The sequence below is a fragment of the Salminus brasiliensis genome, chromosome 22 (genome assembly GCF_030463535.1).
Source record: "Salminus brasiliensis chromosome 22, fSalBra1.hap2, whole genome shotgun sequence".
NCBI classification, from domain to species: domain Eukaryota; kingdom Metazoa; phylum Chordata; class Actinopteri; order Characiformes; family Bryconidae; genus Salminus; species Salminus brasiliensis.
In genome coordinates, this window is record NC_132899.1 from 17615468 (window position 1) to 17748638 (window position 133171).

The 133171-nt window shown below is 40.3% G+C and overlaps 5 protein-coding genes across 9 annotated transcripts; 3 read left to right on the forward strand and 2 right to left on the reverse strand.

Annotated features, from left to right (window-relative positions):
* Positions 1 to 266: 266 nt before the first annotated feature.
* On the forward strand, positions 267 to 12651 carry trim8b (tripartite motif containing 8b). Its single transcript, XM_072667569.1, has 6 exons — positions 267 to 2617; positions 8364 to 8459; positions 8633 to 8866; positions 10188 to 10219; positions 10301 to 10416; positions 10533 to 12651. Exons 1-6 carry the CDS (start codon positions 2045 to 2047, stop codon positions 11174 to 11176), a joined length of 1695 nt encoding a protein of 564 aa, XP_072523670.1. The 5' UTR covers positions 267 to 2044; the 3' UTR covers positions 11177 to 12651.
* A 12431-nt stretch (positions 12652 to 25082) lies between these two features.
* arl3b (ADP ribosylation factor like GTPase 3b) lies at positions 25083 to 28280 on the reverse strand. The gene is made up of 6 exons (XM_072666974.1): positions 28214 to 28280; positions 27058 to 27201; positions 26764 to 26880; positions 26608 to 26658; positions 26326 to 26511; positions 25083 to 26089 (listed from the first exon to the last, which is right to left on the reverse strand). The coding sequence occupies exons 1-6, from the start codon at positions 28214 to 28216 to the stop codon at positions 26042 to 26044; spliced, it is 549 nt and encodes a 182-aa protein (XP_072523075.1). The 5' UTR covers positions 28217 to 28280; the 3' UTR covers positions 25083 to 26041.
* An 890-nt stretch (positions 28281 to 29170) lies between these two features.
* sfxn2 (sideroflexin 2) lies at positions 29171 to 37617 on the forward strand. The gene is made up of 12 exons (XM_072666994.1): positions 29171 to 29253; positions 32092 to 32273; positions 32547 to 32717; positions 32911 to 33009; positions 33190 to 33265; positions 33454 to 33539; positions 33628 to 33688; positions 34542 to 34608; positions 36103 to 36152; positions 36299 to 36348; positions 36503 to 36550; positions 36714 to 37617. Exons 2-12 carry the CDS (start codon positions 32116 to 32118, stop codon positions 36811 to 36813), a joined length of 966 nt encoding a protein of 321 aa, XP_072523095.1. The 5' UTR covers positions 29171 to 29253; positions 32092 to 32115; the 3' UTR covers positions 36814 to 37617.
* Positions 37618 to 38213: 596 nt separating this feature from the next.
* Positions 38214 to 57286, reverse strand: timp2a (TIMP metallopeptidase inhibitor 2a). Its single transcript, XM_072666688.1, has 5 exons — positions 56757 to 57286; positions 43489 to 43589; positions 43265 to 43373; positions 42302 to 42426; positions 38214 to 40986 (listed from the first exon to the last, which is right to left on the reverse strand). The coding sequence occupies exons 1-5, from the start codon at positions 56881 to 56883 to the stop codon at positions 40789 to 40791; spliced, it is 660 nt and encodes a 219-aa protein (XP_072522789.1). The 5' UTR covers positions 56884 to 57286; the 3' UTR covers positions 38214 to 40788.
* A 7260-nt stretch (positions 57287 to 64546) lies between these two features.
* On the forward strand, positions 64547 to 132315 carry cyth1b (cytohesin 1b). Of its 5 annotated transcripts, none has more exons than XM_072667040.1 (13): positions 64547 to 64601; positions 114680 to 114762; positions 121323 to 121387; positions 122939 to 123005; positions 123474 to 123592; positions 125023 to 125103; positions 125858 to 125970; positions 126351 to 126499; positions 126792 to 126904; positions 129153 to 129231; positions 129324 to 129395; positions 129486 to 129640; positions 130882 to 132315. In XM_072667040.1, the coding sequence occupies exons 1-13, from the start codon at positions 64583 to 64585 to the stop codon at positions 130958 to 130960; spliced, it is 1194 nt and encodes a 397-aa protein (XP_072523141.1). In that variant the 5' UTR covers positions 64547 to 64582; the 3' UTR covers positions 130961 to 132315. The 5 variants fall into 5 exon arrangements, with proteins under 5 accessions (XP_072523141.1, XP_072523139.1, XP_072523140.1 ...); XM_072667038.1 differs by lacking the exon at positions 64547 to 64601 and adding an exon at positions 76854 to 77467; XM_072667039.1 differs by lacking the exon at positions 64547 to 64601 and adding an exon at positions 103693 to 103923.
* The last annotated feature ends 856 nt before the right edge of the window (positions 132316 to 133171 follow it).

The window sequence follows — 133171 nt, forward strand, 5'->3', positions numbered from 1 at the left end:
TCTGTACAGGTTATATAAACCGTTTTTAGCAATGGCTGCACCTTAGTAGATTTCGGGTGTAAATTTATTTCGATATACAGCGAATCTCTTACTTTGCTGCGTCTGTGATTGAATTAAAACGCCAGTCGAGAGGTTTTCACGTTTGAAGCCTCTCCATGCTCGCCCGTGTGGTTGCCCTTTTAAATGTAACTCCTCCCCTTCCTCTGTAAGCTCCTCCTCTTTGTGTGTCGACGCTGCGAGCAGTCACGTGACTGGCGGAGTGCTTATTGTAGGGAGGAGGGAGCGAGAGCGAGCTCGGTGTGTTCAAACTCAGTCCTGTGTCTGCATTCCTCCTCTCATCAAAGCCTGCCTGAAAAAAGAGAAGGAGGGAGTCATAAATTATAACATGGTCAGATAGGAGCGGTGTCGAAGAGCGATCCGCGGACGGACGGACGGACGGACGGACGGTCGGTCGGTCGGTCTCGGGAGTTCGGCTCGGCGGCTCGGCGGATCGGAGGAGAGGAGGAAAGCGCTCTGTGTTACAACCCCCATTTAATGGACTGTGGCAGAAAAACGCGAAACGCTTCGTTTGGCCACGGACGTTTTCTTTTTTCTCTTTTAAAGAGGAACGCAAGATGGCAGATGACAGGAGCGAGTAACAAGGACAGGACGGCGCCGTTCCCTTTAAAACGTGAAGGCTTGCCAGATATTCTGGATGCGTTTCGGAACCGGACACATTGCGATGCAGTTAGTTGTGCCCTGACTTCACATTTGTGGGGGGTTTGTGGCTTGTTACAAATTAAAGGACGTGCGGGGTTGTCTCCTCGCTGTAGGGGTATGATATCAAAGTGGGTTATAGCTTTTGAGACCACCAGCTAGCTAGACAAGGTCTACCTGATCCGCTCACCCAGTTTGGTGTAGATAACGTTAGCTGTAGCTTACAGGCGCCAGATTGACTTGGTTTGAGAAGCTTGTTTGTGGGCCGATTGATTTAAAAGGAAAAGTCAGATTTAGTTCGTTTGAGTGCTTATTGTTGTTTGTTTGTTTTTATCCTAATTCAGATGTTTGTAGCTAACGATCAACTCAGTGTGTGGCTTTAATGTCTTTGTTGTAATGATGGTTAGCTGAATAGTACGTTAGCACTAGCATCCTCCGTGTTATCTCTGATCAGCGAGCTACTTACGATTTTAGCAGGAGCTAGCAGACTGATCGGCGAGGTTTTTCAGTAAAATGAAAGTAAACCAAGCCACAGATTTTACTGGTAACAACGACACTGCCTTCATCGTCTCTGGTGTCAACGATAAAGGGCAGCACGGTCTGATATTAGTGTGCGTTAGACTGTGTTGTTGTGGATTAGCCCCCTGTTTGTGAACGAAGCGCTGGGGAAACGCTCCTTTTCTAATGCTAATGAGGTTCGAGTAAAGACGGAGAGATCGCACTATTAACATTACACTCACTCTACTTTAAAAAAAAAAACAACAAAAAAAAAAAAAGGGCCCATCGCCGTGCCTTCGCCTCCCGAGAGAGGAGCTGACAGATTGGGCACATCTTTCAGATTCAGATGGTCCGCAGATTAGTCCGCTTGTTAGCCATCGAGCACAACTTTAGTAGCTAGGAGCCAAACAGATGCCTGGATCGCCCGGAAAGAACAAGTCCGTCGTGTAACGTTTGGGCGTTTAAAGGTGCACTGATCGGTAATAAGGGACCCTTCTGACGGCTCTGGCACACAGGGATGGTCTAAAGTAGTGTGTGATTAAAATGTGGAGTCGAGTCTGCTGCATAGTCGCTAGCCGTGCTGCAGCCTCCAGCCTAGCAAACTTTACTGCGTGTGAGAGAGAGGCTGTGAAACAGCAGGCCCTGTGACTTCCCGTTGTACTTTTCATTCAGCAGCCCAGGAGGAACAGGATCTGACTGCATGGGGGTTTAGAGGAATCGTGGATTCTCGTTTGTGCGCTTTAAAATAAAAAAAAAAGAGGGAGAGGAAAGTTTCTGGTCTTTTGGTCTCACATGAGCCCTTGAATGAAGCTTTAGAGGTGAGGGGCGAAGAAACTCAGAAAAGGCCGAAATGGCAGACAACTGGAAGAACTGTCTGGAGGAGGAGCTCATATGTCCCATTTGTTTGCATGTGTTCTCCGAGCCGGTTCAGCTCCCGTGCAAGCACAACTTCTGCCGCGTGTGTATCAACGAGGCCTGGGCTAAAGAGGCGGGGATGGTCCGCTGCCCAGAGTGCAACCACGGATACAACCAGAAGCCCAGCCTGGAGAAGAACCACAAGCTGTCCAACATCGTGGAGAAGTTCAACGCGCTGAACGTGGAGAAGGCTCCGGCGGTGCTGCAGTGCGTGCTGTGCCGCCGAGGTCCTGCCCTGCCCGCCCAGAAGGTGTGCCTCAGGTGCAAGGCACCGTGCTGCCAGTCTCACGTCCAAACGCACCTCCAGCAGCCCTCTTCCAACGGAGGCCACCTGCTAGTGGACGCAGGGGACGTGCGGGCCTGGAGCTGCCCGCAGCACGACGACTACAGGCTGTACCACTGCGACACCGAGCAGGTGGCCGTGTGCCAGTACTGCTGCTTCTCCAGGTGCGCGGCCAGCCACGGCCATGCAGTCTGCGATGTGGAGGTCAGGCGTAATGACATCAGGGTAGGAGAACACACTGGCATTCATCATGATTTCTGATGTTGTTTTGCTCAGTATGGTGAAGGAGTGCATTTAATATTTAGTTTATATATATATATATATATATATAGTTCAAATTCTTTAAAGGGCTATTATTATTATTATTATTATTTAATAATAAAAAAAAAACAATAATTATAGTAAACAGAGTTTACCATTCCTTCACAACCTGCTGACTGGACGTTTGAGGGTTTTACTATTTTATACTATATATCTACTGTGCTATTTTGTTCATACTTAGAATTCAGATTTTAAAGGGCTATTATAATAATAATAATTATTATTAATATTATTTGTTGTTCATTTAAAACCCACCACCTCCTGACTTTAATGCCCTCTGTTGGGCCTCAACCAAAAAAGCAGCCTTGACTGAAACACTCCTTATAACTTTAGTGTTAATGTGCGGGGCCAAATTACTGAATGGACAGATAAATGCAAATATTAATTTAGCTTAATTATGTTAATTATGCTTTCTTTATTTAGTTAATTATGTTTTCTTATAAGTTGGTTTATATTTCATACGGGGAACAAATAATAATCTGTGTGTATGTGTGTATGTATATATATATATATATATGTGTGTGTGTGTGTATGTATGTGTGTGTGTGTATATATATATATATATATATATATATATATATATATATATATATATATATATATATATATATATATATAATTTTAGAAAAAATTGTTTACGTGATACAGACCCTTTTGGATCATCTTTCAGATATGGACTATGTTTACGCTTTCACTGTAAGGTGGATCCACAGGGCGCTGTGTCTGATTGTTAACGTGTGCTACTTGCACTATGTTGTGGTAATACAGGACATAACCGTTAAGCCCAGAGTGATGAAGCCGGTCTGAGCCAGTTAAGTTGAACACTAAAATGACCCTGTACTCCATTGGCTTCTTTGCAGTGTTTCCTTTCCCCCCATTTAGAGAAGAACAAGCTAGTAAGAATTGAAATGAAATTGGAATAAGAGTTCACTACTGCCTGAATTCACACGAGACTGAATCCACTTAGTGCTTTCATATTAAATGTATGAGATTTATTTGTGTGTGAATGTCTTTATCTTTCATGTACTTCCACCAAATTGCATTGGGCCATTTTAGAGCTTCACTTCCCAGCTCATCTGTCTGGAGAAAGAGTTTTATGAATGTTCCCAACTCTCCCTTCCCTTTACTTCCATCCGAGTGGTAAACAATTGGGTAGAGCTGTGAACAATACAGAAGCTCTCCTCTGAGCTTATCTCTCCAGCACAGGTGCATCCTTGCGTGGCATTTAGGGGAGGGCGTGGGGGCTGTGACTGAAGATTTAAATGAGGAGCCTTATTTTCTGTGGCACAGATGAAGGGAAAGGCCTGATTTGGATTTCAGTTGCTTTTAACAATCCCTGCATTTCTTTAGGCCTCGTTGCTATATAATGACCAGAGTTTTAATGTTTTGCTATACTCAGCTACAGCTTAAAATTTCCATATTTGGTGTCCATGCACATCAAAGGATTGGACAGCGAACAAACAGACCCATGTGAATAAGGATAATGTAAATGTATCTGTGTATTAAAAAAAATCCTGTTTTCTGGGCCTTTGGGGGAATACCAAAAATACTGTCTGGCAACTCCTAAATGTACTTGATTGGTTTCAGTTTTAGATGTTGACACTTCCCAGGTACTTCCTTGTATAATCTGCTGCTCAGCTATTTTTAGTCACTCAATCTATTAAGATGCTCTCATGGAAGTATCTTAACGTTTAAGGTTTTTTTCAACTGGTAATTTGCTTCAGTGGACGATACAGAGCTCAGTAAGTGTACTTGGAAATAAGGCTGAGGTCAGCAGATGTACCTGAAGGTGTGGGTCAAACCGCTGTGTTCACCCTGACCTTGATGGGATGTTGCCCCCAAACAGCAGTGGTTGTGAGCACCCTGCCCCCACTCCCCCTGAGAGGGGAACATCCCCGGATGGCAATACCATCGCTGCCATGCGGTATTAGGTTCCGCCCTCTAGGCTTCTGCCAGCAGCTCAAGCTCATCAGTCACTACAATTAGGTCATAGACTTGGATCCTGGATCCAAAGACAGTCTGTGTCTTTCCTGTGCTCCTGGTTGATTGCTAGACTCTGAGCGATGTAATATGGACTGTAGATATTTATAGGACATTTTGCAAATCCAAACTAATAAAATGGTTATTTTGTGCAGTTAAGGCTTTGATCTGGTACTGAGATACAGTATACATGAATGTTTGGTTGTTATTGTATTTTATCATTTGGTTTAAATAGCATATGTTTTACTTTGTAATCATTTTTACTATTTGTTAATAATATGTATGAACATCTCATGCTATTATTCATAAGATGGCATAATATAAAAGATAAAAATTGTGTTGACACATAGTGGTGGACATTTGTTCAGTTTATAACATCGTTATGAAACATCATTCCCCATTATTTGTACATATAAGGCAGAGGCCTAGATAACATTTTTATGGGTTTAATGGATAATTTAATCCATCAATTTAAAGGCATCAGAGCTTTCTATAAAACTGATGTGTGTTAATAAGACAAGACTGCCATATTCACCATTGGACTTTGAGATGGAATTTGGCCTCCGCCTTTAACCCATCTGTACAGTGAACACACTCATGCGCACACTGGTGATCAAATAGGCACAGTGACAGTGAGCACACGTGCCTGGTGTAAGCACACGTGCCCGGTGTGGCAAGGTGGAGTAGGTCTAAAAAGTAGGTCTCCACCTAAAAAGCCCATTTCACACCAGACACAGCTCACGTGGCACGCCTGAACGCTTCTGAGAGGCAAGCAGTTTCTGTTTTTCTTGTGAAAAGTATACCAACCACCAGTTTGTGTATAGATTAAATAAACTTTATTTAAGCTGCTGTGATCAGTTGCCTTGTTTAGACCTACAGTTTTATACTTTATGTAAAGCTTTATTTTGTCAAAATAAAATAATTTGAGATGCTCAATTCAGCTTTTTGGAGGAAAATTAATTGTTGAACAAAATAATCGCTAGAGTAATCAATAGAAAAATAGTCATTGGTGGCAGCCATAAACTTTATGTAAACTACATTTAAGCATAGCTTAAAGCCTCATTGTTGCTAATGTTTTGATGTTGTGTACTAGCTGTTTTGTAAAAAAAATGTTAGGTGGCAAATTGCTTAATTGTGTGCAATTGAAATGAAAAACTTTCTTTTTTAAGCTAGGTGTATGTTGATGTTTATTAGCCTAGATTGTGCATTCATCAAGCATACATCATGTACAATACTGCAAATACTGCGTTGTGTACAGTTTTTATCTATTACCTGCTAGACTGCCACATAAGGCATGTGTCATAAATAGACCCAAAGCTAATTTTTGTGCAGTGTCAAAGGCTCCATTGGCTAATATTGGAGAGTATTGCTTGTGGTGTGCCAGATCTGGTGTTTATATGTTGCAGTATTTTGGGAAAATAACAATAACTTCAGCTTCCTTTTCTTCCTTTTCATTCCCCTGTATGTTTTGACATTCCTGTACAAAAAGTTTTACTTGAGTAAAAGTAGTTGTCCCCGACTTCTGCTTAAGTATAAGTTGTAGTAAAAATGACTTGCTTTTAAATATACCTAACTAAATACTTAATTATTAAAAGTAAGCCCGCTGTAAATTATTAGTGTTATGTTGTTATGGTGAGTGATTTATTTTTCTTTCTTTCCCTTTTGTACTTTCGTGAACACTCAACGAGAAATGTTTAGAACTGATATGTGATGTTTTTGACCTAATAGAAGCTACTTGGGAATGTTGCTTTATAACAGTTTTGTAAATTTACTTCAAGGTCTGCCATCATCACTTGTGTCTGTACAGTGGCATTTACTTTTTACGTTGGTCATCTTGCCATACTAATGACATAAATTGTTCATTAACACTCATGCATGCTTTATAATGGTGTTATGCAATGCTTATACATGTTATAATGTAAGTAGCCCTCAAAAAACTAAATATTTAAACTAATAATAAAATACTACTCACTTTAATATGGAACTTGATATTTAGAATAGGTTTTACCTATTCTAAAGTAAACATTTGATGTCTAGACATTATGTAATATTCTCTCTTACTAGTGTTACTTTTTCCATCGAGTTGAGGTTTAGTCTAATACTCAGTTGGCTGTTTATTCATTATGCCAAGTACACTGTCCTTGTGTACCTATTTGTTGTGTAAAAACAGTTTCTCAAAAAGAAGGCAAATCATTGTTGATGATTGATGTAGTTCATTTAGTGCTGAGGGCAGAGTCCTCCGTTATCAGTAGTGCTCACATTGCATGATTGAAAACCATCACTCCACAGCCCATCACTCTGTGCTGACAGTGTTTGCCCTGCGCTGGTAGTTGTGCTGTGTTCTGGTTCTCTGTTTTCTCAGATGTATAAAGCTGCATTTCAGTGCTCTTTCTGTGCAGGTGTGTGTAGAAAGCCTGCAGTGAGTATTATAATGATTGGAGCTGGTGAAACTCCACTGCAGCTCTTCTTTGTTCATGTTAAAAGGGATCCCAATGTGATTAATCTACGCAAAGGGAGCCATATGACATTGATGTTGAGCTTTCTAAAGACATTGGTTTTGTCCACTGTTTGTGTGTAATTCCAATATTCAAGCATAAAGATCATTAAAATTTGACCAGATTCAGAGGGCCAGGAAGTGCCACCCTGCTGGAACCCAAGATCCATGTCATTGGGTGGTCTGTGTGAATGCTATCTACTCGGTCATGTGGAACAGAGAAATGCGCGGTGTCGTCCAGATAGCTTGTGAAGACCTCACTTTGGGAGTTGGCTAAATTTGGTGAAGCCAAAATAAAATAAAAAAAAATCCCTGATTCATGTGATCATGTTAGTGACTTAGACCCTGACTTTGTCAAGAGCTTTAAAGCATCAGTTGTGGTGGAGGTTTGTACTGGAAGCATTTTTTATCTGCCAGCCAGCTTGCATTCATTACAGAGATTTGCTCCAGTATACACACTGTGAGGGTCACAGCGATTTGTCTCTCTGACACGGAGGCCGACAAAGACAAAATGGGGAGCGATAGTGTGAAATGAAAGTGTTTCTTTTCGTTCTTTCTGGTCCTCTTTCCCGCTTTCTATAGTTCCTTTTCTTCTTACCCTCGCCTCCCTGTTACTCTCCTCCTGAATACACAGAAATTAAAAAACAGCTTTGTTGCCATGACAGCCTTCTCCTTTGTGACTGCCTCTTGCATCAAGCATTCGGTTAATTAAAACTAATTTGTTTTTTTCCAGTTACCACTGAACTTCTGGCAAGCGGTGCAAGCCATTTGTTGATTGTGTTTCTCCTTTGTTTGGGACTGAATATGAACAGGAAAATAATTGAAATTCCTCTTCAGGCTGTCATGTCTTGGGTGGGTGGGTGGGGGGGTGTTGGGAAAACTGTATTCATTGAACAGAGTGGAGAGGATGTAAAATTAGTTCTGTTTCGTAAGAACAAACACATTTTCATAGCAGTTTCAATCCACACAATTGAATTAAATAGACTGGTACATTTTATATGTGTATGTATATATATATATATATATATATAGGCAATACCTAGAGACAGATGTTTGTCACATTGAGTCTGAGCTTAAAACACAAGATTGTCAGCGAATCTTTTCTTTGAGGGTCTCATAAAACGTGTTCTATTGCATGGCATGACCGTGTTGTTGCCTTTATTTCTGCTTCTTTAGCAAACGCTGATGAAGCAGCAGGACCGGATTGAGGACCGGGTTCAGGACATAGAGGAGCAGCTCTACAAGCTAGAGTCAGACAAGTGTCTCATAGAGGTATGCTTTGTATGTTCTGTTCAGATGCTTTCTTGATGTTCCTTTGGTTCATTGGTTTATGGTGGAAACTGGATTATCGGTTGAAAGAAACTAAGCATCACAGTCAATCGCAGATATATATATATTTTTGGCAACATAGAATATATTGCTACATTGCATCTTTGACTCTTCAGGACAAAGTGCAGCGTCTGAAGGAGGAAGTGCAGCTACAGTATCAGAAGATGCAGCAGCTCCTGGAGGAGGACCTGGGCAAGACCTTGGAGGTGCTTGACCAGGCCCACTCCAAATTCTGTCAAGAGAACTCCTCACAGGCTTTGCAGCTTAACCAGAAACGGCAGGAGGCCAAGAAACTACTCAGCTCCATACAGATGGTCTTCGATAAGGCAGAGGATATCAAATTCATGAGGGTGAGACAATTTGTTCTATTTTGAAAGTGTATTGATAATTATCTGATACAGTTAGTGATGTTATGAAGGGTTAAGTGTCTTATTTTAGTGTCAGATTCATATTAAAAAGTACACACTGTTTAATTAATGTATTTCATTATCTTGTCTGCAGTATGGGAGATCAGGACCCCAAGTAACACATGTTGTTAAACTGGTTTAAGTTGAACATGCTTTGGGCTTCTGTTTACATCCCCAAAGCAACAGCATTAGTGAATTTTGAAATCAGTTGTGCAGATATAAAAATGTTCTACTTTTAAATCTTTACAGATGAGTTGTGCGTGTGAGTCACAGAAATTCCCTCCTATATTATTGTACCCACCCTGTTGATGCTAGTAATATAGCACCACGTAGCAACATAGCTATGCCAGACTCAAGTCAGACAGCCTCCGCTCAGCAGGGTTGGTTGTAAATGCTGTGTTATAACTTTAGAGGCCATGAGCAGTTAATATACTGGAAATTTAAATGCACAGGTTTATCATCACATGCCATAATTCTTTTGTAAATATATATATATATATATATATATATATATATATATATATATATATATATATATATATATATATATATATATATATATATATTTTTTTTTTTTTTTTTTTTTTTTTTTTTTTTTTTTTTTTTTGCTCTGATATCAGTTCTCTTGCTGAAATACTTAAAGGATTATTTAACAACAAAAATGATCCTCCAGAATCTCTGTTTCACCAACTGTGTTACACATACAAGGAATTTTTCTTGGTGAGCACAAAACAGTTATTACATCTAACAAGCACACAGACAGTAAACAAGTATTATATTATAAGAGAAAAGTGCACTTAACAATAAATAGAATAAATCAAGTAAATAAATAAATTAAATACAAAAAAATTACTCCTGTAGTAGAAATGTTTCACTTGGACTGGGGGGGGGGGTATTCCATACAATGGGAAGTTGTTAAATAGCATTTCTGTGGTATGTCATTTGTATCCTGGCACACAACAGAAGCTATTGTACTTCTGCTAGGAAAAATGCTACCACTGCAAAAGGGAATAGTTTGGTTCTGCAGTGGCTTTAACAGAATCACCTGGGTATTCACATAGACATTTCTTTAGAAATTCCAGAGTTTTAGACCATCACAAATTAACTTTGGCACCATACCAACATTCTTTAATCATGCCAACTCCAACTATTCTTTTCAAATGCTCATGTTGTAACGTGAACAGGTTAAGCATTTCTGTTCCTGGAGGTTGTTGCAGTCTAAGCACTGGAACTCTAAATTCTGTTTTTTTTTATATTCTTTTAGAATACAAAATCTGTGAAGATATTAATGGACAGGTGAGTGTACAGTTCATTAAATACAATATTCCATTATGCTTAGAAGTCACCTAGTTTAACAGAGCGTTGTGTTTCTTACAGGTCTCAGTCTTGTGTTGGCAGTACCTTACAACCTTACAAAGTGGGCAGCCTCAATTCTAAGCTATTTCTCTCTGAAGTCTCAAAGAGAGAGAAAAACCTTTGCAAAATGCTTGAAGGTAGATATGAAATAATAAAACTCCCTGCATGTGTTTTATGTGTTAATTATTTAAAATCTGCTTGTTTCATGTTCTCCTCTAACACTCCTTTCTTCCTTCTACCTTTTTCATGTCAGCTCCTTTTAGTGCCCCTGCAAACTTTTTCCAGACTATTCCAGCATACCTGTGCGCGGAAAAGCGCAGGCACTCCATGGCTTTCCCTGATGGTGGAGGGAGCAGCAGGGCAGGCTCTAGCTTCATGGAGTCTTCCACCTCTTCAGCCCCTGCTGCTAAGCAACCATGCCTGGGTCTGGCTCCAGGCGCTGCCCCCGGCGAGGGTCAGTCCTCACAGCAGGCTCTGGGGGCTTGTGCATCGGCCCAGCATGTGGGAAGCAGCAGCGCTGCCACCGGATCTCAGTCCATCCACCATTCTGGGTCTGTGTTTCCTCACTCTCATTATCCCAACAGCAGCAGCTCTCAGCTGCCCCAGTACGGAGGACGGAAGATTCTAATGTGTACGGTAGATAACTGCTACTGCTCAGGGGTGCCTTCAGTGTCTAACCACAGGGGGCACCCACCCTACCCTCGATCGGGAACCTTCCCTTGGCCGGTAAGCTCTCAAGAGTACTCCCACCCACCTCTCTCCTCTGCTCCTGCCATGTCTCAGTCCCTCCAGAGCCTGTCCATGCGCGACTGGATCGACGCCTCACAATCGCACAGGCACCCTGACTTCTACGGCCTCTATGGGCAGTCTTCCACCAAACATTACGTCACCAGTTAACCCATGCTATAGTGACTGCTCTCAGTCACAAGACGGGCTGTGTGGTTGTTTTTCTTTCTGTCGGGGAATGTCTTGAACTGAGTGAGTGAGAAATTTTGTACATAAGTCGGGTCAATCATTTAACATTACTTAGGTATAAACAGTATAAATCTTAAAGCAGTGGAAGAGAAGTAAATGTTACAAACCGAAGCGTAACTTTGCACATTATCTAGGAGTTAATGATGTTCCATCAACTTCTACAACAGGAAAATGCTGAACATTTGCAGGACCGCCAGAGACAAAGAATGCTCTGGTCATTGGTTATCCTTCAGTGTCATTGCACTTTCTTTGCGAATTCCAGACCGTTTAAAATAACAAAAGGTAGTTCTACTGTATTCAAGTCAACAGTCGGCTCTTAATGACATATACTGTCAACAGAAATTCCATTCTTACTACTCGATTAAATATATCCTACTATATTTCGTTTGACTTACTTCACCTTTTATTTGCTAAGAGGATCCTTGTTAGAGCAACATATTTTTATGTTCGCTGGATATATTTGTGCTTTATTTAGGCAGAGGTTGGACTACCCTCTTTGTTTTCATTGTTTGTTTTTTTTTTCTTTTCTTTTCTTAAGAGAAACCTATATTATTTGCTATGGGGACAACAGGTTGGGTTCATTGTATTTGTAATAGGTAATTTTGTAGTTTTTAATGGACAAGAAAGGAAATTTTAATGATGCAATATTATTTTCATTACTGGCATTGTTCATTTGTGTGTACTTCCCTACTGAGAGTGGACTCTCCATGGAATACCCTACTTGGGGCAGCTGTAATTTCCAGGCCTTGACCAGCTGTCTCCAGCATGGTTCCACCCGAACAGCCCTGCCTCATTCCCTGCAAAATCCACACAAAGTGCTTCTATAACCTTCTATATAGTGAAACTTGGAATGTATTTGGTTTCACATTTTCTATAATTACGCACATCATTACTTGTTGTTTTAGACGAAATTGATGTTTTGAACATCTTTTGGGTTGCGGATGGAAATGCAGAATGCACTCTAAAGGTGGAAATCCTGTGTCCTGAATCCTGAGTCTTGTCAGCAGTTGCTTTTTCAGGTTCATGTTATTTTGGGCACCAAGCAAACAAGTATCTGGCTCCTTGTTTTTTTTTTTTTTTTGGTTGTTTTTTTTGTTTTTTTTTATGATTGCATGTGGGAACAAGTTTCTGAGCACTTGTAGTAAAATAATGAAACTGCAAGAAATGTTAAACAACTTACGAAACAGGGAATGATTTTTTTATTTATTTGAAATTAACATCTGCAGTAATGATGAGCACTGACCAAGGAGTTTCTAGAGGTGAAACCAAGAAACTGATTATAATCTGCTTTCCCCCCTTCCTCCTCTTTCTTTATGTTTTTGTAAATATTTTGTGAAACTAAAACAAGAGTTGTAATTTGGAAAGATCTTTGTTCCAAATAAATAATGATTTCAAACAACAAATGCTTAAAAATTTGCTTTATTTACTATTTTACCTCACTGGATTACACCAAAGATTGAGTAATTTCCACAACTTGTTCACTAAAGGAGTATGAAGTTTAATAGATCATTGAGATTCTGACTTGCGTTCAGTATGCAGATGTTGTGATGGGTATTTTTGAAAGCGGCATATGAATTTGAAAGTGACACCTATTTTCCACAAGTTAACCCAGTTCCCTGGGGTCATAATGTAATGACTGTGACATGTTTTGGTCAAAATACCATGATAATTTACCAACAGCACCCTTTTCCACTTGTCTTCCCCACACAAACTATTTTTAATAACATCTCTCCTAGGCTACAGGAATTCCTATGCTTTTAAGGTTATTCTCATTTGTCTAGCTGGTGTTTACTTCACCTTGAGTTCACTTCTTCTTTTTTCTTCTTCTTCTCAAGCTCCAGTGCCACATACACTCATACACTCGCTCTGTAGTCGACTGTAGCTGCCTATCCTTAGTTTTCCAGCATGATACAGTTCATGTTCATTTTCTGCTGTCTGCAGTCAAAGGTTTTTTTTGATGGCCAAGACGCATTTTCAAAGTAGTTTAAAAACATGTCAGATTTTGATTTTGGGCTTTTTTTTTTTAAAACTGTCCTCGCACTTCACATTTCCCCTTTAAAGGAACCCTGTGAGTCTATAAATAGTCCTCTACCACTACTTAAGTTTTAGTTTAGTTTTTAGTCTTCCTTTTCAGAAATGTGTCAAAGAACCACATTTAGTACTTTACACACTCTCTGTAGAGCATTACACTGAGTGAGTGAACAAGACCAACAAAGGAGTCATAAATTATTCTTCTGTATTTTTGTTTAATTGTTCATAAGTAGTGGCCTTTTATGTTGTCAGTAAACAATTTGAAAGTATGCTTTAAGTCATTGTTTTATGGATATGCTAGTGCTATATCAAGATTTCTTGATCATTTTACCTTGAGTATGATTAACGAACAATTGATGAATGTGTAGTCACTAAGACTGCTCAGCTCCATTTCACCTAACCTAAGATAAAAGTAGTGAAAACTATAAACTACTTTAAACTATTAAAATGACTTTTGTTAATGCATATTTTAATACACTTTTCTTTAACTTGTTATAATAATTAAATAAATCAGTACTTCGTAAACTCCCATTGGCAGATATTACCTTCTTTTATTTTTCTTTTCTTTTTTTTTTCGATTTTTTTCTCTTCCATTGGGAAATTTCACCCAGTCTTGGTTGCAAAACACTTCTACTTCTGTGATATTCTTGGACTCCCTGACTGCACAGCATGTTTATGGTCTGCCCACAAATTTCCAGTGTTCAAGTCGGGGGACTGTGAGGGTCATTCCAAAAGCTTCAGCTTGCATTTCTTAAAGAGGTTCATGGTGGATTTTGTGGTATGTTTTGGATCATTGTCCAGTTGTAGAAACCATACCCATTTCTGTTTCAGTTTCTTGACTGACAGTGTTCTTTCATCTACTCATCAATGTTTCCTGTGCCACTAGCAGCCACACAACCCCACAGGCAAGCAAAGCACCTAAATGTTCCTGCAGTTCCTTTGCTGTCATGTGGGGATGTGCTTTGCCATTCTGATCAACAGCATATGAGTGGAAGGTTTCCTCAAGATCTTGCCCTGATTTCCTCACTTCCCTGACATTACTTTATTACAATTTCGGATAGTGGAAACTGCAAGGCGGGAGTGCTGTATTATATTTTTATATAATTGATGTAGGCATCAATTAGCTGCATTAGCACAGCTAATTTGAAGTCAAAGAATTTATTACACTGTGGAACTGTCATCACCTCACAGGGGGAGCAAATCAGCCCCAGAGAATCACCAAGCCACCGCCAAGTTTCACTGTAGGCAGGATGTCCTTTTTAGAGTATGCTTCATGATCCAGACATACCACTGATCAATAGGCCTGAAAAGTTTTCTTTGCATTCTGTTCTGTGAAGCAGTGAAATAAAACAGGAACTTTTTTGGGTGTTTCTAGAGGAGAAGGAATGAAGCATACAGTGAAACATGGCGGTGGCTCTGTGGTGCTCTGGAGCTGCTTTGCTTCCTCTGGCACAGGAAACCTGCAGCGTGTGGAGGGCAAGAAGAATCCTATCAATATCAGGAAATCCTAGGAGAAAACATCATGCCTTCTGTGAGGAAGCTGAACCTTGGAAATCACTGGACTCTTGAGGTTCTTCTGAAACCAACATGGTTAACATGACAATGATCTCAAGCATACACCAAGGTTTAAGAAGCCTTAGAGTATTATTGAACTAGAGGCCACTGCCCATGAGGAAAGCACTAAGACACCTCAGGAACGCTGCCAGAAGCTGATGTCAGGCTTTGCATCATGTTTGCTGCATGTCGTAACAGGAAAAAGGGTGCCTTACTAAGCCCTAAAGATGCGTGTCAAGAAGGGGTTGAATAGTTCTGAGACTGCAGTGTCATTAAACGTGGTATTCTTTGTTGAATCTGGAGAAAGCACTTACTCTTGTTTGATTGGTTTATTGAAAAGAGTTAATAAATAATTGATAGTCCTTATATTGTTTTCAGTGGCAAGTCCTGAGCTGTAGATCAAAACAAAATTTGAGGTAAACCAAAGCTTCTAATCATTTCTGTATGTTGTAGACTTGTAATGTCTATTAGAAAATAGATAATCTCCTTTAAACCTGTTTCGATGGGCCGAAGTACTTCAGAGATCTGCCCCTTGCTTTAGTAATTTAGATTAGTATGTTTTCGGCAGTTCATATGCTTTTTTTACGCTATTCCGTACTGATTAGGAACAAGCAACCCATAGAGACTTTTAAAAATCCCCTTAATGGTCTGGAATGTCTCCCACATGGCTCACAATGTGTTTGCTCATTGATCTACTTTGACAGTACCCCAGCTCAGAATGTGTGCTCTTTTCAGTGTATGTGCCTGGGTTGTGTAGACGCTGGCCTCCACTGTGCTGCTGTTTGGTGAAGCTCCCCACAGCTCTGTCTCATTGTAGCCCTCTTCTAGTTCCTGAAAATGTGGGGGAGGGAGCCTCTGGTGTGTGTGCCTTTTTTTCAAATGGCTTTGGTCATGTTTCAGGAGATACTGTCTCTGCTGGCATTAAATTTATCTCCCCAGTTCTTGCTGTAGGCCCCTTAGTTTGTGTGCGTGTGTGTGTATGTGTGCTTGTATACCAGAGAAGAAGATTGTATGACCTCTGGGCATTTTTCCTTCATATGAATGAATGTGTGGATGTGTCAATAGGACAGTTTTCAGCTCCATGGGGGGAGAATCGTTAGAAAAAGGCCCTAGAAATAATCAAACCCGTCATGCTACAGCACCTACCCACATACGCCGGAATTTGTGTCGAATGGGGCCTGGAAGAATGGAGGGGGAGTCAGTGGTCACAGTGAGACAGGCTGAAAACAGTCGCTCTGATGTTTTACAGATGTGACAGTAGATCTGATGAAAGCAAATTTGCCAGACGTCATCTCTTCTGATGTTCCAGGACAGATGCCTAAGCAATTGAATCTAATTACTTAATGCATGATCTTACAGACGTAGAACAATTTTGCTTCATAAGAAATAAAGAATGTGCACTGATTCAGCTTACTTATATAGTTTTTTCTAAATGTCTGCATAATTAAATGACTGAGAGAAAACCTTATGAGTCAGATTTGTTCACAGTGGTGGTGACTAATGGGTTAGTGTTTAATAGAACACATGTTGGGTTAATCTGACCCAGCATAGTTATATGAGTATAGTTGGGACATTAGAGTTACCCTTATATATGGTTCCTTTCTCCCAGTTTTATTTCATTGTTTTTCATTTTTATTTTAATTTTAATTTATATTTTTTATTTTCTTACTAAAAAATTGACTTATTAGTCAAGATAATGCCTAATGAAAATATTACTCAGTAATGACACGCTGTTCATCCGTCCATCCATCTGCCCGTCTTCTTAACCGCCTCCTCCTGGTCAGGGTCACAATCAGTCCAGAGCCTACCTGGAATTAATGAGCGCCAGGCAAAACCACACTCTACACAGGGCACCAGTCGTAGCATACCACTCACACCAATTCACTCACACCTAATGGACAATTTAGCATAGCCAGTTTACCTACCATGTATGTTGTTGAAAGGTGAAAGGAAACTGTAGTACCCAAGGAAAACCAAGGCAAAGACACGACAATTCTCACAGACCGTGACCTGGAGCTACTGTGTCACCCACAAACTGTTCAGTTAAACTTTTGGAGTTTACCAGTTTGATAGTCCTTTACTGGCAAATCTAATCAATATCTAACCAAAATATGTCCCACTTTTCATGTCCCAGATTAGCACTGTTAGCAATACCAATTTCTAACAACACATTATACAGTATTTTGTGCATCTAAACACACAGAAAACATGTCCACTGATAAATGTTGGACAGCACTGTGCGCACGACTGATTTAATAAGACACAAATTGATAGTGCTAATAAACTGTTTAATACTACTGCTTTAACTACTGTGTGGATTTTAAACCCAGTGTTGGTGAGGCTCTCCCAACTGTCTGAGAAGGAGGTCCGTCTTGTGGGGGGCATTCCAGTTAAAATTTCTTTCTTGGAACTTAGAAATTCTGACATCCCGGTTCACATGGAATGCAGTGTAAATCTAATCTAGTTAAGTTTGTTTGGTTAAGTAGCTAGGTTTGGTAAGTGACATAGCTTTAGCCAACTGCAATAAATGTATTGCATCAGTAATCTACTTAGAAATTACCAAATGTTTATCCATAAATTGACAAATATCATAAAATTACCAGTGACCCTTTAATAAGACAATGAAAACAAATATGAGAACTTCATAAAATAATCAGATTAGATTAGATTTCTGCGAGTCTACTCATAGATATTCTGAAGCATGAGGCAATTTTGCACTAGTTGTAAGATATGCATTTTTAAACAATTTATTAAGGGTGGAGAGCTGCATATAAAAACTACTGATAAACAAATGACGTCACTATGCAAAGCATTTTTATCACTAAAATGCCATTTTTATTTTAGTGCTTGTGATTTGCTCCAAAAGTTGATGGAAACATAGCTAATGTGATAATTACTGGTTGGCTGAAAAGTGAGCAGTCGGATGGTGCTGATGATGATGAGCCTCTTCTTTCCCCCTGTGTGTGTCAGTGGAGATGCTGGGAACCCTGTGACCCAGATCATCCCTCCACAGCCGCTGCTGTAATTCAACACTGCACCCGCCCACCAGCCTCTGAGGGCCCACTGAGCTGTCACACACCAGCTCTGCCAACAGCTCTGGGTGTTGCCTCTGCTCTCTCTCTCTCTCTCTCTCTCTCTCTCTCTCTCTCTCTCTCTCTTTCATTTTGCAGTGCTGAGTAATCTCTCTCGCTCTTGCAGTTCTTTTTCTCTCACGTTAAAGTAACTCAAACCTGGATTGTTGTTTCTGGCCACATTCTGACCAAATGCTGCACTGAAACATGAAACTGGGACATAACAAATAAGAATACAGGAATTGTGTCTAAGAATGAGAAGTTACTCATTCACATTTGTGATGGCTATAATCAATCGAACTGACCTGAATACCTAAGTGTTTATCTGTGAGAGAGAGAATCTGGATTGGGATGCCTAGATCAAGAACACAGAGTGCTCACTAGGTAAATATGTCTGGCCTTCTCAAGTAAAACAATCAGGCTTTTCTCCATTTTGGAGACACAAGGTTTTGAATGTGACATCATCAACATACTACATGCGCCTATATAGTATATACATCTATATACTACATCCTTTCTTATGGTCTTGCTTTAAGGGATTTTCAAAATCTTGGTTTCACAAGAATGAAAGCAAAACTAGCTTCTCCTCACAAGTTTCTCCTCAATAACTGAAAGTCCTGCATTAAGAGGAAACAATGTTTCGTTAAAGCAATAAAGCCACAGCAAGCACAGCTATGTGGGGCCTGTACGGTTAGCCTTACTGGGAACAAGAAAGTTCTGATAGTGGGTTTCATGTTGGATACCCACTATGGTCAGTCATGGGACCAGTAGGGTTTAAAATATTGGCCCCATGTGGGATGTACACTGCATACAGGGCCTAGATGGGACCCATGAAAAATTAAGGTGGGCTGAAACGATAGGGCCACTTGGGAAGCCCAATTGGATCCCAGTAACAATGCTTGTACAAACCCACTCAGAGCTCATTCCCACCTGGAACCCACCTAGATTACATTTCACATGTGAGCCCAACATGAGCATGTTGGCTGAGAACTGTGTGTAACTGTGCTTACTGTGCAGTTAAAACATGTTGGTGCTTTTCCTTCTGATGTGTGTTTAGCTGGGTTCAGCTATTTGTTTTTGAGGGAGCGGAATTTGGAGAGAAGAGATTTGAAGAGATGCTACAAACTAGTAATCGGCTATCCTGTTTGCTCATACTCGTCACGTGCTAAGTTTGAACTCCCCATCTAAGGACACTGGCACACAAAAAGCCATGATCATGAGGTCTACCAGAGGTTACTGCTCTCTAGTATCAACAACACCAAATTCTCCAGAAGTCGCTGTCATGTTTTATTATTTCACCTGCTCTGATTGCAGCTTTCACTAGTGGGCTGGGTGTGTGTTAATTATGGGGGTAGTAAATTTAATGAGTCAAGTTTTGGAATTGATCTGGTTTCCAGAACCTGTTTTGGTAATGCCAGATTTTCTTTTGTAGGTTTGACATTCTAGGGTGCCTTCGAAATAGTTCCGTAGTATTTAATGCTTTTATTTATTAATATTTTGAATTGTGAATCACATATAAAAGTATTTATATTCGTGTTTGTGTGTGAATGTGTTTTTTCTTAGATGCCAAGTGTGTTAAGATGAAAAAGGTTTTATGTGTGTGTATGTTTGTCAGAGAGAAAGCCACAAAGCAGAGCATTAAAAACGTGACTCTCTACCTTTATCTAAATCACTTTTTAAGCACCTTACCTTGAGTGTGATGTAAGTGAGTGTGAACCCCACGGCTGTTACCCCCTTAGTTATGGAATCTTACTGCTCCAGTCATTTGTGCATCATTCCTACAGGAACTCTGATAGGTAGAGACGCATGGAATGTATGGTTTGGGTGAGCCAGAGCACTGCAAAACCTCAGGGTGGTTCTCCTAACACAGCAGCTGCAGAACAGCTGCCTTATTCCCAGCAGAGCAATACTGTAAATAAGAGAAAGAGTAAGGCTAGGCCTTCTGATAAGCATCTTGTCATGACACACTCATCCAGTAAACTGCCAGGGCACTTGGCACGTTCTGTTAGACTGCACCTTGCATTTAAAAGTATTTACTTACTAACAGATCCACAGCACATTATCTATAGCCTCTTCTCCTTTCCACACAATTTCCATGTTTGTTTCATTACAACAGCTTGTTCAGGTTGTCCTGATGGCTCCTCATGCCTGTGGGAGAGTTCACTGGCTGTGCGTTGCAGAAGGCAGCAGTCACAGCTTCGTGTGGGTGTTGGGCCTTTTGTGTCTGGCTGAGGTGCATAATTATGTCTCCTCCACTGCACCCCTCTGACAGCCAGCATCTTAATGGCACTCAATAACAGAGGTGTGAGGCCTAAACTGATGATTAAGCCAGGATTTATGTACATTAATGCCATGTGATTTGTCTTTGTCCTCGATTGCACACATAAGGAAAACCATTTTGACACAATCATTCAATAAATCAAAGATGCAAGCTAGTGATGTGAAGCCTGTATCATATGATGTACATATTGCATGCTACTGATAGCAAAGGATAAGGTCTGTCATTCATTCTTAAAGAAAATGTCACCAGATTCCTTCTTGCACATGTACAGCTTTTATATAATATAGACTTTCCATAATAAGAGTAATGAATGCAAATAAGGAGAAAGCAATTTCCACATAATTACAAAAATGATATTATTTGAGTGGCAATGAATGGGGTCCAGGCAGCTTCTGTAGGTAGTCCTCAATTTACTCTTAGAATCACCAGCTGCAATGAGACAAATTTAGAGGCATTGAGCCCAGAGCTAGAGTATAGGGCGCGGTACTATCACTACATGAAGTTCTATGCCATTCGTATGTTCTGTTAAGCATGTGTAAAGCCAGTTGAACTGAGAACTGTAACCCTCTAACAGCACACTGTTATGTGCTGTTGGAATTTCCCCACATTGATACTGATCTGCAGATGTGCAGAACTGTGCTTTAGTTTATATCATCTTTTAAAGCAGTTACAATAACTCTTAGTATATAGCCATGTTATACAGTGCAGGGCTGGGTTTCCTGAAAGCACAAAGATGATTCTCACATGACTCAGTGAGCATCACACTGAGCACTCTTTCTTTGCTCTTTTTTTGCTTATAAGAAAGCAAGATGTTTGGACATGATGCAGTGGACAGATTTATTAATAGTGAAAAAAACCCAAACACATTAATTATTAAATTTGATATTCCTAATAAGCTGTGTCTTCTGATTGCAGCACAACATTTCTCCATTAATAATAAAAATATGATTTTGTAAAGATACACAAGAGATTGTAAAGAATCTGTATTGTTGGCCTCCATATTTGTGGAGATATTGGCCAAATGTTTAACACGATATGTACTATAGCACCACCACCAGACATTTTTCTTGCATGGTGAGTGGAGACCAAAGCTGCGCAGCATCTGCTGCTTCCATGCTTTGCATTATAGATTTAGCCATATTTCACACTTTACAACAGAAAAGAAGGGAAAAAAACAGACAAATCCAGTGCTAAGTGCTTGGACCCCTAATGATGCCTTTTTATGCACTGTTAAAAGCATAATGAGGTACCGCTGAGTTTCCATGGTTACATAGTTCGAGGTGCTGCCCACAGAGATTGAACTAATAATTTAATATACATTCTATAATAATGTGTGAATAACAGTCTCATTTACTGTTTTAAAAAGTACAGCTCTTAACACACTTATATATAAGATGTATGTTTCAGATTCAAATCGTGTTGGATTATTACATGCAAATATAGGTTGCTGGAGGAGATCTCTGCATGGGGAAATAATCATAGAATTCTGCTGATGGTCAGTATGAAGTGATGTCTAAATGCATAACTACTTTCACTGAGCAGCCTCACAATATACTTCCTATGAATACTTTGTATTTATTCTATTGGTTAGGAGCCCAGATAGCAGAGAACGTTATTGGAACCTTTAGAAACATTCCTAAAAGATTCCAGGGAGGTTAGCCTGTAACGTTACAGATATAACGTTCTAGGAAACATTTTAAAACATGGGATGTAATACTGGGTTGCATCACAACGTTATTAGACTGTTTCTTACACATTCTTAATAACATTCTCAGAGGATTTCTCAAATATAATTATTTCAGAAACATCTCAAAATCTCAACATCCCAATACTAACAATACAATAAAATACAAAACAAAGAATTTTAACAATAAAAAACTGATATATAATCACATATTTAATGTTATTCCAAACTTAAGAATTGGACCATTTCTTTAAACATAGAATACATTTTTTTCTGAATTGCCTGAAAAGTCTGGATTCAATTGTGAAAATAAATGAATACACTTAAAAAAAATGTACGCGAACATCCAGAAAGACTTCAACATTCAGAACATTCACATAACGTTATAAAACATGTCAGGAATCTGGGTCAGCAAGTCAGAATAGTGAAGTTTGGTCTAAAGGAGCTACAGTACATAGAGACAGTTGGATATACTGTACACAAGTCTATGGTATGTATTAGTAACTGTTACCAGGCCTGATATAGAGGACCCATCATAATGAGAAAAGAAGCTTCAGTTCATCCATTATCCTCCAGAAATTACAGCACTAAGAGAATGGTCATTTGCAGATGTTTAATCGGCTTATGCTTCTGTTTATGCTTTTGTAGGTGTCATTTTTATGCAAGTTAAAGAGTGTTTTTTATTTAGTTCAATTATTGTTTTTTAGTCAATATATAAATAGAGGTATTGTATGTTGTAATTTAGTACATCTTATTAGTAAATCTACTGTATTTGTATTTATTATTTAAAACATGTTTTCAATGACCAGAATAAGCTATATATGATGTTTATACATTTCTGTTATGTCTTTCACATATTAATTTCTATTCACATATTATTCTCATTTAAATCAGTCTAATTTATATTTAAATAATGAGTCTAATTGGATTAAACATAAGCTGTGGAAAATGATTATTGTAAATATGATTTATAAATTGAGGTTAATAGATGATTAGTTGTATTAAATAACTTTTAGTCCATTTAAAAATGTCCAGAATTTGCATGCATGCAGAAAGCTATTGAACTTATAAATCGCTGAAATAGGACACACGTCCTTCGTAGGGCAAGCAATATTTCATTGTGTTTGAAAAAAATAGAATGGGTCTTTATTTCCCATCTACCTCCTTCTGATCCAGCAGATCCTGCATAATGCTTGTTATGCATCTCTTTCCCATAGTCCTTTGCTTTTTCACCCAGTGGTAATCCATCCACCCACAACTTTGATATACATCACAAAAATCTCAGGCTGTGTCCATCAAAAACTCCCTCGCTTCAAGATCAGCCATTTACATCACAGACAGAATTACAAAAGGGCCTTTTCTTCAATGAACAGAATTCAAAAAAGGGCAGTGCTCTATCGGGCTTTTCATTCTGCCTTGTCTGTGGGGCAGATGGAAGGAAAAGCCCGCAGATAAGAATGCTGGATGAGGGCTGGCTCACTGGCGAGGATGAGGAGAGATGTAGGGAGGCCAGTCTAATTGCCTGTCTCAGAGAGATGGATACTCAGAGGATTTATTCGGGCTTAATAAAGCCTGCATGTCTCACAGCAAGAGTGCATGTGTCAGCTTGGGAGTGTCACTCAAAAAAGCCAAGTGTGTGGAATCAGTGCAATTGGATGGCGGATGGGTGTGTTCACATTCAAGCATGCAGGCCATTAACTATTCAGCAAGTGCAGGCACAGTTCAAATACCTCTCAGGGCCCCATCAAAGTAACATATTCAAAATGATGAGGAAAGAGGGGGAGGATGACAGGACGGAACATTGGTATAAATACGTCTGTTTGTTATCATATCTTCCAGTTTAATAGCTGGAACTGAAATATGATTACGCTCTTAAAGAGACAGTCTGCACTGATGTCGGATGAATATACTGGATCTCAAACACTAGGTTAGCTTGTTCCAAAGGTTGGTGATGACCTTAGGCTCATGCACAGCTGCTCCAAAGCATCCCATTTTACTTGCAAGGCTTTTCTACAGAGATTGTACAATCCATGTCTGCGCAAAGGAACACCTGTATCAGCAGCAGGTGCACCATATAGTAGTTGCATTTCCTAATTTGGGTGTGTAAGGATGCTTTTGGGCATATGGACATACATAGACAAGCATTTGTAAGGAAAAGATGAAAAGAAGTGAACTCCTGCTGCACATTTACTTGCAAATGTCGATGCAGTTACTTTATACTATGTAAAAATAGCCTTAATGGACTCTTCATGCTGGGCAAGAATTGTCAACATATACATACACACACCCACACACCATAACCTGCCACGTACCACCTACCTAATATTAAGTAGGTGCCCCTTATGCCACCACAACAGATCTCTAGAGAATCAAGGCATAGACTCCACAAGACCTCTTGTGGAGTAGTTCCTGTCCTGTAACTCCTGGTAGTTGTGAGATGGGGGCTTCATGGATCACATTAATGAGCCCTGAAGCTGGTTTCCCCCATTTGTCATTTCTTTTGGTAGGTACTGACCACTGCACAATCAGAAACACCCCACAAGATCTGCCTGATGTTTTGGAGATGCTCTGACCCATGTCAAAGTGGCTCAGATTCTTCTGTTTGCCCATTTGTCCAGCTTTTAAAATATCAACACATTCAAGAACTGACTGACTTGCTCCCTTTAATATATCCCACCCCTTGTCAGATGCCACTACAGATGAAAATAATCAATGTTTTTTTTTTTCTCATCTGGTTCTAATGCTATGGCTGATCACTGTGTGTATATAAACATAACGGTCACCTCTTCTCATAAATGATGACGTATGCCATATATTTCCAAACGCACTTGCAGTTTGAAAAAAGAACAGTCTGTTGACGGTGGCGCCATCTGCAGTGACACTGCAATTATAAAAAAAAATCTGCAACCACCACGCATTTCATTTCCTAATCGAGAATAGATTAATCAATAGGCTTTAATATTTGCCAGACAATAACACGTAGGATATAGGTGAGGGGAGCTGCAGTGTATAGAAAACCACCTGAGTTCTGTCAACACCATCTGTTTCATTGCTTAATGGGGGATGGTAGCAGGGAGAGGCAAATATATGACTTCTGGCAGAACAATGGAAAATGAAGAGTAGCAGGACAAACACTGGGTAAATTCCAAGAGTAAGCTTCAAATGTAAAAAATAAATGAATATAAAAACAGCAGAATAGAACATCACTGTTGTTTTTCAATATTTACTGTGGTGTTTCAGTCAGTCATACAACAGAGATATGCTCAAATCAAACAGGAAACACAGGAAATGCTAAGATCTTATATCTATGTGTCTGTATACTTGAATTTGCAATACACATTCCAAAGTGTTTGCATATTGCCTACTTCCAAATGATTACAGCAAACTATGAAATGCATTTCCCATCCTAGCCTGTTGTTTACAGGTTCATTTTTATTCTGGATTTGGGCACGACAATCTTTTTTTTGCTATTCTATGAAACACAGAAAGCAATATTAAAGCATTCTACACTCTTAATAAATGTTACAAAAATATACTCAGAAAAAGAACAATATTGTGAAAAATATTACATTGAAAGATGGAGCAACATGAACTTCATGTCATCATAGACAGAAACATCAGTCACAAACGTAACCTACAACAAAGCAAGGCTTGTGGTTCGGTAAAAAGGAATGGAATATGTCGATTATCATTTTAAAACGTATAAATAGGTCACAGTATCAGATTCCATGTTTAATGTATTTGGACATTCAGTGCAAAACCTTGAATGACGTATCCTAGAATATGAAGGCAGAATCTGTTGCTTCAAAAAACCCCAAAACAAAACAAACCAAAAAAAAAAAGCCTAACCATTAGTCAATTTTTTTAATGGACACGCTGATAAATTTGTTGATCATAAAATGTTATATCATAATGGCAAGAATGTTTATTTAAGAACATTTCTGGGGGTTCGGAGTATAAAAATAGGCTTGAGGTCCTTGTGCAAATTTCCTTTGAGCACAGCAGGCCTCAAGGGAGAGGCAAATGTGAAACGCAAATTTTGTTTAAGTGAGGTGTCTTAATTTCCCAAAACTTTTACGTGTTTCAAAGCTGTATGGATGCATTGTTTGTACATTCAGAGGTACACACTGCCTTCCCTGGAGGGACTGCAGTGGGAATATGCAGCTCTACTTCCTCTTCGCATTCACGCTCTTACAGACCCAGTTCATGCCGTCCTGAAACACAAAAGAATCAGAGTTGTTTTTTTTATTCATACACAACAAAATATGAATACATTAAAGCCAACAGACTTTCAGTTTTGCTATAAGTGTACTGATAAAATCTATTTTACTCATGTAGAAAGAATGTATATGTAAATCAGAGCATGTCTTTCAAGGCTCTGACTACATGCTAGTGATTGTCTCATGTGTCAGAAAAACATGTTTCTGCACCAGACATGTGTCATATTAACCTGGACGCCCTCTCCAGTGAGTGCTGAACAAGACTGGATCTGCCACACTCTGTCCCGAATGGTGTGCAGGTTTAATCCCTCAGCAATTTCAGACGCAGGGGCTGCGGTAAGCAGGTCTTGTTTATTAGCAAAGATGAGAACTGGAACCCCGCTCAACTTTTCCTCATCTAATAACTCCGCCAACTCCTGAAAAAAATAACACCCAGCGCAAATGGTGTGAGAGGGTGAATTGGTAAGACTTAAATGTACAGTTAAAGGCTGTATCCATGCACACGCCATTACCTGTCCCGTTTCTTCAAACCTCTTGCGATCTGCACTATCGATGACATAAATCTGAAACAAGATTTTTCAGTCACTTGATTGGTTGTTATTTTAAAGACAAACAGCATTCACAAGTAACGGAATATGGTGTACGGTGCATCCTAGTGTAACACTCACTAGAAGATCAGTATTTTCAAAGTAGTTCCTCCAGTAGGGCCTGATCTTGCGCTGTCCTCCGATGTCCCACACATTCAGTTTGAAACCCTGAGACTGCACACTCTTGATGTTGAACCCCTTGGAGTCATAAAGCATGCACATATATAAGCATGTCCAACACCCTATATGGTAATAAACATTTAACTGTAAAATTATATATAATAATAATTATCACATCTGAAACAAAGTGCTGCTGGCTAAACAGATGACGATGAAAAGAGAGGTCAGGAGCCATATGAGCGGAGTGTGACTGACCTGCGTTGGGGTGATGTGACTGATATCTTCTGATGCCAGCTGTTTGAGTAAAGTGGTCTTACCACCGTTGTCCAAACCAAGAAGCAAAATACGAACCTCTTGGTCCGGGGTACTTTTCAGTTTTCGCAAAATCGACAGCAAACCCTGAAACGGTACAACAGGACTGAGGAGAAGGACGATACACGATATGGACAAAAGTATTGGGACACTTGCTCATTGACTATATCTTCTGAAATCAATGACACTGAAAAGAATTTTGAGCATCCTGCTTTTGTTGGACACTCTATAGTATCCAGGGAAGGGTTTCTACTAGAGTTTGGAGCATTGCTGTGAAGATTTGATTGCATTCAGCAACAAAAGTTAATCAAGAACTAGTGAGGTCAGGATGATCACTTCCCCACCTCATCCCCAACTCCTTCCAAAAGTATTGGATGGAGCTCCATCATTCCTAAAAACACAGTTCCACTGCTCCACAGCTCAATGCTGAGGACTTTATAGCCCTCTAACCCACACCAGGCATTAGGCATGGTGCCAGTAGGTTCATGTTTAACTGCACCAGAAAGTCCTATTGTCTCTACAGGCACTAGACAAGCCGTGTGTGCGTGTGTGTGTGTGTGTGTGTGGACTTACCAATCTGTTTTAGCAATGGGTGCAAATTAAACTAGCTGATTGCATTCATTAGAAGGGGTGTCCGCAAACATTTGGACATGCAGTGTATCTGGGATGCTACATGTTAGCCACATATTCAAGCTCGCCAAACGATAAATCCCTTCATTCCTTGTTTTTGTTAACTAGCTATAAAGAGAAATAAATGAGCACTTGGTTCTCTCACATTTTCGGGACTATGAAGCGCTTTGTACCGACACACATAACGATCAGCACCTCTAGCGGGCAACCCCACTGAGACTGACACTTACCTAACGTTAGCTCAGGGCTAGTCTGTGGTTAGCGCAGGCTAATCTCATCCGAGATTTACAACTGCTGCTGATGCTTCTTCATATCTGTGGAGATATTATCGCTCCAAAAGCGAGCACTTCTCTTCTAGCCCGTCTCATTAGGTTCAGCTATTACCGCGAAACGAGGACTGCTCGTCACTGCCCGTGCACAATGTTAATGTACAGAATGAAATAAGTGTTATTATAGAGATTTAACTCACCATCTTGCGCTTGTGTCTTCTCCAGGGTTTCTAAGGCGGGCCGATGACGTCGACACGGGAAGACGCGCGATTGCGTCACGTTAAACCGGGACTGTGTCTCAGTTAAAAAAAAAAAGAGCTAAATACAACGATATAGCTGACCAGAGCATTTAGTGTGAATGTAGTTATTATAAAAAAGATCTCTCTTTTCACAATTAAATATAAAAAATATTATATTAATTAAATTAGTCTCGTATTAATAACGTGCAGCATTTATTTTATCTCCCGACAAAAACACAACATTGTCACAACGTGGTCTACTTTCTAACAACGCTGTCAAAAAGTGCTCCTTTTTACGTTGCTGCAAATAAGTTGTCGCAACGTTGTCGCTGTCCAATGAAAACACGTATCTCCAACATGGTGACTTTACAGGACAAGGCAAAAATGCTCTTAATTTTGAATGGAAGTCCGAGTAAACTAAAAGTGTATTTTATTGGTCTGTCCATCCAGAATGATTTACACGGGGTACAGAGCAGCTGCAGGGTCCAAAAACCGACCAAATGGAGATACATGTGTTTCACAGGACTGCATCTTCCATGCACAACATGAATACATGTAGACATTAGATTACCTGCTGTCCTGGAGTAGTTCACTCTTTCACAACAGGTGCTTACTTTTTCACGTTGTCACAACCTGACCGTATTGAGTGGTGTATTTACTCAAACAGTAAATAAAAGCAATACACTATACGAACGATAATTATTATTATTATTATTATTATTATTATTATTATTATTTATACTACTACTACTACAAATAATAATAATAATAATAATAATAATAATAATAATAATAATAATAATGTAAATAACTGTCCATCATGTATTGTGTAGAGGCCGCCTAGTGGGAGGATCTGCCCCTGGCTGTGATTGGAGGACAGAATGCCACGTGGTCACCAACCACCTCAGCACATCATCATCGAGTGCCGCCAGGGAACACGTTTTGGTGCTACAGCCTCCAAACCACGGAACCTAAACTACTATAACGACTGGTGACTTACTGTAAGTGCTTTCCCTTTATTGCAGTCACCGGTTTTGTGATGATTATTGACTACATTTAATTCGTGCAGTACGTTTCCGGTGCTGGTGTGTGTGTGTCTGTGTAGTAGCGAGACAACTTGGAGTAAAAGCAGACAGACAGACAGACAGACAGACAGTCAGTCAATCAGTCAGTCTGCAGTACCTGTATAGATACAGACACAGGGTGTATGTAATGCAGCTGTAACCCCTCTATAGATACACAGTGGTGTGTTATTTCTGTTACTGCAATAAAGGCTGTGTCAGCCAGGATCAAAATCTAAATGTTTTTATTGTACATGTTATTCCCATGTATGTTCCTAAAGTTTTTAATCCTCCATATAAATGTATTTTACATTAAATGTAGCCACGTTTTCTTTAGACAGAACCTGTGTAAAAAAGCCATAGTTAAGATCCTTTACTTATAGGTCTAATTTTAAACAGACTCCCTGATCACTGAAGCTCATAACGTTAGACAGCATAGAAGCAGAGTGTTAATGATCAAGTGTCTAAACTGGCAGGAGAAACTCAGATGTTGACCAGTATGTTCATGTCTCTCTAGTATTAAGTGCATCATGCAGACAATGTACACATAATACACAGGCAGTATACAGTGATCACAGTATACAAGCAATAGGCTGGATGTATGTTATGCTAGGTGTATTTTGCTGCTGTCCAATAAAAAACATGTATCTTCATCTTTACATGTGGCTGCTCTGCACACTGTGTGAACAATTCTGCATGAATAGACCATTAGAAAAATGCTCCAAATCACATTAATTAAACTCTTAGTTTACATTTACTTGCATTCAAAGTTAAAAGCATGTTTCCCTTTTTCTGTAAAGTCACCCTTTTGGAGATACGTGTTTATAATTGGGAAGTGATGATCTGCTATATGTTGAAGTCTAGCTATGTTAGTAATGTGATTTGGGGCAGAAAGAATGTTGTCTCTCTATATGGTCAGCATTTTAAAAATTGTGTTGAGTAATACGTGTTTACAACAAAACAAAATATAGTGGAACATAACAATGCTGTCACACAAAAACCTTGTATCTCCGAAATCCTAACGTAACATTTTTGATGGAAGTCATTTTGGACCATTTCTATTGACACAATGTAAAACACAGCTAACAGTTATGCTATATCAAAATATGTACAAAAACAAAAAATGGCAAAAATGCAGACGTAAGACGTTTTTGTGTAACAGTGAGGATAAGTACACTGTTTTGCTACAGGTTTAAGTATAACCCAAGTAATTAATCATAGAAAGTTAATTTTTTCCCCAAAGAACCATTTAGCTAGTGCTGCACTTTTGCTGCAGAACACTGGTAAGGCCACAGTGGCTGAAAAGAAATAATCAGTGTGGAGTAGTTAGCTAAGCCATAGGGAGTAGTTAGTTAGTTAGTTGCCTACTGCTCATGCTCAGAACTTTACTCAAATGCAGCCCTTGTTACTGACCTCTTAATGACGCCTTGACATGACTCAGTTGGCCCCATTAGATTCCTAAACATGATTGGTGGAACACTTTGTAGGATCTTTCTGTAGGGCTTTCAGTCAATTAACTGTTTGTGCCTTAGATGACTTCACAAGTAAATAAAGCTTTCGCTGGTTCAGTGAAGTTGCAGTAACACAGTGACCTAGTTCTGCTCTTTGCTCTCCATTCTGTCTTTCCAGCATATTAGCTGCCTTCTCTGTTGAATAGTGCGAATAAGATCTGCATCTCAGTGTTGATCTTATAGCCACACACTCTGTTTAACCGGCAAATGCCCAAAATTAAAGTTTGTGGGTTTTTATTTATTTATTTTTTTATTTTTTTGGTAATATTTCAATAGTATTCATAAAGTGTTTCAAAGTATCAGATTCCCGTCTTATTTAGGCAATTTCATTTATAGGAACTTCAATCCAGTATAGTTTGTCAGTAGCATAGTAGCATAGCAGACTGTGATTATCATTCATATTTGTGAGGCTGAAATAGTGCTTACTTGATACTTTGTGGTTATTATTACCTGATCTGTTCCAAAACTTCAGAATACCAATTTCCTTTTGTCAGCAATTCTGGTGCAGTGTAGACCACTGTCAAGTCTTGTGGAAAGCTGAGAGTCAAGGTTCAAAGGGAATGCAATGTATAAACTGAAAAGGTTAAACAAACCTAACTGTTTGTGACCAGGGCAAACTCTATCAGCGGGTCAGCATTCTCTCTGTGCACTCGGTGACATGGAGCAGAATGTAGCTCCAGTCTACCTCGATCTTTACCTTGTTTATGTTTGTTTGTCTGGCCTTTGCCCTATAGTGGTTTTTTGTTTTTTTTCTTTTAGCATTGGCTCATGGTCGCTCAGCAGTATTAGGTTGTAACCTAAGACAGCAGATAATCTTTGGACTTCTAGTAGGCCATTATAAAGATTCTGTAGACAGGGCAACTAATGTACAACATGGTCTACTATTTTAAAGATAATTCACCTGACTGTCTGCCCTTTATTGTTAATGACTGTTGCCAGTGGGATTTTTTTTCAGCTGCATTTATACAGTAGGGTTGATTACCATGGATAATAATTTACCTGTACTTTAGTAAAGGAATACACAAATCACCTGGTCAGAATTGTTGTCTATGGTAAACCACAATGTGAGACAGATGTAGCAGTTGGGGGATAGGAGCTGAGAAGTGGTGGATGTTATACGCTAGCTAATAAAGGTACAAAACTGGAAGATTCATCCATTAACTGGAATTTTCACACATTTGTAGCCAAGAATAAACATTAGTAGATCTCTCAAATGTAGAGATGCATTGGGTTCTGTATCATCTCTTGCTCTGCCGTGTTGACGTAGTGCTGTGGGACTGGAGAGTGCATCATGGTGGCTGTGACTGGCTTTAATATTGATGCCCCACGATGGGATCAGTCCACGTTTATGGGACGTCTCAAACATTTCTTCAACATTACGGACTGCCGCACCGCCCTCCTGTCTGACTCCAAACTGGATGAAGCTAAAGCCTTAGTAGAGAGCTGCAGGTAAACCCAATCTCACCAAAATTAACCTAGAAAATGAGTAATCTGATAATCAGATTCTCCCTGATCATCTTTCAAGTTGTTTATATTTACTCTACTCGCAGCTTAACTGCGTGAATCATGAACAGTTCAACAAGATTTCAGATTTACTTGAATTGATGATCAAATTATGAATTAGGCTTGTGCAGATCAGCTAAGTGGCGCTCTCTTTCGTTCTCCTGAATGCTCTGTTTTTCTGGTTTCCCCTCCCCTGCTTCTGTCTTTGCGTCTCTCCAGAGCAGGGTCTACCCCTCCTGGTACCACTGTGGAACAGCTGCATTATGCCAAGAAGCTCTATGACTCAGCATTTCACCCTGACACTGGCGACAGGATGAACCTGATTGGCAGAATGTCTTTCCAAGTGCCTGGGGGCATGGCCATCACTGGGTTCATGCTGCAGTTCTACAGGTCCCCAATCCCTTATGATTAGAGAAAATGTTTAGTTATTGAAATGAAGATGCTTAGTTTTTGTTTTGACACCATGTCAGTGATCATATTTACCAGTGGCACCTTTCTGTCCTTGTTTTGGAGCTTAAATGATGATTATGATGATGATGATTTCTGGATGTTGCATGTATATTAATAGCTGTTACTCCTTCAGGACAGTTCCTGCTGTGGTGTTTTGGCAGTGGGTTAATCAGTCCTTCAATGCTCTAGTCAACTACACCAACCGCAATGCTGCTTCTCCGATCACACCAAAGTAAGACCCTTGGATTTTTCCACATGTTTCTTTTTAATCAGTGTGTGGTAGTCAATGTGATAATTGTTGTCAGATTGACTGATTTCATTTGTGGAATTATGGAAGTGTCTGTACATCTTGCAAATGGTGTAGTAGATTCTGTGTAATCAGTTGTCTGCTGTGTCTTCCTACCTCCTCCAGGCAGATTGGTGTGGCTTATGCAACAGCGACAAGCACTGCATTGGCCACTGCTGTGGGTCTGAACCTCTACACAAAGGTACTTCCAGTCTCAGTCAGTCATGGATGCATGTAAAAATGAATATTTTAATATTTGGTTTAACAAACTAACCATTATCTATATTAGAATATGTTAAACTGTTGTCACTTGAGACAACAAATTAGAAAGGGAACTGAGCCGTCTTAACACATAATAATTAATGTTGGTGCTAATTGCTGTCTCTGCAGAAAGCTCCGCCTCTGGTGGCTCGCTGGGTGCCTTTTGTAGCCGTGGCTGCAGCTAACTGTGTAAACATCCCCATGATGAGGCAACAGTGAGTCCTGTATTGTTTAATGATATCTATGTATTCTGCATTAGCCAGTGCCGTCTTACCATGTCCACATTTCTTCCTTGGCATGCAGGGAAATCCTGAATGGCATTGCAGTCACAGATGAAAATGACAATAAGCTTGGCCACTCAAGGGTATGTAATATTGGTAATGCTGCTTTTTTCTAAGAAGCAGATTTGCAAAGCAGATGCTTGGGGGAGAACTGGAACCTCTGGGTATTTCTGCTGGCACCTGGTTTGGTGTTCTATTACATTGGCACCCTACATTAAAATGTTCTTCATCCGAGGAGTTCATACCAGCCTGTAATGAGTTTTTTTTTTCAAAAACTTTTCAAACTGTAACACACTTGACCAAAGTTATAAGTAGTGTCATTGAGACTTTATAAACGCAAGGCTTTTCTGGATAGTCCAGAGTCTAAGTATACTAAAACTGACAATGGGTCAGTCAAAGCATCCTGGCCACTTCTTGTTATATTAGTTCTTGTTGTATTACGTCTTAACGTTTAATGGAAGGCAATGCAAAACAAACAAAAACAATTATTAATTTTCATTCATAAAAGTCATTTTGGAGCATTTCTATTGGTCAGTTCATCGTGATCAATTTTGACACAATTTAAAGAACAACTTCCAGATTCAAATTATGTAAAAAAAAAAAAATGACAGCGACAATATATTTTTATATTAGGAAGGTTACAGTTGCAGTCACGCTATTCAGTGTTTCAGTCGCACTATGGTATTTTGTCTATATTGTGCAGCTGTGACTTTAAGAACACAAGAAAACTGTCCCAACGTATATGCAAGATCCTGTAGTCCCTAATTACCTGCCTCAGGTGTGTTTGGAGGTGGAACAACTCAAACATAGACTGGCTGCACGTCCTTGGAGAGCAGATTACACACAGCGGCTAAATTGTAGTAGGTTGTGATAAGATCAAGCCTTTTCACACTGTTCAGATAATCAGGTCTATTCCATTCCTTCTCTTTGTCACAGAAAGCAGCAGTGAAGGGCATCACCCAGGTGGTCATTTCTCGAATCACCATGGCAGCGCCAGGCATGAGTAAGTACGGGCAGACGGCAATTAAAAGAAAGGGTTGGTTCTGTGGCAGAGTGGCAGTAGTGTTTAGTGAATGCTAAACCGGAATATTGCACGGCACCCCTCCATGTTCCACTAATATGCCGGATGTGATTGATTCCTCTACATGTAGTAAAATAGTAAAGACCGTGGCCCTTATTCGTGGAAGTTGTGTATGTGTATAGTCAAAAACAGATTTATTTTATTTAAAAAAAATTTGTAAAATACTAATTGCACTAATAATAATAGGTAATTCACTTCGACATGCAAGTGAAAATGTGAATTGACTTTTATTTAAAAAATAATAATTATTAGCTCATTAGTCTATATGCTTTCTTTAGAAATGATATAAGTAAGGCTCTATTAATTAATTCCACCTTTGTTTAAACGTCAATGTAGCTAAAAAAAACATAAAATAAACATAAATATAAATGACTAAGGCATCCAGTCAGGGTCTTAAAAATAAAATCTGGTGTCCATCATGTCTTACACACAAAAATGACCACCCAACTTATGCATATTCGGGCACTCTTGGCCATTTTTTCTTAATTAGGAAGTAGCGACCACAGCCTCTGTACCTAATCAAACCTAAAACCCCCAAAAAAGTCTAATGCACAGTTACTGTGCTATTTATAACAATAATAATAATAATAATAATTATCAAAATAATCAGTGTGGGCATGTCGCCATTTGTAATTAGGCATAAGCATATAAGGCATAGAGACCTGTCACCAGTTCTAATTATGAGCTGTAGGCTGAATCTGATTTCCAAGCTTGATCAATTCTCTGACTCTTTAAAGCTGGTGCTAACACTTCTCAAACATGGGCTCCTCTAAGCAATGGTCTAAAGATCTGAAAACAAAAGTCATGGATGCCTACAAGGGCAAGGCAAGGGGAGCTGTGGAGGTTAAGATGAGTTCTGGAAGACCAGAAAAACTCTTAGAGCTTGTATGCTGGTAAGACTGGCAATTCAAAGCCCCCATATGACTGCCCAGAAGCTGAAAAAAGGTTTAGCTAAATAAGATGGGCTGTGCACTCTTCCACTGTGTAGCTTTGCTTGCATAAACATATTATTCATGGAGAATACATTATTCTAAGAAGAATGACAATTCTGCCAAAGGGAGTGTTCCAAACTCCTGTAATGTTTGCACGGGCCACAGTGATTTTGAGATTTTGATGTTATGAAAGACAGAGTAACTGTACATTTTTGTTTTTTAGTGTATCTACAGAAGCTGTGTTTACTACGTCTCAGTTTAAAGAAATTAATAAATCTGGTCAAGGATGTTTAAACTTTTGCGTAGGACTGTATGACTGTCTGTAGTAACGAGTCTGAGTTACTGAGTGAGTAGTTTAGAAGTATATACTCATTTTGTGCAACTGATGAATTTGAGCAAGAGAGAAGAGTAGACAATAGGCATTTGGCATGCATTGAAGCCAATAAAGGTCAGTCCTGACTTGTTTTGCTTTCTTTCTTTACAGTTATTCTCCCTATTATAATGCAGAGACTAGAGAAATACAGGTTTATGCAGGTAGGTATGATGGTGTGTTCTTTTACTGAACAATCAGAAAAAACAAAAAGGAATGTCTGTTAGACCTTACATTTTTTTTCTACATTTTTCTTTTGTATACTAAGCTGTTAAAATAGCGCTTCATTTGTGTATGTATGTTTTCCCAGAGGATTACATTTCTCCATGCACCTTTGCAAGTGATGATGGTGGGAGTATTGTAAGTAATACTCATTTCTTTGCATAATATTCATAGTGATTAGCAAATTAGCAACTGTTACTGTCTGTATACCACACTGTCAATCATCATCTGGCTATGCAAGGTTGTTGCAAAAACCAAACATCCCTCATCAGCTGTCCTCTCTGTCTTTCAGCCTGATCTTCATGGTGCCTGCAGCCTGTTCACTGTTTCCACAGAGATGGTAAATGTCAGAATTAAGGCCAATTAAAACTTAATCCCAGACATTTCACTTGATGAAATCATGACCACAGCATGGATAATAGTACACATCAACTAACCTGTAATTAGCATGTGCTGGACACATCTCTGTAAAAGAACCTGATCCAATTCCTTCTGTTTTGCAGCTCTATGGCTGTTTCCAAGCTGGAGCCAGAGCTCAGAGAGTCCATCCTCTCCCAGTATGGTGACAATGTCAAATATGTCTACTTCAACAAGGGCTTGTGACACCCTGATTCTCCTAGGATTTGAGGGACAGCACTGTATGGAGCAACCTTATTTTCTGCAGACCTGTAGGACATCTTGTCTTTTTTTTGTTTTTTGTTTTTTTATTTTGAGAAAAATCTTAAGAAGAAAATTAATGGCATGAAGTTTGGGCCTCAGTCCACTTCCTAAAGACCTCTAGACTGCGTGTTTTCACTACTCCACCTCTCAACACTCAAACCAACTATGGCAGGTAAAAAGCTTTAGAATACTGATTACCTGGCCCTGGTAAGTTACAAGCTGGAATTGAATAAAATCTAAACTGAGAGTCCTAGTGAAATGGGTTGAGTATGGATTGGAAACATTGGTTTACATCGATGAATACACTGAAAATGATTTGAATCACTTTATTTGGACTATTTACAGTTTTGTTTTGTTTTTTAAAGACAGAGTTTTTATTGGACCAATCTGCTGAAATTGGACAGTAAGCCTTTCTTGATGCCTGTAGTCAGTGTTATATAATTCTGTTGTAATTCTGTCTGATGTTTTACAGCCATTCTTGGTTGTGGATAAGGAGAGTGTGTGTGCAATGATTGTGTTCAGCATACTCTCAGGAACTTTTAATTTAAAGGTTTTAAGCTTTAAGGCTTCCTTTAGCACAGTTCAAGGACATGTTTACTGTAGAATTATTCATAATAGCAACCAATCAGAGTACAAGATGTTACAATGTGTGTAAGGCCAAATGTATGAATACGGTTTGCATTATGGGAGCCTGTTAATGACCAGTGTTCACATTGTGCCTTATATTAAAAAGACCTTGAAATAGAACATGTTGTCCTACTTTTTCACCAATTCCATGCACACTTTGTTAGGTACAGTGCTTGGTCTCAGTTTTGAACACATGAACACATTATATCACCTTTACAAAAGAACAAAAAAACCTTTGTAGTTTTCAATGGAAGTAAATGGCATTCCAAGTCATTTTGGAGCATTTCTATTGGTCACGACATAATGTAAAGAACAATGGTCAGATTTACATTATGTCAAAATATAAAAAAATAAAAACAAAAATGGAGATACAAGGGTTTGGCCTGACAGCTACTATCTTAACTTAAGTAGGGAATTTTGGAAGTAGTTCTGGATGCAGGTGCAATTTCACAGTCTCGCCACAAGAGGGAAGTGTCTAATCTGTAATAATGGACTGAGTAACAGTCTTCAGGGTGGGAATGTGATGTGTTTGTGTTGTCTCAGTAAGAGGAAGCTGCAGTCCTCATGTGCATGCAGTTCTGGGCTGTTTACTACCTGTAATAAATCCAACATGCAGGGATCAGCAAAGTTCACGTCATTAAACGTGCGCTTCGGGAAGGACTTCCACGTGCTAAATGGAACACCAAACTGTAGCAACGTAACAGACAGACTCTATGTTCTTTAACTTTTCTTTTATTTGATAATACTGTATATTTGCCCATCGAGTGAACATCCACATAAGAATTACACATAAAAGCATCAAAGACATGCATAGTCTGGTTCTCATCATACCGCTGCTCTCTCATGTGGTTCACACACACACAAGAGCTCTCAAATTTCTGTACTTTCAGCAAATCTTCAAGAGAAAGACAAAAGACTGGTAAAAATAACACACCATATAAACCAAAGGTAATGACACAGTAAAAATGTAGAAACATGGCAACAACAAACATTTAAATTATGCCATTTATATTCCATTACATTTAATACAAAGCAGTTAAGTAGATATAGCAGGATGCATATTAAATATTGCCAACGTTACCCTCGTCGATTTATGCGCTTGTTTATGGCGAGTTTTCAAAAGGTAAGAAGATTACAGAGAAAGGTTTTAATTTAAAGCACGCCTCTGAATACTGTAAGCTGGTCAGACAGCTCAATACACATTTTCTTCAACTCTGCGTCAGCCACAAAGTCAGCTGGTTAGGCCAACACAGAAAAGCCATCAGTTCTGAGTAATACTCATGTTGATGCAGCTTTCTGTTTGGTATACGTCACTGTATTGATTTTGTACAGCTTTAAAAGTACCTTTAAAACGAATTGCCCCGTACACATAACAGCGTTTGTTAAATTGCAGGAATATTGAAATCCACCTTTATTAACTGTCCCCAACCCACCAAAGTGTTTGTTTTCCTCCATTCCACAGTGGTCCCCTCTCTCTGTCTCCTTCTTTCCTCCCCTCCCTCCCTCTCTCAATCTGACCGCATTGTGGCACCATGGTCCACCCTGACAAAATGCCTAGCAACTACTACCCTCACACCTTTCTCTCCATCAGTCACATGACTTGGCAGTGCCCAATCAGGGGACAGTTGCAACAACATAATTCACCATGCTTTCCTCCCAGACTGCCAATAAACAGAGTTTATCGACCTCACAGAGGGAAGAAACCTGTCTTTGTTTTCTCTCTCTCTCTCTTTCTCTCCTCTCTCTCCCAAAGCAGAAGAATCTATGAAAGCTATAGAACTGTGTGCCTTTCGCTTGTTAATCCAATCAGCATTGTAACTGTAGAGTAAAGCTGGGGGGGTGGGGGTGTCTTCCCATTACCATGGCAACTAAAGTCTTACGTAGGCCTTCCTCTTGGAGTCCCATGAAACATGTTCTTGTGGCACGTCAACTATCAAACAATATGCAGAGAAGGTGATAATAGCACGCTACAACACGAGACTGGAGACTTTTCCTGTCAAGCATCTGTAACTGAGATCTCTGTCTCACTAACCTAAGCCCTATAGGAACGACGTCACAAAAACAGCTGCTAGATAAGCATAAAGGCATTCAATGACGTTCTCGTGAAAGAAGGGAGAAGAGAAGAGTTACAAATCCTGATAAGAGGATTCAATCCTCCTGTAGCGATTCCCACAAAAAAGTGCAAAGTTCAATCAGGATGAAGACTGATTTCAGAGAAATGACTTTTCAAAAGGCAGATATCTAACATAAAAAAAGAAACCCGAAACAAAAACGACCAAAAAAATAATAAAATAAACAGCAGACAAATGTATACATGTAGTTTAGGGAGATAAAGGGTTAAAGGAGTATAGAGGCAGGGACAGAATCAGTTAGTAGAAGCACTTGAAAAGGAAACGAGGACACAAGGCAAGCAGACTCCCTTTCCATTACACAATACCATATTCCAAATTAGGAAGGAACTAAAAGTATCCTGCCAAAAAGTGTTTAAGTGTTGTTAAGGTACTGCCTTATTGTTCCTTCTTTTTCCTACCAGGGGCTTAAAGGTCCCTCAGGTTTTTGTTATTAAAAGCAAAGAGGATCCACTTCTGTGGAGAAAGAAAAAAAAAAAGAAAAACAAACTTGTACCCATGTACTAGAGTTACACATTCTGGAATTTGGTCAGCAGCAAACTGAAGCTTTGTCCCACATAAATCAATGCGGAGTGACACCGACTTTGGTCTCTAATTTTCCTTTTCCTAAAACCCCATGCATCTGCCTGTTTTCTCGCTCTTCGTTTGGTCTCAGTTCATCTTTGAACTATCTGGGAAGTCCTGCCTCACCATTTATCTGACTGGACCAATTGCTGGCATTGCTTTGGGAAACTACACTAAGCAAGAGTAATATTTTAGCTGTCTCTATATTTGGGGTTTGGACAAAGACTTTCAATAATTCAAGATGTGAAACGAGCTTTGTGAGACTGATAGGCCATTTCAGCTGTTTAAGGAAAGAAAGATTAAGCGCTGTCAGGGGCAGAAAGTGCTCACAAATCAGGATTGTCCGTCATATAATGGTTGGAGGATTTTGAGTTCAAGCCTTGGGAGAAGAAACCACATCAGCATTTGACCAGTTGCCACTAGTTCATGTTATCTAGTCCACTAGTTTCGTTATCTAATGAAGACTGTAAGCTAATCTATACTTTAGCATTTTAATTGGGTGCAGTGATCTCTTTTTCGTTTGTTCTGCCTTATGTCGGATCTTTAGTATATGGGATTTTAAAGAATGTCAGATAGTGGAGAGAGGTATGGAGCTGGATTACGGGTCCTCGCTGTCCAGGAACTCTTTCTTGGGTGGAGCACTTCCACGATACCAGGCACATGAACCATCTCCTCTCTTGATGCAGGCGTAGTGGTCAGACTGGCGTCCATGGATGATCTTCTCTGTCACCCAGTCTGTCCACAAGCACTCCTCCGGGGTGCTGACCTCACATGGGAAGGCCGCACAGCGGGTAATCTGGTTGCAACGATAATATGACTGTTAAACTCTGTACACTCTGTAATAGCACTACTAGAATTTCCTTCTGCTCATTAAAGGGTCTATGTTCTACATATTCTGTATTTTTACACATTAGGTACCAAGATCATCCTAACTCATTTTAGCATTAATGTTTGCCATCCAGTCTTTATCCTTCAGAATTGAACAGGCTGATTTATTTAAGTTCCCTGTGGGAGAATGAATTGTGCCTACTTTAAAGCGCACTCTGAGCTGAAGTGTACAGAACAAACTGTTACTTTCAGGCTGAAGTCATCAGGGACGATCAGTAATTCAATGACTCATTTCACATGTCTGGATCTTTTGGAAGGTGCAATGATACATCTGCTTCCCGACAGCCAGAAACAGCTCAAAGATGAATATTTTCCCCCATATTCTGCTCCAATAACTCAAACTGTCTGCAGTAACAACACTCCTTATCACCTCAGCATCACTGTGTCGTCAAAACCACAGTGGAATCATATAAGCGGTTCAGTTGCTGCTTAGTTTCCACCTATCGGCTGTGTGAACTGGAGAGTCGATGGTAAGTTGGTAAGTTGTGAAACTTTAACAATTCATTTTTTCATGATAGGATCTTTAGTGAAGGATTTCTGACCTTGTAAACCTAATCCTAGAGTGATTACAAAACACATTACTATAGATAATGGGAGTTATATTTGATACCATTACTTAGGGTCCTATTATACACCCTGTGCAAGGTGCGTTGTGATGCCCATTGCTAACTTACACCCCGCCAACAGTCTATTTTCACACTTTCCGCCTGCATTGTTTAAATAGCAGGGGTGCTTGCTAATACATCTATGCCGATGGGCGTGGTGGTCTCGACATTAATGTGTGCTCAGGTAAATTTCTGGCGTATTGCTATCTTGGCAATGGAAAACACAGGCCCGCCACTGACTGAAAACAACCTAGGCAGACGTAAGTGTTATCTTGGCAGAGAATTGTCAACACAGGCGTGCACCCCACCGCTTTGTGCCATTGAAGTAGCAATCCGCCAAAGTCAGACCGCACCTGGCTCTTAAAGGGAATGGCAAGTGACACGCTGATTGGTTTATTGCACGTTACACCCCAAACACACCCATGAATAATTAAGCGACTTAGCACATGCCTATTGTTGCATTGCAGGGCGTACTTTTACCCGCCGTTGCGATGGCAAAGACACTGACACGCCCTAATGCCCGGCTGAGCGGCTCGCCTAAAAATCCCTAAATTGGGCCCTTAGAATCAAGATGAGAGAGAAATCAATCTGATGGAACTTCTTTGTTATTGTTATCACCTTGCAGTCGCAGCCCATCTGGTAGCGCTGGCTCAGGCTCTTCTTCTGGGTGGCACTCATGGACTCCCAGGACATATTGAGATCACACAGAGTCACGTGCATTTGTCCACTGCCGTCTGCCTTGCCTGGAGAACATGTGTCAGACAAAACAACACGTAGACACAACAGTCACTGCTGTGAAACTAGATAGAACACGTGTCATTGAGAGCACTCGGCAAGGCCAAAACTTTGTTTAGTTTAGGATCAAACTGTACCCTTTCAGGGGCAGCTAGTTTTACTATTATGGCTTCATAGAGTACTGGAGGTCAAGGCAAAGCTCTGACTCAGTGAAAAACATGCCAAAGTCTAGGAGACAGTTGAGGAAAATGGAAAGAAACAGTATTGTATTGAACTTGACAGACAGAGAAGGAAAAAGCAGTCAAAACACACTTAAAACCCCACTTAACTTTTTAACGTTTTCTATTGAGTTTTCTTCTCTGATTTGCTCTAGTTGCAGAGTAGGAGATCTAGCGAGTGTCTTCTTTGTGGAGAATGGAATGTGTGCTTTGAAATCACAACCTCAGCAGTTACAAGCTCAGACTTCCCTCATTATGCTACCCCCCCTCCTCCCCTAAAACTTCAGCTTTAAAGGCAATTGCTACCCTGCACAGCCCTCTGCCTCGTCCAGTCTGTAATTTGGGCTATGCTGAATCAGTACGCGATGGAGAAACCAGAAGACGTCTGTGTTCATCCTTTCGTGACCTTTTATTTTCTTTGCTGTCTGATCAGCAACTCTGGAGAACTCTTGAGAGCATTCAACTTTAAATATCGTATCTAATACTGTGTATCACTCAGCTGAACGCTGCTCTCTTAAACTCCAGCAATGGGTGATAGCTTTGGAACATAAAGTAAATGGTGGTTTGTGGTTGTGACACATTAGCCTTCGCAGAACCTCAGACCCGTCACTAAAGTCCTACCATTTACCTGAGATGAGATACTCCTTCTTTCCGTTGGTGTCCAAAGTTACCCCGCACACAGCAGATGAAGGGGCGGTAAAGATCACATCAATGTGACGATCTGGTCCTTTGAACATCTAAGAGAAAAGGTGTGTATTTATGAGCTGCAGTTTTTTTTACTAACATATCAAAACTCCATTCAGGAATAAAATAAATTACACGAACAGAAAACTCACACTCCTCCCTCCTCACCTTGATCTGTTTGATGTCATACTGGATCCTCTTGATAGGGTTGCCATAAATATCATTACCAGCATTCACTTCTTTTCCTCCTACCACCTTGGCCCTGATTACTTTAACAAGCAGAGAGAGGGGTTACACTCATTAAGAGCCATACACCACATTTACTTTCCCCAAATATGTGTTGCTTTGAGCGATGTCTTAGAGGAACCTTTTTTGGTTCCATAAAGAACCATTTCCATAAAGGAGCTGTGAGGGTGAAGGACCATTACACAGGTAAAGAACCTTTACAGTGACTTCTTTAATGGTTCTTCAAATATACCTCTCTCTTAAAACCATGGTTCTTTGTGGAACCAAAAATGGTTCTTCTACAGCATCACTCCAAGAACACTCTGTAGCACCTTTTTGGTGTTAGAAATAATTTTACATGACCCTTTTTCAACATCTTCAAATACCCAAAAAGAGGCTTTTTGTGTTGCTGTACCTTAAAGACTAAAGTATATGTAAGCAATCTCTGATCCCATTGGCTGTCCTCTTAATGTGCCTTATTCAAAAGCAGCCCAGGCTGAAATATTCCTTATAACCTTAACATAAATGGATATGTGAATATATTTAAAGGCTATGACAGTGATTTCAGAATTGGCCGTGAATCGTACATTCTGAAATTTACCAGTGTTTACTTACTACATCTGACGAGCCTTTAATTGATTGTGTCTTCCAAACATGCCACAAGGTTTAACAGGTTAAATGCAGGTCACTGGCAGATAAACACAGAATACCATAGCTCCTTTTGTAAGGGCTTTGCTATCTCTCAGTGGCCTTGCCTGAGCAACAGTGAGTGGTCTCTCTCTCACATAAAGAGAGTCATGCCCCCCATCCAAAGTCCCATTTCCTGCAAGCTGAGCATTTGCAGCTGCCCGACTGTCTTAAGCTCTCTTTGTCAGGTCAGCCAACATGTGGGAGAAACGCCTGCGCACAAGGAGCTGACACATGGCAACCTTCCGCTGACTCATTCATTCTCTCACTTTTTATACCACCCCCCCTCCTTATTTTCCTTATTTTCCTTAATAGTTTCAAAAGGCCTGCTCTCACCCCCCCCCCCCCCCCCCCCCCCAAACACACACACACACTTTCTGCAGAGGTAATGTAGAATAGCATAACAGCTAAGCAAAGCAAATGCGGCTGGTTCTCAGGCCGGACTCAGCTAACTGTGTCAGTAACCCTGCAAGCCACACTGATGATAGCACTCTACTTGCGCAAGAATAAACAATGATGCAACCTGACACTGGCACGCATTTACGCACACACCCCCACACACACACACCCACCCTGTTCAAATCTGCATGCGGTGAAGGAGTCAAACATTTGCCGATCATTTATTTATCCAATCTGAAAACACTGACAAAGCCTGCTTTAACAGATGTAAATGAGGCTTAGCGTTTTGGTACTGCAGTACATTTAAACCTGGTGTGATCGGAACTAAGCAAGCAGCTCAGGGTTCAAATCTGAAAGAAGGGATATGGTTTGTGTCATAACAGTGCCATATGCTTTCAAATGTGGCTGATCTCTGCTAGTTTGTCTCAGCCACAACCAAATTTCCTCAAAAACCAACTCCGATCCAATTGTGTAAATGGTGGACAGCTGGTGGACTATCATTACTTTATTTCAGTAGGCTTGATGAGCAACATGGCCCAAAATAACTTTCAAGAGAGCAGACTATTTAGACCAGAAATAAAAAAAGGCAGAGGCAGCAGCAAAAGAAATATATCAGTATTATCACTGCATGAAAAACTGTGAATCGAGCCCTGCTTGCTTCTCAGGCTTCTGCACATTTGAAAAGTAAACAAACATGGAAACAATTACGAGCTAATGCTGTCCTCATGGCTGAACTCGTCTGGGCAAACTTAAAGTGAAATTTAGATGAAGCATTTGAAGTAACTGGTGAAAATATTTACCAAGAATCCAGATATATACTGGAAGTCAGCGGCCTTGCTTTCATTAATCCCCCAAAATAACACATCCACTGTATAGGCCTATTCCACATGTAAATACTGAGCCCAAAGGAGAGAAAAGGCAAATATGCAGACATATATTTGAAGTGAAGGAACTGCAGTAGCCAAAAGAAGCAGAAAGTGAGATTCACAAGCTTCTCTCAGGCCCAGAATCAGAGCAAAACTGCTGGTCAAATAAATGTCCAATGATCTTGTACATGGATGTTTAAACAATATTATTAACTACTCAATTTGCACATGAACAATCCTGGGGTTAAGCTGCCTTATTGGTGGAATCTCGACTCTGGGACAACAGGTCATAAAACAACACACCAAAGCAACAAAGGATTTTACTGCATAGCATTTGATTTTCACTACCGGACATAGTTAACCACCTGCAGACGCAAATGAACCAAAACAGCTTCTCAAGCAGGCCATCATTAGCGTAAACTGCTATCACCGAACCAAAGCCACAATGCCTGTTCGTTCAAATCACAGACCTCCACTATTCTCCTCTCGTCACCTGACTTCTAACAAAGATATTACCAAAACACATAAGGCCAGCAAATAAGGCTCTGAGGCCCTGATTCATTAACCAACTGACTGATCCCTGGCCCAACCGCTGCTGTCTCCTCCTCAGCATCGCCTGCTGCCAGCTGCAGGATCTGCCATGGGTTTTGGCAGGACAGCTTGTTTTAATAGAGGTACATTTGGGAGCACTTTTGTCAAGATACTAAAGTCAAAACTGAGAGAAACAGAGAGATGGAGCACAGACGGCTGGGGCATATCGACAGGGTTTAATTCTAGAGCAGGCTACGCCACATAAACAGACGGAGGCGATAAAGGTGAGTTGAGAAGTGAAAAAGACAAGTGAGCTGACAACGAGAGTAAATAAAGAGGCGGAAGACGGATGGAGAGAAAAGAAGGGGACAAAAAAGACTCTCTGGTGTTATGGTGTGCAACAGCTGCTGTTTTTAAGGGCATTTGCTCACCATGGAAAATATGAGGCCAGGGATATAGCATGCAGGGACATAAAATAACCAATGGAAGGAAAGCTCACTCACACACACACACACACACACACAAGCATGCACACTCATGAACACACACACACACTATGCTGGGGTAGCAGCCATCATTCCACACCCATGGGTTCACTTTATAGGTTGGAAAAGACACAAATATGAAGGGTTCGTTGCTCTTTAAAGTTAACAATAGTCCCCTCCAAGTTGCATGCTTTTCTGCTTATGTCAAAGCTTCCTCTGTCTGGGGACCTGGGCTACGCTGCATGCTGAGGTGCTAGCAGTACACGTTACACACAGGAAAATCCTACCTAATTAAAGCTTAGTATCAGTTGTTTTCTGCATCAATGAATCATTCCGTTATTAAAGCAGTTCCCATGAACTGACTGAAGAGTGAACAACTGTGTTGTGTGTGAACCAACAGATCCAAACATTAGCAGCTATTAGCACCGTGACAGAGAAGGTGTACGAGTAGCGATGACATATTGGTTTCAATGGGTATGGCTAATTTCAGCAGAAACGGCTGGACTGGATGTCAGAGGGTAAAAAAAGAAAAGGATAAACCAAATGTAGACAGAAATAGCACATACACACACAGTCACACTGTGTGATGTCATGTTAGCTGTGTGTTCCATCCTGTTTGAGTAGACTGAGAAGGATGGCCTACTTTTTTGATGCTCAAGTTAAGTGAAGTGCTTCTTTTAAACACTAATCTCAGGTCAGCAAAACCGGAGCAGTAGATGCTGTCTGACATTCTGCAATCATTGTCAATTATTGAGAGATCCATTGCTTAATATCTTGCCTGTGTGTCTTTCACCATTCTATTGCACTGTTCCTGCTCAGTTTGCTCATTTTCCCAATTCTTAATGTAAGAGCATCTTTCCCCTCACATCACATATGTACCACCAGTCTGGTTGCACAGAAGCCCCTTCAGGACACGCAGTATGACACATGTTGCCATTGTCCTTAAGCCACTAGAGATGCCACTGATCCAATACCCAGTGCATTTCCCTCCACATGTATACCTGCTAACTACCTCCCATCAGGTGGGAATCAGCTGATCAATGAGAGTCCTGGCAGGAGCAATTGAAGAGGAGCCTACCTTTTAAAGGCAGGAGAGTTGAAGAGGACTGTTATTGTATGCTGTATTTTTCAGTTTCTTATGTTATTCTTATGTTATTTTAGGCTGGCAGTTTTACTTTGTTTAACTGTGTTCTAAGAGATGACCTCTGTTGTTGGTGTGCTTTAGTAAAGGTACTTTACCAGTGTGCTCCCAAGTTGGTTTTACAGGAAATGTGTGTTTCTTGTGTTGGGGGTGTGCTTATGTTTGGTAACGTTAGCCATACTCCAACTCGTATTACAGGAGAGGCTTGACCGTTTAAGCCTACTAAGGTTTCAAACAGGTAAGAGGCACACCTATGTATTTCATACCAGGTATCTGTTTAGTTTCCTAGGCTGAGGTTCCCTCGGCTAGGTTTGTTATTATTGGCCAAGGAAGTTTAGAGTTGTTGGCTGCTTATTTTTCTAGCTATGTACTTTTTACATTTCATGTAGGGAAGTGTGGTTTTGTTCTGTTTTGCTTTGGTGCTGACTGCAGTTTGATTTGCCCAGTGTGGCACTAGCTAACACAGCAGTTTTATCGTATGAATGTATGTAGTTTTAATATTAGCTCTTATGTTTTTCATGCTCCCTTTTTTGTCTTCACTGGGCCAAACAGCAAATGTCATGTTAGTGGTTCCACTGTACGCTCTGGACCAAAGGTGGGATAGTAACGGGGTGGGTGCCCAAAAAAGAAATCATTACACATTGATAGTTGAACAGTAACTGGACTGCTTTAGTTCATTTAAATGTTTTATCTCTAACACTGCACCAATAAATACAGTGTATTTACAGTGTATTTCAATACATGGGAAGCCTTTTAGAAAGAATTGATCACAGTACAAATAATCACTTGAGGCATGTTGCTCTGTTTGACTTTCTAAAACCTGGAAACTAGTTAACTGAAATTTCTCAAAAGCTGATGGCTTGAAATAAAACATAAAAAATGTGTTAAATAAATAGTCCACTCTGTTTAGGAAAGAATGGGGGTTCTTAAGTTTCCATCAGCTTACTGCTACTAAGATTAGGTGCTTTTCTAGGTAATTTGCCATGTGGCCTTTGCACAACACTCTGCATTACTCATGGTCCTAATCAAAGCCATACAGTCAGCTGATTCAGCTGCTCTCAGCTCTCTGTGGTGTTTTTGCTAAAAGTTCCCCTTAAAAAATAAACAAAACAGAACCTGGTTTCAGGAATAAAGTAAGACAAACTTATTTATAAGTAGGTATTCAGGATTCACAGTGAAGTCATACTTTCTCAGTACTAGAGTAATTTGGCAGTAATGCATTTCAAAATCCAGCCAAATGCTCTCTAAATGGTATGTCTGGCTGCTTATTGACATCCTTCCAATAAGAATTTGACCAACTGCCTTCTAAACCCTCTTAAATCCTTCCAGCTTTACACTGTAAGGGGGGGATTTCATCCAAGCGACCCCTTTAGGAACAAATTAAAAATGGCTCACAGGAACCATCCTGTGTCACTGTAAAGGCGGCCTCTACAACGGACGAGCTCCAGTTCTATTCTCACATCTTCAGCTCTTTGCCTATTTTTTTCTGACTGACCCACATTCCTGCTCCCCGATAATCGTGCATAACCCACAATGCCCGCTCCCTCAGCCCATGACTTACACACTCTCTTACATATGCACATATCATAATCAGAGTGTCATAGTTTCCATGAAAACATACCCACCACGAGTGCTCGCCACATCCTGAGGTTCCGTTTCACTGCACAGCTTTTAGCAATCATGACCGATTCTGAGCCCAAACCTCGCTACCCACTCCTACCTTTACTGACAGCACCCGTGGACTTTCCTAAAATCAAAGGATAGCAAAAAAGGTCAGCTGGCTACTGCTGCGCATGCAAATGAAACCACTAATGTATCGGCACCGTGGCCACTGACTTCACTGCATATGGCTTAGCTCGGATCAAAGCTAATTCGCACAAAGACCTACAGCGGATGCAGCAATATCCATTGACTACTATACTACATACAAAACCCCAGCAAAGTGACAATTCAAAACAAATAACACCATAGCAGCAATGATTGGTTAAAGTTAAATAGATAAATCTGACCATCTTTACCTCTGCAGGCTAGTGTTGTCTAATCTTTCCAACTTTGAAAAGTATTGCCATTTATACAATTTAATACCACAATAAAGGAGATCTCCAGTGGCCGCCAGGGTCATGCAGAGTTTAAAGATATGGGCGTTCGAGTGGCGCAACTGTCTAAGTGTTGGGCCTTTTATCAGCGAGATTCCACCCCAGTGATATCACATTCCTCCATGGTCAGAAGTCCAACAGAGCCTAATAAGCATTCTCCTCCAAGCATGTTCAGCTGTACAATGATGTTGCATTAGTGGCAGTTTAAAAAATGTGGTTGGTTGGATTCCACATTGGTTCGACATGGTTGGCATTACTGCGTGACAGGGAAATTGAGGGTTCAAAAAAGCATCAATGTAGAAACGAAGTGTTCATCAAAGAGAAGAAACATTCAAGAATTCCTTGAATAACCCCATATATTATTTTACTGTATAACAAGATTCCTACATTAATTATTTTTGTTCTTTCTGATATACAGTCTTGGATACAGAATGGATAGTATTAATACTGTACAAAATGTGTATTGGTATTGTTCAGTATCGATATATCGATACTTTTGACAGCACTACAACAGGCTTTGTCTTGTTGGGTTTATGAACCCAAGTACTCCTGCGAAAATACAGCACAGTAATTCAATCTGTCCAACCCTGTGTACTTGCCCTCTTCACAGTGTGCATTCCTGTAGGCTTCTTGCCAGTCACAGCAACAGAGGCCTTGCTTGTGGCTGGATCATTTATTGACCCACAGATCCTCATTAACTTGTGCTTAAACCCTTCGGTACAAAAACCAAACACAGAGCATACGTTTACTGTACAAGTCTGTTTTTTTGGGGGGTTAAGGTTCTGTGTAATACAAAAACTCCCTCAAAGCAAGAGGAAAATCTTTAAGAGGAACCCAGACTCAAAAGGGGAACCTATCCTCTTCTGATCAACACCGGATAACAAAACAAACACCATAACAAGTATGTCTTCCTGTAACTGATTGACTTCTGTTGTAAGACCCCTGAAGTAACATTTCCTTTGGCTAATACTGTTTGTCACTGCTATTGCTTTGTTGTCTTCTAAGTGGTTCTGCAAAATCTTTCAGGCTTTGTTCCTCAGTCAGAGAACTCAGACAGTCTCTATGAAACTATGAATCACTTGCATTGTTGATTGAGTTCCATACCTATTGTTCAATCTGTCATTCGCCTTCAACAAGAAGAAGAAGTGAAATGTTAGAATTCATGTTTTAAATGTTTCTGTACCCATTTTCCAGAAAAGTGAACGGTCTGACAGATCTGCTAAATTGTTTAATTATGTTTGATTAGACTCAAGAGACCTAGTCTGACTCACAGTGAGAAGGCAGCTAGACTGCTTCATCTGGATTGTCACTGTGTCTCTTGAATAAAAGGGCTGTTGGTTAGACAGCCAAGTTCCTAAGGGCCTGGGGTTAACCGCCATGGAAAATGACTAGACTGGACAACCGATGGTTGGAGACTGCCCATGTCCCAGCTTGGGTGCACAAACAAGGACAGGGGGATAGAGAGGATGTGGAAAGACACTCAGATGACTGAAGTTTTGTTGACAAAGTCTAGGATGTCATCCATTTCCCAGCCTTGCCTACACTACACTGAGAAAATGGCAGGATTTGTTCTTGATGTTCTTTATGCATCACAAGACTTGTAACAACATGTTAACTGTAAGAACAGGAGGACTGCAAATGGCATGGCGTTTGCCAAATGGGAAGAAAATATGCAGGTTTCATCTATCTGCTGAAGTCACAGCGTCTTGTGAATGTCTCTGGAGATCCCACGTCAGACCAAACCCATGTAAAATTGGAACGCACCTCTCTGCATTTCTAGGTTTCTGTGTCCAAGTTGTGAATTCACATGGGGACTAGAATGAGTGTTGGCGGGCGAGATGGCATCATTAAATAATTGCAATACTTCAAGAAATGTCACAATATTTATTTTTTAGGTCATCCAAGTTGGAATGAGCAAAATACAACCAGTGAACCAGCACATTTTAAAACACTATTAAAATCTCAGTACAAATGTCTTCTTAGTATTCAGTATTTCACAACATGCACTGGACTAAACAAAGCTAAACAGGACTACGTAAGTACTTATGCAGTCTCTGTAATGATACATGAGGTACGTCTGTGTTCTCGAAGTACTGGTGATCTCAACAAAAGGACACTTCCCATGAAGAGGTCAGCAATACAGATAAATGGGCCATAACATTAGTACCTGAGTAGTGCCGTCTAACACCGATTTTACTCTGGCAGGACATCCTTTAAGTCCTGTCAGTTGTGAGGTGGGGCCTCCTTGGATCACTTCAAGAGGCTTAGGCACTCATGACCCTGTCATTGGTTCACCAGTTGTCCTTTCAAAGATCACAATTTGGCCCTGGTCAAAGTGGCTTAGATCCTTGCTCAGTTTCCCTGCTTTTAACACATCATCACCTTTAAGAATTTACTGTTCATTTGTTGCCTAATGTAGATCATCCCTTTACAGATTAGAACTGTAGATGAAGATAATCAATGGTTTTCACTTTACCTACCAGTGATACGAATGTTATGGTCGATCTGTGTATAGTGTGTTTAGTGTGTTTGTGTTGTTACAGTAGGGCTACATTTAAATGCTCATAAAAAATGCTATTGCTATGCGTTTTTGTTTTTGCCTACTACACCTATTCATCCTGTTCCACAAGCCAGTTGCACTCTCTTGGAACTCCAACATAATAAGGATTTGAAGCAAGTGTCCTTTTAGCTATACTAGTTGAATGCCTTGTCTAAACCTCCTGTGCTAGATCACTGCTCTTAAAGTGCTGACTATTCCCAAAAAAAGGAAGGTCTATTGCGATGTTATTTATTGTGCAGCCTGTCTCCTAGCATTGCATCTCCCAATCCTACTAACATGGCTCCCATTATTTTAAATAATTTCCAAGTAATAGCTGTCTGCTTCATTGCTACTTACTCTTCTTCCACTGCCTAGCAAGACCAGGTGTCTGGCACAGGTCTACAAAAACAGCTGTAATCCCTGCTTTTAGCATTTTATTTCTCTGCAAGAGAATAGGAGGTCCAAAAAGTTGTGCTTTTGGTGTTGTCTTCACTGCATATAGTCTTCAGATTAGGTCATGCCATTTGCAATAGCAAACCAGAATGCAAACATTCAGTAACTAACACATCAGTCAACAAACGCTGCCAAAGTTAGTTTACACAGGGAATCAACTGCTTTTGCACATCGCCCATTTCTCACCCTGACCCTCTATTGCTTCACTCATGTCACTCTTTCTGCATATGTCTGATATACCTTCCACCTCACACTAGATTAGTCTCTCAAAGTTTAGCTATTGCTTGCCAAAGCGAGCAGAGGCCAGAGTATGACTCAAGCTCAAGCAGATTTTAACACAAACAACTTGATGACCAATGTATTCAAACCTTGGCACAGGCAGCTTTCATTTTATTGCTTCAGAATATACAATCTTTGCTACATGCTAAAAATGTTCAGATTTAGACTTTAGGCTTTAATAGCAAGGTCAAATGTGCCTTTTTACCGTAAATAACAGTGAAGGGTGATCCTAGAGTGCCAGGTAAGCACTATAAAACCCCATCATTTCTCTCCACATACTATAAAAAAGATTTTCCCCGTCATATTATTGCATGTGTTAACTGGGTACTTATGTCAGTTAATGTACTATGTACAATGAGTACTACTCAAATGCGCAGTTTCATGCCAATGGTTCATTAGCTGGGTAACAACAGGGCTTGGAACTGTGTCACAGGTGACTAATCTCACCAGATCTTGCAAAAACACTAAGGGGGAACAACAACATGGTACAGTGTCCTTAGAAAAAGACAGCACAGTCGCTGCCCAGGCTCCCCTGCATGCTGCTCCATCAGTCAGTTGAGAAGTATATAAATGGCTCCATTAGAATGAGTAGCACTGTTGTAATGGGGTTCATTTGAAGGAGAAAGAAAAGTTAATACGACTCTACTGACTGATTTGTGAGAGTGCGCACGCCCATAAACCACAGGGTTCATTAATATTAAGGTCAGTTTGAGGAGAATATTGGCAACAAAACTAGATGACCTCAGAGGGTACATGTGACTGCATTGCCCACTTGCTTTGTTGACACAACATTAATCAGGGCAGATCCCTATACTCGTATAAAATCTGTCGTCTGCTCGACCCTGTTTAAAGTCATGAAACCGTTGAGCCTTCTAGCACAGCCACTGAAGTTAACCTTTCGCAAATAGATGGAAAAAAAAACTCTCTCCTGATCCAAGAGCACCTGGTTCAGAGCCAGGGAGCCAAGGCAGGGCGGGTGGAGCAGCCAGAGAGAAAGAGAGTGCTTTTCTCACTGTTCCAGGAATGCCATGCATATTTGCGAAAGGTCCTCAACTCAACTCATAGTTTTCTCTCCTTTCTGCCACATCTAAAACTGTCAGCCAGATGTCAAGACGGTTCCACTTCCTTTCTGAAAGAGGGTGGGGTTTCTAATCAAACTGCATCCCGGGAGCCCTATAAAAACGCCATCAGAGAGAGAGAGAGAGAGAGAGAGAGAGAGAGAGAGCACGGCCATCTGCATTTCGCCTGTATTATTTTACCAGCTCGCAGCAAAGCTTGGATCCTGTTCCAACTTCTGGCCATATCTAACTTGGCGTCTCTGGACAGCAATGTCCCAATGAATTAAGCATGAGCAGGGTTGGAAAGCCCCAGTGGGACGCAAAGCATTCCTGCAATTTTTCAGGCCCTATGCAGCGGCACCACCTTTCAGCTCAGAGCTTGGTCTTTAACATTCATCTGAGACAAAAAAGGGAGATGGGAGTTGCTTGAGTCGTGCAAGTCAGGACCTCAGTCGGTAGCTCTCACTCCCTCCCTAACTTCATCCCCTCCTTCTCCCTTCTGTTCTATGTCACAGTACTGTAACAAACACACATATACTATATGCCCGAATGTTTGTGGACACGCCTTCTAGTAGCACCCACTGCTGACATAGATCCCCTTAGTCATAGTCCCATTAGAGAAGTATGGCCAATAGAATAGGATTCTCTAGAGCAGATAAAAATGAACCTGTTGGCACCATGCCTAATGCCTGGCACAGGCTAGAAGGGTAGTAAGTTCCCTCAGATGTGTGTTCTCTGGAATGATGGTGCTCCATCCAATACTTTTGGGATGAGTTAGGGATGCGGTGGGGCAGCAATTATCCAACATCCTGACCTCACTATTACAAATCCTTACAGTTCCCTGGACAGTAGAAACAGTTACTCCAACAAAAGCAGGATAAAGTCTTTTTCAATACCCTTGATTTCAGAAGAAACAATGAATGAGCAGGTGTCTCAATACTTTTGTCCATATGGTGCACTTTAACCCCTAATTGCAAGCTTTAAGCTTCAGGAAAATGGAACTAGAGAGACATTCTAAACAAGGCTGCAACAACATGCATTTTCTTTCTGACCTCTGATGGACTGGTTGCCTGCAACAAGACAGTGAATCAGTGTGAGTAAACAGACCAGCAGCATGGTGTGAATGCGTCATGCTGTTTGGGCTCTGGTTTTAGGCTTCCATTCAAGCCTAAATCCTGTTCAGCTTCAACTCTGACACTGCTTAACAACAGCACACACACTAACAGACATGAACCAGTCACCTTTACCTATCACAGAGATTTTGTTCAGCAGACACTCTGGCAAAACAGCAGGGTAGCTAAGTAACTGACACTCCATCACTCCATGTGTCAAGATCAACACAAAAACGTCCCTGAGACCTACTTTGGTGTGCGAGTTTGTTTCGTAGGTCGGCTATAAATAGACAGATATAAAAAGAGCAGCGCTTATAATAGAGGAGGCAAGAAAGTTATTTTGCAGGCAGTAGATGTACACTCTTCACTACTCAGGCCCCCAAAACGTCAGCTTGCTTTATCTGCAGGCTCAGAGAGATGATGTGCAGAGAGGATATGGGAACGGATGTGTCTCTGCACAGGCCTAATGATGATGTCAGTGAAGACTGGTCAACAGACCTACAGACAACACTGGAGCCACACTGAAACCAAATACCACATGAATCCCACGCAACCACATCTAATACATTACAGGACTAATGCAAATCACCAAAACAATAAGGCTATGTCTCTGTTGCTGCAGATTTGCTGTTGTATTAGTCTTCTTCAGGTCAGGTTAAAAGTTTTGAGTGGGTTAAAACAGTCCAGACTGTTTCAGCTATCAAAACAACTTACAACAAGACGAAAATTGTTATAGTGACAATAATAATAATAATAGTAATAAAGCTGTTGTTAATTATTATTATTATTAATTATTATTTTTTACAAAAAAAAATAGAAACAGCAGCGCCAACAACAGTTGGTAAGAGTACAGTACAGCTGAAATAGTATTATAAGTATATGATCATTATTTATTGATTTATTATTATAGTTGTACATAATATAATAATAATAATACCAATACAACAAAAACAGAAGCAGCAACACTAATAAACTTAGTGTATTATAATTATATGATTATTATTTAGTTAGTTATTATTATAGTTGCTGTTAATAATAATAATAATAATAATAATAATAATGATTATAATAATGCTGTTGTTAGTTACTATTCTTTTTTTTGACATAGCCATAGTTAATATATTTTAATTATTTATTAAGTTATTATTATAGTTGTTGTAAGAAATAATAACAATGATAATAATAATAATAATAATAACAATAACAATAACAAAAATAGAATCAGGAGCAGTAACAACTGTTACACTAAAAGTATAGTAACATAGTATTATAATTATATTATTATTATTATCATTCATGCAGTTGGTTATTATTATAGTTGTAAATAATAATAATAATAATAATAATTGCACTGTTATTACAAGGGCTTAAATTGATCACCAACAGTAACAAATGTGCAGCTGCATCCACAATAACGTACCAAGCACAGTCCACCCAGTAATCCACACTAAAGTAACACTACAAACTCAGTCACTGTCAGCCACAATATTACACAAATATGCAGAACATTTCTGAGGTAAACAGGCTGTTCACCGTCTCGCCCTCACTGCCATGCCACTACTTACCGATATCAGCGTTGCAGAACGCCTGTTGAGGATGGACGGGAGAGCAGCTGCAAGCTTCTGCCCTCTCCTCCACCCCGCACACCAGCAGCCCCAGCAGCGCGCACAGCCAGCCGCTCACACACCGCATTTCCCCGCTCACCTACTTTCTTTGTCAGAGAGAGAGAGAAGGAAAGAGAGAGAGAGAGAGCAGAGAGAGAGAGAGAGCAGAGAGAGAGAGACAGACAGAGACAGGACCCAAACACGGAGCTCCTTCAACTGCCTGCAGTGTGCGTCTCACACACACACAAACACTCCTCAGACGAACGACACCGAAAAAGTAGCTCGTCCGAAGCACTTGCGGCTCGCCTCGTTAATGAGAAAACAGTCGCGGACGCGGACGAGCTGTGATAAGAAAAGGTGCCCTGTGCTGCTCTGAGCTCGACTGTAGCTGCTCTGGACCCGCGCAGTACCTTGTATGGCTCTGTTTTAGAGAGCGGAGGCCAGCCTCATGCATTTAGCTCTACACTGCCCTGCTCGGACTCCTCCCCTTCAGCCAGATCTGGCCGGAGGTAGGCGCTTCACTGCTGCTCTGAGAGAGAGAGAGAGAGAGAGAGAGAGAGAGAGAGACATTGCCCCTGTCGGACTTTCATCCGTTCATAATAACCCTGAAATCATATACATAAATATGATCATATACATGTATCATGTACGTGTAAGCATCATTTCCCTATCTTATATAAATGATATAGCACACCACACTATTTACCACACACAGTGTAAAGTGTAATTCACTTTACCTTCATTGCATTATGCAATATGCTATCACGTAGCATAAACTATATGGACTAAAGTATTGGGACACCAGCTCATTCATTGTTTCTTCTGAAATCAAGGGTATTAAAAAAAAAGTTGGTCCTGCTTGTGTTGGAGTGAATGTCTCTACTGTCCAGGGACGGCTTTCTACTATATTTTGAAGCATTGCTGTGATTAATTGATTGCATCCAGCGACAAAGGCGTCAGTGACGTCAGGATTTTGAGTGATCACCACCCCACCTTATCTCCAACTCCTTAACTCATCTCAAAAGTACTGGATGGAGTATCATCAATCCAGAAAACACTGCAACTTAAAGTAGCTGAATGCATTCATTAGAATGCATTAGAATAGAGGTGTCCGCAAACATTTGGACATATAGTGTAGCTGTCGTCAATTCGTCTACCAGGATCAGTACTTGAGAACTTGAAGGTGTCATATAATGGATTTATTCAGTATTTTAAATTGTTCTCTGATCTCTACATAGAAGATGCACAATATGTCCAAAGGTTTGTGGACACTCCTTCTAATGAATGCATTAGGCTACTTTATTAATATGGGTATAAGAAAGGCATAATATAAGTGTGATTATTTATTTATTCTAATAATGATGGATCCCATTGTTCTTGAAGACTGAACAAATCCCCAATAAGAAAACTCTAGTTAAGGTTAAGTCTTATTGAAAACTGCATGAGTGGGTTAAAAAAAATCCTCTTAGAGTTGGTAAGTGAGCCCCATTGTTATTTTTCACTTTAAAATGTCATCATTACATTTGGATCTGTCAAATGTGTTGTCACACGGTATAGCTATCATCAATTTAACTATAAGGATAAGTGCTTGAGAACTTAAAGCAACATTATGTAACATTGTACTTTAAAATAACTGCTTTAAAGTCATTATGATGCTCCACTGACCTGTAATAAGGTGAATAGCATCTCTATTGTTGCTACTCCGGGCTCAGCATGCTGTTAACAGCACTATTTAATCCTGGTGAAGCAGGCAGGATATCGCTCTTAAGAATTGCGTAATGAGTCATATTTGTGTTAAACTGTGTAAAATTACTCTACCGCCTTAGTTCACATTCTTCTTTCACTTTCAGTGATAGTTCTATATATTTCAGCCTCTCCAAAAATGCATGTCCTTTAAGGGCAGCTGAAAGAGCCAATTACACTTTCCAACTATAGGGGGAGCCCAGGAGCGAGAAATACCATTTCTCAATACTGCTGCTTTAAAGATGCTACATGATGCATTCCTTCAGTTTTAAATGGTTCTCTGATCTCAACATATCGGATGTGATTTTGGGTCAGGCCCAGATGCGTTTTTATACGCCAATTTCTAACTCTATGATCTGGCCCTAGAATAAAACGGGCTGTTTTTCTTTTTTTGGTGGGGTCATGAATAATTAAATAGGCTCTGCTCTGATTGGCTGGTTTACAAAGCGGCATACATTGATTCAAAGATTGAGAATAAACCAGTGTGTGGAGAGCCTGGCTAGCTGAAAGCCCTCATCTGGAATGCTGCAATTAAGCCATGTCGCCGTAAAGACAAAAACACCACAGTCCCTGAGTTTATGTTGTGTGGTTAGCTGTAGTCTGAGATAGTCCAGTTGAATTCTGAGGTTGCAGATGATGGCAAAGCTAGTCGTTAGCTTTTAGCCTAGCATGGAAAACTCCAGGATATACCAAACTGTCATTTATCTTCACCAAGGTAAATGCAGTGTTCTATTCTACTGTACTTTAAAACGTATACGCTGTAAAGTAATGTGGTAAGTTAACCCTATCCTCTCACAAGATAACCACATCTTACAGATATCTTACAAAGAAGCCACTGGTTTACTGGTCTTGACTTAAAAGACTATGATAAGCAACATTCTAGAACAGTGTCAGTGTGGGAGAACATTCTAGAACATTGTCAGTGTGGGAGAACAGTCTAGAACAGTGTGAATGAGGGAGAACATTCTAGAATAGTATGAGTAGAGGAGATCATTCTAGAACATTGTGAACTGGCAGATAATTCTAGAACATTGTCAGTGTGGAAGAACATTCTAGAACAATGTAAATGGGCAGCTAACTTTAGAACAGTGTCAATTTGGGAGAACATTCTAGAACATTGTCAGTGTGGGAGAACATTCTAGAACATTGTCAGTGTGGGAGAACATTTTAGAACATTGTCAGAGTGGGCAAACATTCTAGAACAGTGTCAGTGTGGGAGAACATTCTAGAACAGTGTAAATGTGGGAGAACATTCTAGAACAGTGTCAGTGTGGGAGAACATTCTAGAACAGTGTCAATGTGGGAGAACATTCTAGAACATTGTCAGTGTGGAAGAACATTCTAGAACAGTGTAAATGTGGGAGAACATTCTAGAACATTGTCAGTGTGGAAGGACATTCTAGAACAGTGTCAGTGTGGAAGAACATTCTAGAACATTGTCAGTGTGGAAGAACATTCTAGAACATTGTCAGTGTGGAAGAACATTCTAGAACAGTGTAAATGCGGGAGAACATTCTAGAACAGTGTCAGTGTGGGAGAACATTCTAGAACAGTGTAAATGTGGGAGAACATTCTAGAACAGTGTCAATGCGGGAGAACATTCTAGAACAGTGTCAGTGTGGGAGAACATTCTAGAACAGTGTCAATGCGGGAGAACATTCTAGAACAGTGTCAATGCGGGAGAACATTCTAGAACAGTGTCAATGCGGGAGAACATTCTAGAACAGTATGAAACAGGAGATAAGATGCTAGTACACCCCTGCATTCACACACAGGGATGGATATGAGAGCTGAGGATTGATGAAGAACATCTACATGGTCTGTTGGAGAACCAGGAGAACTGCTCTTTTGTGTGCTGGGCAGTGAACGCTGATGAGTACGAGTTATGGGGAAGGGGATACTACACTAGATTTCTGTCATGGGAATTTCCCCCGGTCATCATTATTGATTAGTAAGTAAGTCATTGATTTTCTATTGACATTTCAGTACTTCATAGACCTCATGACTTAATGAAGCTTGTTAGCCTGTCATTTTTGCCAAATGGCAGCAGACCGTTATAAAAAACAACAGATATGCCTGGGCAGGCTTATTACCCCAATGTGACAATGAAACAAAATGAAAAGATAATTTTGAGACAAGGCAAAATTTCCCCTTGAACATTAATATACTCTTAATATGAAAGCTCAAATGGTTCTGTAATAGTTTGATTTCCTATTCACATAAATAGACAAAAGCACACCAGAGACGTGGGATTCGTAACTTTATCAACTATCACATCTATGAGGAATTTGCCCTCTCAGTCATAAACCTACTGAAATCCATTTTATTGTATCGTTTCCCACTCAGAGGCACGGTAAAAAGCTCCCTCTGCTCCTCAGCCTGCCAGCGAGTCTGGCCCACTCTCATTATTTCCACTCTGACAAGAGCAGAAGCAGAAATCCACAATGTGTGGTTGCGAGAGGAGGAGAGAAACGGAGAGAGCGAGAGTCAGAGAGAGAGAAATGCATGGGTTGGAAAATCTCCTGGCTCCTGATGATGACTCCACTGCGTTCCTGACATCACCTCTCAGCTACACTAACTAGTTCAACACTACTCTATTCTTCAGCATTTTTGCACGGATTGATAAAACTCCACCTCAGGACTGTTTGTATACACTTGCGTAAATTGTCTTACGCTTTTATTTACATTAAGATCGTGCTACACAGGCAGGCACATTTTTAGCATTAGGAGTCTTGCCCGAGGACTATCGTAAGGGTAGCATGATGTGCTTGCTCAGCCTGGGATTCAGTATCAGGGGCAGTATTGTAATCCATTAGGCTTCTTCAACCACTTTATAGGACACATTGAACTCCAGGCCTGTTCATCTGTTATTAACCCTCACACATTCTAAAGATAGATAGATACTAGTACTTATCTGGCCATCACTCTAAATCTAAGGAACTAATGTGTGGACCCACATTTAAGAGCTTTATAAGTATTAAGGAGTAATAACTGTTATAACCTTAAAAGGGATGGTTGTTGCCTCTGTCCTTTATCTCAAGGATGAATGAAAGTATGCAAGATATCACCAGTCTCAGGCCTCGTCCTGATATGGTTTTGGTGATCATACAGCTGAAAACATGGCCTTTCTTTGGGGTCTGAACTATAACAGCTCCTACTCTGTTTGTGCAGGAGGACCCCAGTGTGCAGAAAATGACCCATTTGTGTCTATTGCAGCTATTGCAGCTATTGCTATTGCGGTCTTTATGGCAGGGTTCTACCTCTGAAATGTCCCATTTGCCAAGAACTAAATACTCCATCATCCAAATAGCAGAAGCGTTATTCACTGATTTAAACAACAACAACAAAAAAGCTATTTAAACCTTTAAAAGGCCATTTTTACACATGGTGCTCAACTTCAATTCCTGACCCCTCTTTAACACCTCACAATATTGTTTTTGATGCTGTGAACCCCCTGCTCTGCTTGCAGTGTTAAAAAGGGTGTGTTATATATAAAAGTGTGTCCTTGTGAATGTTCCATATTATAACCAAGTGTCCGCTTGTGTAGCAGACAAAAGCAATTTACCGTCTGTGGAGATACTTAGCAAGGAAACTATGTCAAAAATGCACAGTTGGTGCCCAGAAGGAATGTTTTTGCGATTTCTGTGTCGCTTGAAAAAAACAACAACAACAAAAAAACACCCTGTAAAAAATAACATCCCGAACAGGGCGGCTTACTGCTGTGTCAAACTTTATGGAGATTGTCAATTTGCAAACACTGCATGTTTATCTAATCTTTTCTTCCTTCATGGTGCAACTACAGAACATCTGGGCCTTGAGAGTTCAGCGAGGGCTGCAGCGAATGTTATTCATCTGATTTGTGGGTTTTAGATTTCTACTGTCTTTTCAGCTTGGTGAGATGTTTCCAGTAATATGTTTCCTATTGTAACGCTCAGTGCCTACAGTAATGATAAGCCTTAGGACTTAATAGTGGCCGACTTAAGATTGATAGGATGTCAAAGGAGCACAGTGTTTATATATACGGCCCATTCTAGAACCAACTGGATTCCACACGGCACATCTAAACACTGAATTTATGGATTTTCAAAACGTTATCGTTTATCAACTGAGTGGGAAATTCACTTAATATCACGATAACAAATCTGACCAATACGATACTGCTGACATTTAAGACAAAATAATGAGATAAGACTGACACATGTTTCTCGTCAGAGGAAGTGACATCACTGCATAAAGTTTACATGTTTTTTTTTTTTGTTTTTTTTAATGAACAGTTTTAAGTCTGATGTAACAGAGTTGGCCAGAACATTGGGCTGGAAATAAAATATATTTAGTTGCAGATATGACATAGTCTACAGAAAATAGATATTCAATTGCAATTGCTATGCTATGGGGGCAGTGGTGGCTCAGCGGTTAGAGCGCAGGTTGTGGGTTCGATTCCCGGGCTTGGCGAGCTGCCACTGTTGGGCCCTTGAGCAAGGCTCTTTACCCTCTCTGCTCCCTGGGCGCTGGAGTCGGCTGCATACTAGGCTCTGGGTGTGTGTGTACTCACTGCCCCTAGTTCACTAGTGTGTGTGTGTGTGTGTGTGTGTGTGTGTGTGTGTTCACTACCACAGATGGGTTAAATGCGGAGGACACATTTCGCTGTACAGTGACAAATACGTGCACCTTTACCAATTGATTGACATTAGAACTATTAATGGAGCAAGCACAAAAAAACTCAGAGTTAGCAAGAATAATTTGAATAGATTAACTCAACTAATAAAACAATTCAGCACAAAAATGTGGACTCCATGTGTCAACTCTGTTTTGGGAGCATGAGGGGGATCTAGGTGGTTTTAATGAAATGGCAGATCAGTGCGCGTTCAAAGCACCAATGTATTAAATGCCCTAAGTGTAATTGACTGTAGGAGAGGGGCAAGGGACCGGATTTCCTCTCACTTCTCTCTTAGTTGCCACACAAATGCAAATTTCAAGTGTTCTAGGAAAAGTAGAATAAACATTTCTGCTTCCATGTAAACCTCAGACAAATGTGGAGAGACCTCTGGTGGGTGAGTTCAGTAGTGCCGCTGGGGAGCAAAATATATACAGCCCCGGAAAAAGAGACCACCCTACATGATTAGTTTCTCTGGTTTTACTATTTATTGGCAATGTATTTAGGGAAATGAACATTTACGTTGTATTTTATAAACCATGGACAACATTTCCCCTAAATTCCAAATAAAATATTGCTATTTAGAACATTTATTTGCTGAAATGACAACTGCTCAATAACAACTGCTCGAATAACGCCAAGAAATGATTATAATAATTATAATGCGAAAAGGTTATTAAAATATAAAAGACACTGTACTAATATTTGAACTTTGAGAGCATTAAAAAATTCCCTATGGTGAAAACAGCTTTCATGTCTTGGCAGGCTCTCCACTAGTCTTTCACATTGCTGTTGGGTGACTTTATGCAATTCATAGTCTGCCTGCAATAAAACGGCTGCCATACACGTAGAGACGCAATTTAATAATAATAATTAAAATAATAATAATAATAATAATAATAATAATAATAATAATAAATATATCTATAATTACCCCCCCCCACCTCACAAATATACTAAATAAATAAATAAATGGTGGCGCGTTACGCCGTGCAAATCCAAGCTACAACGAAAATGCGTTTCTGAGCTGATGTAAAACAACCATTAATTTTCACACTGCAGGACAGAAGCTTCTCCGCCCGTTTTCCGACAAGCCTCGCCCCCTGAGCTCGCCTTTCCGAACGGTAGTGAAATAGTGTGCTGACCCGCTAGCCCAGCCGGGCGCCGGTGGGCGGGGCTTGTCGGAATACGGGTGTGGTAAAACTACCACGTTGGCCTCCAGTAGTGCTGAGCTTTGGCTCCGCACCTGCTCAGCGGACAGCCGAGCGAAAAGAGGATGTTCAGGCCACGTGTTAGAGAGTGGGCTGGAAATAGTGAAAGACCAAAACACTGATGATCATTACAGGGCGGAGCGGACAAGAATACACATCTTAGTCAAAGGCAGCTGAAGATGGAGGCAGACATTTACGGTAAATCGCGATATAAATATATATATATATTTCTTTAGGAATCATGACGTGTTGATAAAGAAAAATAAGTTTGCAGGCAGACTGCTGAAGTGTTGTTTGGTAGCCTTACTACCCTGTGACTGCACCGTTAGTCTAATTTGCCTTAAACTGGGCTACTTAATTCAGAGTTTTCAGGCTGTGTTAATGAACTTTAGTGCCTACTTGAGTGCCGTCGACACACATCAGTGTATTTATTTTCACACATTTATTCATTTTATTAAATGTAAATGTAATAAATGTAGAATTAATGAATGTAGAAGCTACATTGTAACAGCCGTACTAATTACGCAGTACCAACAGGCTAGCTTGTAACTATTGGCTAGATTTGACCATTACTTAAGCCACAGCTTAGCTAGACCATACTTTATTTCTTTATGCTTGTTTTATGAATTTAACATGTGTTATCTGGCCTTATCCTGAACGAGAGAGTCAAAGACTGAGGTTTACATGCGAATATGTCAGTAAAAGCATAGAATGGTGTGTGTGTGTGTGTGTGGATGCTTTCCATTTCTCATTCTTTTTTCATATAAAACAATAAAAAGTCCTGAAACTTTGTTTGCAAATGTTGTTCAGGGTGACCTAATTCGCCTGTGTTATGAAGTGGCTTCATAAACTCTTAGACAAGCAGAAATAGTTGTAACAGGATTTCCTGTCTGAGAGCCTAACCAGGGCATCCACACCACTGTATGTGTGTATATATTTTATATTTATCTATAATGCAAATTTTCCAGAGGCATTTGATATTGACATGACAATGTCACAAAGTCTTTGTAATGATTAGTTGTGTTTAAACTGTTTTTCAGAATGGATTATTATATCAGGCAGAGACAGACAGGAAAAAAGAAAACATTTCAACAACAGGAACTCAGTGCACTCCACCCACTTCCACTTCACACATACCGGCAACACCTGATACCCCACTACTGGGCCAAGTGTGATTTATTCTAATTACACACTGAACACACTCTCCTTTTTATTACTATCCATTGCACAGTGTACTGTTAATTGTGAGAGTTATGCTTTACCTCTGTTAAATTTAATGAGTGTAAACATTCAATTTCCAGGATTCATATTTTACCACTCAGATCAGATTAACTCAGATTCTAGACAAACCCCTACAGATGGCTCTACATGATCAACGTTAAATTAATAGTTGTCATTTATCAGATCATATACAGTACATATCTTAGGTCTTATATTATACATCCTGATAGGTCTGAATGAGTTGAATCGAATGGAAAATGTTGCATTGCTATAGGCTTACTTTGTACAGTACATGTTACAGTACATTTTAAGACAATGTATATGTGAGAGAATTTAGTATTTGCTTAAATTATGGTACGCTATTGTACTTATATTACTGTAAAGTCAACTTCAGAATGCCACAAAATCTCTAGAAAAGTGAAATGGGAAAACGAAATGCAGTACAATACAGTTAAAATGCAAAATACATAATAGGAAGGTGACCTTTAGGTTTTACAAGTGTAGATTTAATGGTGTATAAGCAATGGAGTCAATCAGAAGGTTGTAGTAAAGGATTGTGCTATATTAGCAGGCAGGATATTGGATGCTGTTGTGTAGTGGTTGCACAACTGTACTGAACATTACTTTTGAACTGAACTGACCTGCAGTAATTAGGTGTAATTTCCATTATAGTTTTTTTTTTATTACAGCAAATATTGCTATACATTACATGGTCATTGTATAAGTTTCTTATGAATCATGTCATTTTCTCTGATGTATGAATTTGTAACAGTTATTTTCTATTCAGTTTTTTTACTATTTTCAACCCCTCTACTCTTTATAATGTAACAGGTCGTAAGGCTGAACGTGCTACTGAACCCTGTACAATTTTCTGCCCAAATGTGATCTGGAATATGATCAGGCCTTCATCTCAATCCCTCACATAGAAGAGAACCCAACTGAAATTACTGAAAACATTGTATTGTGTTCTTAAAGGAAATTGAGGCAATATGAAATTGTTTTTAGAAAAAAAAAACGTTTGGAGAGTGGTGGCTTCCTCCTTGCCAGCCTGCCATGCACACCATTCTTTTTCCACCTTTCCCAAATTCAGAACTCAAATGAATGCAGGATAGTTGTGTAGACCCTTAAATGTTACCCTGGAATTTTTGTTCTTCCAGGATTATTCACCACACCACACACCTTTCTGGTACCTTTCAATAGTACTAAATGATACTCCCATTTGTGGATAATTTGCCAGTGGACTAGTGGAGGACAAACCCTTTAGAAATGGGTTTCTAACCTTTACCAGTTTTGTAAGCTAAATTACTCATCAGGAATCTTTTGTTTAATGCATGGCATGTAACGTGAAGATTACACTATAATAGTGGAGATGCAAGATAACATTCTTGAAACATAGGCAGCCTGCTGTTAAGGCCCATCTAGATATGCCACAGGGTCTCACTAACATTTCCATTTTATGCCTGCCAGACCAAGAGGTTTTATTTTCAGCTATTAAAAAAGCAACATTCTTCAGGGATGATCAGAGCCCAAAATAAATCAAAACACTTCCATCTCAGATTAACTAGTAGGGTGGCACAATATTGGGGGAAAGAAACACCACACATTTTTTTCATGCAATACACTGCAATTAAAATACAGGAATTTTCCACCACATTTTACAGAAGTTAATGATCCAACATATCAAGATATTGCACATATATTATTGGGTTTAATTAGCCTTACATTACAGTGCACATTGTAGTGACAATGCTGGGACTATTGTGCAGCCCTACTAATTTCTTTGCATTATTTGAGTAGTTGTTTTTGAGCAGCTGTCTTTTCTGCAAATAAATGCTCTAAACAGCAATATTTTATTTGGAATTTAGGGGAAATGCCTGACAGGTAGAAGGAATGCAAAGTAGCCAAAGGCCCACCAACCCCCATGCCTTTAGGTCACTCCTAACATTTTGCATCGTTTGTTTATCTGGGTTCTCTTCATCTAGTTTAAGGAGTTGTGCTGAAGATCTGATTGCATTTCAGGTAGATTTAAACAGAAACACAGACAACATAGAGCAGAGGTGGGTAATCCCTGTCCTGGAGGGTCAGATTCCTGCACAGTTTCATGCTTTTCATGATCAAGCACACCTGATTCAAGGTTTAGTAGACCTGTTAAAACAGGGAATCAGCAACCAGTGCTGTACTCCCCATTGCCCCTGTAATAGATGATTCCTCTTATTGAGTATTATTTTGAAAAACAGTCCAAGCTGAAACAGTCCTTATAACTTCAGTGTGAATGGGTGGAGCTAAACTGCTGTATGCAGAGTAGATGGATACATAGATATATATGTTAAAACAATCAATTAAAACAGGTGGTTTTTGTACACTAGTTTCTGTTCGTGGATTGAACATAGGGGGAATTTGGTCATTTTAGGTTTGGTCATTTTAACAACTCTAACCTGGGTTAGTTGTATAACACAGCACACTCAAAAGTCATGAAATTTTACCAGGGGTGCCCACACTTTCTAAAAAGACTGTAGGTACTGAATATTATATATAAAAAGTTTTGGATCTGAAATATAATCTGGAAAATACATAATACACATCCTCTGAATTCTGTATTAATAAAGTAGGTTACTATCACTGAAAAAAACAAAGAATCATGTAGACCTAAAAAAGTGTATGTTTTTGTCATACTAGGCATTACTAATAAATGACATTATTTAACATTGGTGAATTTTATTTATCATATTGCATTTGTCAACATTTTGTCAAAGCAGCAAGTCACTCTGTACTCATTTAAAAAGCAAAATAGATAAAAAGATAAAAGGCCAATGTCTTGTGTTCTCATTCAAAATGTTTTCATATCTTTTTCCATTTTTTTACCCCATTGCTCACCGTGAGACAGCTGTGTGAAAGTTTCTTCTTAGTTTCTCGGTTTACCATGAAAAGATTTACTGTAAAGAAAAACACAGCTTTGTGGTTATAATGGCACCTGGCGACTGCTGCAGTTTTTATCAGTTATTAGTAAATTGCTATATTTCCTAGAATGCTGCTATTATTTATTTTAAGTCGTTATGTGACGTATTAGTAATATTAGTTTATTAATATAAAGTATGTGACTTTGGTTGGGCAAAAAAGATTCACATGTGGTTTTACTATCAATTTAAAAGCCTGTTTTTTTTGCCTCAGAATGAAACAACCTTTAGTAGCTGGTTTGGGGCATAACACAGGGCTAACAGAAGCTATATATATATATTTATATATATATATATATATATATATATATATATATATATATATATATGTTTTTTTTTTTTTTTTTTGCGTTTTACCGGATAATAATGTTGCTGTCCTCTCGTGGGTGTATGTCAGTTTTGGGTGTGTAAATCTAATGAGTCAACACAACAGTTTTGGGGATTTGGATTTGGCCTGCTTTACAGCCTGCTTTGTTTTTTTTGAACGTTGTCACAACAGTGTTTGAGGTTCTCAGTGTGTCGGTTCCATGTACCAAACTCTCATTATCTTTATTTATCTATGCCAAGGGAAATGCAGTTTGACATTATAGGGCACCTCTATAAACTTTATGCAGCTGTATTCTCTTATACTGATGAGCTCTATGAGAACACTTGAGAGGAGTATATGCACTATGTCAGTTGTTTTTTATGCATGGTTGTGCACAAGCACATGCAGGTGACTGAGGTCTCTCAGCACTGCCACGGTTGCAGCTGTAGACGTGGCAATGTGTCGCATCCAGGAAGGAGCAAAGCTACACAGGAAACCTCTGAGACTGTCCTCATTTCACCTCGTTCAGCAGTCCGTCAGCTCACTTCACTTCTCCTGCTCTGCTCATGGTTGTCAGCGGCAGTGCCGTTTTCCTGGGCGTTATTCAGTTGTATGTAAATGCATTGACACGGCACTTTTTATAGCGAAGTGTTGTCCTGCTTTGTTTAGATGGTCATTTGCAGGAGCAGTTATTGCGGATATTGGTGCAGCGTTAGTGGATTTTTCTACCACACTCGCACAAGCACTACCTCACAAGCTTTCTTCATCCTTTTCTTAAAGCCAAGTGACCAAGCTCAATCGACCTGCTCAAGGAAAACCACAGTGGTGGACAGATGCAGTTGAATATTGTGATGCCTACGTTAGGCCTGTCATCAAAACTTTTTTTTTTATGTTATTTTCATTTTCAGACTTGATGCCGCTTGTATAATGATAATATGATAGAATTATTGTAAAGATAAATGTATTTTATTTTTGTTTGATTATTTAGACATTGTAGTGGGCAATAAAGATGATCAAAAATGATCATGTCCAAATATCATACAGTAAGCCAGTAATGTAATTATTATGACAGGACTAACTACATTAGTTTATTTTTCTTGATAGATATTTACACAAAGGCCAATTGTACAGATTTACAGGCTTTAAACCAATCATGTAGTTGCTCAAAATGCTCAGAAGGGGGGGAACTACTCCACAGAACGGTGGTGTAATTGAAGTATTGGAAATAAATATATAAAGACTTTGATATGCAGTGAGAAGGTGTTGCATATAATCACTGTTCTAATTGTGGACTCATGGACAAACTGTAGAATGCTGATGGATGAGTGGACGGACAGAAAGATAGAGAGAGAAGATGGAGAGGGACAGAGACTGAGAGCCAAATATGTTGGGTTTGACTGGTTGGCATGGAGACTGGGTCTGTAGCAGGGAAAGGGGTGAGAGTGTGCGGGTCACTGAGAGTCTCTAAGAGCCTCTCGTAGTGAACATGGCATGAGAGCTATTTATATGAAGGTTTTGTACTAATGAGTAGTGAGGTAGGTAGGAAAGCCCATAAAGAGATGTCCTATGTGCTGTACATTCCATGGCACGACTGGGTTTGTGGGATATCTGTAAGTAAAGGACAGCAATTTGCATATTTTTTAAATGCTGTCTGTATTTTGTGTTGTCTGTAAGGCAGCTTGTCTGGCTGCTGTCACTCCCTGCTGTGGGAATTGATGAGGTTACTGTACTGAGGACATGAGAGGTAAACAGGCAGATACTGATGATAATGTGCATGCCCAGATGAAGTCCCCTGTTCAATTTCACCCTCGCAGCAGTGTTCATTGATATTGCAGTGTGACAAGCGCTACATCTCGGTTAAAGCAAATAGTACAATCTTTAGTTTGTCCAATAGTTTCCATAAAAACTGCTAATACTGTTTTCTTTTCTGATATCAAGGGTCTTTGTGGGATGTTTGTCTCCCTGTTACTGCAGAAGCAGCCTCTACTCTTCTTGGATGGTTTTAGAACATGCTGAGAAGATTTGATTGTTTTTGCATTTTTACATTTACAGGATTTATCTGACGCTTCTATCCAGAGCGACTTCACATCAAGTTACACAGGAAGCAGCATAAAGATTGTTGTGTCAGGAATTGCTCAAGGTCTCTTACTGGTAAAGCATGGTGTACTTGCCCAGCTGGGGAAACTGAACCCTAGTCTGTCAGAGAGAGAGAGGGTGGTGTTGTTAACCACCAACACCAGTCAATCGTTTCATTCAAATGTGAGATTAGTCAGATGCTGATGTTAGATGATAAGCACAAATACTCCCCCAACTCATATTTGGTTGAGCTCCATCGCTCCAGAGAATGAGGGCGTGGTGACCTCATAGCGGCTCATATATTCTCTTCTTGTAATTGCACCATCTTACAACTTGGTTGTCATCTTTCTTTGTACTACCACAGCAACGCAACTGCTGCCTTTTGTCCAAATATTATATATAATATATAAGCACACCAGTCGATTGTAGACCAGTGCAAAAGAATTGTTATGGGCAAAGGATGTGATTTGACTGATGTTCAAAAGGTACTAGATCTAGGTACTCTAGATACTAGAGCACCAGGTGAAGGGTGGTTGCACCTCATAAACCACTAACTTTATAGGGTGTTCTAGAGCTGTCGTACTACAAGCTGGGTACTGAGAATGGACTTCTCACACATTGAGTGTCTCCCAATGGGAATGATGACTCTGGCTAATGGTTACAGAGCAAGCAGCACAGTGAAGCAGTGTGAACACCTTTTGTCATCTAAAACAGTTTTTTATTTCTTTTCTTAGATGATCTTTTTGTCAAATATACTGTATTTGTACATAGCGTAAAGATCCATACTTAGGACCCTCTTGATTATGAAAATGTAGGACACTTAGTTCTATCCTGCTGTAGAGAAGTGAAATGAGCCTCCCCATAACACCACTATTGCTAGAACACATACCATTACAGTATTCCTGCTGCCCGTTGTTCATTTACATGCTTTGAATTCAGGCTACAGAGTTCTCTCCCTTCTCTGCCTCTAAATCTCCCTTTCTTGCTGATAGTCTTTGCACTAATCTTAAGCCACAGAAAGAGAAGTAACTTCAAAAGTGGGATCTGTTATTAAGATTCAGGCGACGGTTGAAACGGCAGCCCTCCACACATGTGGGCTGTGACTCAAAGATAGCAACCAGGCCGGCAACAATCAACAGAAATAGTCACGATAAAGCAGATAACCAGCTCAAACGCTTACTGCTTTCAAAACATGGTTTCAGTTTCAGTCTTTCTAGTATGTCTGATGCACGCACTATGCTCGTACGCGTGTAAATCCTGTAAAGCCAAGAGGGGGATTCAACCACTTCTTTACAATGTCTGCAGTAATTCTAAGACAGAAACTGAGCTTTCGTTTGATATGAACCAGGGACCAGACGCCTGGCGGTTTTTAAATGCATGGGGAAGTTGTAAGGAAAGCTTATTTTTTGCTTTACATGCATTACATATAAAAACCCAGAAGATTTGACAAGACATTTTGCCCATCTGTGGCAGTGAACACACACACACACACACACACTAGTGAGTAATTGCAGCACGTGCACGCTAAGGAAAGTGATGACACACACAGCAGTTGGCGGTCATGGGCGCCTCAACCCTCAAGAGGAGAAAGTGCTCTTTCTTCACCGCCCCATCCCCAAGTTCTTTACTGCTGGTCTGGGGGATTGAAGCAGCAACCTTCTGGTCCCAAGCCTGCCTCTCCAATTTTTAGGCCACTGCTATATTTGTACTGTAGATATTGTGATGCCTGGTTACTAAGCCCAAACAGTGTAAAGACATCTGACTCCATCATTTTCTCTACAATGAACCATTTCACACCAAACAACTCTGAATCATTTTGCAATATTTTTTGCAATATTACTATCTCATTCTATTGTGTATGCATCAATAATGCTCGTAGATTAGAAGGCCTTAATAGTTAACAGCTTAACAGCTGCCCTTGTCATGCATCCCGCTCCAGATCTTGACCTTGATCCTTCCACAGCAGGATGATTTTGCAACAGTAACATTGAGCATTTGTCACGCGCTTATGTCTTGACGCATGTCTTGCTGTCACGGTAGTTATTCTACTGCTGTTTTTTTAATTTGTTGTGCTATCCAACGTCAACCAGGCTCAGACCTGGATCTCTCTGAAGCTGCTTTGTGTCAACATGCGTTGTAAACAGAGCTGTATAATTAAAACTGAATTTGAAGTGAAGTAAATTAAATTCACATCCCTGTAGCCACCTTCATATTTCTGCAAGTGGTTTAGCCAATGGCAGTATGGAAACTAGACTGTCTGATGCCAATGATATCTATGACCCCACAGGCACAAATCATATATGTGTAATATTCCTCCTTACCCTGTACCTACCTAACTGTACATGCTGCGTACGGTAGGCTATTGGCTCTCATTTTCAAAGGAGACAATACATGTTTCTAGTCTTAGCAGAGAGAGTAAAGCTTATGATATTGAACAAGGAATTGTATTTTGCTCGCAGAGTCTGCTGTTGTTGTTTATATGGAAAGTTGAGTGCCTGGCGAGGGGCTGTATTACCATGCTGGAGGGCTACTTTCAGAAGATATCACATAAACAACCCTTATGTATTTTTGAGATATGAATCATGAAGGATATATCAAAAATGAATATATTACTAAGGGCGTAAGGCCTTGATACCTCAAAACACTGCTAGATCTGTTAATAACTGTTTTGATAAATGGTATTTGCAGAAGTAAAGAACCATTTATTTTAAAGTTTAAAGAACCTACACACAATGTAAAGGTTCTATATACCAAATTAAAGAGGTTATTTTACCTAAAACAGTACAGGCAGGCCAAGAACCATTTAAGAATTTAAGGTAAAATATGTAAATATAGGAATCATTTAAAGTGCCTTATGGGAACTGAATGCACATAATTTCTAATAATTATAACACTACATCAAAAATACCAAACATGGCTTTTAAAAAGTTCTTAATAAAGTGCACAATATGGCACACAGTTGAAAATTAGCTGGTAAAACAGATGGTCTAACTCACTAAGAATAAGTTCTCTGAATAAATGAACGCAACTTAAAGCATCTGGGTATTATTCTGCTCCAATAGGTCCTTGCCTTTCAGTTCCACAATCTCATGAGGCATATTGTGGAGAAAGCTAAAATAAAGTGACATTTAACACTGAAAGAAGTTTGCTGACTGGGGGAGCAGGTTTATTGGCCCTTTGATTAATCAGCAGTGCTGTTATGTGGAATCTTGGAATAGTCCTTACACTCAGACTCTTTCTAGGCTAACTGTGGTTTTACCATTTTTTTTTTCAGTAAAAACTTTGCTTATTGACTCACGTAGTATTGCAACAGTATTGCTGTCGTGTAAAACAACTTCTATCTCCATTTCTGCCACTTTTTGATATAATATGAATCTGCCAGTTGTTTTTTTTTATATTTTTTCAAAATGTCATGATGCATGGGCCAATAGAAATGCTCCATGTACCCTGTCCTCCATTGATGGTTAAGAAGGGTTTCTTCTTCTCTTATAAAGTAAAAAAACAAATTGTAGTTTGACAGATATGTTAACATTACATATTAGGATGTACATAAGGTAAGATAATCCTTTATTAGTCCCACAGTGGGGAAATTATCATACCGGAATATCTGCAGTAAATAACATTAAGTACAACAGGTTACATCTTCTGTAGCTGTGCTCGTGTTGAGTCCAGTGTTGTCATGCCATTATTTCATTCTGAAACCCTGTAACATTTAAGAGTACAGTGTAATGTTCCAGCTCCACATGTCTCCAAGTTGGGCCCACAAGCCTTGATGAATACCCGGTGTTTATGCAGAACCCTGCTGGCTGACATTTCACTTAAGAGTTCATTTCATTCTCCTGCATTGTTCTCCTTTCCTGCCTGTTCTGCACACCCATAGCTCAAGTGGGCATTTGGAAAAGGTGAAATATGGAGAAATGCTTTGGTGTGCACAAAAGCAGACCACTACAAACGGCACCAGACTGGTTACGAACTGGGAGAAAGAGAATGAGAGAAACTGAACGAGTTGAGTGGACAATCAGCATAAATGATTGTTTATGTGTCACATAGTTTATGTTTTTTCCACAGATATTGAGACTTTCATGGCCTTGGCTTGTTTGGTAGAATTGGGTTGCCAGTTTGAGTGCATCAGATAATGAGGATTAAATAAATAATAACTGGAACTTCATTGCTGTTGTGTAAATAATGTATCTATAAATATCAGCACTATCGCACAGTAAACTCAATTTTGACTGTTTTTACTTTTTGACAAATCTGGCAGTTGTTCTTCACACCGCATTAGAATTTCATGATGAATGGACCGATAGAGATGCTCCAAAATGATTTAGAGATAAATTATATTTCTTCTCCTGTTAAGATTTTGTAGAAATCTTATGGTAAAAACAGAAACATAAACAAACATATTAAACTGTCACATACAGACATTGATATGGATGCTTTGACATGGTGGTAGGTTTGCCTGAGGGGTGAGGGATAAAAGAGTAGGAAGGGAGTGACCCAGCACCCAGAGTGGTATCAGATAAAATTCAGTTTAGGAGGGAACATTTAGGAGGGATTTGGAAAGTTCTGGGTGGGTTTTCCTGCAGGACATCACATGTCTATCTACTGAAGTTTCCTAACCACGCACTTTCTCTGTACTCCTTCAAATGATTCTTTTGGCAGTACTAATAGCAACCACACCTATAACTATCAACAGATCATTTCTGGGAGTATGTTGGAATATAATTATTTAGTAATATTAGAGCTCTAGAGTTTGCATGGTTGTCATTAGCCTTATTCCATCTGGATTTTTAACTAATATTTGTTTAACTAATTAGGAGGTAGTGTAGTTTCATGCGTCCTTGAATCCAATGTAAATGCACTGTACTGGCCAAAATTGTTCTAATAGGCTAATTGTTCTAGATGTTCTAAATGACCTTCTGTAAGTCCCTGAAACCAGAGCTTTCTCAGCAATAGCAGTTGTGTTGGAATCCAGTTAACAGTAATGTAATAATGAAAGCTGGTAATAGACGCTGCTGTCTTGTTATTGAGCGTGGTGTCTGTCACGTTAAACATCCATACTGTGGCCTTTCAGTCTGTTTCGGTTTTAGTCAGTTGGGCCATCTACAGGGAATTAGGGAAATTACACAAATACTTACATTTTTAATTGAGCAGTCAAACCTAATTAAATCATTACAAATTGCAACCAGAAACCTCTGCAGGTAAAAGCAGTCGAGCTCATATAGTATTTAAGAGCTAATTTCTGTAAGGTCTCCCAGGTGCCACCACAGTTTGAGAGTTTGGGAATCTAACCTAAATCTGTCCCGTTTTTTATATCCTAGTTTAGCATTGTTAGCATTGTCCCAGAATTAGAATTGTTAGATTGCTAGAATACAGTGTTTTGCGCATTCTAACATCATGGAAACACGTCCACAGATAGAAGTTGGACAGTACTGTCTGCTACTGCATGACTGATTTAATCAGAACACAAATAGATAGAAGTGCTGCGACATGGATAAACACCTGATGAATACAGAATTGTGTCCGTAGTGTGGATCGGTTGACAGAGAGATTCTGTTGCTGAGTCAGGACTGGTCTCTATATGTATATTTATACACATATATATATATATATATATATATATATATATATATGTATGTACAGTAGTCCTAAGTGTTTCCCTCCTCGTGTGTATTTATATCTATAGCCTTGCATTACTTAGATGCCAGCGTTGTTGTGCGCTGACTAAACTGGCCTGTGTGCCTTATGTGGGCGTGAGTGAGGAGGTGTGTGGAGAAGTGTTAATGAGCCCAAGCGTGTGTATGAAACCTATCTGCTCCGGGACTATTTCAGGGCAAGGGCAGAGACTTAACAATAGAGCTCAGTGCAAACAGAAGCACAGAGAGCGAAGGGAGGGGAAAAAGATAGAGAGAGAGAGGGAGAGAGAAAGAGAGAGAGAGAGAGAAGAGGGGGCAGAAGGACACAGAGAAGCTTTGCGTAATGAGTAAAGGGAGAATGTGTCAGCAAAGAGAAGAAAGACAGAAATGGAGTTATTGAGAGGGAGGAGAGGAGGAGAGGAGGCAACAAACCCAGAGTCAGATAGGGAGAGCGTGTGATAGACAGCACCGGTGTGGAGGGGGTTTGGAGAAGAGAGAGTGAGCTCCGCGCATTCGGAATAAGCTCCACTGCTCTCAGAGCGCCGTCACTCGAAAGCAACAACTCCACCTGAGGAGGAAAACACCGGCATCAAACTGACTAACCTCGGAATCCAATCTGCACAACTTCCACCAGCCTGCATAAGGAGGACAAAAAAGAGGAAGCCAGCAAGATTCCTGTGCTTTCATTCTCTTTTTCTCCAAGACATACGCTCACTTCTCTCAAACCCAGTGACTGACGCGGTCCCCGAAGTGGAATCGGAGTAAGGGGTCGAGCCAGAGCTTTCTCAGAAATGGGGACGGTGAGCGAACTTTGTGCTTCCAGCTTCCAGGCGTTCATGTGTCCCTCCGTACGTCCGACTGCACCTGCAGGTGGGTCTGTCTTCAGGTCATTCAGAGCGTATTTGTGTGTGTGTGTGTGTGTGTGTGTGTGTGTGTATGTTTGTGGATGTGTGATCTTCAGACAGTGTTCTTTCCAACTGACTTTGCTTTTGTTAAGACACTTAAAAATACAGAGGTTCTAAAGGTTCTATGAGCCATACCATAGAAGAACCTTTAGATTGGTAAAGAAGGTTCTTCACACTCACTCAGTACATCTCTTACATCTCTTAAACATGGTTCTTTATGGAACCAAACTTTAAGCATTGCTCAAAGAACCATTTCAAGCCCCTTTATTTGTAAGAGTAGTAATGTGTAAGAGAGAGAGAGTGTGTGTGTGTGTGTGTGTGTGTGTAGCCTGGAGCGAAATATATATTAGCCGTCCCCACGTTTCCACTGTTGAACTACTCTCCCTGACAGAATGTTATATCAGCCTAGTGGTGTTGCCGTGGAGATGATAAGTGTCCATAGATCATGGACATATTGTATGTCAGAAAGAGAAGAGAAAGGGTTGACATTAGCATGTAAGAAATAAGGCTTTGTTAGGAAAAGAGAAGCTCTTGTGGGCGTTACTTTCTACTGTAATGAAAGGAGAACTTATGCAGTGGTAGAACTTCAAGATGGAATTCATGGTTTTGGGGAATTGGTCTTGTCATTAAGCGCATTGTGTTTTTTGCACTTGTTTGCTACACATGAGAATAATCTCACCAGGAGGGGAAGCTAAGGTTGGCAGTGGGGGGTACAGAAAGAGAAAACGAGGTGCACTGTTGAGGCATCCTGCTGTTACTGAGTTTTACTGGGTGAAATCATCTGTGTTTTTATTGGTGTCACACATCAGTATTGATTTTTAGCCTTAGCTGTATTGAAAGATAATAAAGACTTTATGAACTGCATGTGTTGCTCCAAATACATTCAAATATTAATGGTTTCCTTGTGCTTGAAAAGGCCCACTGGTACTGTTTTAGGGAAAGCGCAACCAAATAAAGCAGGTCAGTCAAAACAAAAGCTATGTCAGGTGTGTAAGACCTGAGTTCATGAACCGTATTAAAGCAGCATTATGTGAGAATTGGCTTTTCTTGCTCCCGGGCTCCCTCTACAGTCGGGAAGAGGAATTTGTGCTTTAAGCCAACACTAAAGTGCACACTTTTCACATGCATTTAACAAGCTGGATGATACACAACCATCACTGAAAGTGAAAGAATCACATGAGCTGCTGTGGTAGAGTAATATTTCTGGGATTACTAATATGTTGCAGCGTTACCCCATTCAAACAAGCATTTTCCAGTATGCTTCGCTAAGGTATAGTGCATAGTGCAGTTTATGGCGTGCTAAGCCCGAAGTAGCAATGATCGCAATGCAGTTCTCCCATTTACAGGTCTGTGGAATATTACAATGGTTTTGAAGCTGTTCCCAAAGTAAAAATATTACATAATGCTGCTTTAACACAAATCTAAAAACATACCCAGATACAGTATTTGTTCAGTATTGTGATATTCGCTCTGACCAGTACTGCCTGGTACTATGTTTACTCTGTTTTTACTGCACTTTGAACTGTGAATTATGTACATGGTTTGGATGTGAATAGTATGAAGGAATCCTGTGCTATTAGAGAATCGGTGCCATACTCCACCTGTAAAACGTCTGTTTTGGTGTGCTAAGTGTCTGCTGTCTGCAGCCCGCCTCAGCGAGCCAACTGCGTTATTCTCACCAGCTGACAAGTCACTGCAGCTACTTCAGGCTCTACGGAGTGGCGGTACGTGGTGTCATAGTATCTGATGGGATTACAGTTTACAGTCTGTGCGACTCAGACTGGCGCTGCAATAGAGAGAAATCTATATTTAATATGAGTGGTTTGGATTCCGAGCTTATTTACTATTCTGTTGTAGACTGAGGTATCTCTGTTGAGATACCTCGAGCAGACCTGAAACAGTAACAGTAAACAATTCTAAGCAAACAGCACCACCAAAGCCAAGCCAAACACCATTGATTTGCAGAGATGATCCACTATTAACTTTAACTTTTACCTGTGGTCCTCTTCTGCTGGTTGCGAAAGTAGTAAAGAGCTCAAATGGAGCAGGATTACAAGCCATTATGATAATCAAATGCAAATTGTAGCAGAACTGTATAGACCAGAATAACTGTATGATGTAACTGCCTTCCATGCTTAGAAAACACCCATGAGCATGCACACATATACTTTTAGCTCTGTGGAACATTCCCTTGACCTTGCCAGGATTACAGTCCATCAGTGGCACCTTTGCTTTTTGGTTATACGTGAATACCTTTTATGTACAAGGCCATCACTCTTATGTCCCATGTATTGTACAGTCACTCTAGTGCCTTTTATACATCAGAAGGACATGACATGAATTCCTGTCAATGGAGAGAGTATTTTCATGAGGTCATGAACAACCTCTGGGCACTGAAAGTTTCCTCTGAGCTAGCCTTGAGAATTGCTGCTTCTAGTAGTTATTTCTGTAGGGCTTGCTTCTGTGAGTATCTATAATGTGGGCTTACATGTATCACTGTGCTAAGGCATGTGATCAGTTTTTTAATAACTCATGAGTAAGCTTGTTTTGTTTAAGAACAGGAAGTTATAATTGCAGTGTTTTAAGTTTTCATTCTGGTTTGTTCTTCAGTTCTGCTTACTTTGACCTTTCTATGTAAAAAAGGAGTGTTGGGGAGATTTTGGTCCACTGCAGATGATTTTTTTCATATCAAGGCCACACCAAACAAGGGCTGATTTACAGAACACCATTGGCCAGGTGTGAACATATTAGGCAGCAAGTGAACTGTCATTTCTTGAAGGTGATGGTGTGTTAAAAGCAGGACAAATGGGCAAGCATAAGAATCTAAGTCACTTTATCAAGGGTCAGATTGTGAAGGCTAGACAACTGCGTCAGAGCATTTCCAAAACATCAGGCAGGTCTTGTGGGGTATGTCTGGCATGCAGTGGTCAGTACCTACTAGCAGTGGTCTAAGAAGGGACAACAGGTGAACCGGCGACAGGGTCATGGTCATCTTAGGCTCATTGATGCGATCCATTGAGGCCCCACCTTACAATGTACAGGACGGCTGCTAATGTCTTGGTGTCGGATATCACGGGAAGCCTTCAGGGGTTTTGTGGAGGCCATGCCTCAAATGGTCAGCTCTATTATGGTGGCACAAGGTGGACCGTTAATATTAAGCAGGTGGTACTAATGATATAATAATCAAAACTGATTGATACCCATTGATACTCAAGTGATCTGCACTCAGCCCATATATTGTTATTTTGGCCAATATACATACTATAAGTTATGATTTAGTAATAGACATAATCATCAGTGCACCCAAATGTACAGTGCCGATGCACTGATGATGGGTGTGGAAATCTCATACCTTTTGTGGACATTGACAGATTTTCCCAGGTGAATGAGTGAGTGCCTGTTTCTGCCTGGGTAAAACACCAAGCCTTTTCTCTCCATCTCTAGCAGCACTTCTAAAAATGTCTCTGTTTCTCCGCCAGCCTAGCAGGTGGCGCTAACATGTCAGATTGTCAAAGAAGCAGCGTACCGTCAAAAACTGACCTAAATAAAGTGCTAAGCTGAAGAACATTTTCTAACAAATAAATAATTCCATATTATGTTCTCCATAACTTAAACTCACAGCCAAGATCAAAAGCTTTATCAGAAAAAAACTACTATAAGTTTTTTTTTTTTGTATTTACATGCATTTAGTTACACCACTGTCTGTAAATCGCCCACGCAGGAAATTCATGTTAAGTTTCTCAGAAATCTACTTTCTGAAGAGCACTTTTAAAAACGTCATATAATTACTAAGAGTCAAGTAATTACTACGGACACGTGGCCTAACAACCCATTGTAAGGGGAATAGTACTTCATGCCTATGCCTGAGAACTGTCAAAAAAAGTTTGTCTTTGTCTTTGGTTGTCTTTATCTTGGAATAAGTATAGTTAAAGGAACAGTAAGTACTAAACAATGGCAATCGTTTCTCAAGTGGGTTACCAGGTTGAGGACAGTGAACCTCAGGAACAAACAGATCAGAATCAAAAATACTTTATTGATCCCAGGAGGGAAATTGCAGTTGTTACAGTTGCAACCAATCATGTAAGAATAAACACTCTATAAATAAACCCTCTATAAAATAAAATAAATTGAAAACAAAGAGAGAAAAAATTGAGAACTATGAGAAATATATACATATATAAATTATATGAATGTAGTAAGCGGTATAGTGGTAATCACTGTGATAATAAATATGGAAAATTATTGCGCTCAAGATATTGCACACATATTAAATTGAATTACACTACTAATATTATTGCACATATGAACAGTATAATTTGAGTATTGCACAGATGAGAGTCACACACTGAGGGAGGAGTTATAGGGTTGGAATAACCTCCTGTGGCGCTCCGTGGTGCATTTTGGTGGAATGAGTCTTGCACTGAATGTGCTCCTGTGTCTAAATGGCTGCAGCCCGCAGTGTTTCCTTGCTGTTGTGTTCCATACCGGGTAACCTGGGTGTGGCAGTAGGACTGGGGAATGGGTGGGATAGGCAGCTAGAACACAACCAGATTTCCACACCGTACCTGACAATCCAAAGACTGTTGTCAGTAAATGCTAGTGCTTAAACTTATGTTTCTTTAATATCTGATTACACATTCTGATCATTTTAGTAGAGTTAGTACATAAAATGTAATACTTAATGGACCTTTAAAACCTTTAACTGACACAGTGGAAAACCGGGCTCATCAATATTAGTGCAAGTGTTCTTATTATGTGCAAGGTCGTTCTGAAGAAGGTAAAAGAAAGTTCTCAGGAATGAGTAGAACGTGAATATGACAATAGAACAGTAGAGCAGTAGAGAGCAGCAAAGGAGTAGGACGTAGAGGTGAGTAGAGGGTTCTCTCAGTCTTCCACACATGCAAACTGATTGTGATTCAGTAGCAGTGGGGCTGGATGCTGCTGGAGCCAAGGATTGCTAATGGTAATGATGATGAGTCAATAAAGATTTCAATCAGCCTTTTTTTTCTGGGCGGGTGGCATTTATCATCATCCTCCTCGTTCCTTAGAATCGGTGTGTGTGTGTGTGTGTGTGTGTGTGTGTTGATGAGAAAGAGAGAAAAGGTTTTCGTGGATGGAAAACATGAGGGAAAACATCTGTGATAGAGTCCTCACACTCTGGACTATGTGCGGCCACAAAATAATAAGCAGGGTCTAATAGCGAAGTGCATTTCTGTCTTTGAATATGACTCTTATTCATTATTCATGTTGGGCTGTGCTATTTATTACAGTCATTCTCATTCCTGTTTATTTATCAGACAGATCATTCATATGTCTGAGCCGGCCACAAATGGGACCAGTCTGACCTGCCAGCAGTGACAACATACACACTCATTGCATGCGCACACAAACACGCACACATCTGTTGCTAAACTAGCACTCCTGCAGTTATCTTGGCAACAGCTAGTTTGCTGAAAGCCTTGTCATTTAAATCTTTTCTAATTGAAAAATGATTGTCTACATCTGTTCTCATAATTACAGGCTCAAAGATTCAGAAAACTACTCATTTCGTCCTCAGCATGAAGACATATTTTAATGGGAAATATACTGCTCCCGAGCTCGTGTACGCCTTACTGTAAGCCTCCTTGAGCACTGTTATTCTTTTCCCTTCATCTCAGTGAGAGTGGGCTTGAGTTATTCTTAACTTTTAACGTTCATTGCTGGGCTCTCTCTGCCGTTGTTTTCCACAAAGCGCTAGCTGTGTGATAGAAGGTACTGATGTCCTTCTTCAGCATGCTAATTGCATGCCACAGCAGAGTCACGTCTTCCACTCCACTCCCACTCTTCTTGCCCTCCCACCTCACATACTGTAAGTACACAGATCAGCGCTCACCAGAGGAATGAGTCGTGATATGGAGTGTGATTTTAAAGAGTAGTTCTAAAGCTATGACCAATCTCTATATTATTATACATCTGCTGGCACGTTCAGCCCGGTAACAAGAAGGCAGCGAAAGCATTCAGTTCACTGCAGTTTCATTTGTTTCAATGCAGTTCAGTTCAGTTCATTCAGTAACAAGAAAGCAAACCATGCAGTAATGCTAAAGTCCTATACGGATGGGATTAGTTTTACATGGGAAGATGGGGTAATTATTACCAGAGTTTCTCAGTGATTCTAGTCCCGTCCGAATGCGCCATGTCAGTCATTTTTATGGATTTTTTTGTGGATCTCAGTCATTCATGCCAAGATTTCTTATTCTACATGAATCAGACATCCTATAGTAAAATGACCTTACTCCACCTCCCCATGTAAAGGTCTTAGGTCCTAAGTCTTCTAAATGCTTCTTGGCTGCTGGAAAGTCAGCACTGTCCACAAACCAGAAGCCACACTCCATTCATCTAGTTTCTAGTTAAAATGGCCCTCAAGTATATTGTTCATTTTTGCAGGAGATATTTTGGAGAATACTGGATGTAGGTTAATGTCTGCATGGGGAGCCTGCATGAGGAAACGGTTGAAAAACCTGAAAAAAATGTCCTGAAAAAATGGAACAGCTAACAATCGTGGAAGACCACAAAACCTGTCCCTGTCAACAGGCCTTAAAGATTTTATCTTCAAGGAGAGTGAATATCAAGTGTTTCTGTTTATCCTTGTCCATCCATAAGAAGCCAGCTTCATACTGAGGGACTGAAAGAATGTGCTGCTGAGCAAGAAGCTGTTACTGAGAAAATCTAACAGTGATTAAACACAATAATGACTAGTTACCCCAGAACCCAGACCTCAACATTATTAAATGTGTTTGAAGAATGTGTTTCTTGTATGGGAAAAATGGGAAAATTCTCTGAAAACGTCTAAAGCCCTATTTGGACTGGATTAGTTTTACATGGGGAGGTGGGCTACTGCCATTACTTTCTTAATAATTTTAGGCCCGTCCAAATGCACCATGTCAGTCATTTTTATGGACTGCATGCTCCTGCACCAGTAAAGATTCAAGCATCTTTTACTTTCTGTACAATAAGCCATTTTAACAACTTTAGATTAAGTTCACATTTGTGGCAAACCTCAGTCAAATCCAGAAGAAAAGCCAAAGACTCCTCAAAGGTGCACCGCTTCTGGCAACTGTAGTTCAGTCATTGTATAGCGTAGCCTAAACTGAAATTTCATTATTACTACAAGTGGGTTATAAGATTGGTCATCATGAGGGCAGTAAATTGTACATTTAGTCTTGACAAATAAGAAGATTGGAACAATATTAGCAAGTTAAAGTTGTTGATTGTCTTTGGCGTGGGCCCCGTCGCTGGCCCAGGTCTTGCGACATCTGGGCTCTGGGCAGCCGTCAGGACAAAACTGTGGGCAGTGGGGAGGAAGGAGGAGAGACGTGATGTGATGCCACTTCTAAAAGCAGCAAAGCATGTAATTAGAGGCCTTTTAACACAGGTGGAGGCTGGTGATTGGCTGAAGAAAGGTAACATTAGGGCATTAGAGTCTCCTGGTAGAACTTTCGCTAGAGCTTTCCTTTCTTAACCCGTGTGAATTAGTCATGAATTTTACAGAAGTCCTGTAGTAAAACTACATTACACCACCTCCCAATGTAAAACTAATCCTGGCCACATAGGACAGCGTAAGATTTAATTTAGGAGAATTTTCTTGCAAACAGCTTTAAAAATAAGAGTTTCTGTTAAATATGATCTCTATTTTTTTCATGATGCTGAAAAAAAATTCTAATGAAGAATGGAATTAATGACAGTTTTGACTGAAAATTAGATGGAGTGAGGTGTCTGATTTTGTGCACATCAGTGAATGATTCTAGGAAAAACCTTAAAACAGTGTGGAAATGTTAATGGACGTTGTTTAATTTTCAGAAAGCTTTTCACATTTACAAAAATGCTTCTTTAAGAACCATCCACTGAAAGTGTCTTTAGGGTACCAAAAGTGGTTACTTTATGTAATCGGTCTAAAGAACCCTCTTTGGCGCCTTCATTTTGAAGAGTGTTGTCAATTTTCTACTGTACATGAACCGCGTCCTACTTGCATGCTGAAAGTCTTGCCACATCAAGATCACTAAGTGCATATTCATGGCTCTCAGAAGTAGAGTAGTGAATAATACATTTGTGAATGCCTCATGAAGTTTTCACTGATGCTTGTAATCTCAACCCAATACCAAAGTCACTTTGGCCAGCCAAGTTCGCCCTCTAGAAACATGCAATGTGTAAATTCCCAACGTTTTTATGTATGTGAAGTACTGACAGTATGCCAGAAGAGGAGAGCAGAAGAGATGTTGGCGGGAGTTAATCAGAGAGGAGAGAGAGGGATGAGCGTATAGATGAAGGTGCGACGTGACTGGAGTGACACATGGTTAGGCTGCGAGTCTCTGTAGCCATGCTGCTGAGGAGTCATCAGTGCCGCCCACTGATGGATCTCCCATGATGCCCACTGAGTCACACTTCCATCTGAGGGAGCTACTGTCTGTGACAAAAAACACTGTAGGACAAATGACACCATCACAGTTATTCTTAAATTCAGAGTACACATATATCTCTGGCTTACCTGTTGTTCTTCCTCAGCAGCTTCACAGTCTAGCCCACTACAAACACACTGAAGTCTTATTTCACTAATTCTACTTTAACAACTTCACATTAGTCATAAATGTGTGTTATATTTGACATCCTGTGATGTGCTGAACAGAGCTGTATCATTGGTACATTGTGAGTGTTTACTGCTTGTTGCACCACCACAGAGATGTTCACAAGTTGTTTTTTGTGAGCCTTAAGTTAAGTCTTGAGTCTCTAGAGTGTGAGTCCATGTCGAATGTATAGTGTTTAGTGGAGATGTTTTGTTAAATTCCGTTGATATCTGTAGATCCTGCACTGCACAAAGGTCAGCCCATATCGAATTCCTGTCAGGTTGGGCCAATGACTGTGGAAAACATGGACGCTGTGGTTCCATTCCCTTTCCGTTTTATAGAAATAAAGCCGAAATTGTCCGCCATGTTGTCGAATTTGCAACCAGACTGCACAGTAGGGACCAGTAGGGACTCATTTAGTAGACCCGACCCCTTCTTTCAGACCAAGTGTGTCTCAGACCGCCTTCATTGAGCTTCCAGTGCTCAACAGTGTAAGTTCCACTACAACTCAGCTACTCCATGTAATAAACAGAAAGGGTGCAGTATAGGTCTCTGCCAGCCAAGGCTGTCAATCACTTCATTCCTATATTAATAGTCATTCCTATATTCCTATAAGTGTAATCCTATATTGTATATTATTACAATTTAGCAGAATAACGTTTTTAAAAGACTATAAATAGAAATATATAAATAACAAATGTACCATTATTAGCACAGTGACATCTGTGGAGATGGAACAAAGGTTTAGGAGTTTGAGATGGAAAATGGACTGTTTGTTCATTGAAACATGAGGGGGGATGGGTGGAGTTTCACATTAAATTCAATTAAACTTTATTGTCATCATACTAATACAATCTTGTACAGTACACAGAAACGGTCTTCGAGGCATAATAGGAAGGACGTACAATAGTGCAAGAACAATAGACAGAACACAAGACAGGGTGCCTAGACAAAAAATACAAAGACTATAAATACAATAAAAACACAAATATATAAACTCAAATATGGACATGTACATTGGGTTGGACATGGCTTCAGATAATGCTGATCATGCTGGTCAAGCTGGTAGGGATGGCTTACCTCTTGGACAACATAGGGTGTTTTTATATGAGCTTGATGGTTTAACTGGTCTACAAGCATGATCAACCTGACCAAGTTAGACCACCAGTATGACTAAGCTATTTAGAGGTGCCATAAAAGGCATTTATTCAATATTATATTATTTGCTTGTGAATTTGCGTGTATTTAGTAAGTATGTGACTGTGGTTGATATGCATTGATTTCTCATAATTCTTCTCTCAGAGAGAGTCTCTCACTGCTGTCCTCTCACTGGATGTAGAATGCTACCTAAAGAGATCGTAGCCTGGTTAACTTTCAGCCCAGCTACCATCTAGCAATCGCTCACTTTCCCGGGTTTGGCTTTTTAGCATGGTGTGATGATGATCCCCTTATGATCTGTAGTTAGTGCTAGCCTGAGGTACTCCACTTTATACGTTGAAGAGAAGATCGGTAAAAATTGGTCGGCTAGGGATTTACCCTGGGGACTTTTTCTTCATTGCGTGCTGCTTTTGAGCTCCTCTTCTGCAGACACTGGCACACGCAAAGCCGTCTGTTAACTGGCAGAGCCTGGTGGTGAACTGACTAAACTTACTAAAAGTATCAACACCCCCATATTCTCCTGAAGTGGCTGTTGCGTTATACCGCATCACAGTTTTGACTAGGGATTTTGCGAGCGGACTGGGTGTAGGTGAATGTTGGGGGTATATAAAGAGGCTATTTTAGTTTGGTTGGAAGGCACAGCAGTTTTTGGGATTTACGGTGTGTCACCACCATATACTGAACTCTCATTATTCAGCTATGCCAAGGTAAATATAGTTGTCCATTCTCGGACACATTTGAAGCTGTTTTGAACCAGCTGTGAGCTGCAGAAAAACTGCATTATAGTAATGACTGTTACTTTACCTGATTTCTGCCCTCAGCCCGTGGCTTGCAGTAACTAGTTTCAAGGCCAGAGCAAACCTACCCACTGTTGTGGTACTTTCTCATTTTCAGGGGATGAGTTAGACTGGAATTTCAGTAAAGAGTTTGGCATTTACTGCAGATGATTGAAAAATGAGTGAGCAAACAAGAAAAGAAAATGAGAGCCTTTTGAGAAGTGTGCAGTTATGCTGGTTTCCTCCCACCGCCCAAAAATACATAGTAGTTGAATTGGCTATGGACGTAACTTGTTCCTACGTTTATGTGTGCATGGTACCCTGCAATAGACTGGTGCCCTGTCTAGAGCGTACTTCGGCCTTGCCTCCAGTGATTTGAGGTAGGCGCTGGACCCGCTGTAATCCTGATCTGGAAGAAACTGATAAGATAGTGGATGGATAAATATATTAAGCATATATAAATCTTAAATGCTGCCAATTTGCTGAACATGAGAGGCAGTAACAGCTGCTTTGTGTTCTGATATTCTCCGAATTTATTTCCGTTCCTATTTATTAAAAGCTATGCTTGTCTAATTACAATATTGGATGAAAGTGTATATAGAAGTCCTAAAACAAGAAGTTGTTTGAATGTCTGTGTGTATTTAGATTCAGATAGCCCCACTAATTTATATAACCTTAAACTAAATATTAGAATTATCCTCATAGAATATTTATTTGGCTGTCACTTTATTATTATACTCCGAGTCTGAATGCCTGATGTCTGAATGACTGATACTAAACTGCTATCTCTCGATTTACCTGTCATGTAAAAATCTGTATACAGGCCCCAGTCTGTCATTGCCACGTTCGCTGTGGTCGTGTACGGCTGTATGATTGCAATGATGGGCAGAGTAGCGTTGGTTTCCTAATACATGGAATAGTTAGTGAGGGTCTGGGCTGCACCTGCCAAAGCCCTGAGTGATGAGCTCATAAACACACAGGCTGCCTCTGGGGCTCCGCTCTGAACATGCCCTTTAATGGAGCAAGCTGTCAGCATCCTCGGTACTGCTTTGTATTTGAAATAAATGAGGCTACTCATTTCCCCTCTCCTTCTTGCTTAAAGCAAGCACAAACTTAACACAAGCCCACACTGAAACATGCTTTATTATTATTATTTTTATTATTATTGATAAGTGGTAGATGTTTTTTTAAAAACCCAATAAAGGTGACAGGGATGTCAGGACATGACCAGCACACTGCTCTGCTAAAAACAGCTGGATTCTCAGTGAAGCACGGGAAGATTTAATAATGTAATATCATTGTGTCTCTGCCTCTCCGGACCTGTTCACCGCCTCGCTCACTGCATATCACACTGTAAGTCAACTACCGCCAGCCCTCTAAACTCCCTCAGTCTTTCTTCTTTCTCCTTAGGTAATCTTGTGTTTAAGGTTGTGTTGTTGTTATCATGTTACTACAATTCTCAGTACTGCAGTCTAGCTACAGGAAAAAAAAGAAAATGGAGCGAGACAGCCTTGTAGTTTCAAAGTGGGTTGGTGGGAAAATGTCCTGTTTCATTAAACTGTTACCTGTCAACTCGGAGAGAAATATAACATTATTTGTTGGCACAGTTTTGACTGTGTGCTTTGTACATCCAGGCCAAACGGTCCAGATGTGAGTTTCTATGTGAGTGTTATATGGGCACCTTGCCTTTAGAAGACATTCATGTGATCTAACAAATGTAATTTAGAAAAAAAAACAACACTGGCCGGTCATTAACAATGTCACATAAAAGGTCCACTAATGTGTTTTTAATATCACACAGCAGATCATGAACATGTCATGCAACAGTAGTACTATTGGACGATATTTTGTCCAGATGGCTTTTTTTGGGTGAACAGAACATGGTTAATGTATAAAGGCGTATTTATGGTCTTTCTTCCTAAGCTATTGTATGGTAATGATCATTGCTTTGCATCTTCAGTGTGTTTTCTCCTCTATTACTATGGTGTCTATGACCAGTTTCAGCATTTTGGGTTTTTTAGTGTAATAAGGTGAAGGGAGTGAAATGTCAGGGCTGTATGATCATTTCTTTTGCTGTTTTAGGAGAAATAAAAATGTGTTGTATTACAATTCATGCACAATAAGCAATAACCAGACTTGTTGGAATGGGCTACGTAAGGTTTTGGAATTAGGTTTTTCAGACGCTTCTCATTTTAGATGTGTCTTAATGTGTAGTAATACAGATAATCTCATAAACAGAACAGCTGCTGCGGTGCACTTTCTGTCATCAATTTGCTGCTGTTTTCTGTTCCTAAAGTGTTTTTGAGTCTAGTGTATTTATTACTGCAGAGCTTAGTCATGTTTGTGTGTTTACTAGTTTCTATCCCAGATCCATTTCCCGTCCTGACCCCGTATTCCGATGTGGATTGCATGAGATTAAAGGATGTTGGTGTTTTTTGTGACAGTGAATCCTACACCACTCCTGAGATTTGACTTCTGCTGATAGTCTTTTGAAACTCAGTGTTTGAGAGTCAAGGGAAAAAAGCATCCCATGCATCTGACAGTGCTTTCACCCTGAGACATCTGTCTAAGGGAATCCCCCTCTGTGCCCCCTGCCCTCTAGCACTGTATGGGAGCCGAATGATGAGTACAGACTGTGTTTGTTTGTGGGTGTGTGTGGGGGCGCGGTGGGAGGGTGGGGGGGATGCATGCTCAACTAATCTGCTCTGACGCTACAAGTCATAGTTGAATTTTCTTTCTTTCTTCACTGTGAAAAATGTTATTGTGTTTTGTGAGACCCACATGTTGCATACCAAACACCTAGCATCAGCAGAAACATCTGCCAAATATCTAGTGTCTAGAATCTGTGAAATCACTTAAAGTTTCTGCCATTTTGTGTATTTCCCTTTCCTCACCAGAGAAAGCTGGGCATTTGCTAAGCTAACAGGTTCCAGTAGTAAACAGAGGCAGAATCTGAAGAAATCTTTACATTAGGTTCTGTTAATAAATCAAAAAAATCAGAAATCAGAATCGACCAAGAAAATTGCAATCAGTGCATCTGTAGTTGAGATTCTATGGAGATTTTAGGAAATTTGTTTTTTAGGCAAATCTGAGCACAATATGAGACTATACTGAGATATGCACCAAAACTCAATAGGAGACATATGTAGGTATACAGAGGTCTTTATCTCAGGAGACACATTTGAGCAGCATGCTTATGCTAAAGTCTTAATCTCATTGTTGTCCAGGGAAAACTACTTAAGGGGCAGTGGTGGCTCAGGGCTGTAGATGACAGTGTTGTGGGTTCAATACCCAGACTCGGCAAGCAGCCGCTGTTGGGCCCTTGAGCAAGCCCTTCACCCTCCCCGGACTGCCTACCGCTCCGGGCATGTCACAGGCCAAATTCCATCTGTGTTAATACGGTTGTCTTGTCTTGAGATATTAATACTCAGTAGAAGACATATGTAGGAATACCTCATGAGGTCTTTATTTTATGAGACACATTTGAGCAGCAGGCTTATCCTCTGGGTTTATTTATGCTATAGTCTTGACAGTTTTCTTTCAGAGAGTGCATGGAACTATATTAAATTATACAAGACAGCAATATAGGGCCTCCAAACAGTTTTCTTTATCTTTTTTTCTTGAGTCCCTCCTTACTCTAATAAACACTCTGCCTTGTTGGTTCGGTCCCATTTATCTGGGCTAAATCCAGATGTATTCTGTAATCAGATTTACTACTTTCATGTCTCTTGGGCCATAGAAATAGGTCTTATTTCCTATGGTGTCACATATATTAGCATTAAATTCACTTTCCCCAAACGCTGAGTAGGCCATGTAAATAGGCTTTCTATCTAGCCAGCCGTGTTGCGAGGTGCTGAGGTCACACCTTGCTTTCATGCTTGAGAATGAGGAGGACCCGCCAGACTTTCTTAATGCATCACCATGACCTTTGCAAATTCTTCAGAAAGGACATCACACCAAGATCAAGGTCTTAGATGCAGCTGCTGTTCATCACTGCATTCTTTCTCTCTGAATGTTGCTCAGTATTTACACTGAAGACTGATTCAAGTTTGATGTTACAGAGATAAAAAAAATGTTTAGAGAAAATACTTGTGCCAGTCTCTTGCGTCCAATTAGGACGGGAGGGTCTGAGCAATATCCATGAGTGCTGTAGTGTGTAGGGCCCAATTAACTTGGAGGATTATTAGCATGGCTGTATGAAAACACTGCAGTCATCATTTCTTGTCTCAGTAATTCTTATTTATCACTCTCAGCGCTCACCGTCTCTCAGGTGTGCTTCTGCAGTGTATGAGGAACATCTGACAGAGAAAGGATCCATATTTGGGCCCATATGAGCAACATGAGGAAATGCAGAAATGTTCAAGCAACAAATAGAGTAACAAAAACCAAATAACTAGACTAAACTAGAGAGCAATAATTAAATGAATAAATAATCAAATATAGGGAGACAGGGTAGTCATAATGAATGGTTATTGCCTCCGCCAAAAAATGCCACTCAAACTAATCCCAGAGGTATTGGCTGGAGCTCCAGCACTCTACAGAAGTCAGTTTCACAGCCCAGTGCTGTGGGGCTTCTTACCCCTCTATCTGCATTCCAGTAGATAGAGGGGTATAAAGCTTTGAGTGGCGTTCTTGATCTAAATCTAATCATCCATGATCAGTACCTGATCACATTTATGCTCTCATGGCCGAATGCCATGAAATCCTCAAGCGATGTTGTAGAAGTTCCTAGTGTGAGGCCTTTGCTAAAGAGTAGAGGCTGTTACTACCCTTGATTTTGAAAACAACTCTGGAGAAGCAGGTGTCTACAAACTTGTGTCCGTATAGTGTGTATATCTGTCTCTCAGGGAGTTTGCTACTGGACCAGTCTTTACTCTTTACCTTGTCTGACACTTTCTGCTTCCCACTTTTCAGTCACTACACGTTTCAATACTATCTCAACTTCCCAGTTTAGATATTTGAATGGATCTAGGCTTTGATCAAATATGCTCTGTAGAACCTATTCATGTGCCAGAGATAGTCCCAAGGTCACATATTTATCTTCTGGAGTCTGGCTCGGGGTAGATTGAATGTGCGCATGGTTTAAGTCAGCAGTGCAATCAAAAGAAGGAAACACTGTTAGTATAAAAACAAGTCAACATTGCTTTAGAAGACAGGATGTGGCTATGGTGGCGCACAGATCTGTGGGAGAGACTATTTGGATGTGATTGTATTGTATTGTTGCCTACTTGCCTAGCCGATGTCATATACTGGCGGTGCCTCACCAAAACACCAGAATTTTACCCATATGATTGATGATCATAATTTGAAAATACCAGCTGCCATTTCTATCGTGTAAATATTTCATGAGAATTTGCCCAAAACGAAAAAACAAGTCACACCATGTCCAAAGGTTTGGGGACACCTGCTTGTCCAATGTTCCTTTCAAAGTCAAGGGAATTTTGAGTGAAGTTTGTCTCTACTGTACTCCCCAGACAAGCTCTGCACTGGATGTTACTGTGACTGTGTTTAGCCACAGGAGCATTAGCAAGGTCTGGTACTGACATTGGATGGTAAGTTCTGGACAAGAAATTTGGTTCACCACAAAGATATTCGGTTGAGCTCCACAACTCCAGAGAAGGCTGTTCCACTTCTTAACAGCTCACTGCTGGGGGCTTTTATACCCCTCTAACCTATGTTTGAGATGTTTAACCTATGGCATGGTGACTTTAGACTCAAACACAGCTGCTCCACAGCATCCATTTCTTTTGACAGTGCTTTTCTGTGGGGTTATACAAGGTGTGTGTGTGTGTGTTTATTGAAACACTTGTGTGTGTCAGTACTAAAGGCACCTTAATGCAGCTGAACTCACTAATAAGATAGGGTCTAGAAAGTAAAAATACTCCCCAGGATTTTATTCCAAAGACCTACACAGCTCCAGGATGCTTCAACAAAATCCTGGCCATGATTTTTATAGGGATGCCCCCTGATCTGATCCAAATACCTTAACGCTGCGTGTCAGCCGATACTGATCCGATCTGATCTTTGAGGTAATATAAATAGTACAGCCCAACAACTTAGCTAAGATGTGCTGTTAATTAACACTTAGAAACACCAGTATTTTTAGCACTGTTTAAAGTAATGAGACACTCTAAGACAGACTAAAATGTGCTCTGTGCGGAGCTAACTGATGTGTAATAACTATTTTATTACATGATGAGATTTTTTTTTTTTTACCTTTATTTAACCAATTTAGCCATCCTGAGATTAAAAGCCTCCTTTACAAGCGAGCCCTGGCCAATATTGAAAGAGCTAACTCTCTAGTTTAGAACCAAAGAAATGAGTGCAGTTCTCCCGCTGGTAGAACAGAGCATTTCCACAATAGTTTGGTTTCCAACCAGCTGTAATTCAAGAGTAAATGGGAGATGGGAGTTGTGTTAAATCTTTTCAAATGTATTTCTTGTTGCTCAGCTACAACCTAACTGGGTGGCTTTGGCAGCGTGGATGAAAACAGCATACAATAGACCAACATTTTAAGGAAGAATGGCTTAAATCAACCTTTTCTGACACTTTTACTGCTGCTCTGTGTACCATTTGTTGTTGCTGAGTCATGTTTACAGCGAGGCTCTGAGCCAGTAGTTAAGTGAAGTGGTCCTCTTCCCACTTTTTCTAAAAAATGATCTTTCACTGCTGAATCATGTCTGAAAACTAGGAGTCAGACTGTACTTATTTATATTAGCTTTATAAGCCGATACCCAATCCATTACAAAATGCCTAGATCAGCTCGGTCATCCCTATATTTTTACTTTCTGGACCAAAATTTGCCACCACTGTTGTCCACAAACTTTTGGTTGCGTATTTCGGGGATGCCGGGTTGGTTAAACCCTGTATTGTATCTCAATTCTACACTGTATAGTGTGGAAGAGGAGGTGCTGCTGTTTGTGAATATTGTGATACTCCTTATTGTTGTGAATCTTTTCAAAACAAAAACAAAAATGTTTATTCATAATAGACACTTTCACCCCAATTCCTCTGTTCATCTCTAAGAATACCAGTGTGTTGATTTCTAAATGAAGCCTCAGTACCATCAGAAATGATGTGGGCATTAAGGAATGGTACGGATCCTGCAGTCCTGATAAGAAACAGGGTGACATTGATATTTAAATGTATTCAGATAGTGCTGCTGGTGCTTCTGATTAAGGCCCACATCTGTTTTGCCACAGAAAACCTGAAACAGAAAACTCAGTGTGTCTGGGGTTGGCTTAGTCTGCCTCTCTCATACACACACACAGAAAGAGAGAGAGAGAGAGAGACCAGCAAGGAAAGCTATGTGTACTGTGCAAGGGTTTCTAGGATCTACCAGACAAGGCCCATCACATTTTCTTTTGTCCTGTTTGGTATGTTCATCAGGGGATTTCAATACTCTCGCTTTGTACTGTCACCATAAACACATGCAGTCGACTGAATAATGCAAAGTGCTCGATTTTCCTCAAATGACTTTTTCCAGTTTGATACAAACACATCTAACATGCCTACGGGAGTGTGACTGGGAGTAAGTTTAAGAAGGCCCCAAACTGTCCCTCCTCAGTCACTCGCACAGTCACCCTCCAGAAAGTTACTCTGATGACTATTAATTATTGACTGCTTTCCTTAATTATGGCTGATGCATTATTAATGCCCCTGCTCTGAAGTAAACGTCTGAAGTTTGAGGCAATTCTGCCTTCTCCACACTCAGCACCAGAGGCCCTCGTGCACTGAGAAATAGAGCAGACGCTGTGGAAAGGAAGATGGACTGTTGAAAGATATAAAGTGGTGGAAATGTGAGGTCTCTGTTAAAAATTAGACCAATTAGACCCCCAAAGCTCAGGTCTTCCCAAGTGGTCAGTTAATATGCTATTTTGGTGTTGGCTAGATCTGGATGGAGTCCTGTTGTTTTTCTCCTGCTGTTTTTGAGTCCAGAATAAGCACCCAGGGCCAGAGGGGGAGATTTTGTTTTTTACTCAGGTGCTTATGTTGCTGAAACTGGTGGGGGAAAGTGGGGGAAGAGAGATGACGTTAGCGTTTCTATTCTAAGTTAATGCGCTGTAGTTGAGTCTTTCAGAGCTCTCCGAGGTGTCCGCAGTATTTAGTCTGTTGGAAACAAGCCTGTTTGGGACAAAGAGATATTGGCACATTCATAAACTTTTGTCTCTGCTCTGTGTGGGGTCCCTGGCAGCGTAAGGGATAGTTTAGTCAATAATGAAATGTAATTTTCCCCTCAACTCAAATGTAGGAACAAATCAAATGTAACTCATCAAGACCTTTGCCCTGGAGCTACATGGCTATTGAATTATACCAGTTAGCACTGTGCTAATAGGTTAAGTTGTTAAAGGGGTCCTAGGATATCAAACTGTATTTTCTTGGCATATTTGAATTATGAGAGTTCAGTACGTGGAACTGCCTAACATGAACCTCAAACACTGCTGTGTCCTCCTTCAGGCCAGTTCTTAAACCCCCAAGACTGTTTCGCAACAGTCTGGACTCCAGTGGCATGTCTAGGCCCTGGCTAGGTCTTTTTTCATTGGTTGCTGGGGGAATATGGTGTTGATACTGGAGAGCTGCACATCACCACCATATTCTTCTAGCTCTGGGAATCTATATTTGGGAACCAGGCCTCATGTGTCTACAGAAGGGGAGCTCAAACACATCATGTGACAAAGGGAAAACTGTGAAGGCAAATGGGGATCCATGCTAGGCTAAAAGCAAAGCTAAGTCCAGCTGACACTAGTTTTTACCATCTCTGCTCTCTAGCGACTTCTCCCTCTAAAACAAACTGGACTACCTCAGTTGACTACAAAGCTGGAACTAAACACACATCAGAGGGTAAAGTACCAGACTTGAGAAAGCCAAAACCTAGGGAAGCGAGTGGGGGCAAGGCTAAAAGCTAACTGGCAGACTGGTAAGGTTGTGGGATCAGTTCCCCCTCGGGTCACTGTCTGTGAGGAGTTTGGTGTGCTCTCTCTGTGTTTGTGCAGGTTTCCTCCGGATACTCTGATTTTCTCATGCCTGCCAAAAATGCACACAGTAGCTGAATTGGCCATGCTAAATTGGGCATAGGCATGTGTGTGTGAGGGTATGCTTGTGTGTGGCACTCTGGGATGGATTGGCACTCTGTCCAGAGGATATACATACTCTGAAACAAACACTGTTCCTTACAATATTTTAGCAAAATATTAAGGACATTTGTGGAATGTGTACTTGTAATTTTTTGCCAATAAATGCCCTGTTTTTATTTTTATTTTATTAATTTTTTTACAGTGATTGCTATAGTATGCTGCTTCTTTGAGCTGTCGAAGTCCCATTAAAAGCAATAGCTAAGCATATAATTTTTTGTGCAGGGTGAAAACAGAAGAGCTCGTCTGCACAGTTTAAACAAAACACTGCTGTGAGTTTAATCATTATAATTGCTTAGACCGTAATTTCATTGATCAACACTTTTTCTTTCAAGGAGCGCACTGCTTCCTGAGCTGCAACACGGATGTCCAGTAATCTGCCCTGTTCATTATTTAAAGGCCATGAAGTTGTTCTCTAAGAGAACATCTTGTGTAATTACAAAGACTTCAACAACACTGGCCAGCAGGAGCCATCTCTGCCCTTCAGGACTGTTTTGAGTGCACTGCATGGGACATGTTTAGGGAGGCTGCGACAGAAGGCGACTCTGTTAACTTGGAGGAGTACACAGCATCAGTCACTGGCTACATCAGTAAGTGTATTGATGATGTCACTGTCTCCAAGACCATCACCACACGCCCAAATCAGAAGCCGTGGATGACTCCTGAGGTGCGTGCGCTACTGAGGACCCGCGACTCGGCCTTCAGAGTGGGGGACAAGGCGGCCCTAAGGAAAGCAAGAGCCAAATTGTCATGAGCCATCCGAGAGGCAAAGCGCGGACACGCCCAGAGAATCCACAACCACTTTAAAGACACCGGTGACACACGGCGCATGTGGCAGGGCATCCAGGAAATCACAAACTACAGGACAATGCCACCGTCCTGTGACAGTGATGCCTCCCCGATGCCCTGAACGACTTTTATGCACGGTTTGAGGCACAGAACAACACGTTGGTGAGAAAGACCACACCCAAGCCGGACGAGCAGGTGTTGTGCCTGACTGCAGTGGACGTGAGGAAAACTCTGCGCAGAGTCAACCCACGGAAAGCTGCAGGACCAGACAACATCCCCGGCAGAGTGCTCAGAGAGTGTGCAGACCAGTTGACAGATGTTCTCACGGACATCTTCAACATCTCCCTGCGCAGCTCCACTGTCCCAACGTGCCTCAAGACCACCACCATCGTCCCCGTGCCAAAGAAGTCCACGGTGTCCTGCCTCACGCCCATCATCATGAAGTGCTTCGAGAGGTTAGTCATGAGGAACATCAAGAACCAACTGCCCTCTTCATTGGACCCCTTGCAATTTGCATATCGTCCCAACCGCTCCACGGACGATGCCATCACCACCACCCTTCATCTCTCCCTTACCCACCTGGAGAAGAAGGACACCTACGTCAGAATGCTGTTCATAGACTTCAGTTCAGCATTCAACACCATCATCCCACAGAACCTCACCAGGAAGTTAAGCCTGCTGGGCCTCAACACCCCCCTCTGCAACTGGATCCTGGACTTCCTGACAGGAAGGCCCCAGTTAGTCCGGTTCGGGGACAGCAGCTCCAGCACCATCACCATGAACACTGGGGCACCTCAGGGCAGTGTACTGAGTCCTCTGCTGTTCACCCTGCTGACTCATGACTGTGTTGCGAAACACAGTTCTAACAGCATCATAAAGTTCGCCGATGATACAACTGTGCTGGGTCTCATCAGCAAAGGCGACGAGTCAGCATACAGAGAGGAGGTGCAGCAGCTGACAGACTGGTGTACAGTCAACAACCTTCACTGGAATGTAGAGAAGACCAAGGAAATGGTTGTTGACTTCAGGAAATCAAGACCGGACCACTCTCCGCTTAACATCAACGGCTCCTCTGTGGAGATCGTTAAGAGCACCAAGTTCCTTGGTGTCCACCTATCGGAGAACCTCACCTGGTCCCTGAACACCAGCTCTACAGCCAAGAAAGCCCAACAGCGTCTCTACTTCCTCCGGAAGCTGAGAAAGGCCCGTCTCCCTCCACCCATCCTCACCCTCTTCTATAGGGGAACCATAGAGAGCATCCTAAGCAGCTGCATCACTGCCTGGTTTGGGACCTGCACAGCCTCTGACCGCAAGTCCCTCCAACGCATTGTGAGGACAGCTGAGAAGATCATCGGAGTCTCTCTCCCCTCCGTCATGGACATTTACACCACCCGCTGCATCCGCAAAGCAACCAGCATTGTGGATGACTCCACCCACCCTTCATACAGACTGTTCTCCCTCCTGCCATCAGGAAGAAGGTACCGCAGCATCCGGTCCAACACGACCAGACTCTGCAACAGCTTCTTCCCCCAAGCCATCAGACTCCTCAACACAACTCAACTTCTGAATTGATATCTTTCTGGTACATGTACACTCTCCCTCTCTCTCTCTTTCCAACCATTTACCCCAGAGAACATGGGAAGCATTTTTTGCACAAGCATTTGCACTAATAACTTTACTACCTCACTGGACTCTATTTATTGCACATTGCACAACTTGCACACTACCGTCATTATTTATTATCCTCTGTCTGTACTGTGTTGTGTTGTCTGTCCGCACTTGTTTGTTGTTATGTTGCACTTGTGTCTTGTATGCACTGTCTATGTTGCACCATGGTCCTGGAGGAACGTTGTTTCGTTTCACTGTGTACTCTGTATGTAGTTGAAATGACAATAAACCCACTTGACTTGACTTGACTTGACTTGAATATTATTCTCACTAACATCCACTGTGTTCTGCACTCCGACAAATAAAGGGTTCTTTGAAAAAGAACCACTTTCCGTTCCACAAAGAACAATGCATGTAGTAGAGATTGTAGTGTGAGTGTGAAGCTCCTTTTAGCAATTATTATTATTTTATCAATTATAAGTAGTTTTAACCAAAGGAACTTCGTTTTCCTGCAGATCTGAGGGTGTTTCTCCTTGCCACCGTCACCTTTGGCTTTTGTTCTATCTCTGTTGGAGAAATGGTAGGGCTCAGAGTGCCTCAGTGGTGTAATGTGCTACCACTATGGCCTGTGGGTCCCAAGTTCGAATCCCAAGCTATGCTGCCAGAGTCCGGGTGGGTAGATGATGCACTCTCCCCTCATCACTCTTAAGCGATGTTGGGAGGCACAGGTGTCTGCTAGCTGGTGAGGGGGAGCTGGGGACCCGAAACCTTACTCCAAGCGTGTTGGCTGCCTGGCGATGCTGCGCTGGCAGCAGTTTGAAAAAAGGCGGTGGCTGGCTTAGGAGGAGACGTGATAAGTCCTTACCCCCCTAGCTTTGGGAGCATTGCTAGTGCTAGGGGAGCTATGAACGGCTGGGTTAATTGGCAGTACCAAATTGGTCCAAAAAAGGTCAAATAATTGACAAAAAATAAAATATAAATAAAAAAAATATAAAAATATATATATATATATACAATATGATATATATATATATATATATATATATATATATATATATATATATATATATACATATATTAGAAAGTTGTTCTCCTATAGCATCACTCTAAAAATCTTTTGAAGTATAATTTTTTTATTTGTCCTTTCTGTATGAATGTTTTACTTTAGGTCTAGGATTGAACCGTAATGTCATCGGGTTGCTATAAATGGTAAAAAGTAGTGTAGTTCAGTGAGTCTGAACCCATGTCCTATCATCATAACATGGGGTGCATAATCAGGGGAAATTATGTTGCATTTGAGGGGCACATAAATATGCTTTTTATTTAGAACACAGAGGATAATTCAGAGCTCCAGCACCATGGTAACAAAGCTGTTTGATATGACATTTCTGTTGGTGCTCATAGCTATTTTAGTTTTGTTGGATTTTGTTGGTTGCTTTGTTTGTTACTCCTTAAATCTGGATGGCTACATGTGTGTAAGTGTGCATGTATGCATACATGCATGTGTTGTTGTGTGTGTGTGTGTGTGTGTGTGTGTGTGTGTGTGTGTGTGCGTGTTGGGGATGCTTCTCAGGACTGTATGGTTCAAGTAAGCATCCCTCACACATCGTTTGTCAAGCAGTGCACACACACATGCGAGTGTGTACGCAAGTGTACGAGTGTGTGTTTGTGCGCGTGTGGGTGTGTGCTTGCGTGTATACTCAACACACCAACTATGTTCACCTTAATTAAAATTCCAGTTTAAGCAAAGAACATAGAAGCGCTTATTGCCATGACAACTGGCCCTAACTCATACTGTTGGGGAGAAAGCACACAGTTTCTGTTCTCTGATTATTAGCCAGCAAACACAGCTTCTGGCATTTAGACATCTTTAACTGTTTGCTGTCTCATCTCTTAGTACTACTAATTAGGCGTTTTGTTGGGCAGGCCAATCAAGATTAAAAAAAAAAAAAAAGTAGGATGTGTAATGTGTGTAATACCACAGCTATCCACTGGAGGTCAGTGCAACTCAAGTCTCCAGTGTGGGGTTACCTGCTGACAGTTTGTGCATTTATTCACCTTACCCTTTCTCTGCACACATGCCCGTTGTGTGTCAGATGCAGTGGACACCTATGATTTATTGTATGTTAGCCAAAAGCTCAAGAGGAAAGTCAGAAATGGATCACTGAGGTGCGTCAGGCCTTTCAGAATCATGAAGTTGTTGACCTTTAGGTTTTGCATTTTGCACATCATTGCTGTCTGATAAATAATAACTAAAGTAACTTGATTTTAGCCTTTTATTGAACCATTTGTATTGGTCCATTTAAAATAACATTCTCACACAATGTGACTGAGTAATTACAAGGCGTGATGTCTTTTACACAATGTAAAAATAACAACTCTGGAATAAGCTACAACACACCATCTCTTTGCTCAACAGCCGAAAGACATTACTGTTACCATTCTCTCACGTGTCCCAAACCCCCTACTGATCCTAAAGAGGTGATTAAGGAACAGGATTTCTTTTCGTTGTGCTTTTTTAACCTATTTTAAGTGTAATCATATTAGTCATGGTTTTGATCAAACAGCCACGCTACTTAAGAGCAGGGAAAGAAAACAAGGCCCAAGTGTAGGGCGAGCCGAAGGGCAACTGTTATTCCCTCTTTTATTCCCCTGAGGGTACGAGCGTTCTCTCTGTCTTTACACGTGTCCTTTTGTGGAAAAGCTCTGTCATAAAAATAACTCATTTTTTATTTCTGGTCAAGTCCAACCCAAACCAACAATTTCTGGTCATAAGACTTTCTTTTAAGTGCTAGTTTGTTTATTGCTGTCCTGAACTGTGATTTCACCATGGCAGCGCTCTGCATAAACCGACTATTTGTGGACTTGCTCATAGTTTACCATGCGAGAAAAGCAAGTCAACAGACGTTTTTAAACAGTGAACATAAACTGCAGATGCTTGTCTGAAACTGCAAGCATTTCCTATCACTGCAAATCGCTTTATGTATGAGGACGTTGCCTTTTAAACATTTGATTGTTAATTGTTGCCAGCAGGTAGGGAAAAATAACATTAACCAATAATAATGTGTTTCCTTTCCTCTCCTCTTAACCACATCTATCAACAAAGCTCATAGAAAGCAGTGTTTCTGTCATGCTATGTAAGGGAACGGTGTTATGATTTTTAATTCACACTGCTTTTATAACTTTTATGACTTTACTGTGTTGTGAACAGACATTAAAAGAAAACTTGTTCTCGTGTACATGTGGCCCATTTTGTTTTCAAAAACGTACAATAATAATAGCATTTAAGATTTTAATACAAATCAGATACCCAAGTTATTCATGTCTAGTAAATGTATTATTTGTTATTATAGTTTTTTTAAACATATTTTTCATACATACATCAAGTATCTTGAGGTTTTTTGTAAAAATTTTTGGCTCATGCATAATCATTTTATTAAAGTTTAAAATAGTTACATTTATGGCATTTAGTTGACGCTCTTATCCAGAGCGACTTACAAAGTTACACAGGTGGGCCACTGTAGTGTTAGGAGTCTTGCCCATGGACTCTTTTTGGTGTAGCACAGCACAGTCACCCAGACCAGGAATCGAACCCCAGTCTCCAACATGGTGTTGTAGCTCCATGTAGTAGTGTAGTGGCAGGTAGTGGTGTTATCTATCACGTCACACCAACCACCAAAAGTTATATTATTATATTTTATAAACCAACTCATTTTACCTAAAATCTGCAGTGCACTACAGCTTTCTCTACCATCTAAGCTTTGTTTATTATTTTGAAAACATTTATTTATTTATTTATTATTATTTTATTATTTTAAAACCCATGAAAATACATATTACAAAAGCATCCTATTATAATGCTTTTCATCGTGTATTTTACACTGATACTGCTGCTTTGGTACTATTTTAAAACTGTAATTTAATTATAATTTAATTCTAATAAAAAAAAAAACATTTGCAGATGTCTATCAGTGAAGGCCTCTTTGGGGCGGGGCGCTCACGGCGCGTGCGCGCGAAGAAAAGGGGCTTATTTGACCACAGCGCCTGATTGGCTGCTCCAAGTTCTCTCTTCGTGAAGCCCCTCCCCCCTCTCGAAAAGCATGGCATGGCAGCGTAGAGGGCTCAGCTCAGCTCAGCGCAGCGCAGCGCAGCTCACTGCGGTGTCTGAAAGTGTTGTGAAGTGATACTCCGGAGCGGGTTTCCTCTTTTCGTTCGAGGCGAGTTCACAGAAGAGCGGTCTGGAGTGGAAGCGCTGGAGGGCTCGAAGTTTCCAGGACTTTTAGACAGTCTAGACTACTAGTTTGCTCGGCGGTTCATTCAGAGCGCTGTCAACAATGGTGCTGAAATCAGAAGATGGAGTCGGTGAGTGAGAGAGAGTGCGGTGCTAGTTTTTTCTCATTATTGCTTGCTTTATTTTTTACTCAGGTTTTTCATTCAATCTTTGTCGCTTTAGCTTAGTGAGATTCCTCTTCTCATATCTAGCCAGCTAATGTCCACTGACAGGTCGCCGAAGTGCAACAGGTCGGCTCCTCCAGGGCTAGCTTTCTAACTGACTGAACAGTGAGAGCCGGGGATCAGGCCGGCAGGCTGCCTGGGAGCCGCTGTGGTAACCGGACAATGTGCATTGTTGCTGGCTGACAGTTGTCGTCAATCACATGAAACGCTTCAACCTAAAACTGCCATAAATGCCCACACACGTTGTGGCCCTGTTTACACAGCGGAGAGAGAGAGAGAGGGCTAGCTAGCTTAGCTGAGGGATAGACCCTTTAGGTTCGGACTAGACAGCAGACTAACCTTCGACTGACCTCTGGGTGAGACGAGCTGTGGAGCACAGCACCCATCAACCACTGTCATTGAGGCAAAAGCTGGTGTCCATTATAGGGTGTTTTTTTTTTTTTGTTGCTTCAGTTCCAACACAAGCCCCCTCATTTTGTGTATGTAGATTTACTCCATTATGTGGAAAGAGTGGTCATGGGGTAGAGGGGAGAATCTGTATATCTAGAGAGTAACAATCCATCAGTTTTATGTTGGCAGGCAGTCTGAAATAGAGGGAATATAAAAGACAGTCTTGTTTAGTCTTTTGCTTTTTGTTTTGTTTTTGTTTTTTTCCACCCAGATTTTCCATCACCCCCCTTCTGATCAGAGCTGTGAGGGTATTAAGACAGAGCCCCTCAGTGTAATGGCACACAAACAGGGTGTTCTCTTCTAAACTGGTCTACAGTTAAGCTACTGACTGATTTGCTAGATAGGGGCCTTGTTAATGATGAATAAAAGAGAGCAAACCCAGGATGTCTCAAAGGGTGTTTGTTCGTCTACGCATCTATTGATTGTTTTTTTTTTTTTTTTTTTTTTTTTTTTTTTTTTTTTTTTTTTTTTTTTTTAAAGCCAAGATGATGAGCTTAAAATGTTCTGGAGTAGTGTTCACGGTCCTCAGCTAATTACCCCTCTTTTGATGGGTTGAATCGCATCTGGCAAAGCTTTAAACTGTGTGCTGGCTTCCCCGTGACTAACAGGAACCTAAAGGCTTTAGTAAGTTCGACCCTCAGACCAGTGTAATGTTTTCCCCCAACATTTTTGCATTACTGATTTGTACAATGACCGATAATAAAGATGTCACGTGACAGGTTCAGGGTGAGCGCGACAGTCTTGATTTTGTGTAATGGCAAAATCAAATTTGTTTAGGTTTTTGGTTTGGAATAATCACTAGAATGGCTCTATAATTAATGAAAGATTCAATTCTAATGAAATAATTAACATTACTGAAATAATTTACAGCTCTGATCCACTGTTGTGAGTATTACCTTTCAGATAGCAGCCATTAATTATCTGCTTTAAGGACACACACTTATTTCTTGAATTAATTCCTCTAGATATTGTTAAATGTACTGTTTTGTTAAAATTACTGGAGCCAAAGTATGTGTGCCCTTTACCCTAATTTCCTCCCTCACTGGAGTTTGAGTTTGGCCGACAGAAAGACCGATGTTAAGGAAAAGGTGGGGGAGACCAATCCTCTTTTCCTTCAGTACCCTCCTAACCCTGGAAATCCAGGTCAGCTGGGACTTTACTGGGTGGCACCCTGAAAGAAGCTCTTTAAATTCGGTAATGCTGCAGTTCACTCCAGTTGGGCCTTTGTTACCCAGGCGCTCCCAGCCGGGAGATATGGGCTAATCCCTCTTGCGGGTCCTAGGTCTTCCTCAGTGTCTCCTTCCAGTTAGTCGTGCCTGGTACACCTCCAGTGGGAAGCGAATGGGGGCATCCTTATCAGATTCCAGAAGCACCTCTCAACATGAAGGAGCAACAACTCTACTTCAGTCCTTTCCCATGTATGCCAGAGCTTCTCAAAGTCTGAGTTCCTGAACATGGATTAGAGAAGTAGATTGATTGGTAAATCAAGAGCAGTGCCCTTCAGGAGGTTTTCTGCGACAATATCTGAGCCACATTATAGCAATGTAAACACATCCATCACTACAAGACACATTTGACAACCAAAGTTCCACCTAGTACAACTGAAACACCAGTAGTAGTTGCAGAGCAACAAGCGAATTTGCATGTTCTGTCCAACACAGCGATCAGATTGTAGTCTGCCCAACCAGAGACCTCAAATCAATATCACAAAATCAATTAATGAGCAGTTATGTAAGCTATTTAAGTGTGAGTTCATCTCCATGTTGTTTCCGGTGGTCCGGGGTTCGCTTCAAGCGGACTCTGGTGCCATCTGCTTTTGATGCCATGCGTGGGGTTGTCACATGACTGCTTAGACTTACCACCTAAAAACCTGCTGTTTTTCGCTGCTCGAGTGTTTGTATCCCAGGCAAGCAATGAAAAGCAATAAATGGACTGAACCTACACTACCATTTAGCAATGGTAGAAAAGTGATGTTAGAAATTGCACAATTCATCCACGGTTTAAATGGAATTGTTCTGTGTGAAAGTAAACCAGCAGTAATGAGCCCAGAACTGCTCCTGGGTGCAGACTCCTGGGTATTTGAGACAATGGTGAAAGCCTTTGATTTTACTTTGGAGTGATGGGTGTAGTGATCATATCATTTTTCTTCTGACTCCGATACAAATAAGTCACTAGGCCCCTGAACCTGGAGGTCCCCAGACCCCACTTTGAGAACTGTGGGTATAGGCTTTATTGTAATTTAAATGTCTGTATTATAGCTTAGATGGGGAATAGTGGATAAACCAGTAGATCTGTGAGGGAGAGGCTTGTTTTTCTGCATTTAATTCAGTAAGACGAGACAAACGTAGACCTGAAACAGAGGATATTCGCCTTAATCAAACAGACAAATAGTATATAGAAAAAGCAACACTTTTGCCAAATATGTGCACATATGTTTTTTTATTTTTCATATATATATATATATATATATATGTATATGTATATGTATACGTGTGTGTGTGTGTGTGTGTGTGTTGTTCCAGCTGAGCTGATGATTTAAGACTGATTCATATTTTAGGGCTAGTGTACAGAGCTACCACAAGGTGGTGCTGAGTCTGCTAATATTGGTTTTCCTCCAGAGGAGGGGAGGGGAATAGATAGACCTAAAGGAGGGGTTAACTTTGACTGGGAAGGAGGGTGATTGCTCTCTGTAATGTGTCTGAAACCAGTGAGAGTGGCTGTAGTCATGCTTTACTGCGTGCACTGCTGGCTTCCTGTACTCTCCTCCAGTCTTCTCTTCACCACCAGCCTGCTCCCTTTCTCGCTCTCTCTGGACCTGAAGAGCCCTCAGCTCTACTAGCATCATCTTCTCAATGAGCACATGGGTCATTTGGGATTACTGGAAGAGACTGGAAACTCTTTTTGGTGTTAGTGGGATGCAGGAGCTCATCCGTATTCTTTAACCTGGCTGGGCAGGCAAACTGGACCAAAGGTTGTGATCCATAAAGTGAAGTAAGTGTTATGCACTGCAGTCCTCACTTCACCTGCAAGGACTCTGGTGTAGATCTTCAGTGAAGAAACCTTTAATGAATGAACCTTTTTTTCTAGTTTTTGTTCTGATCTATAGTTTTTCAAGTTACGTTGTTATTGCCAATACATTTGTCAAGTCATGTCAAACCCAGCAAATTGTGTGTTTTGTTGGAGGTGCCTCCATTGCTCTGTTTGTTGAAGGCTACTGTTCGTTGGCCCTTCTCTTATCAGTGTATGTGCAGGGACGCTGACTCCTCAGAGCAGATGTTGGGAGAATAGTGGCTTTGGTGAAGAACTTTGTGAACTTTGGTTGTAGCTTTTTTCATTTCCTCTTTTTGGCTGCTTTGTTTTTTCCTTTGAGGCCAAATACATGGTTATTCAGAGCCAGTGTAGCTGTTTAGAAGGTTCTTGCCTTAATTTTGTCTTCTGAAAATATGTAGCATTATTTTATTTCCTCATGTTGTCTACTTACCTCCTGCAGGGGGGGGGGGGGGGGTGGGTTGAATCAGTGCTGTGTATGCAGTCTGTATTTGTGACGGAGCTCATGTTTTCGGACTGAATGTAAGACGAGTATGTTAAGTAAGGGACCTGGGGTAGTGTGCTAAAGGTAGATTATGCTTCAGTCATTACTGTTCTGCTGCTTCCATCATCTCCCTTGTAATGAAGAAACATGCAGTATTTAAGATTTGTGCCGTTTGAGAAAAATGCAGGCAAATAAATTTGACAAACTTTGTGAATACCAAAAAATGATTCTCTGTCACAGAAATATACTTTTCAAAAAAATACATTACTGCTTTAACAAAAGTTTGTGGACACCTGTCAAATATTTCTTACAAATTCAAGGTTTTTTTTTTTAAAAACGCTATACTTAGGGATGGCTCTCTATTGGAGCTTTGATTGCATTCAGTCAGAAGAGCGTCTGTGAGGCCAGGTACTAATGTTGGGTGACAAACTCCACACCACCTCATCCCAAAGGTTTTGGATAGAACCCCATCAGGCCACAGAAAGGCCAGCTCCACTACCCCACAGTCAAATGCTGGGGGTCTTTATATCCCTCTATCTCATGCTTGGCATTGGGCATGGTAACCTTAGGCTCATGTGTGGCTGTTCTGGAGTATCCTATTCTGTTGACAGTGCTTTTCTGTGGAGGTTATAGGGGCTGTGTGTGTGCAGCTGAAGACCTTTGTCAGCAGTCAGTGCATCTTAAAGTAGAGTTCCACAAACCTTTGGACATATAGACTTATATATAGACCTAACAAATGTGGATTTTTTAGTACTCTTTTGATTGTGTGCCTTGTCTGTTCCTCATTATTTGCGAACCTCATAATAAAACAGGATATTGTGATATGTTTTGTGTACCATGCAAAAGCCTTCAAGTCTCAAGTATACTGATTGCTGTTCATGTGCAGAAAGGTGCTGGCAAAGTTCAGCAGGAGATAATAATTACACTGTTACTGTGATATGGGATATGCAAGGCAATGGCAGAAATATTGTGATTGCCGTATTACTGTGCAGTCACCAAAATATTGCTGTGGTCACCGTTGAACAGGAAATGACTAGGGCTGTGTATTGGCAAGAACCTGTCAAAACAATACGCATCATATTACTGGGGATACGATTTAGTATATTGCGATACTATAAGCCTGATGATGCATTGCAGTTTATTATTTTTTATGGTATTGTGTTTAGTAGTGTTAGTAGTGCATATTGTTGTTTGACCTTCCAGGTTTGCTTGGTGTGATCAGACTGAAAAAATGAGATGCAGTAGGTGGTATTGTAATGCTCCAGCTGTGATGAACACCTGCAGTGCAGATGTGCACCTGGGTGTTTGTGGTCTCATTACAGCATTACTTCATTGGTCCTTTGAAGACTTTGCAGGTGCTGCGATGGATTAGACAGGGTTTCTGTCTTGTTGGTTGTGGTTTGGTCAGTGCATCAGAAACTGCCTGATTACACACTTGGTGGTGTGGATACAGTAGTCTGTGTTTATTCTGCTACATATTACCTTCAGCTTTGTGAATATAAACCACTACTAGAAGCCATATACTTAAAAAGGCTAAGGCAAAGATATAATGAAAAGGGTTCGTGCAGATCCTTTACTTTGCTGTTGTATTGGTTCTGTAAATGGACATTATCTATAAACTGCAGCACTGGTGTAAATATCAGTGTGAAAAAATATCTTATAATGGAAAATGGATACAGTCTGTGGTGCCCATGTTTCTACTGCATTTCAACTGACCAACCTTCAGACAAGCATGCATGTAACATAAGCATTGTGCTGGGCGATATGACCTCAAATCAATATCATGATTAATTGATTAATAAATTAACTAATTATGATTAATGAACGATTGTATAAGCTACTTGTGTTGTTCAGTTGGCATTTTAGTTTTCCTCCTTGTTGCTTCCATGTCAAAGACTGATCAGGGCGGAGTCACACACATTGGTTAGTATGTTTTTAAGTGGACAGTACATATGGGGAAGTATTAACAGAATTGTTACACGTTTTAATTAAGTATAAAAAAAAATAGGAAAACGGACATGGGATTAGACACGATTACGTTGATTGGAGGTTCTGAATATCATATTTTGATTAATTGCCCAGCCCTATATAAGCGTTTGACTATAGGCTTCCTGTGCACCACACAACACCAAAACCAATTACACTCTAGCGATTGTTATATCAAATAATTTCACTGCAAAGTGAAATTGACAGAAATGTGGACCACACAGCAATATTAAACTTACTAGAAAATGTAAAAAACCCCAAAAACACAGCACTTAACTTCTAAAATGCGACCTAAAGACTAGGTTAGAAGTAGTGATTCTGTATATTGAACTAGTGTAGAATATTACACATGCTAAAATATTCAGCCAACAGCAGCTCAGTAGATAGAAACCAACCACCCAATCCATTTGAATGTAAAAGGTTAACAGTTAAGTACAGTTGTAAACTGTAAAGTTAACATAACCGTATTCCTACACAACCCATTCTGTTAATTGCATTAAAACTGTTGTGTGATTGATTCACCTGAGAAACCTGTTCTGTGTTATGATGTTGAGTAGACCGGAAATGTATTTGAGGTCTTTAATTCTAATAAATGGTCTCTCGTTACTGCATGTAAAGTAAGGGGGTTCTTTTGCATCTTGTGTGATATTTCTAGCAGCAGGATGGAGACTAAGTGGGAATTGGGTTTCCTGGGGACTATATCATTTTCCTGGCCTGAATTTGAAGGTCGACAAGGTTCATTAATTCAGTTCGGATCTGTGTATATCTCCCATTTCTAGCTCTGAATGGCTTTGAACCTCCCTATGGAAGTATAATACCCAGGCTGCAGCGGTGCCTGCATGACCATGTGGAAGCTTTCTCCATCACATACTCTTCACACCCATCCACTCACAAGAATGAAAGGGTATGAGTGGCTCACACAGGTTCCTGCACTGCTGATCACAGCTTCTGCTGGATGATTCTCCAGTTTTTGGCCAGATGGAAGGCTGAACAGCTTTTTCTGTGGAGAACAGGTCTGGCTTGATATGATCCGAATAGGATATTGTGCAATAGAAGGCCTGGAATTTTAAATTGCTACTTCCTCGTCACCATAATTTAGCTTGTTAATGTTCATCCCAGCACAGTTCCTGACATTCAGAAAACAAAACATTGCTTATGCTGTGGACGTGACTCTGACCTCTCTGGTAGTCTCATCTCTTTTCCCACAACACTCCCAAAGAAGCCGATACGTATGTGAATAAACATGCAGCTGCCCACCATTGGTTGTTGTTGCGTTAGATGGACAGATGGTGTTACATGGCTGAGTAAGACTGGTCTCTCAACACACCCGTTTCAGACCCTGAACCAGACCCAGTTTACAGTCAGACATTTTGTAGCATAGAACATAAAATCTGAGTAATGTAGAGCCGATGTTTTGTATCTGCCTCCTTTTAGAGACTGTTTTTTTAATGAGTAGCTTGATGGAACATGCTGTACGTGCTAATGTGAAGGGTTTTTGTTTGTAATGGGGTTTTTGCCTGGATGTGAGAGGACCATTTAAGCATGTGCAGAAGCATGACATGCCCACAGTAGTGCAGTTATAAATACAGAAAGATTACACAACTCGGGTTCTTCGGCCTGCCTACAGAAAAAAAATGATCAGAGTTTCATTTGTGGCTAAGGAGAATAACCGATGGACAAGAGGTCTGGCATAATTAACCTTTAAGGTTGGACGATCAGTACACCAGTGCAATTATCACACGTTATAGCACGTTAGCATTGTTAGATTTCAGTACTTTAAAATAATAACCACAGAAGCATGGGAAAAAGACAGCTGGGTCCAATATCGGGCTGCCATCTCAGGCAGTAATTGCTCTGAGCTATAGTAAGACGCCCGTACAGTGGATCATTGTGGTTGTTGCTTTGCTGCTATCTCTGTCTTCCAGATACTGGTCCATGTAGCAGTGCTATTGATAACTGCTGCTACGTTTTCCACTGTTGTTGCCACCTCATGTGGGGGCAGTAATAATAGATATGAAACATTATGCTAGTTGTATCAGCTCGTTCAGTCCTTATGTTTATCTGCTGGGCTTCTTCTGTGAGCATGTGTGCTGCGTATGTCCTCTCGTCAAGGCGGGACAGAAACATGTTAGTTTGTTGGTGTGGGTGTAAAAAGTGGGGGTGGGGCAGTGTGGAGGGAGCTAGTCATTCCTCTATACAGCCCTCCTGTCAAGCATCAAGGGGGTAGGATGCAGGCAGTGTGTTACCATGGCGACCAATAGGAACTTTGTGAGGAATTTGCTCTAGTGAGAAAGGGTGTTTGGCTAGCGGGGGGCACTGTGTGCTGACTTGGACATTTTTGATGACTTTGATGGCCTGGGGTTGGCCTCACAGACCCTTTCAATTTATGGTGAATATGTACGACTATGAGATGTTGTAGTCGTTCCACCAGTCCTGTGCTCTTGGATGTGGATGGGATCAAAAGGTTTTAGCTGGAGAAGCAAATGATATAATTGAGAGTCCAAGGTAGAGTTTAGCTCATAAGTGAATTAGCTTATGTTGTTCATTCATATGATAAGATCAGGTGGTCAAATTCACCTCCACCTCCTCCTTTCGCATAACATAGGAAAATACATTAAGGTACCGGTCATCAGAACATTTCAACATTACTGAACACCACTAAATAATAATAATAATAATAAACATTGATTTGTTGCTAAACCGCTGTGAATAGGTTAGGCCTTATAAAATCTAATAATAAATGCAATAAATTGTAATAAATGTAAAGGTTGTTCACTGTTTGATTCTGGCAGTTGTCCTTTATTTCTGTCAAAAATTAGAAATGGACCAATAGAAATGCTTTTTAAATCTTTTCACTTTGACTTCCATTGGAAGTATTGCGACAGTTGTTGAACCACAAATGTAGCATTATCTTAATGATCTAAATACTTGTAGACCTATTAATGGACTGAAGCATTTTTTGATTGGGTCCTTTTCAAAATAGAACTTCAAACATGGAATCTGGAGCTTCGGAAACTGAAATCAGCATTTCTGAACTTATTTATCTTATGCAAGATTCATAATAAAAATGCTTGTGGGGACTGCTACATAGACTGCATTCAGACAGCAGGAAAATGTGGCCCAAATTCAGTCTTTTTTGCCAGATGTGACACAGATGTGTTATTGGTGTGACAGTGTGAACGGCTAAACACACGTTGAATCTGACATTTTCAGCTCCGATCTGGACCTGTGGTAATGCGACCTGATACATATTCGATACGCAGCATTATGAATCCGTCTGAACTTCCTGTGACTTTAATTCAGTCCAGCTCGACATTATGAATGCTTGCTGAGGAGAAGGGAAAAGGTGCTAGCTGCCTTTGGCTGATCTGAGGGATGTTGGTAGGCGGCCCATGCGTGGACGGTACTTCAGTGCCCTTCAGCAAACCACTTAAATGAAATTGCTGCAGTTTAATATATGCCTCTATGGATTCACAGTCCTTATAAAACATACAATATGTATAAGTCGCCCTACGTCAGCCCTTTCCACAGTAGATCAGAACTGCTGACCGCTGTGATTGGTTGTGATTAAGAATGGCTAGCCTGACCCAGATAGCGGGGATTTAAAAAATAGGTTTAATTTGATATCTGGTACAGGAATGCCTCTCTGCATTCAGCTCCGGTGTATGTCCCATGGTTTTGATGAAGCACACCATATTTGCATTTGCTCTGAACATAAAAACAGGGTCCCTAAGCAGTATCCTGATGCTCCTAATCAAAGGCAAAGGCCCATCTTCAGACGTCAGTGTTTCTCCTGGTTATTGATTGCCAGGGGAAAGATGATGCTGAGGGTATGCAAGGTTTAAAGGCACTGCTGTGCCTCAGGCAGCTTGAATAACTGTTTTTTTTATATCTCCATCACCCTCAGTTGCATACACTTCAATATCAGGCCTTCTCTCTGCCTGGTGAGAGTGCACGCCCTATATTAGGGGTTCAGTGTTTATGTGTACACACAAATGTCTCTTTCCTGTTATAAAAAAAATAAATCAATTGAAATAACTAAGAAGGGCCAAGTTTCTAGGATAAGATTCAAACTGGCTAGGGGTACACTACACATCTATGGATGTTAATACATAAACATTACTACAACCTTTGTAAAATTTATGAATTTACTTTATTTGTAGCATTTGTTTGTAGAGGGAGGGACACAAGTTTAGTCAAATGGATAAAACACAGATATTTAGTCCAGTAGCCCAGTAAACCTAAACAATCTGCTGGAGTTCAGTAAATACAGTACATCAGCATGTCGTAGATGTCATGCAAAAAAACATTTTGGACCACTTCTATTGGTCCAGTCATCTTGAAATTTTAAAACAGTGTAAAAAAATAATAAATAAATAAAACTGTCCGATTCAAAAGTGAAAAGACATGTGAGATCCAAGATTTTTGTGTGACTGCAGCGATAAATTAAGTTGAAATGTCAGTCAGATGCAGAATTTGTAAAAGCAATTGTCTGTCAACTACAATATGATTCCGATAGCATGTGTCCCTAATACTAGCACATGGTGTGTCGCAGTAAGTGTGTTTCAGTGCACAAGCTTGTCTTCTGTTTAAATACAGAGCGGAACCAAATTCCTATCCAGCAGAGAGCATAGTCTAGTCTAAAGCATAGTTTTGTCTGCCACATGCTCATAATTCTCTTCTTCCTCCACCCAGTCCCGGATGACCTGACCCCAGAGGAGAAGCAGGAGCTGGAGAACATACGGCGGCGGAAGCAGGAGCTGCTTGAGGATATCCAGGTACAGATTTTCTACCTGTTTTAATGTAGCCTCAGCAGTAAAACACTTTTTTTATGTGTATAGCAAGAGGGCCTTGGTGAGAGATGACATTCTCTAGGGATTTTTCTTGAACTTCAGACCTCTCCTCCACTTTGGAAGCTACTCTTCTGGAGAGTACGTGTTCCTTTGCTCAGAGAGATTGAAATTGAAACAATTACAAATAACACTAGTGATGTAATTCATCTTTCTGTAGCTGGGTTGGCTAATTAACACTTCATGAGGTTGTGGTGACACTTCATCAGGTGAGCTGGTGATTGAATTTGTGTTCTGGCTGAGGCCGTTCAAGGCCTCGTTCTTCCAAATAGGACATTCTTGCTACTTTTTACTTGATTTGTGTTTACTGAGATCTTCATAATTTTGCTAAACCTTTAACTAGCAAAAACACTTTTACTGAAAAGATACATGGTTTTAAGTCATGTGCTTAGGTGGCTAAATGTTTGTACAGTACTGTATATCAAGAAGTCATGTCTATTAACAGCCTTACCGTGACCCGTAAGCATGTCAGGATAGTCCTTTAAAATCTATAATTATATTTTTAATAGGTTGCACTGGCTGCAGGTGTCTGTACACCACTCATGGGCTTTCCTTAATGTCTGTTTATCAAGGAAAAAGATTGGGAGTGAGGGAGTGCTAATCAGGGAGGGGGTGATGTTGTGCTCTTCTAAAATGTCATTTGCCAGATTTAGTTATCCTAATTAATTCTACCAGTCTCACATGTGGCCTCATGACCTTCTACTTCACCTCTGTCATAAACTTGGGCAAAGTGGTTGGAAGGAGAGTGAGAGAATGAGCGCTGGATATTGAAGTTGTCTAGAGAAGACCATGCATATCCCTCACTCGTAAAGGAACCGCATCAGCTGTTTGGGAGGACTGTGTACTGTGGAGCAGATGGTGTTGTAGATTCAATTATACTGATTGTGTTATGCATTTGGAATGCTGGTCATTGATCATCCCCATGCTTGGACTGTTTGACCTCCTCTTCGTTTCCTTCAGTGATGTAATCAATTGAGTAAACGTTAACAGAATTTTGCTTGCATACCTTTAGAAATGGACCTGGTTGCTAGCTGCCCGGCCTGTGTCCCTTTGGAGTCATTCGTCATTCCCAGATTGGCCAAAGAATGGCAGGTCGATCTTCTGTACTGGCTAAATGCAGCAGGAGAGTGGCATCTTTTCACTGACACGCTGTTCGGCCTGCAAACCCTGGAGCTGATCAATAAACACTAATTCATCTTTAGTGCATTGCTTCAGTGGGAAACAAACACCACCGATGTCCGCCATCTTTCATTCCCTCTCTCTTTCATCCAGTATTACTTCTTCTGCATCTTGGCCTTCATTTGCAGTTTGTCTTTTACTTTATCTACATGGCGGCTTTTAACATCCCTGGCGTGCAGCATGTGTTCACAGGAACACTGGGAAACCTCACAGAACCTTTTGAGGAATTCTGTGCTGATATAACAGAGATGATGAAACATCAGCTTTAACCTTACCCCCCTTCCCCCTCTTTAAAAAGGTGTCCTAAAAACTTAAGATCCGGAGCACAAGATCACATGAAGCCTCATGATTAACATCAAGAGGAGTCTGTATACAGAATATGTGGCGTAGCATGGGTCTGTTCCACCCAGACATGGTGAATGGGAGAGAAATAATTGAGCGGCATTGTTTACTAGAACATTGCCAGCCCTCAGTTTTCCTTGGCGCTCTTGTGTGGAGTTCTTGTGTGGTGGGGTAACGGACAGGGCAGAACCCTGGAGCAAAATCAGGCCTCAGGCTGCTAGAACTTCACATGATTTTGCTTTATTGGCCATGTGATGCTCCAACCATGGACTGCCCTATGACCTACAACGGACAAGGTTTCTTTAGGGTAATTGGATCATCATGCATACTGAGCAGGCCCCAGGTTGTCTTATTTGTGTTCATACCGCAAAGCAAGCTAGCCAGCATCATAGGAACAGAAATACTGGAAAAAAATAGCAGTGCTAATTCACATTTCCTTTGGTTGACAGTTTTGTCTGACCGTGTGCCTCTCACTTTCATCAGGAAGTCAGCTTGTAAAGTATACCCACAGAATTAGTCTCATGTATAAGTAGCCATCTCACTCTTCCCTGAGCGCTCCTTTTGAGTTGTACTACAATAGCAGGTCAGTTTGGGAATCAATGGCTGTCTGTCTGCACTAAATGGCTTTTGTTGTTGCCCATTGAACCAGCAGCAGTCGGAGTCTGAGTGAGTCATGTCATAAACTGTGATTAGTGTTGGGTTTTTCTACACTGTTTGCTATTGATATCCATCAGTTCTGTCCTTCCAATTAGACATAACATGGGGCTGATCAATGCAGCGTATATGATACTGTCTCACTGGGTCATTAAGTGATTTTTAGTGAGTTAGGGATGCACCAGGGGAGTAACCGTTTCCGAAATAATATCTCTGGGTTAACGTTGTCTTGATTAGATACATACAATATATGGATAAAAAAGTATTTGGACACTTGCTTGCTTATCAATTCTTCCAAAGTCAAAGGTATTTTTTGGTGAAAAAGAGAAGTATCTGTCTCTACTGTCCAGTTAAGTTGTTCTGCAAAAATTTGAAGCATTACTGTGAGGATTTGATTGCATACAGCGTCAACAAGAGTGCTAGTAAGGTCAGGATGTTGGATGATCACTTCCCTACCTCATTCCCCAAATCATCCCAAAATTATTGCATGAACACCATCATTCCAGAGAACACGGTTCCACTGCTTAATGCAGGGGGGCTTTAAACCCATCTAGCCTGTGTCTGCCATTAGGCATGGTGCCAGTAGGTTTATGTTGATCTGCTCCGGAGAGTCTTATTCCATTATTAGTACTTCTCTACAGGGACTAGACCTTTTTAATTGACAGCATTGGAACATTTTGGGATTATGCTGTAGGAAAGGTCACTGGTACAAAACGAATCAAGTGTTTCTTCTTGAACTAAATGCTGTCATATAACCAGATATTCCACTGCGCAGTGCCAGTTCTTGATCTTGCGAGGGTTGCAAGGGTTGCAACTGATCATGTCTGTGTGTTATGTAGCGCTTAGTTAGGAAGACTGATAGTTGATATTAGACCAGCTCCATAAAGGGCAACTTTCTTTAGCAACTCTCGCAAAGACCACTATTAACCTTTCTGTTCTACCTCTCCCTCATCAGTTACCTTTACTTATCTCCCTTCTCCAGAGGGAAAGTGGCAAACTGGAACATTCTGTTCATTTACCTGCTCTGTGTAATTCATCTTCTTGCCTGTCAGTGACGTGACTGTGAACCTCTGTTCCTCTCTTTAGTCAGAAGAGATGTTCATTCTGTCTGTCTTTGCAGGCTTCTGACATTTGTGACGCCGTTTAGTATCTAATACATTATTGTTTAGGACAATGCTGTGGTGGCAGTGTGTCTTAGACTGTTTCTCTTTGTACTACAGGGGGTGACAAAACTGGAAAGCCTTTTCACAAACTGTTAGGTGTTTTACAGCACAAAAAATTATAAAAAGTACACAGAAATACTAATTAGGTCATCCTGAGGTCATCCTCATCTAAGCTAAGGGCCTCAATCTCTGCCACATTTGCACAAACTGCTCTACGTTATCTGTGTATACCCTTACACTACCTCAAAACAACCAGTGGTTTGGGACTTTTTCCTGTCACTGTTATACTACAACAGGTCAGCTAGTTGTCATTGCTTTGCATGTAGTTACCTAGAAGATATAATAAGTCACAGAGCATAAGGGGTTAATAAAGAAATCTTCTTGAACTTATTATTTATGAGGATGTTGAAGTAGTATGTTGCAGCTGTTGGGTCATTTATGACATTAGATTTACATAATGTAATTATTAAATGTAAATATTACAGAATTACATAAGTTGCATTTTGACTTTGGAGCATGACTGACTGCAACACCAATGTAAAAATTTAGAAATGGAAGGATCGTTTATGTAATGATGTCCCATATTCAGCACGCACATGCGATCGGCCGATAATGCCATAAGTTGCTGATGCTCTGCCCAAGGTCACAAAACCCTGCAATTCGTCATTCAACGGCTGGATGGCAGTACAGGCCTCACTGACGGCTGCAGATTTTTATTTATTTATTTTAAAACACCACTAACCGCTTACACCTCTTGAGTGTACATCACTCAGCCCAGTACAGTGAGTATTAGCAAATCTAGCAAAGACAGCTAGTGAAACACTCAGATCATTACAGAAACCCTGCACAATTACCAGTTGTGGTTAATGTGATATCCAGCCCCGACTTAGATCAGTATTAGCAATCATGTTCGTCTCTAGTGCAATTGTTTTATATAAACATATATAAATATATAAATACATATAAAAACCTTATATATATATTTTTTTTTTTTGTATAAAATTAGTAAAATCTGCATGTTGTAATAAATTGTAGATATGATTATTAATGTCAAACTGTGCTTTTATTACCAGTAATAATAATAAGTTAATGTGTTTATTTATTTAATTTTATTTTTTTATTTTTTTTTGTTAAAACACTTTACATTTGAATGTGGAGCCTTAATAATGGTCAGCTCTCTGCTGGGCTTTTATGGAGGGCTTTGTGGTAGTCTGGCCTCTACTGCTGTACTGTACATTTGTAGAATATGCACACTGGAGGAGGGGAAGCACTTACAATAACTGGGTCAGGTCAGGTGTTAAGAGGGTGCTGGTTTGACCTCGCTGGATGTGATGCTCCAGTGGAACGAACTGTTAATGCAGAAGGCATTGTAAGGGTAAAAGTATGAATGTGTGTGTGGTGGGAGTATTCTTGATGGATTAGTAATATGAGTAGTATTGATTTATGCCTGAGCTGCTGGAAGATGATGGATTGCTAATGCAAGCAATATGGCTATAGTGCGCAGTGCCTGCAAACACAGTGCATGAAAATACACCCAACTGCACACTGCACACAAACACCCATTTCAGTTTAATACGATTTACAATATGTTGAAAAGAACATGATTGCTTCCATGGTCTACATCATAGGGATTCTTTTACCACTAGTGCTGCGGTTACAGGTGCGATAAATGATTATTTATAATCATAAAAAAGGTTATAAAGATTCTTTATATCCTGCAGCAGTCAGGCGTATTCTCAGAAGTTAACAGTTTGTTGTGAGACCATTTTACAGTGAAACATGAAAACGTAAGTGCAATATCTGCTAGTGTTTTGATTTTGATCCAGACGCGTGCATATAAAATCTAGTGCATTTAAAAGTGGTCGTTTTGAGGAAGTAGTCCTTACTAGTAGATCTTATCCTCTGTGGCTCAGAAAAGTATACTGTCCCGCCCTACACTGGAGATAATGCAACAACTTTTTTTCGACCTTACTTCATCATCCGTGACCCTTTTACAGGGCCCTGGTAACTTGTGCACGTGCACATACATTCAGAAAGACAGGACCTCAAACTGTAGACCAAGTTACACAACCCCATCTCCTATTCAAGGCTTATATGGCATAAATGACACACACTGTTCTGTGTTACTGTACGTATTCTTTACTGAAAGAGTGGGTCTATTAAAGCGCCATGTTCTTCATACCATGTATGTGCGTGTGTGCATATGTGCATATAAGTATGAGTGAATGGCTGTGGAAAATCAAAGGCAGACCTACTGGGACCTAGCGGATGTCTTGCAGATGATGGGACAGCGGCATGGCTCAAACCCCCCACCCCCTCCGACTCCGCCACTTCCTGTCAGCTACTGGATCACCAGATGAAAGGATTCCTCAGGATTGCCTATCTCTCTTGAAATCACAGCACATTTCTCTCTATCTCCCCTTTACTCTCCCTCCACCTTCTTTCCTTACCCCACTTTTTCTCTCTGTTAGCTGCAGTCATATTCAGCTCTAGGGCCTGGGTGTCCTGAGTCCTGTTGAAAATGGTTTACAATATAGAATAATAACAATTTTATTATATTATAGAATAATAATAAATTGTTCTTTATGGAACCCAAAGTGGTTCTTCTGTGCCATTGCTCAAAGAACCATTTGTAGCACCTTTATTTTGAAGCGTGTTCTTTAAATCTGGGCTTAAAAATAAATCTGCCTCTTAAAAATAAGGGTGCTATAAAAGGTTATTTGAGCATGAAAAAATTGGGTCCATTAAGAAAAATACAAAGACAACTGCAATCACTTTTTGTGTTGGACACAGAGATGCAATTCGACTTCTGCCAGAGCAGTGGACAGAGAGGGTTAAGGGCCTTGCTCAGGGGCCCAACAGTGGCAGCTTGGCAAACCGAACCAACAACCCTGTGATTAGTTAACCAGTGCTCTAACCACTGAGCCAGCACAGCCCATAAAGAACCATGTTTGTAGTAAAGATGTCTGAGAGTGAAGAAAGGGTTGATGTTCTGTATGGAACCCAAAGTGGTTCTTCTGTTGCCATTGCTCAAATAACCATTTGTAAACACCTTTATTTTGAAAAGTGCAGCTTTGTGATGACTGTTTCTCATTTTGGTTCACTTAACCACTTTTGTGTATTCTCTCTTTCTCTCTCTTGTTCTTATAGCGGCTCAAGGATGAGATAGCAGAGGTGACAAATGAGATTGAGAACCTGGGCTCCACTGAAGAAAGGTCAGTGTTTCTGCACTAGTAAATCTGTGTCTGTGTGTCTGTGTGTTGGAATCCTAACGCAGTCACAGACATGAGCCCTTGACTTTCTCTCTCTCTCTTATTAAACAATAATGACCAGCTAAAACTCATGTCTTCTCTGTCTCCTCATACACACACATACATGCACACATACACACTTGGAGATACACTGGGCAGATATCACATATATACACGCACACACACACACACTCCAGCACACACCCTGTGTAAATGTTTAATGACCGTGTCCCTTGGGTAAGGGGTTCTTCTGAATTATACAGGGCTGTTTTGGAGAGAAGCGGTGTAATTGGGGTTGGTAGACTGGATTTTTTTTGGGCTGTTAGTGAGTGGGACTGTCTAAACAGTGCAGGTCTTTACTGTCTACAGTACTTTATTTTTTTTTTTTGTCCTAGAATGAGGGGTAGCCAGCAATTTGTCGCTGTTTAATCGACGTTCCTGTACAGTCAGACTTCGTAGTGCAGCATGAATCACTCAGTACAATACATACTGCTGTGACTCATCAGGTTCCTACATTATAAATGAAATATCATCCAATAGGAGCCAGTGAATGTGATCGCTCAGACTGCATTATGATAATGCCTGAGCAAATTCAGTTTTGGTTTATTGAACAATTATTGCAGAGTTATTGCGAGCTGCAATGATTTCTGGGATTGCACATTTTCTGTGGGTTAGTAGTGTAATATTCTTTAATGAATTTCTGTATGAATCTGTTACTCGACCAGAGATCTTCCAGAGGTTGTTCATTTGTTAGTTATTGAGAATTTGAAGTGGTTCTGTGATGTATAAATCATGCATCTTGTAGCATAGATTTTACACTGTAAACAAAACTGTTTATTCCAAAGTCTTACTGGAAATGCTTCAGTCCCCCCCCCCCCCCCCCCATGTTTAGTTCCAGTTTGGTAGTCAGTTGAGGTAGTCCGGTTTTCAAGGGAACGGACTTCTGAGAGATAAGATGGTAAAAGCTAACATCAGCTAGCATTAGCTGTTCCTTATTTGCTCTCTAGGCTGTCGGATTGTTGCTTGCTGAGCTTCTCCTGTGGACATTGGCACAGGACAAGCTGCAGTCAAGTGTTCCATGTATTTCCTGTATTCACCTGTATTCCCATAACTAGCAGAGTCTGGAGGTGATGTGCTGCTCTCCAGAATCATCAACACCACATTCCCCAAACGAAAAATTCTGTTTTTTAAATTTTTACTTAATTCTAGTGGAATTATTCTAGTGGTGCTTTATGAAGCTCGCATCAAGTCAAAAAAGGGCTCCTTTTGATCCTAACAAAAGATATAGCTCATAATTTAATCTCCCTGCTTCTTTTAGTTATTAGTCCTTGCTCCTCTGTTACCATCCCATCCTGCCCTTTCCTCTTTTCTAATGAGAGATTCAATATAGTAATGTAGTTTCAGGAGCATGTTTCTTATTTTGGTGTTTCCTCCTAATTAGCCTTCTCTACTTCTTCTGATTGAATGTGTTAGGAATGCATTAGTGATATTGCTCTGGTACCTTCACATTCACAGGAAAAACATGCAGAGGAATAAACAGGTGGCCATGGGCAGAAAGAAGTTCAACATGGATCCCAAAAAGGTATTAACTGGAATCTAACTGGATCTCACCCACTATATTCCATTCATCTGCATTGTGAAGGTCATTTTGAAGGTCCTTTTACATATATCCCATTTCCTCCCTTAGGTATAGTCAAGAAAGTCAAAGTTCAGCAGTATCATTAAATGTGTCACTTCAGAAAAATGACCTTGTAGATCACATGACTGGTCCCTAGGGCATTTGTAACCAGTCAGATCCAGTGTGTGGAGGACTTCTGCTTAAATAATGATAAGCACAATATTAATATCTACATAAATTTCACATCCTATCCATACATCCAGCACAATCCTTCCACAGGAGTCAAGAAATTTTGTATTCAGTGTATTTTAGTTAGCATATTTTCTTTTGACCTTTGCATTAGTCTGGACAAGTGTGCCAGAGCTCTGGTAGGGACCAGTGAAACATCAGCCCTGACTGTGAATGTGAACTGACTGTAGTGTCTCTGCACAGGGGATCCAGTTCCTTATAGAGAATGACCTGCTGAAAAATACCTGGGAGGACATTGCTCAGTTCCTCTGCAAGGGGGAGGGCCTCAACAAGACAGCCATTGGTGACTACCTAGGGGAAAGGTGAGTATTGCTTGATTCCTCAGTGGCCTTTTTTGTAGTTCTTGTGAAGTGATACTTTCCTGTTGCAGCTCCCAAGGTGTTACTTTGGGTTTGCAATGAACAACACCATTCTGATGTGCGCTGACCCTGCATCCATAGCAGTCGTTTTTCTTCCCTTATCAAATGAGGTTATGATGATGACATGCTGTGCTAAATGAAAGAGGTAATTTGTCAGGTGGACCGTAATCCATAAACCCTGTAGTTTAGTTTACAAAAGCAGTTTGCTGTAGAATGGGCTATTCTGTGTTTAATATGCTGAAAGGAGGTCATTTGAATGAGTTTTCACTGGGTGGTAGCCAAAGGAAAATGACATCATCTGTCATAAGCCTGTCCTCCCCAAAAGCACTATTGTCTGCCAAAAGCCATGATCTATTTTAATCTGGATGGCCAGTTCCCCTGCTAATATGCCATGGTTTGAATTACAGCTCCAGTACACATTTATTTATGGGGTTAAATGAGTTATCAGCACCAGGTGACCAGACCCATTGGAGCCGGAGTCCAGATTGTTATTTAAGTTTATAAGACTTTTTTTATTTATTTATTTTTTTAATTGTCATTATCTGTCATTTTTCATGGTAGTTAAAATACATTTTCAGTTCTGAATATTACTCTGGAATATTAATTTTGAGCTCTAATTAAAATCCAAAGCTTTTACTCAGTGTTTCCTCAGTTGATCCCCCCACCCTCTTTTCTTTAATTCATTTTTGTTCCATCTCAGTCTCACAGTTTCCTTAGGAAACAGAAGCCTGCACCCCTCTACAGCCCTCTCTTCCACACACACACACACACACACACACACACACACACACACACACACACACACACATACTGTGTTGTCATACTGTGTTGAAAGAGTAAGTGGGAAGGGGACAGTTAAATAGGTGTGTTCTTGAAGTAGGTTAATGTAGTTCACAGCACGTAGATCTCATCAGCTGGCTCCATTTTTTTCTCACCTCGAGCTTTAATGGAAGATGTTGGTGACCCATGGACACCATTACAGTACCTAAACCCAATTGTGGCGAGCCATCTCTGAGTAGGATTAACATGATTGCCTTAGATTTGTTTCACATAACTTCACTCCTGTATATATTTCTTTCTGTCTGAGAAATTCCTCACTTGCCTAGGAAACATTCACACTCTTGAGGCTTTTGACTGTTTGCAAATAATTATAGGACATTATTGTTCTGTTGTGCTTTAATATGCAGCAGTTTATTCAGTTCGTAGTCTGTGAATGTCCAAATTCTCCCTTCTCCCTCTTAGTGTTTAAGGACTGAACGCAGATCCGGTTCTGGACAAATGGATAATAGACCTGTAGTTTCTGTGGATATAATCCTATTAGTTGTCAGAGTAATCATTTTGGCATAAAATAACCCATGTCCTTTTGTTTTCAGAGATGACTTCAACATAGAAGTCCTTCATGCCTTTGTGGAACTTCATGAATTTACAGACCTCAACCTGGTTCAGGCCCTCAGGTACAAATCATCCAATCCTTACTAAAATTTTATAATAATTCACAAAATATATAGGAAGTATGTGAATAATAATTCAGTTGACGTCAATGATAGGTGGATGTTTGTTTTGAATATGAGACAGCATGCTGGGTGCGCTGCTGGCTAAGGATGGGGTGATGCATGCTCTTCACTTGTGTCTAGAAGTGCTCATCCGAGATCAAATTCCTTCTTTATTTATAATAAATGTATTGACTGGTAGCTTATTCACTCAGAGAGGCTTTAAGAATACAAGCTCAGGGGTGCTCAACTGATCCTGGAAAGCCAGAGTCCTGCACAGCTTGGTGATTTCCCTGCTCAAACACACCTGTCTCAGCTAGGCAGATAATTATCAGCTTTTGTAGGTGTGTCTAAACCTGGTAGTTTAGTCAGGCTGTCCTGGGTTCTGACTGGAGTTGGGCACCACGACACAAGTGGGGCGTGTAGTATATTAATACTATATTAATATAGTATTATTGAAATATTATGATCAATAAAGAATGAATGGCCGCTCCTAAACATGAACAATGTTATTCGGTTGTCCTATTGAGGGCATACCATAAGAACTGTTCAGGCTAGTACCTGGGCCCTGCAATTGTACCACATATTCATTGTTCCTAAATGTTTAGTTCATGTTGGGAGCTAATCAAAAATGTGAGCATGAGCATGATGAGGCATTTCCATGACTTTAATGTTACATTGCTCATAAAGTGTGTATTCCCTTCGTTGTACAATGCAGACAGTTCTTGTGGAGTTTCCGGTTACCAGGTGAAGCTCAGAAGATAGATCGCATGATGGAGGCTTTTGCCCAGCGCTACTGTCAGTGCAATCCTGGAGTTTTTCAGTCCACAGGTGAATATAATTTTTGCTCTACACTCTCTTTCCACACCCACTCACACATTTACTCATATGCAAGATTGCCCTTCTCGTCCCCTCCATTAGCATCTTGTTCTTGGCCAGGCTGTTGTGCTGGCTAAGTGTCTGTGGTATTGACCTTTTCGGAGAACGAAAAGTGCTTAAAGAACTTCTGCAGCGCTTCAGTGCTGACCCATTACTGTCATTTCACTTGTCATAATAGTCAAAATTAGCATTTTAAACGACTGTGAACAGATATTGGGTTAGTCTTCTCTTGTATGAATCCATATTTGCTATATTTTTGGTCATCTCCATTTGAAAGGAAGAACACTGATACTACTGCTTTAGTGAATGCTTCTTTCTCTCTCTTTCTTTAGATACCTGCTACGTTCTTTCATTTGCTATCATCATGTTGAATACAAGTCTGCACAACCCTAATGTAAAGGACAAGCCTTCAGCAGAGCGCTTCATAGCCATGAACAGAGGCATTAACGATGGGGGAGACCTACCAGAGGACCTTCTCATGGTTAGTTCCATAGCATTATTACAACTTCAGCAACTTTTTTAAGATCTAAACAATCAAGAAGAACTTGGTTGTCCTCCACATGCAAGTATACAGTGGAGCGAGGGTTGCTCCCGTTGTTCAGTTGACTTTCATATTCACTTATGGAATTAGTTTGAGATCTACAGACGCTTCCCTTTTAAGACATGAAGGAATATGTGTTACAGGGTATACATCAGATACCTTCATCTCCCACATTCATTGTACAGGATTTCTGTAGTGTAAATGAATCTCTTCCACTTGTACACACCTACAGAATCTCTATGAGAGTATCAAAAACGAGCCCTTCAAGATACCAGAGGATGATGGAAATGACCTCACACACACATTCTTTAACCCGGATCGCGAGGGCTGGCTGCTGAAACTGGGTGAGTAGGCGGTGTTGCTCTCTTTGGGCCTTGAGAAAGCAGAGAGTATGGGAGATAAGAGATTTCAGTTCAAATCTTTTTTATTAGGGTTTGAAGCAGGTCATTCAGATCAAACTTGATATTCCATATGTTGCACTTCAGTTCCCAACATGCTGCTGTTGGGAATTTAAAATGTTCAACTTGTAAACACAGCATTATGGACAACAGAGCTCAACACTGATGCAGGTCATGAAGATGGTCTCTGCAGCCTATTAGAGCAGTTTAACATTCAGTCATTTATATAGAACTCTATGCTTTAGCACATTTCAAAAGGGTAAAATGGTACGGACCTCTGTCATTTTCAGTAAAACACACTGAAGGTCTAGGCAGCTGAAAGATTAACATGTAGCAGAGCAATCTTTAAGCTTTAAGCAAGTACTTACTTGGTCTTAGGCCAGCATTTACACGCACAACTCAGTAAGACAAAAGACTGTATGTTTAGTAAAGTACAGAATGGTTTTATAAAGGACATTAATTATAATAAATAATCAAGAGGATGCACAGTACCACGAGAATCTGACGAACTGGCTAGTCATTCTCTGCAGAGTGTAAATGATGAAAACATTGATTGTCTGCCATCTGGTGGACATGTATAGAAGTGCTAGAGCTGCCGTTAATTATTTTATTGAATGTTTTTTTGTTCACACTTTGCTTCTTCATTAAAATATAATGTTGATTTTATTATGATTTTCGTCATTTAATTTTTCTTCTACTTTTATTCTTTTGTTTTTTTCATGTTCTCTTTCTTCAGGAGGTATGTACACTGGCTCTTCCCACATTAGCCAATCAGCTATGCTTGTGGGTGCTTTTTGTGATGTGCCTTGCTTTCATGAATCTTTTTTGTCATTTTATTTTAACCAAAATTTCATTTTATAAAAATGAAATGTTTCTCGCTTTTATTCTTTTTTCTTTTTTTTCTTTTTTTCTTTATTAAGCTGATGTGTTGTTTCCTGTGCATTTCTGCAGTGCTCGTGTTGTGTGAGGTCCATGTATTAGTGTGCTTCCTCTGTTGCCATGGAATTTAGCTTTAGATGCTTTTTCAGAAACTGCAGTATTACTGCTCTTTACATATGGGAGCTATTTCATGAAGCATTCTGTCATTTAAGTAACTTATTGTGTAATCCAAAATCGCACAATAAGGAAGTAAGTAACACGCAAAAGCCTTGCATCTCCATTTCCCCCAGTTTCTGACAGTTTTGTGTCAAACATTTGTCATAAATTGACTTATAGAAATGCTTCATCATGACTTGGAATAAAAGTGTTTTACATTGACTTCCATTAAAAGTTAAGATTTCATAGGTGTGAGGCCATTCTTAGACTAAACCTTTTTTTATTAAAGCTGTTATGCAGTTTATGTAGTTCAGCAGACTGCATAAACTGAAAAGGCACAAGGGGGGGGGGGAATTCTATGTTTTTTTTTTATAATGGGTTAAAAAAAAAAGTAATTTACTCATAATATCCAAAGCCAGTGTCAGTAGACCCTGAATTTAAGATGCAAAACCTGGAGAAGAACATGACATATGCAAATGCAATAAAAGCTCCAATAGATATTAGTGTTTTATTAAGTGCTCTTGAAAGAGGTGGGTCTTTAGTTGACATTTGAAGACAGTAAGTGATTGTGTCAGGACAGAGAATAATCTGGATGCTTGTCTTCCATGCATCCTGAGAGATGGTGAGTCAAACTGAACAGTACTTTGGGTTTGACCATTGCCATTAGATGGAGAGGACAGTATAATTCTCAGGCTACTCGAACACTACTACCCTACAGAAAGAAACACCCAGCTCACACATCACATCACACAGTGTGAGTGTGTGCTACATCAGGGCTTGACTTTGTTATAGGATTAAATCTCTCCACTATTTCATCCAGCATATTCTGCTGATATTGGCCTGATGCAATACCCAGCAATACTGACATGCCCTGAACCTGTGAGACCTGAGAGATTTCACTTGTGTAATCATTGTCATGGGTTCCATTTATTTATTTTCTTATTTATTTATTTTTAGTGAGATGCAATGTAAACCATTTTAATCGGCCATTCACTAATGTGACTTATCCATACACACCTGTCTGCTGCAGTGCTCCAAACCTCATCCTGCCGCATTTCTCCGCTGCTGTCGTCTCGTCTGCGCTCCTAAAAGTTAACCTAGCATTTTATACAAGTTACAACTATCACAGCATTTATTTACTGGCTGTTTTTCCGTTTTACAGGTGGCCGAGTAAAAACGTGGAAAAGAAGATGGTTCATCCTGACAGATAACTGTCTCTATTACTTTGAATATACCACTGTAAGTCACCTAGACGTTTAGACTAATTGACTAATAAACACAGATCAAGCTTTATCTCATGTTTATCTCATATCTGTAATTTGTCCCTTTAGGATAAAGAACCGAGAGGGATCATTCCCCTGGAAAATCTCAGCATTAGAGAAGTGGAGGATTCAAAGAAACCAGTATGATTTCCCACTTTTTCTTTTATATGGCATACCTGTACCTCTACTTTTTGGGCGTCTGTTGCTATTTTGCTGTCTGACTCTTTGCAGAACTGTTTTGAGCTCTTCATCCCAGACAATAAGGATCAGGTGATCAAGGCCTGTAAGACTGAGGCAGACGGGCGTGTGGTGGAGGGAAACCATACGTTTTACAGAATCTCAGCCCCAACTGTTGAGGAAAAAGAGGAGTGGATCAACAGTATCAAGTAAGTGGCCCCATTTACACTTCAGAGCCCTTATTGCTTATTTATTACATGCTTATTTCACCAGTTGATGCTGTCAGTAAGGAAATGTGACACAAAATCCACTATTTAGTTTTACAAGCCTGTTAGTTCTGAAATCTCATGGCCACATAGAGAACAGATGGAGACAGTAAAGATGTTTAGAATGACTGTTAGTTCTATTCAGTGACTGTAGGAAACATGGACCACAGGTCTAGCACCTCTGCTGGCTGCTTGCAGTATAATGTGAAGCTCCACCCATCCCTATATGATTCAAAGAGTGTCTAATTCCAACAGTTAGTTGTCCCTGTGCTAATATTGGCACAGTTTTTAAACTTGCTATATCATAAGAAGGCGGGGTTACACTTAGGAATTAAGAGATTGACAGCCTTGGCTGGAACAGACTGACTTCAGGACCTGTATTGCTGCTAACACAGCTCTGTCATCTGCACTGCCACTTTAAAACTCTATTGTTTATCACTTATACTGTACTGATACCCCAGGATGCCTTACATCACCACATTATATTAATGTAGTTACTGCACTGTTACATTACACATAATTCATTCTGTATATTACATTATATTATAATGTAATTACTGCACTGCAATCACTTTTTCTAGTACTTCTTATTATATAATTGGGTTATATTATGTATATTATAGCTGTATTTATTAATATAGCTGTATTTATAGTCAGGTTTACTGTTTCCTATTTGCCACTTCTTATTACTATTTTAAGTGCTTTTATTATGCTGCTCTCTTGTTTGATTTTGCTGCTGTAAAAACTGACTTTCCCCGTGGGATAAATAAAGTGATCTATCTATCTATCTATCTTTCTATCTATCTATCTAATCTGTTAGCTGAGCTGTAGTGGAACTTACATGAGCTGCACTTTGAATGTTGACACATTCCACTTACCAGACAAACGGGATCCAGGGAAAAATCTATGTTGCTTCTGCTCTGTAAGCTTAATGAAGGAGATGTGACACACACTTGGTCCGAGGGGGGGGGTAGATCTACTAAATGAGTAGGAGAGTCTGGCGCCCCCTCTGGTCTCTACTGCGCAGACTCTGGCTGCAAATTGGACAACATAGTGGACAATTTTGGCTTAATTTCTATAGAACTGAAGGGACTGGAACTACAGTGTCCATGTTTTCTGCAGTCTTTGATTTAGAAAGGGGTTTGATTGTGAAATAATTGTCTTTTCTACTCTCTCTTCCTCAGAGCTGCCATCAGCAGGGACCCTTTCTATGAAATGCTTGCAGCCAGGAAAAAGAAGGTGTCCTCTATAAAGAGGCAGTAGGACCTCACAGTTCTTACAGACGCTGGGCCTCGTTGAGCAAAGAACTTTTAACCAAGGACTTGAAAATGGGCCTGTAGTTTGGGGAAATTGACAAAGTGAGCCCAAAAGCCATAACCCTGAACTGGACCTGTCCTCCTCAGGGACATCCCAGTGTTTTGAGCACAAGTTGGCTGCACTGAGAGTTTGTCTGAGCCAAAAGCCTGTGTTTTTGAGTTCTAATGAACAGGATCATCAGGATTCCCTCTGTGCTTGTGGTGTGGACATAAAACGTACCCACACCAGGATTTGGTGCAGCTGGCCTCAGAAAATGACAATGTATAAATACCCTTGTTTAACCTGCACTTCATTAGTAAATTCAAAGAGCTGCTCTTGAGGCACTGTTTTGTGAATTTCTGTTTGGGGCTTTAAAATGTAGATCATCTCGAATCAGCAGGTCTGACTGAATGTGGTAACTGTTTTTTTCTAACCTAAGGCTACATAGATGAACTTTGCTTTCAGTTTTCTTTGATACATGTAAAGATGAAGGAAATGCACACTTATTTTTACACAACCTCTGAGACCCGACAAGCTTTTTCTACATTTCTGTATCAGCTTTCATAACCACATTCAAGTGACTGTTTGCTTTCTCGCAGTACTTTTGCTTTTTTGTATTATCTGCTGTGATTTCTTCGTAAGCGCCTTATTCAAAAAAAGACTTATTTTTGGGTGAGACATTTTGCATTTGCATCTGCCAAAGCATTTTTGTTTACTTGCATCGCATTGCAGATTTCTACACCAGCTTTTTTTCAGGATATTGTACACAAGGAGGAAACTGCACCTCTATAACGGAGGCCTGATCTTTCCATACGGAAATGGCTGTAGGTGTTATAGAAACAGAAGCCACTGGCCAATGTTTTCTCTCCTTTCATAGTGTTTACTTTGCTCTTCCAGACTTCCAAGACCTTATAGACTGGAAAAAGGACTGTTTTTATCTGGATCTGTTTATGGATGAAAATGTTCCATTGTTACATATGTTACTTTCTGCAAGAATTATTATAAAATAATGCTTTGTTGAATTTTGTAGCCATGTTTTGCGTGAACGTTGTTCAGTACAAGGTATTTCAATGTGTAAGCCATAGTGCGTAACTTTTGTTCAGGTGCACTGATAACTGAGGGAGCAGGCAGTGTTAAAATACAATTTAATTTATCAATGCTGTATAAAGTTATACATTTTCTTTTTTGTCAGAATGTGTGTTGGTATGTACGTATGTTTGTATAACAGTATGGGTTTGAGAAGAATCTGCATTTGCTGTTGGATTTTCATCACTGCTCTGTAATCGTGTGCTGAAATAAACTGGTACATTGCAAATACCTAACAGTTTGTAATGTGGACAAAGTGTTACTGGCATGCAGACCATATATTTACATATATCTCATTTAGTCCATTTTTATTCAGTTTTATTATTGTTTTTTTTTTATTGGGTTTGATTGTGAGATTGGTTGTTCATTGTATGACAGGTGCTAAGAATGACCCACTACACCAATGATTGCTGCTCTGTGGTGGTCCTGTGGTATCCTATCCTTTGAAGAACAGGGTGAAAGGAGGTCTAGCGAAGTATGCAGAGAAGCAGACCGACTACAGCCTGTAATTATAAAAATACAGAGTATTTATATAGTACGAGGAGCTGATCAAGTGGGCTGAATTGATTCCAAATCAGTTCCAAGTCTTTGTGGTTTCCCTATTATTATTTTTTCTATAGTCACTAATCATAATAACTTTCCAAAATCTCTCAAGATGTTGAATGCAATTTTGTTTTTGATAAAATGTGTATTTAAAAATGTGTGTGTAAATCTTTTAGAATTTGAATTATTTTAATTAATTACTATAATTTGTTAATATAATTAAATACTATATACACCAACATGACACAATTAATAAAGCTAATGTTGCTAGTTGGCCAAAGCAGGCAGATTTAGCAGTCTCCAGTTGCTCCAGGTCCCAATTACGGAGGTGAGACACTGCACCCAGAACTCAGGAGTTCTTAAAGGTATGTATGTATTATTTATTTATTATATTTTTTACAGTGAATGACTATAATGCTAATAAGTAAATACATTGACTATATAATGCATGTATTACAGTCTAAAACAGTCCGTCCTCACACCTGCTCTCTGCTCGTTCCTCTTTGCTCACTCATACCTAGTTGTAGGCCTGCACAATATATCGTTTCA

Bases quoted from the DNA above. Each gene is read 5' to 3' on its own strand.
- timp2a (XM_072666688.1), bottom strand. From the start codon at position 56,883: ATGCGGTGTGTGAGCGGCTGGCTGTGCGCGCTGCTGGGGCTGCTGGTG. The intron at 42,427-43,264 runs GTAAATGGTAGG...CATGTTCTCCAG, and splicing joins GAAGGAGTATCTCATCTCAG to GCAAGGCAGACGGCAGTGGA. The intron at 40,987-42,301 runs GTGATAACAATA...CGTTGCAACCAG, and splicing joins AGATGGGCTGCGACTGCAAG to ATTACCCGCTGTGCGGCCTT.
- cyth1b (XM_072667038.1), top strand. From the start codon at position 77,389: ATGGGGACGGTGAGCGAACTTTGTGCTTCCAGCTTCCAGGCGTTCATG. The intron at 125,971-126,350 runs GTGAATATAATT...CTCTTTCTTTAG, and splicing joins TGGAGTTTTTCAGTCCACAG to ATACCTGCTACGTTCTTTCA. The intron at 129,641-130,881 runs GTAAGTGGCCCC...TCTCTTCCTCAG, and splicing joins GAGTGGATCAACAGTATCAA to AGCTGCCATCAGCAGGGACC.
- trim8b (XM_072667569.1), top strand. From the start codon at position 2,045: ATGGCAGACAACTGGAAGAACTGTCTGGAGGAGGAGCTCATATGTCCC. The intron at 8,867-10,187 runs GTGAGACAATTT...ATATTCTTTTAG, and splicing joins AGGATATCAAATTCATGAGG to AATACAAAATCTGTGAAGAT. The intron at 10,220-10,300 runs GTGAGTGTACAG...TGTTTCTTACAG, and splicing joins GTGAAGATATTAATGGACAG to GTCTCAGTCTTGTGTTGGCA.
- arl3b (XM_072666974.1), bottom strand. The intron at 26,881-27,057 runs GTCAGTCACACT...TATGACTCCAAG, and splicing joins GTCACATCACCCCAACGCAG to GGGTTCAACATCAAGAGTGT. The intron at 26,090-26,325 runs GTTAATATGACA...TTTGTGTTTCAG, and splicing joins TCACTGGAGAGGGCGTCCAG to GACGGCATGAACTGGGTCTG.
- sfxn2 (XM_072666994.1), top strand. From the start codon at position 32,116: ATGGTGGCTGTGACTGGCTTTAATATTGATGCCCCACGATGGGATCAG. The intron at 32,718-32,910 runs GTCCCCAATCCC...TTACTCCTTCAG, and splicing joins TTCATGCTGCAGTTCTACAG to GACAGTTCCTGCTGTGGTGT. The intron at 33,266-33,453 runs GTACTTCCAGTC...CTGTCTCTGCAG, and splicing joins GTCTGAACCTCTACACAAAG to AAAGCTCCGCCTCTGGTGGC.